This window comes from Python bivittatus, unplaced genomic scaffold, assembly GCF_059951505.1.
Source record: "Python bivittatus isolate LINGU-HERP-01145 unplaced genomic scaffold, Pbiv_v1 ctg000060_np1212, whole genome shotgun sequence".
NCBI classification, from domain to species: Eukaryota; Metazoa; Chordata; class Lepidosauria; order Squamata; family Pythonidae; genus Python; species Python bivittatus.
This window is the reverse complement of record NW_028277044.1, coordinates 17629628-17735959: the sequence shown is the minus strand read 5'-3', so window position 1 is coordinate 17735959 and position 106332 is coordinate 17629628. Positions and strand designations below refer to the sequence as shown.

At 40.0% G+C, this 106332-nt stretch overlaps 3 protein-coding genes and 2 long non-coding RNA genes across 12 annotated transcripts; 2 read left to right on the top strand and 3 right to left on the bottom strand.

The window, feature by feature from the left end:
* Positions 1 to 4054: 4054 nt before the first annotated feature.
* TGFBRAP1 (transforming growth factor beta receptor associated protein 1) lies at positions 4055 to 26389 on the bottom strand. 5 transcript variants are annotated; one of them, XR_015795410.1, is made up of 14 exons: positions 25847 to 26389; positions 23535 to 23622; positions 22686 to 23391; positions 20374 to 20568; positions 18476 to 18630; positions 16299 to 16381; positions 13891 to 14232; positions 12946 to 13003; positions 11304 to 11447; positions 10335 to 10481; positions 8663 to 8822; positions 5940 to 6373; positions 4475 to 5173; positions 4055 to 4249 (listed from the first exon to the last, which is right to left on the bottom strand). XR_015795410.1 is itself a non-coding variant. In XM_007433067.4 (13 exons), the coding sequence occupies exons 3-13, from the start codon at positions 23368 to 23370 to the stop codon at positions 4985 to 4987; spliced, it is 2592 nt and encodes an 863-aa protein (XP_007433129.1). In that variant the 5' UTR covers positions 23371 to 23391; positions 23535 to 23622; positions 25847 to 26389; the 3' UTR covers positions 4055 to 4984. The 5 variants fall into 5 exon arrangements, 4 of the variants coding, with proteins under 4 accessions (XP_007433129.1, XP_025025490.1, XP_087992706.1 ...); XM_007433067.4 differs by having other exon boundaries at positions 4055 to 5173; XM_025169722.2 differs by having other exon boundaries at positions 4055 to 5173; positions 22686 to 23388.
* A 9605-nt stretch (positions 26390 to 35994) lies between these two features.
* Positions 35995 to 37477, bottom strand: LOC103054818 (uncharacterized). Its single transcript, XR_456297.3, has 3 exons — positions 37317 to 37477; positions 36888 to 37219; positions 35995 to 36801 (listed from the first exon to the last, which is right to left on the bottom strand). It is a non-coding gene; the product is annotated as an uncharacterized LOC103054818 (long non-coding RNA).
* Positions 37478 to 38468: 991 nt separating this feature from the next.
* On the top strand, positions 38469 to 51816 carry TSLIG2 (tRNA splicing ligase complex subunit 2). Its single transcript, XM_007433068.4, has 4 exons — positions 38469 to 38648; positions 44365 to 44531; positions 46028 to 46391; positions 47397 to 51816. The coding sequence occupies exons 1-4, from the start codon at positions 38484 to 38486 to the stop codon at positions 47451 to 47453; spliced, it is 753 nt and encodes a 250-aa protein (XP_007433130.2). The 5' UTR covers positions 38469 to 38483; the 3' UTR covers positions 47454 to 51816.
* On the bottom strand, positions 50874 to 87673 carry FHL2 (four and a half LIM domains 2). Of its 4 annotated transcripts, XM_088136577.1 has the most exons (7): positions 87515 to 87632; positions 64213 to 64678; positions 62302 to 62481; positions 57584 to 57758; positions 54623 to 54792; positions 54214 to 54400; positions 50874 to 52400 (listed from the first exon to the last, which is right to left on the bottom strand). In XM_088136577.1, exons 3-7 carry the CDS (start codon positions 62455 to 62457, stop codon positions 52249 to 52251), a joined length of 840 nt encoding a protein of 279 aa, XP_087992703.1. In that variant the 5' UTR covers positions 62458 to 62481; positions 64213 to 64678; positions 87515 to 87632; the 3' UTR covers positions 50874 to 52248. The 4 variants fall into 4 exon arrangements, with proteins under 4 accessions (XP_087992703.1, XP_087992701.1, XP_087992702.1 ...); XM_088136575.1 differs by lacking the exon at positions 64213 to 64678 and having other exon boundaries at positions 87515 to 87673; XM_088136576.1 differs by lacking the exons at positions 64213 to 64678; positions 87515 to 87632 and adding an exon at positions 75667 to 75834.
* A 3242-nt stretch (positions 87674 to 90915) lies between these two features.
* Positions 90916 to 98207, top strand: LOC148216448 (uncharacterized). The gene is made up of 3 exons (XR_015795432.1): positions 90916 to 91313; positions 94108 to 95684; positions 97883 to 98207. It is a non-coding gene; the product is annotated as an uncharacterized LOC148216448 (long non-coding RNA).
* Positions 98208 to 106332: the final 8125 nt, after the last annotated feature.

Sequence of the window (106332 nt, the reverse complement as noted above, 5' to 3'; positions counted from 1 at the left end):
TTGTCTACATTAAAAATGACAATTTTGGAGAGGAAATGGGAATGCCTTCTTTAGTCCCACCCCTTTCTTTCTCCCAATTCCCCAGGATGACAGGGAAGGCCACTGAGAAGTTGCAACACATTCAGTCACTAAAGTTGTGCTGCTGACATTCTTATCATTATAGGAAGGCTGGGAGTAGAGGGACATTGGTTGACTCTGGTTATTTCCATGCCCAAATCTCCCATAAAAGAGTTTGTGGAGTCCCTGGTGCTCTCTGAGCTTGGTTGTTTGATTGCAGACATTTCATTACCCAACTATGTAACATCATCAGTGCTAGCACTTTCATTACCCTAGTCAGGTAATGAAACATCTGCAATCAAACAACCAAGCTCAGAGAGCACCAAGGACTCCACAGTTCAGCCCTGGGCCACATATATTCTCTTCTTTAAAAAGAGTTGAATCTGAATTGCTATCATTTCACTTCAGCTGACTTCAAAATCATGAGCTGGGCAATGCTCCTCCAGCAGAGAAATAGAAGAGTAGAAACCACCATGTTGAGTGTCCCATAAGAGCCAATCCCTGCAATAAGGAAGTAACACAAATTGCTATTATTGGCCCCATCCTCCAGCCAAGTTGGTATGGTAGGAAGCCATTGCAATTTAACTCTCAAAAACTGACAATGGTGTCTAATCATAATCCAAAGTGGATTCCAAACTAAGACAAAGCTTTATATCAAGGGTCTCTCTCCAATTCTGAAACTGATTTTTTTAAAACCAGAAGAAAGCTTTTGTTGCAATTAACTTTTAATTGATGCAGGCTACTGGTTCAAGGAATGAATTACTGATAAATGAGCCATCTCGCTGCATTCTTTTCTCATTCTTCCAAGAAGGCTAGACTTGCCTCTGCCTTGCCAACAAGTCTCATAGCCAAGAAGTGATTATGATTCGTCTTCTGGATCCCCTTTCAGCACATACTTTCCACCCTGTCTGCTAACTCATTCTAGTAAATGTTCTTGGATGCACAAATGATACACTTCACTTACACATTATTTTTGGAGGATGGTCAAAATACTACTTCCAATAGTCATGCTTGCATACACTAAAGAGGTAGAAATGCTTCTGTTTCCTTCATTTGATCTCAGTATACATAACAAATGTACAAAGGGGATTTTTCCCCAGGTTTAGCTAGGGTCACCTATACCAAGCCTGAACCCAAGGGGCATATGCAAGCCAAAACCAACCAAATCCAATGATAACTTGTTACCAAAATGTAAAAAGAAAATTTTAACATGTATTAACATTAATCCCAATATACGAATGGGAGGGAATGAAATGTTGCAGGGCCCCTATCAAGCATAATAGAAAACAACAGATTCAGAGCTCAGTGAAGTTAAATATATCACAAATGTTGAGGCTTTGTTGTGAAGTTGTATCTTCTCAAGAGTAGGCTTTTATACACGTTCATTTTATAGTACTGTCATGTGAAGATTTAATATAGCTGGAAAAGAAATTAGGAAAAATCATGTTCCTACAGAGCTCATTATCAAAACAATTAAAACCTCCCTGGTTTAATTAAGCAAAACACACATTGGGACACATTTCACACACTGCAAAAAATATGTGAATGCTTATCTAAAAGCCTGTTTTAAAATGTATTTCCCCAATATTATTTCCCCATGGGAGGTGTACAGTTAAGGAAACTTAAAGCTACACTACATATCTTCACTGCACATAAACCATCTAATCCCAGCTGGATTTAGTTCACTTGAAGTAGATGGAAAATGTTACCTAGAAAACTACACGGACTTGTGCATGTAGTTGCCAGGAGTCAAGAAAGGACTTGGAGGGACAAATATGTATGTATGCACAGGTAGTCCTCGACTTATGACCAAAGTTACAAACAGGCTGAAAAAAGTGACGACTGGCGCTCAAAGTTACAGCCCTTGCAGCACTCCCACGGTCACATGATCAAAATTTGGGTGCTCAGCAGCCCGCCTGCACTTATGACCACAGGGGCTTTTCAACTCCCCTATCCATCTATCACCCCCCCATCTATGCCCTCTTGGCCCCTTACCATCCTGTGCTCCACCACCCCAGCTGACCTTCACCGTCATCTTGCTCCAAAAAGCCCCTTTGCAAAAAGCTCCTGGGCAGGGCTGGGCTGGGCTGGGCTTTTGCTTTGTGCTGCCAAAAAAAAAAAAAGCCCAAAGCAGCACCTGAGCAGCAGTGTGCCAAAACTGTTGCTCATGCTGCTTTTGGTTTTTTTTCGCAGCATGAAGCAGAAGCCCAGCCCAGCCCGATCCAGGAGCTTTTTGCAAAGGGGCTTTTTGGAGCAAGATGACGGTGAAGGTCAGCTGGGGTGGTGGAGTGCAGAGTGGCAAGGGCGACTGCACTTGGGACTGGGCTGGGGTGGCTGCAGGTTCCCAGGATGTGGCAAGCAGCCCCAGAGCCATGTGGTTCTGGAGCTGCTTGCTGCCCCACAAGGCAGGGTGCAGGGTGGCAGAAGGGCAGAGATGGGGGAGAGATAGGTGAGTGGGGGAGTTGGAGGCAGTCCCTTACCTTACTGAGGCTCAGGGCTGGGAAGGACCAAGCCTGGAATGGCTTGGATTGGGGTGGGTCTTGGCTTAATGACCTGCAATTCTTGGTTAACAATGGGAATTGGGACTGCCAGGATTGAGGTCGCTAAGTGCTGTGGTCACATAACATCTTGCTTTATGACCGAATCACTTAGCAACAGGAATTCCGGTCCCAATGGTGGTCGTAAGTCGAGAACTACCTGTCTGTATATTTAATAATAATGACCTTTCCTTAAACCAGGGAGATTAGTAACCGTCAGCCTTAGAAGCTGTATGTAGCTGTGGCTGGTGAGTTGGTTGCTGATATACAGTCATATGCATACACATACTACATATGACTTATTCTTCTCACTTTTCTAATGGTGTAGTGCTCATTTTCTAGAAGACTTAATAACCATAATTCAAACTCCACTGAGTTTGAAAGCCAAAGTATCAGATATACTAACATCTGCACTGAACATCATCTATAGTTTCTGCTACAATGGCCTTTTAAGAAGTCAGTAGCAAATGCAGATGGCCTCACCCTGCACTGGCAAAGGACCATATGTGGCTGAGGGGCCACTGGTTGCCTGTTCCTGCTTTAAACACATACCCAGTTTCATAAAACAACTGGTTGGTTTCTTTGGCTGAGTGCTTAAGACAACTATGAACAGCAGAGATGTGCTTCCCTTTAAATAATCCTATTAAGCTGAAAAATTGAAGAGCTAAACAGAAGAGATCCTTTTTTATTCTAAGACTCCCACATGGTGTAGAAAATAGGAAGCTATATAGTGGAGAAACATATAGATTTATGCAATGAGCAAAAGTGCATGTCCAGAACATGAAAAAGATTCACATCCTGACCATCTGAACATTCCCTATTAAGAGAACGGACCTCCTTGCTACACAGTGATGTGTGAAGTGTGTGAAAAAGCCTCCGCCTTAAGGAGATAAATGGGGTTCTAAAAGAAAGCTTCCGGTTGCTGAGCTTTCTGTAACTTTATCCTATTCTCTTCAGTAAATCTAGCTAAAAGACAACCTTGTTTTCTTTTCAAGCCTTGTTTGAAGTGGGCTGCCAAGAACATGAGCAAAAGCCTGTTCCAAGTTTTCTTTTAAGAAAATAAATTAAAACTATAATTCATAAGATAACCCAAAGACACAGTGGCAGTGCCTCCCTCTTTATCTTGAATAGTAAAAACGAATTGGAGAGACAGGCATAAGTTTGTGGACGAGAGAGAGAGGGAGAGAGAGAGAGAAAGAGAGAGAGAGCGAGAGAGAGGGAGAAAGAGAGAGAAAGAGAGAGCGCGCGCGCGCAAGGGCAAATACAAATAAAAAAAGCAACTTCACATCATCATTATATTTTTGACTTTGTACTTTTTAACTTATTCACCTAAATAAGAATATGTAAGCTGCCCAGAGTCGTTCTGACTGGACGGGCGTATAAGCCCTGCAAATTAAAAATGTTAGCAGGTATTACAGACAACTGGCCAGTTTCAAAGAGTTTGGCACGCTGTTTCAGAATCCATGAAGTATTTTATTAACTGTTACCAAGCATACTCAGCACCTTCAGGAGTCACCTGTTGATTTGACATCTTTTCCATTTCATTATCCCTTAGGATAAGGGTTTGCATGTCATTCCTGCAACGGAGAGGCACTGGTTTCTTTGCTTGCAGGAAAGCTTAGCAATGGCTCTTTTTGTAATGACCGGTGTAGACTCTTAAAAACAAACAAATCAACAAAAATTGGAATTCCAACCCCTGGAATTACTACTTAGTTATGTTGGTTCTAGAGAATGCTGAGATATAAAAAACGTTTCATTCAACTGTATTTACAGAACATTTGCATGGTAATAAATAAGTCATTACAATTATTACAGCCTGTTCCTCCAGCCCCCCTCCCCAGTCCCAAATGTTATATGCTTCCCATATGAGAGACACTCACATTTTGACTTGTTCCTAAGGTCAGAAATAGAGAGTCAGTGGTCTTTGTGTTGCCCTGCCTCATTGCAACTAAAGCAGGAACTACCAAGGGCTCAGTGCTTCAATCAGTTTGTAATAGGTGAACATACAAGGCAGAGAAAGAAGGAGAACAAAGGCTCAAAAGTGCATCAAATATTAACCATATCAAGAGCATAGAACATGATGCTGTCCCCTCTCATTTCAACATCAGTTGATAACCAGGTTCAGTGCAAATTTTAATTTAAAAACAGTTCTTCCACTCTGAACTGCTCACCCTTCTTCTGAGGAAAGTATCCATTATATAAACCCCTGCAATTTCTTGTGCCATCACCTTTCAAAAAAGATCAGTAAGTGGCTGTGTTTCATGCTGAGCAGTGCCTTCCCATCTACGCCAGGGCAGTCTCTCTTCTTCTTCTTGACTTCTTCGTCCAGCCGATTCTCCTTTGTTACTCCAAGAAATCAAACACTAGCACAGCCACTGACCCCACTCATTTCATGTCCGCCCGCTGGAGCTGGATAAGTGGTGGTTAGTGTTGGAATTCACAAGTCTCTTTGCAGCACAGTGCGTGTGGACCACAGTGTCGTTTGGATACCGGACAAAAGCAGGTTCACAGAAAGGTTTCTGGCACACCTGGCAGAGTTTTCTGTCAGAGAGAAGGACTGGGCTTTCTTTTAGTTTTACCTAGAAGCAGCAAGAACAAGAGAAAGCATCACAGGAAAATGTCAAGAAAACTGCAAGGTTCTTCCAGTTTTGTTTTTGCAAAGCCACTACTGGTGAGACAGGAAGTTGACTAGAGGGGGTTGATGACCATTCTCTTAGACTGGCTTTCAGTGTTTATTAAGATCCAATTCTAATGTTCCTTTAGGGGAACTATGACACTCAGTGGAAATGACCACACTAGATCTTTGGCAGCACACTGGCAGGGAGCTGAGCACTTTCTTTGTATCTTTGAAAAGCCTTCTCTGAAGGTTGGCTGAATCCTTGGAAAGCTTGGGAATCTGATTACAATAGAAGAGGAAAACTGAAGAAAAATCAAGAAAGGTGCTTGTGTGAGTGAAACTCACCAACCCTCAGACAGGAAGGGTTTCTACACTAGAAAAAATTCCTTTTAAGTACACATTCGGGGTTGTAACCAGTGGCAGTATAAGTTGTTCTTAATTGGAATGATATCTGGAGTCTACCATCAGTCAGATTCTTTTTTTCAAAAAAAAAATGAAAGAAGTGTGTGTGTGTGTGTGTGCAGAGAGAGAGAGAGAGAGAGAGAGAGAGAGAGAGAGAGGGAGAAACACACTTTTTAATACAGATATATTATAGGGAGGAGAGACAGAAATCATGGATAAGTTATCCTGTTCCTATGAACCACGAAAGTTAGACGTGTTTCTTCTATCATGAATTAAAAAGGAGAAATTTGCAAAAACGATCTGTTGATCAAACCCCATAAACCTACCTTTTCATGCTTGTAAATAAGGTTCTCAGCTTTGGCTAAGCTCAGTGCAATCTCAGTCATTCTTTGTGAATGGAGACCTTCCCTCATTGCACCCATCAGAAACGAGGAGACAAGCTGTACTGACCAGCTGGCAGGAATGAGCTGCAATACCCAGGCAGCATCAAATTCAGCTGCATGGTTGTTGAGAAGGTCAACTGCAGCCATGTTCAGTTCAGGGTTGGACGTGCTGGAATTGAGGTATGCTGAGAGCAGCATGTGAAAAAGCTTCCGTCTGTAGGGAAGGCCTTTGCTCTCAGAATTCCATAGGCAGTAGTCCTCAGCGGCCGAGAAGTCCTTCAGTTCATGGACCAGAATGTGTAGAGCTTTGTCATGTTCTTCTAGCTTTCCATACAGTATTGCACACTCAGTATGAAGATCTGTGCCAGCAACTTTATCTGCCAAATGTAAATTTAAATATAAGCCTTGTCTATATAAGGGATGGTTATATCCAGTGTTTCTCAACCTTGGCAACTTTAAGGTATGTGGACATCAACTCCCAGAACTTCCCAGCCAGCGTGGGTATCCGATATCCCGAATGACACTGTGGTCCACACGCACTGTGCTGCAAAGAAACTTGTGATTTCCCAGGAATTCTGGGAGTTGAAGTCCACATATCTTAAAGTTGCCAAGGTTGAGAAAGTTGTATCTCTTCTGTTGGCTTGTAATACATTTCATTTCCAGACATTCTCTCTTCCACCTATTCTCCCTCCACTTATCCACACCTCTCTCAAGATGCTTCCTGAATCTACTGAAATTAATTGCAGTCCATGAGCTCTACTGTGAACTTCAAGGTGATACAGGACTCCTAGTTACTTTGGGCAATAAAAAGTCAACTGAAAAATACATTCAGAGCAAGGTATCTACCAGAGTATGGACCCATCATAACCTCTCATACAGCCAAAATGCGGGTGGATTCACATGGTCTTGTTCTGAAGACATGTCCAAAACATTACACATACAGTATATGTATAATTGTAGGGCACTATAACTAGTCATCACAAAAGACTGAAAACACTAGTTAAAAAAAAAAAAAAAAGATTTTTATTGGCCTTTTCAGTAATGAGGCAAGTTTGACTGCTTGATCAAAACAAAAACCTCACACATACACAAAATTATAGTTACTTACATTAGAAAATTTTTTTTTTAATTGAACACATGCTGATAACCTAAGAGATAATGCATCCTGAGAGCAGTCACATTCACATGTCAGTGACTATTCTTCTAGGACACTTCTTAGACCATCTCAGATTTTACTTATTAATATGTGACACCCTTAAATTCTTTAACAGCAATGTACGTTAAGTAATGAGCATGAACAGTATCTGTCTCACACTCTAGGTATCACTGAAGTAAGCAAATCATTTATCATCACAAACTGCCTAACAATTAACTTCACCAAAACCTTTGCTACTAGTTATAAATAAAATTTCTTAGGGCAAGGAGAACTCTTCCAGGTGTATTTTTTCCAACATGACCACAAATCATATTGAAAAATGTATGATTTCTTTCCACGTAAGGTCAGTACTGAAGAACAATCTCCTCTACTTAATTTAAACCAAATGTTAATCTTTTCTGACATGACAGGCAATGGAGAACAGCTTGTTTCTCTTCTAGTTACAGTACTGCATCACCTCTTTAGAAACCAAATATATGCTTCAGAAAGGATTTATTCAACTATCTTAATGCCTCTTCCATGTTTATGTCCCAAAATGGCACCTCAGAGGCACTGATTGATGATGACTTTAACCTCAAAGCTTTTTATAACTGGGGGCATCAAGCTGCCCACTTATGAAATGTTACAATGGTCATGCAAAAGGGTTCAGCAGGGTATAACACTGAATTAGTGTTTGGACCTAGATTACATTTAAAGTATATTCCCAGATCCTTAAAAACATGTAATTGTTCAGATGGCAAACCCATTAGATCTTCAGGGAAAGACTACTTAAAATGGTAAAACACAGGATCTCAGTTTCATTCCAATTAATGTTCAATATAACCCATAAACAACCTTCCTTGGACAGTGTTCAAGCCCAGACTAGCGCTAGATAATAGAACCATGTTTAATGGACAGATTAACATACTCATCCTTCGTCCCTAAATGACCAGAACAGTCAACATTGTCTCATTGCTAGAATTAAATCTCTCAATACCATTCAAGGATTGTAGCAATGTATGTTTATTATAGAGGCTCAAAGGTATGATGCCAAGAAAAGGCACAATGTGATTTGAGCCTCTATAATAAACTTCAGGCTTTAGATTCAAAAGTCTTCTGCAAGCAATCAGTTCATATCTCTGGCAAAAGCAAACTGCTTCTTCCCTGGCAGCTCACCGGACAGAGAAGCAAAAGGAAATAAAGATGGGAAAAGTGTGTGTGTGTGTGAAGGAGGAGGAGAAGGAGAAGGAGGAGATGGAGATGGAGAAGGAGAAGGAGGAGATGGAGGAGAAGGAGAAGGAGGAGATGGAGGAGAAGGAGGAGAAGGAGAAGGAGAAGGAGAAGGAGAAGGAGAAGGAGAAGGAGAAGGAGAAGGAGAAGGAGAAGAAGAGGTAGCCTCAACCATTTTGGGGTCTGGCAGGACCCATCAGCTCTGCCCAACATTGGACTCAAATCCAATAGATTAAACCTGAAGGAATACATTTCTTGATAGAAAAAGAGCTTCTGATAAATGTAATTTGAAGTCTCTTACCTATAATAAAATGAACTCTATAAAGGTCAGATCTCTTCAGAAGATTGCGTAGTTTTGCCTGTGTTTCAGTCAGCTTCTCCTGCCTCTCCATACCCAGTGACTTCAGACGGAGCACTTCATTCAGGTAAAGCACTGCTAGATGGGTGTGGTACTTTTCCTTCTGTGAAAATAACAGTAACCAAGCTAACCTCAAAACAGTTTCCATATACCATTTTCATGGATTATTTCAATAAAACTCATAGAAGGCATCAAGACATGATATCATAAACTTCTATTATTTAGGTGGATTAGAAGCATAATAAACGAACAATGAAGTCACGGTCAAAGTCACTGAATGCTGCTGAGAGAGCCAGCAGACCAACTGAGATGTTGTTCCCAGTTCCCTGCAAAGGTAATCCATTAAGGCAGCATGGAGGAATCAGAGTAAGCTTGCTCGTAAAAATTGTCCAAATAATATACTTCTGGGATTAGAGGGAAATTAAGGAAGATTAAGTCAAAATATTTACTTCACATCTGCACTGCAATGCAGATGCAACTACAGCATTAGTCACAGTAGAGAAGGGTGTCCCTTTTTATGACATTTTAGCTAGTTCTCTTTCCACTTGAACTACAGCAGCTAACAGAAGAAATAATGTAAAAAGTAGTTATTTGCTTTTAATTTATCGTATATACCATAAGTACAAAAACTTGTATGTGTATAAAAAATGAGAATTTTACACCATTCCCACCGGCCACTTTTACAACATCTAATTTCCTTTGCTTAGCAGCAGTTCTACTTAGAACAAAGCTTCCCAAACGTTTTCCGTCATGACCAAAAAACGCTTATCAGAAAGTCCTGAGGATGTGGTGCATGTGAGCGAGCGAAGGGGGAAGGAGGGTGCGGTGCGTGCAAGCGGGCAAGCAATGAAAGGCCAGAGTGAGTGGGGGAGATTTACCCGAGTGACTTCTGACTTCTGCTGGCCTTCCCATTGACTTTGCTTATGGGAAGCCGGCAGGGAAGGTTTCAAACATGAAGGTGATCATGTGACCGCAGGATGCTGCAACTGGTCATAAGTGTGAGCTAGCTGTCAAGCACCTGAATTTTGTTCACATGACTGCAGGGGCACTGCAATGGCTGGAACTTCAAGGACCAGTCATAAGTCCCTTCCTTCAGCACCGTCATAACTTCGAACGGTCGCTGAACGAATGGCCATAACTCAAGGACTACCTGTATTATAAAAACAATACCATTGATGATCTTTATGTCATTTCAACAAATTACCATTGGTAATTTCATCAATTTTCATCTTAATAGGAATATTTTGGGAGATTTTCAAATATATTTTAGTACACGTGGCAATCTTTAAGTCAATGTAAATGTCCCTGTTGTGATGAGTAATGGGTTCATGTGTCGTTACCCAAAGAAAAATCACTTTTACCCAATTTTAGGTAATTTACCCAGGCTTGGGAAGCACTGACTTAGAATGTGAGTACACAAGGAGGGATGAAAGAGGTGTTCAATCCCCAAGCTAGCTGTGCTACCCTACAGGAGTAAGAGAATTAGAGGAACATGCTGAATTCTCTAAACCACAGAATGTAAAGCTACAAGTACAGGCTGAACACTCAGATACGCACATTCACATAGTCCCTTTCAAAGCATTAATATTCTATAGAACCCCTCACCCGAACTTACTTTTATTCTTTTCTCTAGAACTAAGTGTTCCAAGTATTTTACTAGTGACACCGGATATTTTTTAAGGCATCTGATGACATCATCTGGGTTAAAGCTGTTTTTCTCTTGGTCTTCCAAGGGCCTTTTAGTGAAAATGTATACGCCAACCTAAAACAATATAACATTTAGAGATTCCAGAACTGCAGAAGTACATGTGACAGACAGTTCATAGACCAGCTTCTGCAACAATTTACTCTTTTCTCATTTTATTCACAAAGAATAACCATTTTAAAAAAGTACTCATTGTGTAACAGTGACAAAAAAGCCCAGAATAAACTTGTGAAGCAACTGGCTAGATACGTGTTTTGGTCAGAAATTAGACACTGTACCACAACTGAATGAAATGCATATAAAGAACAAAACAAAATTTAACATACTTGCACTTTCCTCCTTAGAGTGAGGAATGTAATTTAACCTGCCACTCAGTAACACAAGATAAATGGGATATCTGGAGTAAACACTTGAAATTAATAATCTACTCTAAGCACAACAAAAATTGGATAGAATCTCAGTATTAACTGATTCATTGTAAGACTCAAATGTCTTCATTCCATGAGTACAATATCACTTCATGAAAACTCTAGGAAAAATATTGGATTTCCCAGGCACTGAATTCTATGGTCCAAAACAGGGAACACAAGAAGAAGAGAAACACTGCCTTAAAAGCAAGAGGAACCGCAAAACTGAAGGTCCCCTTTAGGGCTACCCACAGGTACCTACAACTATAATTTATTACTGGATGATATTTTGATACCTGCTTCATAATCACTGTAACTTTTGTTTGGGGGTTATGATACTGGAATAACAAGTGAACAGAATTAAAGATTTCAGAAATAGAACAAGAACTCAATGTGCAGGACAAATTATTCTAGACAAGGTATCCAAGCAACAGCAGTTTAAAACTTTTCCCAAAAGGGTTTAGCCACATACCTCCTCACTTTGCTCTAAGATCCATTCTGCATACTTCCATACCAATTCATGGTCAGAACAGGAGGTTAGGAAGTCCACGATATAATCATAAAGATCTGTGCGCGTAGAGTCCTGAATGTCTCCATTAACAATCTGTACCCATAACTGAAGTAAAGAAGAAACACAAGTTTCACTTCAATCTTAAAAAAGGCAAATGCTATTCTTCTTGGAATCTGTCCCCAACCATCCTCCTGAAAGGATGGACGGAGAGAGGGAGAGAGAGAGGGAGAGAGAGGGAGAGGGAGAGGGAGAGGGAGAGGGAGAGGGAGAGGGAGAGGGAAAGGGAGAGGGAGAGGGAGAGGGAGAGGGAGAGGGAGAGGGAGAGGGAGAGGGAGAGGGAGAGAGGACAGCTTCTCAAAGCCATACATGAAACTTGGGACTATGCAGTGCTTCACATTCAAAAGCAAGAAGGTCCTTTGGAGCATGGGGGGTGGAGGGTGCGGGGCACATGTGTCATTGCCAGCAAACTACCTTAAACCAAACATGTCCTTTCCTGGGACTGCTGCAGCTCTCGAAGACACCTACACCTATAGCTTTCAGGAGTTGCTGACAGGTTTACATGAACAACTCCTCACTCCAAATCACCTTTTTCTCTGAGTCCATAGTCCAACCCTTACCTTCTCTATGCATTTATCTACACACACACTCACAGAAACAGAGAAACACATACATACATTTCCTTATATATATTGGAAAAAATGGAGCACAAATTTCAACCACACAGATCTCTCTTCCTCTCTTTGAATTTCTAAATCTTTATCTATTTTACTACATGTAGTTCTTAGTAAGCGCCCTCCATTCCCAATAGTCTCGCCCATATCTAAAAAGATATTAGAATGGCAATTGTTATTAAGCTCTCCGCTGTTTCATATAAACAACCTTGATCCAAAGTCATGCAATGTTTGCACTGATCGATTATAGGCAGCTTAACAACATTTTAAGCTCCTGAAGTGCATACTTTTTTTTTCTTTACATTGGAAGAGTAACTATAGAGGAAATTTTACCATTTACAGGATGCACCAAGAAATACATAGTTTGATTAGACATAAAAACCAGGGTTAGCCACATCATAATTAAATTGGCAGAATGCATCTAGGTTGGGATGGCAGGCTAGCCCAACTAGGAAGCCTAACTTTAACTGATACTGGTGCTGTGGAGATATAAAGAACTAAACATTTTAAAAGGGCGATAAACAGAGGAGGAACAAAGAAATAAATCAAGGATCTCATTCCCTTTGCATTGTCAAACTGTTTGCTAACAACAATGGATTTACTAGCTTTAAAAATATCCATTTGTGGCTGCTTTGTTGTTCTATTCTTAAAGTTTGTCCTACAAGGTTGTTGGGTGCACCGCACTTGCCTAATTCTTACAGCAAAGCTATCAATGCATGATGCAACAATGGGTTTTGTTTATCAGCTGGCTTGTCGCAGACTGGCTCAAGGTCACCCAGCTGGCTTCCATGCCTAAGGTACAACTAGCACCTCGGTCTCCCCTCTCCAGGTTCAGCACCTTAACCACTACACCCTACGGACTCCCGACATCTGTTTGTTTTGAAGAGGCTTAAACTGGAAAAAGCAAGAGCTAAGCCGTTTTGTACACTAACCTGCAGTGCTGCAGCATCTTGACCGTTTGAGTGATACAGGAGCCCAAGTGCAAAAAACCTGTACAACAAGGAATATGAAATAGCAAGTGACTAGGCAGATACAGCAGGAATGATTATGCATTATTTTAGGGAGTTGGGGCAAAGTTTGAGAGCCCTTGGCGTAGGTTTTCAACCCATCCTGACTCTTCCTGTCTCAGGCTAGCATAGCTTTATACCAAAACTTGCCTTTAGTATCTATCTCCACTGCATAGTTCAAGGCGAATGAGGGCTTAGCAATTAAGGCGTGCAAGGAAAGAGCCTCTTTCTGTCCACACAACGGCCTGATACCTGGGTTTCAGATAGGTAACAAGGATTCACTGGGAAGGAATAATTTTGCTAGCGCGGCAAAACTGCCCTCAACAAAGAATGGGGGTGCCAGTCTTGGGCCACTACGGTCACACAATGGTTAACAGTTCTTTGGAAAATTAATTCTTTGGAATTGTTAATCAATTAGGTTAATCAATTGATTGTTTATCAATTAATTAATTAAGTTCTTTGGAAAATCAATTAATCCTGAAAATCAGATTCTTTATGAATTATGACAATCCTATCAGCAAAAATTTTACATCAATTTGTTGAATGTAAAGAACGAAGATATTTTGGAAAACTATGAGGATCTAATACATAATCCAGACTTGCTGGGAGTCATGAGGCATATAAATGTGAAGGTGAAGGAGGAGGAGGAGGAAGAGTTGGGGGGAGGTAGTATTATAGTGACTGTTTGTAAAAGTATTTTTAAATCAATTAGTCAAATGACAACAAAAAAGGTTGCTACCTATGGCTTATGCCAAAGAAATACAGGCTCCTGGTTCAATATACCAAAAGGTGGGCAGCAAAGACGACAGGGCATTAGGATTAGGGCTGCACAGAGCCCAGGATTATTTGTTTTGGGAGTTTTATGCTTACTTTTTGTGCTTCTCCAACCACGCGGCACTATCTGCGAAAAGGCAAGAATTCTCGGAGACCAGGAGATCCAGAAGACTTTCATGATTGGACTCCGCGTAGAGTTTCAACAGGGCTGTATCGATATCCTCCTTGCAGCCATTTGCGACGTCAGTGCTGCGGACTTCGCTCAGGTAGCTCATGAGGAACTGCTTGCACTTGATCATCTTCTCCTGGTCCCCTTGTGTGAGTTGGTTTAAGTCAGCATATTCGTGCAGGGGCGGGTGCGACCGCATGAATGAAGAGGAAGTAGGCAACAGTAAAGGGTAGAGAGAAATCAGCTCACGGACATCAAGCTGGCTGCTTCTGCAATTACAATGTCAAACTAGATGAAACAGAGAGGAAGGCAAGTATACAGAGGTGTGCACAGTAACAGTAACAACAACAAAAAGGACAGTGCTGGCTAATTCAAAATTCCTACACTTTTGCTTTTTTGTATACAGCAGCTGGGTGGCCATCTCAAAAAGTTCAGAAGATCTATATCAGGTTAGTATTTGGATGGAAGGCCACTACAGAAGCCCAGGCTAGCCTGGGAAGTCAGAAAGCATTCCGGAAGGCAGCAACAAACCACCCGTGTTATTCCTAAAAGAGTTACACAGACGTGTCCATTAAGTTACTAGGAACTGAGTTCAACTAGAAGAAAACTGTCTTCATATGGGCTCAGGGAAGCGGTAAAAGGATCCTGCTAGGATAGGTAACGTCCATCCTGTGCGTGTACTTGAAAACGTAAGAGGCGGATTCATCAAGGAAAGCCCATGGAGGTTTTATAAAAGTATGATTCAAAATCCTAATCCCAGTGCACACCAGCACTTAAAAAAAAAGACAAAAAAAGACTGTGCTGCACAAAACAATTCAGCTAGTTTCAAACGGCTTTCCCTCATTTTTGACAAAATGGAGATTTGTTTGTTTGCTCCTGCTATGAACAGAAGGTTAAAATACCTATTTATTTATAAAGTGCTTTCATCAAAACCAGGCTCTCATTTCCCTTCCCTTTTTTAGCTGAAGCAGCTTTTTAAAAAGATTCTGATAATGGCTTTAAAATACATCATATAATTGGGAAACCTGGACTGTCCACATCTTAGGTTTCAGACCAACTGTAATAATCATTTGATTAACATGTTTATGTTAATATAATAATATTATAATGCTACTTTCTTTGAGAGCAAACTGCAAAATAATTTCTGCCTGTTTTGATCCTGGTTTGCTTCTGCAGTACATCTCTAGAACATCATACTGTATGTGAGAGGCTTGCAGAGCATGTAAACTTGCCCAAATTATTGTTATCTACTGCTTAACATTAAGTCCTACATGTATGTTTTTGTGAATTAGTTCAGTATACAAATTTGCTTAGCTCTAATACTCAGCAGTAGAAATAGAGTTCCCAAATTTCTCCCTCAAATTCTTCTTGGATTGAGAATGTTAAACCGAGGTTCCAGACTCCTATATAATTATCAAGTGACCCAAACTCAGCTTCTTGAGAAGCAAATACACGACGTTATTTCAGTTATCTGGTACATCCAAAAGAAAAGCAAATAAATCCACAGGCAGATGAGAAAAGCAGAAGCTTGTGGTCCTGTCACAAGTCCAACATACAGGAATCAACGTGAGCTTGTACCTTTGGTTATCATTTAGAGACCAACTCCAATTTCATTTTAGTACACTGACTAAATCTCATGTTTCAGGCCAACATCCTAGAGCTTTTAAAGCCAAATACCGTATTTTTCCGTCAATAAGACGCCCCTATGTACAAGACGCCCCCCACTTTTCCAACCCAAAATTAAGAAATCAATATTTTAAAGATAGTGCAGAACACATTTTTATTTAGTGATTAGTTAACATTTACCTGATACACTCGGTGGGAGGAGGTCCAAACCTCCTCTCTGCAGCTCTATTTCCAGGCTCTTTTGCATAACTGATTACATTCAATCACGAGTGCAAACAGACTTCCTCCAATTGGTGTGTTCAGCATCAGCTGACATCAGTTACATCAGGCTCGTGATTGGAGGAAGTCTGTTTGCAGACTCAAGCTATTTCACTTGTGATTGGAGGCTAGCAATAGGAGGAAGCCTCTTTGCAGAAACAAAGTATGGGCAGTTTTGCAACCGCGCAGTTCTCTCCTCGGCTGACTTCCTTGAATAAGACGCCCTTCAATTTTTAGCGTAAGGATTTTAGAAAAAAGTATCATCTTATAGTCGGAAAAATATGGTATATGAATCTAATCAAGCAGTGGTTAGCTAGACCAGTATTTCTCAACCTTGGCGACTTAAAGGTATGTGGACTTCAGGTTCCAGAATTCCCCAGCCAGCATCCACACATCTTCAGAAACACTGAACTAGACTGCAAAAATGTTTTTTACCCCAGAGCAGCATTACCTGAAGAGCTCTTTTGCTTCTAGGAACTGCAGCTGTCCAAACTGGATAAACCCTGCTTGCTGCAAAATTCGCTTGTACATTGTCTGCACAGGAAACAAATAAAAAATACATTTAAGTCTAAAAGGCATGTACTACAAAGTGACTAATAAACTACCTGGTTTCATTGTAATAAGAAATAAGCCAAAACTGATTCAGAAGTCATTTTTAGATTTTTTTTTATCCCGCCTTTATTATTTTTATAATTAACTCAAGGTGGCAAGCATACCTAATACTCCTTCTTCCTCCTATTTTCCCCCAACGAAAGAGCTTAGAGAGAGTGACTGACCCAAAGTCACCCAGCTGGCTTTCATGAAGAACTCAGAGTCTCCCAGTTTCTAGCCTGGAGCCTTAACCACTAGACCAAACTGGTCTTGTTTAGATTGAGAAAGGTGGAAATAGGTCACCTTTCCATTTTGGGATTGCAAAGCACAAGTCAGGCACCAGCCACTCCAAAAGGATGCCGGGTACACCCAACAAATGTGGTTGCAAGAGAAAGTTCTATAGGGCATTCAAATGGTTTCGGTGCTATAATCAAAACAACACTTAAAATTAATTAAGGTTTTAGTGGAGAATCCCTCTCGTGGGAAATAGCATTACAGTATCAGGTGCACTTACATATCTTAGAGGGTGAACGTCTGCTGGAAAATTTCATAGTTTCATATGCTCATACTGCAAAATACATGCATTTGCAAACCTAACATTTTAAGATCTGGGATGCATGTTCTCCCTTACATGAAATGCTTGCCAAAAGTTCCACGTACTTAGAAGCAGACCTTATTGATTTAGTTAATCAATTTATATCACTGCCCATCTCTATTAATGGGAAATAGAAACAAATTATCTGAATCAAGGCACAGTACTTTAAGGTGTTTTAATTATAAATTCGTGGCAAAACAATAATTAATCATTTTCAGTTATTTAGTCCTTTCATTAGTTCAAGCACAAGCTTGACTAATCCTACAAACCACTCTTGTTCGTAGCCCAGACACCCTCCATCAAATACAAAGGTATTCAAATAGATGTAACTATTGAAACTGAGCATTTTTAAAATTCAAAACCCAGGCTTCCCATTTCAGGAAGAAGATAAGCATGTTTACAGGGACACACCAAGATTACAGCCGTAAAACTGAAACGGATGTATGAAGACCAAATTAAGATGACTAATGTCATAATTTCTGTTTGCTGAACAGAATCTTATGCATATTTTGCCTTTTTTATCATTGTAATTATATTTGTCTAACCATATGCATTACAAAATTGCATGCCAATTAAAAAGCAATTTCTTAGTAATCATAGTAGGCAACTACATTATATTTAGTAGACCTGCAGGATCATTTTATCAGCTCTGCCAAGGCATCGACTCCATTGGACGCTTCCCCCTTAATTCCATTGCTATCCACCATTGGTAAAGGCATCAAAGAATATCAAAAATATTATGTACTTCAAACATGTGAATTGTGTTTGATAAATACTTGCATCTTTGTGAATTTGCTAAATGAATACACTGCATCTGTAAACAAGACCTGCTGAAGTCAGTAAGTTGTTTTCAGATAAAAACACTTACATCAAAGGTAGGTGGGCCCACGAGATATTTTTTCTAACATTTTTACAGTCACAATACCAGGATAGTTCGCCACTCCTGACACAGCCAGTCTAACCCAGCTGCAGAGCTCTGAATTCATCCGAGTGCACTCCCAGGATTACCGCTGTGCAAAACATTTCAAATTTGAACTATTTAAATGTTCACAACACCCTCCCTGAGCATAAAATAGCTTGCTTCAAGCAGCAAAACGGACTAATTCAAGCACAAAATATTTTTACAGTATTTATAAAAATCTGTTGGACTTGAAACAGAACTTTTTGAACTCAAAGCAGGCCTGTTTTGAGTTCAATATACTTACAAAATGCTGGAAGCAGCCCATTTCACACTCAAAGTAACAGTTTTCTTGCTCAAAACAGGAGTGTTTTGAATTCAAAACATTCAAATTCAAAACATTTTGTACATCCTTACCTAGAATCCTATCCCTTGAAGAAATAACACATTAACAAATATACAGAAGTGCATTTTTAATTTTATACATTTTTAACTTTATAGTCATCTGAACACACTCCGAGGCATTTTAAAATTAGAGACAGACCTGAAATTTCTCTTTTGGAATATTCCTTTCAGCTCCCTTTGCTAACACTAGCGCTTCTTCAACCCTTCGGCTGGCCAGAAGATCTTGAATCTGTCTTTCCAGAGGCAGTGGCACCAAGATGTATACCCCTTTGGTAGTAGCTACAATTACTTTCCCTAAATGTAAAAACAAAACAAAATGTCCAATTTACAAAGCAAAGCATAAGAAAGAGAGACTACATATGCTGTTTTAAAGGGAAAGTAAATATTTCCAATGCTGTGTGAACATACAAATGCAGTCATTTCTATCAGATAAAATAGCAGTGCAAATTGCAAAAATCCAATTCCTGCTAGGGCCAAATGACTCTCTTCCATCATTTAAAGGGAGAAATAATGGTCACACCAGCAGGTATTCAGAAGTTCTTTATGGACACAAATGTTTGCTGACACTTCCACAAATAATTTTCCTTCATCCGTTTGAATGAGGAAATGAAACTCCAGTTTACAGCAGTTTAGATTTGCTGAGGTTTTCCTGTTATTCATACATAAGGCTGCCAAAATGAAGGGAAGCCTCATACAGCAGTTACAGAAAGAGTACTTGTGACGTTCAGTGCCTCAGAGAATAACCCAGTCAATGTAAAAGAGACGAAGGCAGGTTCTGGCCCGTCAATCAAACAGTGTCATCTTTAGGGACTCAGAAAGCAGCTTTCTCTGCTGCAGCGCCTGCCTTCTGGAATGAGGTCTCCCTCCCGCGCCCCCCCCCCCAATCCAGACAGCTCCCACCCTGATGGCATTCCAGGAGGCCTTGAAGACCTGCAGTTCTCCCCCAGGCTCCTTGTTAGAGGTTATCACCAGCACCAACAACAATAATAGTAATATGACCCTGGGCAGCTCACAGTGTAAAAACAAAATGCAGTAAGATAATAAAAATGCAATAAATGAAAATAACAAACAGGAACCAACAAAATGGCATTGTTATTCCCATTTACTGTATTTTTATTATCTTGTTGTATTTTGTTTTTACGCTGTGAGTTGCCCAGAGTCTCCTTCTCCTTCTCCTCTTCCTGGTTGGTCGCACAGTCAGCCAGATATTTAGATTGGATTTGGCATTTTTATCCACCTATCGAGTCCTTATATTATTATTATTTGTATGATGCCGGACTCCCAGCAACCTTAGAGTTTGGCAGCACTAAAATCGAAATTAATAAATCAATTTTAAAAATTGCAGTCCTCTAGCTCCCTACCCTGAAGAAAATGGCAGCAAAATAGCCAATTATGAGTACAGTTGGAGTTTTTCTCAAAAGTAAGGGTTGAAATGGAGTGGGATGCCTCTTGCAGACAATATGCTCTACTTCTCAAACTGCCCCCCCAACTGAAATCTGATCACTTGTTATTAAATTTCAGTGGCACAATTTCAGGCTACACGGGGGATAGGGTGAGAGCTTTCTGGGGGTAGAAGTTCACCTCAGAAGGCCTTCTGCTCCCATTCTCACCTTAAAAACCTGATTCCTCCTCCCAAAAACTAGACTGCAAAAAATCTGCCCTATCCCTTCCAGTAGAGACAGAATCCTTCCTGTTGGCATCATCTATCACCTTCCAGCTCCAGCCTACTACAGCCTCCAACCCTTAGAAAGTTGCTCCCTCTTCTTCTTATCTATCTGTGTGTCTGTCTGTCATCTATCTATCTTCTTGAGTCAGTTTTGACTCCTGGAGACTACATGGACAAGTCCCTGCAGTTTTCTTGGCAACATTTTTGGAAGTGATTTGCCATTACCCTATTCCTAGGTCTGAGAGAAAGGACTGGTCCAAAGTCATCCAGCTGGTTATTGTGCCCAAGGCAGGCCTAAACGTCACAGTCTCCCAGTTTTTAATCCAACCCCTTAACCACTAGACCAGACTGACTCTCTCCCTCTCATGTACCTTCAAAATCTTGTAGGATATGCCCATCCTTAAAGGGCAAGGTCTGCTTCTGCTGCTGGTCCAGCATACTGTGCACGGTAATGAATTCTTCATCTAGAGCAACTACATATGGAAAACAGAGGGCAGCCCCAATCACATTTTCTGACCAGTGAACAGGAGCCCGCTGGGAAATGCCATCCACGGTTGCAAACATACCTGTCAATTTATAAAGGGAAGAAGAAATTAGAGCTTTATCAGACGACAGATGACCAGCCGGAATTTCAAGCTGTGGCTCATATGAACGTACACATGCTGCAAAAGGTTAAGTGGAGTATTGTGATAGGTTCCAAGCATGCCCCAAATATATTCTGCCATCTGAAAAAGCGCATCAGATGTTTCCATTCCACTCTGTAATTTTGGGGTACAGATTTGTAGTATACTAATTATTTTGACACTGACACAGAATCTTCCAAAATTATCTTGCCTCCTTGATGGCAGGGCCATTCATTTTCCTTAAAGCATGGCTGCCTCTACAGATTTATAGATTAATGCAAGACCACTGCCATAGTTCAATCAATTTCTCTGTGCTTTGGTTGTCCTTAATTCTTATTGCTAGAAAGGAAGCACATTAAATTTCACTTTGAAGCACAGAGTTGGAGGAGATCTTAGTTATTACTTGCTTACTTCCCTTCTCAATGAAAGAATCTTACAATTATATTATCATTGGCAAATAGCCACCCAACTCAGCTATTAGCAATGAAGACCTGCCTACTTCCTCCTGAAGGAGTCCATTCCACTGTCAAAAGATTTTTAATAGCAATTCTTACTGTCAGCATTATTTCATCTCTTAAGTGCCAGTTTCTGTTCAGAAGTAAGTGCCATGGAGTTCATTACTACTTACTTTTAATGGAAACTATTTAGCAATCACAGTTAATGCAGAACGTTTTGCATTATATAAAAGACAGCAGAGTCAGTAACTATTGATAAAATAAAGACAGTCCCATTTACTAACACAAAAAAAGGGACAACTGCAGACTCTCTTCTTTGTAACAATCTTTTTACATAGTATGTTATTCATCTGGTTTAAAAAAAAAGTTAGATATATTTCATGTCATAAAAATTCATAAGTTTTTGCATACTTAAATTAATCCCAAGGATTCTTATACAAATTGATGAAAAGTGGTTTCATAAAGATGGACTGATTACCTTTAAGAAAATTCAAGCAAATCGGAACAGACTGTAAGCCAAAATTATATTTTTAAATGAATATCCATAGTAACAATGTTACTGTTCTTGAAAAGTACATTAAAATATATAGTGACAGATTTTTGAAGATATTTAATAAAGTTTATCTGGACTATTTGGTTTAAAAGAATTTATTATAAGCCCTGGGCTACTCTTCTCACTGTTTATAGCAGAGATGGGACATACCAATAAACATTATGGCACCATTCAAAATTCAAAGTTTTACCAGAACTCAGATTTAGGAAGCTTGAGCTTCTCTTCCCATATTTATCTACATAGAAACTAAGGGCATTCCTTCAAATTGTTTGACTGGTATTAACTAATTTAAACATTAATAAATGAATCTAGTATACATTAAAAAGAGCCTGAAGTTATGGAGACATAAGCACCCCTAACTATTCTGCAAAAAAATGGGCTATAAATAGCAGGCATTTTCACAGTTAACCCATTTCTTCATACTTCCAAAAGTGTTCATTTTTAAAAGCAACCAGATGTCTATAAAATTGATCAATAATTAACTGCGGCTTTTCTACATAGTACACTTTTACAAGCACATTCTTCTTCAAGGCTTTGTTTTCATGAAGCCTCATATTAGAAAATACAGTTTTTTACTCCTCCATTTTACCATTGCTACCTCCATTTCTTTTTGCAGATTGTTTAAGGATTTTAGATTCAGAAAATAACAGTTAACATGTGGTACTACTTTATTTAACACTTTAATCCATTTCTTTATTGGATTGCTTTTATTATTATGTCACTTTGGAAGGTGCTTTTGTCATAGAAATTGTGGAACAAGCACAAATAAATACTGCACAGGATATTAATTCCATAATGGGAGGTAGTTTCCTAAATGAACAGACATTCACAACTAACTCTCTGGACATCTTTAATGTTAAGACAACATTCTATTGTAATGTTGTCTTAACATTTTGTGAACTTTGATTTACTTTTATAGTCTAATTCTTGCAAAATTATTTTGCAGGAGAAGATCGCAAAGTTATTATGCAGGAGAAGAATTCATCTACCTGAAGGAAGGGTTAAGAACAGGTAAGGCAAAAATTTTCCAATAATGACCTAAACAGCCTTACCTAATCCTCCAGGTCCAGCCAACAGGAACTCTTCTCTGCCTATCCTTTTCACAATTGGTCGCCGCTCTTCACTAGAGTAAGGAAAGAGATCCTGGGAAGCTCCAGTATTGTAGTTCAGTATAATGTATTGGGTAGTGAGAGCAAGGCATAAGTAATGGCCATCCACAGCTACAGCACAAGGCTGTTCTCGAGTGGAAAATTCCTTCACAATCTGGACTTTGTCCTCGTAGACCAAATATATTTGGATGGTCCTCCGTTTCACTGAAACAATACACACCTCCACACAGAATGGATCCCCATTCACAGGGTTCTCATTCAATGTGAACATCAGGGCTCCTTTGATTCTAGCCCCAGTGGGGATGGGTTCCAGGTTGATCATGTTCATTAAAGTGATGGTATTGTCACAGAGCACCAGAAGTCTATTAAGTGCAGAAGCTGCTTTCAACTCTCCCACAGCCTTCCGGACACTGAGGTACTTATGCAGCTGCTTGGAGATAGAAAAAGGTGTTTTTTCAGAAGGTGAATTCTTTTCTTCCAAGAGAAAGTGGCAGATAGAACCTTCACTGGTTCCAATGTAGAGATTCCTTCCACAGCACTCAACACATTCAATATTGATTCGAGGTCTGTCACCCATCAGTATTTCCCACTCAACTGCGGGGACAAGCTTGAAGGCTTTGACACTCATCGTGCTAAATTAGATGGTCTGCTAAATTAATAAATAAAGAGAAAGATATTGCATTCTGTATTTCTGGGTGGAAAATTACGCTGTCTTTTCATCATTCAAAATGCCAGGATTCCCCTCTCTTTATAACTTCAATGGTATTATGAAATTGTCAATTTTTACAATACCTGTTCACCGAATGAATTTCCAACGATAACTATTTTGAATATAATTGAACTCTTGCATCTGCAGGTTGGGCGGCCATAGAAATTGAACCTGTAAATATAAGTAAATACAATATAATTAAACACTGCTCTAGAATACCATTGCATCAAAAAAATTAATGCTGGAAAATAAGACACACTTCCACCTTCTGCTTAAGTCCTCAGGAAGTCATCGTCATGAGAATTACCAGAGCTTCATGTCCAGTCACAATGAGTAGCCCTAAGATGGCTCAACACAGTATGCTAAGATCACCCAGCACTGGTCTCAAAACATCTGTGCCACAGAGCTACAGGAGAGAAGTCCTATCATTTTCATTCCAACTTAGTGGAAGCATGCTGTAGGCCAAGGTTCCTCAACCTTGGCAACTTTAAGACGGATGGACTTCTACTCCCAGAATTCCCCAGAATTCTCCAGAAGGCTGGCTGGGGAATTCTGGGAGTTGAAGTCCACCCGTCTTAAAGTTGCCAAGGATGAGGAACCCTGTTGTAGGCCATTGTGCAAGACAGGGATGATGAGCAGAACAGCCTTCCCCAGCTCAGTCCTATTCAGATGTGCTCTATTTTCATAGGTGGTAAATCATAGAAGATTTAAGTTGCCAGTTTTCATCTAGAATGCACTCGTGGTAATAATGTATTAAGTATTTATGATCAGTGCAATCTAAGCATGTTTATTTAAACATTTAAACATCATATTGGTCAAAGTTTAGTCCTTCTTCACACTGGTGTTTGGAATCACAGACTTATTGCAACAAAAAGACCACTGCTTGGACAGTCATAACAACTTGTAGGTTTAGCCATTTTTTTTTTAGATGAGAGTTTACAAAACACGATATCATCCAATTTATATTACATTTGAGAGGTACAACACCACCATTTGCTGTTATTTGGAAGAAATAAGCATTCTAATTATGTAAACCAAACCTGCTCAACTGTAAGTTTGTATTTAGGTCTAAGAAATCCAGAAAATTCTAAATTACATTTCTAAAGTTGATTTACATTAGAATTTTGAATGATTACATCATGCCTATTTTTTAAATGTTTCTACTTCAACAGTCAATCTATGCTGTTTTATTTATCCTATACAAGTATACATAGATCATGGTCTTATCCCAGATATCTGTTTTACACTGTGCAATCTGTTTATCTATTCCACCTAAGATTGGAGGGTGTAAAGCAAGAAGGTTGTCACAACAAAATCATACCTTTCTACTAAAAAATCCTGTTGATTTCAGTAGCCTGATCACAAACAGTCCTTTTAGCTGGATTTATTTACTAACACAAACATATAAGTAACCAAAGTGTGGAAAATTAAGATTGTGATTAAATAAATACATAATTTCATTCTATCCATAGACTAGGCTGTCTTTCAGTCTCAACCTCATGAGCATTGGAATAATACTAGCCTATTTTATGGGGATGTTGCAAGAACAGCTAAAAATGTATAGTGTATTTATAATCTGAGTGCACTTAATTATTAATAAATATATCTGTAAGTGACTGATTCGCTGTAATGCACAGAATAGAAACAGTGGAACCACATGGAGCCACAAACAAACATTTAGAACATGCATCTTAATACAGTTCAATTAGAAAAAATAAGGGTATATGTTCAGAATCCTGATAACCAGAATGAAAGCACAGCATCTTCCTTAGGGATTCTGTCATGCCTTTAAAACGGCACTGCTTTAGTAAATGTTCGATATGGCCTGTCTTTAAAGCAATTTTTTCCCAACTGCTGGCCATGGAGGCTGTGAACTTCAGCAGTTGAAACCAAACACATCTGGAGAGCATCAGAGGTGATGCAAGATTCCAGATACTTTTGTAGACAGCTTGAATGCAGTGGTTAAGATGCTGGGCTAGAACTGGGTCCTGGCCCCCCCTAAGCCAGAGCTCATTGGATGACTGTAGGCCAGTCGCCTTCTCTCAGATCAACCCACCTCACTCAACTGTTGTGGGGGGGAAAATTGGAGGAGGGGCCTCCATGTATGTCCCTTTGAGTTTCTGCAGGAAAGGCAGAAGATAAATCCTGCAAATAAATAAATCACCCCCAATCACTGTCATTTTCAAAAGCACAGGCAGGCCTCTGGTGGGTGCAATTTCCCTCCCCTAAAATGGAGCAAGAACTCTTGCACCGGCTGCCACTTCGGTGTTATTGTATCCATGGAGGGATTTGGGGCCAGAGATTAGGTGCCACCTCTCATCGCCGCCTGAAGGAGATGCAGAGCAGAGGCACCGTCTCAGCTCCCCTGGGTCTCCCCGGAGCGCTCCATCCTTACCCAGACCGAAGCCCAACGCTCCTCCAAATCACCCTCCTCAAGCCAGCCGCGGCAGGATCCCGTCCTTTCCTGCTACGGCAGCTCGCCCACGGAGGATGGGTGGGACTTGGCGTTTCGCATCCTCTCGTTTCCAGCGGCACCAGCCCAGGCCAGGCCCGGCTTCTGCGCCAGGCAGCCGCCCGCAGCCACACGCCCCCCTCCGGGCTGGGTCAAGCGCCCGGGCAGGGCGATGCCGCACCGGCGCGGGCCATCGCAAGGGGCCGGGGCCGGGGCCGAGAGCGAGGAGAAGGGGAAGGCAAGCAGCCGGAGGGGCGCAGGAGTGGGAGTGGAGGTCCCTCCGCTCTCCTACCAAGCCGTCCGCCGAGGCCTCCGCTCCAGGGCAGGCCAGGCCAGGCCAGCCGGCGCGGCCGCCTCCGCTCGCGCCGGATCCCCGGGAAGTCCGCGGCTCCCCGGCCAGCGCCGCGCGCTCCTGCAGCGGGCTCTTCCTCCGGGGGCGGCTCCCGGCCCTTCCGGTCACAAGGCAGGCGGACGGGCGGATTCTTCCCGCTGGCTGGCGCGGGGCGGGCGGAGGGTGGCGCGCGGGGCGGGCTCGCCCGGCGCGAGGTTTCGCCCGGGCGCGATCCTCGGCTCCGGAGCGGGGGTGACTCTCGGGGAGCGCGCGCAGGGCTGCGTTCCCACGGGAAAGCGGGGTTTCCGCCCGCGGGAGCGCAGCTTTGGCTCCAGGGCCGGCGCGGGCTGAGCTTGGTTCCTAAGCCCTCGTTTCTTACTTGGGTGCAACTTGGAAAGAGATCCCAGCCCGTAAAGAGAATAGGGACCGAATGCTTCTCTAACGTTGGGCCTAAAACTCTGCATAGAACTGTCTAACACATGGGATCAGCGTGCAAAAAAGAAAGGGAAAAGAATTGCCCTGCAAGACAGTAGAAGGAAAGATCTGGGGAACTGTGCCCCACATTTAGTTTCGGCCCACCTCAGCTCGTGCACTCACAGGTCCCGGACAGTGTTAATGTCAGAAAGACAATTGCTTTAATCGTTCTGATCTTTGTTCTTGGAATATTTTTATCCTTCATAATGTAGCCTTCCTCTTCAGCTTCACTCCATCTTTACTTTTCAAGCACACTGTCCGCAGTTAATGTATCCTTGAGGCTGAAGAATATAAAACTATTTACCATCTTTACTTCTTTACCATCAACTGTAAGTTCACTAAGCATATTGGTTGACATCACTTTTTGTCTTCTTAATATTTAACCTTACCCAGTTTTTTTACTTTCCAGTTTTACTTTCATAACAAACTCTTCTAAGGCTTTTTTACAGGGAAGTGCAAGTTTCAGAAGCAGAAAAGGTGCTTTGGAGCAGCTGAACTGTTGTAGCACACGTGCCACGCTGGATGACACGTGCTTAAGGAAGTTGTATCTTTTCCTGGGTTCATACGGTAGCTATATAATCCCAGAAAAATGTGTGGTTGAAATAAAGAACTGCCAACAGGTATCAGAAGGTGCTTCGCAGCAGGTGAACTCTTATATTACCATATAATACTTAAGTAACCAGTTACCCCTATATGCAACTTATGGTTATGGTTACATTCTCTTGATATACGTAGCTCCAGTTTCCATGTGAGTACCAGTTTGGTGTAGTGGTTAAGGTAGGCTAGAAACTGGGAGACCGGGTTCTAGTCCTGGTTTAGGCACAAGGCCAGCCAGGTGACCTTGGGCCAGTCACTCTCTCTCAGCCCTAGGAAGGAGGCAAGGGCAAACCATTCATGAAAAATGATGCCAAGAAAACTGCAGGGACTAGTCCAGACAGTTCCCAGGAGCTGAGACTGACTCAAAGGCAGGCAGGCAGGCGCGTGCGTGCATGCGCACACACACACACACACACACCACCCTTCCATGTAACAAAGTGGAATTTTATGTACAGCCATTTTATTTTTTTGACAAACATTTATTTCTCATAATAGACCACATACGGCCCATTATTTTTCTAACAGTATTTGCCATCCTAAAATTTCTCCATCCATTTTCCTATCTTTAGTAAACACTCTACCAAGCTACATAAATTGATCTAGTTGTTTTAGTTTTTTGTCATTTATGTATAACCTGCAACTGTTCTCTCCGTTTTCCTGACAAATGACTACCTTGGTCTTCACTACATTAATTTTAAGTTCTATACACAATACACTGATACAATCTAACATTCACTGTAAATCACTAGTGTTCCTAGCCAAAACCGAGCATCCGTTGCATATAAACAAAACACCTCTCACTGCAACTATCACACCACCAACATTTCTTACAGATTTATCCATATATATATGTTAAAGAAACAAACATCACATATCTTTATCTTACTCATTACTTGATACTGAACCATTTGCTAAACATTCTATTTATCTTACGTATGTTTTACTTCCATCACATACTGCTTTTATAAAATTCAATCACCAACTCTAAATCCCATACTGATGCAATCCATAATTTATACCTACTCACTCTCATATGCTTCCTATATTTCAACAAATATATAATAAACTTTCTCACAGTCATACTCAATGATAGGCTGAAGAACAAAAATTAGGTCTGTACACTTCCAGCTCAGTGTAAAGATGCCCACTCACTTCCCAAATGTCCCTTGTTGTCACATATTGTTACCCTTTCAGTCAGAATCCTGTCAAACAACTTCAAGTTATGCTTAATTAACTAGTTTCCCTGTAATTTTTTTAATTCATTCTTGCTACCTTTCGCTTCATATAGGGGAACAATAATCTCATTCTTACAATGTCTTGAAATCTTTACATACATTAAACCATTTGCACACTCACTCTGTAAACAAACCACACCCATATTTTAATATATAACATCTACACCTACTGTTTTTCAGTATTCTTAAAACATTCACTATATGACTTCATTCACGAAGTCATCAATGCTTTAAGAACGTTGAACAACATTTTTTCTTGGGTGCTAATATTTATAGCATGCATTTTGATTCCACTCTTCAACATATCACTGCTATTCCCAAACAAATCTGTAAAATTCTACTTCCAGTATTCACCCATTTCAGTTTCATCCCAAATTATTTCATCACTTTTATATTTTATTTTTAATTCCATTCACTGTGATGCAGGTGCTTTGGTTAGCCTCTTCAGCCACTGCATTTTCTCTGCCTCTTTTGTTATAATTTCTTAATATCTTTGAGTACATTCTTTACAACTATCTTTTTTTCTCTATATACACTTCATACAATATTTTTCTTTCTTCCTCATTTTTTGCAGCAATCATTCTCTTCTGTACATTTTTTCTCATCCATAGTCCCTTTCATTTCATCATTTCACCAAGCATTCTTTTTCATACTTCCCACTAGCAAGGTACTCTGTTTGGAATTCTTTTCATTCCAAATTCCAAACAGCTTCCACATCATCTTTCCCGAGGTCCATTCATTCTGTAGAGAGACTATCTAACTTCTAATACTTTTACATACAGAACTTATTATATTTCTTCATGCAGTACCATTCCTACTCTCATATGCACCCACAACAATATTGAATATTGAATATTGACCGCAATCACCCAGTATGGCTTTGGTCAATCAAGGCATAATTTTTAGTAAGATAGAGAAGGTGGAGGCTACGTGCCATCATACATCCCCTGTTCAGCATTCCCTGCCAGTGGTAATAAAAAGTATGAGTTTGTTTTGGCACATTTTGACTAATATGACACAAGTGCAGCTAAAACCCAGTTTTACTCCAAGCAGGCTCATACCATTCTGTGCAAACTAAGATCTCTAATTTAGAAATTACCTCACAAATCAATATACTATTACCCTCATTTCACCAACAAGGAGATAAAGTAGTGTACGCACACTCAAAATGCATATTTACACAATTCTGTGTTAGTGTCACTCTGAAATGGCATCAGGGAAGAATCTGAACCTTTAGATGCATCAGCTCTGCTTTTTTTCATGGCAGAGTCCATAAAATAAAGAAGATTGAGTAACTGGATTTCTGTTACCTATTTGTTAATTTCCTGTATTTTTAGTTATAAACATTCCTTGCCACACATTCCTGAAGATGTATAATGAAAATGATGAGCTAAAATGCTACCCATCCATTCTTGTGTTAGCCCCAAAATTCAACCATAGCATTGACTGTCCACACTGCACATCCTAATCCCGCGTCTCTTACATCCATTCTAGGTCACTGCCAAAACCCGCCCACCTACCTTCCCTCCTCCTCTCCTTATGTTTTTCTAAAACCCATTGATAACCTCCTTTACAAGATCATTTTACCTACCATGGCTATTGAGGCACTCTACTCCAACACGGCTCACATAAATGGGTTTCAGTCCATCAGGAAAACATTGCTGATGTCAACACAGCATGCCTTGCATTTGGCTGTGTGACTTTTAACTCACTTAAAGGACAATTTGGGGGCAGGGGGCAGGTTAAAAGCCCCTAACACAAATACATCTTCCCAGGGAAAACAAAGTACTGGCTCAGCCCTGGGGTTGAGGCAACTACCCCCTTTACAAAAACACTTTCCCAAGGAAACTACACTGTCAGCCATAAAGTTTTTGGAAGACCAAGGAATGATGATTAGCTGGAAGAAAATATGGGCCAATGAGCTCTGGGAAATACGGGCCAAGAGCTCTAGGAAAGCCAAAAACCATAACTCCCTAGAAAGAAACAATGTTCGTGGAATAACTGCCTTTTTGTTCTTTCAAAACTTCATTGTCTTTGTAGTCTGCCCCATTTTCTCATAGTTACAACTTAATGGTCTCACTGACCTCCTTGGCACATGATAGGTTATATCTGATATCTGGCTGCTGTATCCAATCACATGCATTTTCTAATTTGGGTAAGTCTATAAAGAGGGACGGTGCTCCAATTCCTCTTTAGGCCTGTCTTTGCTGCCAGTACTGTCAATAAGCCAATGTGCGCTTCTGTGTAATGTGTCGTTATCTCTGGTCCAAAAGTAGAAATTCTACTACACATTCTTAACTACTTATATCAGTGTTGTCCAAACTTGGCCACTTTAAGATGAGTGGACTTCAACTCCCAGAATTCCCCAGCCAGCCATGCTGGCTGGGGAATTCTGGGAGTTGAAGTCCACTCATCTTAAAGTGGCCAAGTTTGGACAACACTGACTTATATAGTATATCTGCAAATAAGTGGCAAAACCACGGGCACAAGCATGGCTCCATAATTCTGTGGAAGAGCAGGCTGCCTAGAAGAATTGCGGGCCCCTGTGCCGCCTTCTGCTCCTCCCGTCCGAGCCTTCTCCCCAGCATCAGCAGGACTGAGTTGCCAGTAAAGCTCCAATCTTGATGCAGGTGGGGGAGGAGAACAGCAGGCGTTTTGGAAACTCTGCAGCCACCAGCAAACAGAGATGAGCAGCTAAATAAAGGAAGGCGTTTTTCCTTTGAAGGGAGCAGATGGTCCAGAGGAAAAAGAAGCATAGAGGCACCACAAAACAATGCACCTTGTGGAAAGATGCAAATACTTTACACGCTGGCCATGAACGGAGAAGAAAAAAAGCAGAAGAAATCCCAGAGATAAAGGAATTAGGGCAGAAGGCAGAACAGTGTTTGTAACAAGAAAACAAAACGTTGCTAGATAATATTACTATGGAGTGTAGTATAGTAATGGTAATTGATTAGTAATAGAGTATAGTAATTGTTATAGTAATTAGTGTAGAAATAGTACTAGAAATAGTAGCAATTGGATAGAACATAGAATTGAGGCGATAGAAAATATTCGCATATAGAGTCTGGGTCAATCTAATTGGATTGAACCCGTGACCAACTACGGCTATCTTTGTGGCTGATCTAGAACAACTGAAACCTCTCCTTTAACCTGAGATTCACTGACAATATTTTCATCATCTGGACCAATGGACAGGAATCTGCCATCAAATTGTTGCAACTTCCACCACACCATCAATCTTAACCTCAACCTATCTACAGAACGTCCACTTCTACAACCCTCATCCACTTGAAAGCTCCCCTTGCTGTCTTACAAAATGCTGAAGGGCACAGATTTACTAGGATTGACTGTTAAGTCCAAGAGGAAAAGCTTTATCTCTTCTGACCTTATGTCAAGAGTCCTCTGCTCAAACTATCAGTAGGTGGAGATAGTAAAAAGACAGGAAGATGCCCAGGTCACTCCTGGCATGCAGCTATATACAGACAATATCCAAGGAGATGGAGTGCTTGACTTCAAAAACATTTTCCTTATGAAGTGTTTGCTATTAAGGCCACATTCCTTATTTGGTTCTACCTAGTTTAGCCAAAACAGGTTTGTCACCTCATGATACGGTGCCAGGCACATAAAGAAAACTTTAGACTGGACAAGATCCAGTCCATTACATGAAGAACCCGTTTCAAAAAGTGTAGACCAGCTCCCAAGATTCCACATCCAGCATTGTCACTGAAGAGAATTCTGGGAGTTGAAGTCCACAGACCTGGAAATTGTCCAAGTTGTAAAACAATTGGGTTAGAAGGACCAAAGAGTTTTTGACTAGACTGAAATCATATTAAATTATATGAGTTTGCCAATAAATACTAAAACTCTCCATTTTTTTCTTCTTGTAAGAACTCATGTCCTAGTCATATATGTATTTGTTAGGGCTGTGCAAAGATCTGTATTTGAGAATAAAATGTGATTCAGTGTGCATGCAAACACGTATGTAGGACATGTTGGAAACTGCTTTAAGGTGTTTCCAACAGTGATATGCACTTACTCATGCACACACCAAATCACATTTTGGCTTCTGAGTCTGGGTTTCTATGCAGCCTCAATACTTACCTGGAAGTACATCCTATTGAACTTACTCTGACAATTTCATTTAGACATATGGGAGTGCATTATCTTGCCATTGCATTGTTAACTGTATAGTTTCTTGTATTAATTTGATGAAAATAAATAACTTACAAATTATGTCATGACAACAAAGGCCAAAGATCCACAAGATAAAGCTGGACTTTATAAGACAATCAGCCAACTAGCAAGCATAAATCATAATAAATGGGACTGTTTACTTATTTTCTTTAAACTATACTTGTTTATACCAGCACTCATTTAAAAAAAGGATACAAAACAACAACAATGCTGATTAAATTCTGATTAAAATCAGAACCAAAATTAAAATCAATGATTCAAATAATTAACAAATTAAAGCTTGGCAAAAGAGATGCATTTTTGCTATCTTACTAACTCCCAGGAGAGTGGGAGCTAAATTTGGTCCCTTGGGGACCAGATTGTAATTTAGGATTCACATAGCAGAAGATTTCTTCCCCGTGTACTCTTTTCCATGTACCCAAGTAGCTGAGCTGTGGCAGTGGGGCATCTTTAGAACAGCCTCTCCTCTGTTGTACTGTTTAGATTGAATTAACTCCAGCAACTCCATTTGACTGAGATAAGCAAGATCAAAAAGCATAGCCAAATATTAACAACCAGTACAACAAGTTTGTAGGTTAATTATTTCTTTCCTGTTAGCATATCAAATAATCAATATTCTGAGTCTGTACTATGAACGTTCCAAAGGCCGGGATGAATTAGACTGATAAACAATTGTTTTTAGAAATAGTGTTCTAAATTTGGGGATAAACTCTTAATCAAAACCTATTTCACTATTGCATAATTTCAAGCATAGTTCTGTCTCTCTCTTACCTGATAGGAAAAAAAAAAACTGAAATATTTGTAGCTGTCAACAAAAAAACTTGTAAAACTTTATTCTGAGGCCAATCTAGAAATTATTTCTGCTAAGCAGAAATGTTAGGAGCCAGTTCTAAAATTGGAAGTTCTGTCCTTATTTTCTTCACATACTTTCTGCTCTACAATTATCAGTTTAAAGAAGTTTTCTATACTTAAAAAGAAAAATTATGGAAATGGCTATGACTATTCCACACTGAATATACTGCCTTGTTTATAGAAAGATTGTTCCATGCAGAATATGAACAAAATAAGGAGCCATGTTGCATGTGTGCATCCAAACAATTTTCTTTTTGCTGAGATTTCCAACCGAATGCACAAAAAATACCTTAAGTAAGATACACCTATAATAATGTTGCATAATGCATAATGTTGGGTTTTATTATTTATTTCCATGCCCTGTTGGTATTGTGAAAAATCTGCAACTGAAAGTATTGATAACGCATTGGGTTAATGGGGTCAGGAGGTGGTCTAGGGGCAAGACCTGGTCCAGATAAGCTGAAGATCTCAGAGAAAAGGGGTTCAGGTAGGAAGATCCCACCCTGCCCCCAAAGCCCATCCCCAGTGTCATTAATTCTTTGAAGAGGATGGCTCAGCAGGCTGGAGGATCCCCAACTATTCTCTCTCCAAACCAATGTTCTGTTTCCTTCATTGTTGCTACTGGTAGTCATCTGTCTTCTCTGAAGTCAAGATGAAGCTGTCTGCTCTCCGTTTGCCCTTACCTTTTAGGCAATGGGGGGGGGGGGGAGCTTGTGTCCAGAGAAGCAGGGCATGGATGTAGACCAGCAACAGTGATAGGTTTGCCAATCCTGAAAATCTTTTCTCCAGTACCAAAAGCATATCAGCTACAGATTTCCCAGTCCCTAAACCAGTGTTTCTCAACCTTGGTGGCTTGAAGAAGTGTGGACTTCAACTCCCAGAATTCCCCAGCCAGTCTTCAATTCTGGGAGTTGAAGTCCACACATCTTCAAGCTGCCAAGGTTGAGAAACATTGCCCTAAACTGACCCCTCATTTTAGATTGGCATCCTGCTACATACTCATTTAGGCAAATCTCAGGCTTTGTGTGTGCCAAGACACAGAATGATCTGCAAACACAATCCTTTTAAAAATTCTGATCTAAGGAACAGTTTGCATTTATGGTGCCAAAGAGAAGCTGCCGCATAGTTATGAAATCTGCAAAGAACAATGAAGGCTAACAAGGGCAAGCCAAATAAAGAATAACAATTACTGTCAACCTCCAATTATAGAATTTATTATCGAACAATGTAACTAGCACAGCCCTATCTATTCAGGGCTAAGCCTCACTGAGTTACACTGCACCTTAAATATACATTTGATCAAATAAACATTTGATCCTATTTATAAGATCAACTAAGGCAACATCTAGATTCTTTCATGAACAAACATTTTAAACATGTGATCTGTAGGATAGAGGTCAAAGCACCTTTAAATTGAGCTAGATTCCTGGTGACTTCAGGGACACATCCATGGAGTTTTCCTGGCAACTGTGCAGAAGTGGTTTGCCATTGACTTTTCGGGATTTTTTTTTTAATTCTCATTTTCATATAGAGCCCTAGAATGTCTTGATAGTCTCCTATCCAGTAACAAACTAAGGCTGACCCTGTTTATCTTTTCAGGATCAACCAATATTGCCCAGACTCTGCCTGATAGCTGAATGAGAGAGATAGTAGGAAAATAAGGGAGAATCTTAGATAATTAAATTTTGGCATTCTTATCCCAAACCTTTAAAATATAGCTTGATGCCCCAGGACCACCCAAACCTATCCAGACTTTGCCTTCAAATTGTATGTTTTAATGTGACAAGAAAGCATGACATTAAGGTGATAAAATGAAGTCTCCTTTAAGTCAAGCTTGGTTCTTGGTGACTACATCAATGCAACCCTGCGTTTTTCTTCCTGCCAATGTGGAGGTAGTTTGCTTTTTGACTTCCCAGTCTAGCTGACAGTCCTGGTATTCTCCGTTAGCTCCCACCCAATGAGTCAGGGCTATCCTGCTTAGCTTCCAAGCCCACCTAAAGTTGCCTCAATGCTGCCACCTGCTGAATCAACTGCACAGCAATTCATTAAGTTAATTTTAATCCGTAGAAATTCAAACTGTATTGAATCAAATTCTGCTAGCCCTGTCTGCTTTTGGACCACAGCTCCCCCCAAATGTTGTGCATCCTTGCTTTCAAATTTTATAGTGAAATATTTTCTTAAGGATGATGTGAAAGCAATGGATGGATAGTCAGCAGTCAGTTCCACCGAGTTCAGTGGAATAAGTATAAATAGAATGATGGACCAACCAAGTAACCCAATACAGATCTGTTCAAAATCAAGGCTCAGGTTAGTTGAGATTGGATTTGTAGTCTTATGCATAGCTGGGCTTACTTCTACATAAGTACAGTATGTATCAGGCCTAGCCCAAGGAACTCCAAGAGACAATGCAAATTCAGTTCAGCTTTGTTTATTAGCTACAACCTCTAGCACGAATCTTCCCAGACTGAAACCCCAGTTCCCAAAGTCAGCCAGTAACAACAGTGTGAATTCCTCAGGGAGGTGCCAGCCTCATCCTCTTGTATCTCCCACGCTCCTCTGGCGAGCTAAGAAAATGTTTATATCCCTGAGCCTGGCCTTCATAATTCCATTCCATCACAGTATGCTTGGGATTTCACTTTCAACGTATTGATCAGGAAAATAAAAGTAAACAGATTTGTGAATATGAAGTTACTTTAGAAAGCAAAACCTTAATTTATAAATGGGGTTGTTAGACCAACAACAAGTAAATTAATTAAAATTATAATTATTTCTTAACATTTTTGGGTTTGCAGACCCTTCCTGATGGGATGCTTTTGAAATCTCATTTATGCAAGCAGTAATGAAAAAATTCACCATTCAGTCATCCTTAAGTCAACTTTCTCACATTGGTGTTTTCCAAATAGGCTGAATCACACATCCATAATTTCTAGCTAGCCTAGGAAAATGAAATTTTAGGAGTTGTACTTAACACGTTTAGAACCAGGTTGGAGAAAATGTATTTCAGATCTATACAATGAAGTTCATTTTAGAATCCATATACAATTATTTAATTGAGGTTGCTTTGAAAGGCTGGGAGTTGCCCTGTCACATCCCAACGCCTGTTCTGTCACTCTTACATCATCACTGCAGTTTGTAGCAGATGCCTACAGGGATATTAGTTAAAGAACTCCTTTGGCTCATTACGTTTAGAGAAACAATCTTGATGTTTGCACCTGAAATTATAAAATGCAATGTTAATAAATAGTTTCAGAAGGATTATTACAAGAAATAATCATATATAATATACTTACATACATACTTGCTATATGAGTAAATAGCCTGCAGAATCCATTAACCACAAAGCTTCATGATGTCTGCATACTTAGCTGGCTTTAAAAGTGGATTGGAGGGCAGAGATGTGGGATGTTATTAGATGCCTCCAGACTGGGGGTAGGGTTGGGGTGTCCTCCAAAGCAGATCAGGGAGAAGCTGCAGGAAAGAGATGTTTATTCATTTCTTGCTTGGAAGGATGAGAGGGAGCTGGTTGGTCACTGCGAGAAACACACGCCAGACCCAGCAGGGTTACTTTTAATGTTTCTCTATAGATGATCCTCCTTCTCCTCCTCCTTAGTGCATTCATGCACATTCAAGCTGAAATAAAAAATAACAAGCATTTCAAAATACAGGCATGAATGTAACAAATGCATAACTTTTAATTAAAACAGGATTTAGATCAAGACCAATTTACATCTTCTGAATTTACAGCTGCACAAGAAATATGCACAGCCTTTTAACCCGGATGTTTTGAGGACTTGGTGGGGTTTTGTGTGTGTGTGTGTGTTTTTTTTGGCTTCTTTTAAGTGCTTCCTAATTCTCTCGTCCGTCATTTAGGTGCGCATCCCCCAATTCTCTGCCTTCGCAAAGATATAGAAAAATGAAGAATGACACAAAATATGCATCTCTGATCTAAGGAAATTTCCCTTCTGTGTTGCAACAAACAAGGGGGGGCGGGGGGGGGAAAGACTCCCTCAAGTCGAGCTCAGCTGCTCTTGACTTTCTGGTCACCTTCATACAGCTTCCTTGGCAACAGGGACGAGGGGGGGGGGGGGAGTTGCCCAGGAAAATTGGGTTCCCTGCTTCCGAGATCTCCTAGTGGCCCCCTATCCAAGGGGGGGTTAGGAGGTCTTCTCCCGCTTCGCTTCTCGAGATTTGCAGTGACCAGGAGAGCGACGGGAACAAAATAACGGGGAAATCCAGTATTTAGCAATATGCTCGGTTATTTCCGCGCTGCAGAATAAGGCAAAGCAGCGGCTCGCGACCGGACCGTCAAAAATAACTCAGTTCCTCAGCTAAAAATAATACCCCTTAAGATGAGACGCTCCAAGCGGCTCTTCCCTGCCCCAGCCCGAAATACACACACAATGTAAGGATAATGGGATATCCCTGAAATGAATTTTAGATGGGGTTGTTGCTAAAGCAGTGTTTCTCAAGCTTGCAACTTTAACATCTGTGGACTTCAACTCCCAGAATTCCCCAGCCAGCCCTGCTGGCTGGGGAATTCTGGGAGTTGAAGTCCACAGATGTCAAAGTTGCAAGTTTGAGAAACACTGTGCCAAAGTTTTTAAAACTTAAAACAGGCTTATTTTCACACGGGAAGTTCCATTCATTGGATCAGCCCAAACACGGACAGTAAAGAGCTCTGCATTTTTTCTGAGCTTTTGCTCAAAGGTGGTCTTGATGGCTGAAGCGCCATCAAGAAAGCTGTGAGGAGCGGCTCACTTCCAACGGAACCCGGAAGTGATCCAATTGGAAGCGGACACCTTCGCTCTAGTTTTCCTATCTCTGGGACGCTTCCCCCGAACCTTGCTCGCCTTGCCGCGGGCGACGCGCGTCACCGGAAGGAGCCTCCGAAGGAATGTTCAGGTGGCCAATCAGGATCACGTTCGGAAAGATGGCGGCGTTCGGGGGCCGAGGGCGCTCCGCGAAGGAGGGAAGCGGCGACGTGACGCGGTCGGACTCGGACCTCCTGTTGCACCCGGAGCTGCTCTCGCAGGAGTTCTTGCTGCTGACGCTGGAGCAGGTAGCGAGAGAAGGAAGCGGGGCAGAGGGAGGCCGGCCTGGGCTCGGGGCTCCCAGATACCACCGCCCGCCGTGCCCAGCGCTCTGTGCCGGGCATACTTGGGTTGCCCACAGCCCTGGGAAAAGGGTTTGGCCTCCTCTCCCGCTTTAACGCTCGCTCGACGTTCCTGCCCTGCCTGGAGACGGGCATTCTCCCCTGCGGTTGGTAGCAGCGCAGGAACACAAGCTAGTAAAAAAAGTTTGCCCCATGAGTACAGTGACCACACGTCCTTTATAATAAAGGACAGTCTTTTATTTCAGAAAGCTGTCCTTCCGATTTATTTAATTTAATTATCCGTTCTCTTGGTTCTGCTTTTGAGTTTTCCTTGGAAAGCAACGTTATAGACATTTTTTTAAAACAATCTTTATCAACCTTTCAGATTTGTCCCTTTTTCGGGTTTGTCTCTATTTTTTTTTTCAAGAAAATATGGTCACTGTAGCCATAAGTCTTCCCCAGAAGCACCAATTCTTATCCCTGTCCTGTTATTTTTTGCCTTGGGCGCACAGCCTCCTGTTGGCTCCCTAGGAGATGTGTTGCTGTTGCTGGGTTGCGGTTTGTTGTTTGGGGGTTTGTTTTTGTGGTGCAGATCTGCACATCTTTGCATTTAGAAGTGCACAGTGGATCCTGCCGTTTCATTTTGGACTATGCAGTGTTATACAAACCATAGAAAATTAGTAAGAGAGAGAGAAAAGATAAAGAAAAAAGAAAATTAAGTGAATCTGGTTTACACCAACACCATCTTCTATACCTCTCCCTACATTTCTTTCCTTGCACACCTTCCTTACTTCCACTTCATACTTACTTTTATCTCTGGAGTCCTTGGGGTTCTCTGAGCTTGGTTGTTTTCTTGCAAATGTTTCATTACCCGGCTAGGTAACATCTTCAGTGCTAACAACCAAGCTCAGAGAACTCCAAGGACTCCACAGTTCAACCCTGAGCTACACATATTCTCTTCTATTGGTATTTTGTTCTCTTTAAAATGTTCACTTCCCGCTTTTTTCAGGTGCCTGAACTCCAGCCAACCTAGCCCAGTGTCCCCCTTGCTCAACCCATTCAGTCTTCCTTTATGTATTTCACATCTACTCAAAAGAATAATCGGCATATAAATTTTAATAAAAACTATTTTTAAAATTCTCATTTATTTTCTCAGTATACTCCTCTGGTCACTCATATTTGTACTTAGTCTCTGTTCATTCATCATCCATTGACCCTATTTCTTTTTGGTTTATCATATACACTTCATAAGCAATTCATCCCCACTGCATTCAAGTTCTTTTTATGTTTCTCCTGACATACCTTACCCTCACTTGCATAAACCATATTGGGCAGAAGCATACTCTGAAGATAGCCATTTTTGCTTCTTTTGACAGAATTCCTTTTTTTCAACAAACCCCAAACCACATTATCTCTTTGCCAACTGTTGCTCATCTTAAAGTTCCTCATATATTTCCTTACCTTAGTCAACATTCTTCCAAGATACACAAATTTATCTACTTGCCCCAATTGTTTGCCCTTTATGTATAATTTGCAGTTGTTCATTTTTCTGGTCAAACACAGTTCTCTTGGTCTTTGGTACATTAATTTTCAGATCCATATTCCTCATTTCATCATACAATTTAATATTAGATTCAAAGACTTTGGGTTCTCAGCCAGCAACATGGGATTGTCTGTATGTGAAAGCAATGCAGTTCCATGACCAGCATATCACTAATGTTAACACAAGAGTTTCATAGGCATGGTTACCACTCTTTTGTGATGGTTTGAATGCATTATGGTCAGCTTGAAAAAAGGGCTGCAGGGGTGATGGACCAGATAAGGCCTTATCCCACCCCCATTTATGGATTTGTTCAGATTCAGGCATTTGGAGTTTCCCAGTGAGATAGTGGCAGTTTTCACAATCCTATTTTTTGCCTTTGAAATATGGAATATGGAATATTGTACTTATGTAGCCCCTTCCTCTTACAAATCCTGGGAGGCACTCTGGTTTATTGATGGGGTCCAGGTAATGAAGCAGCAGAAAAGACATCAGGAGTACTTGTGGAAATTAAAGAGCAAATGCAATTGAGTATAGGAACAGCGCTGTATTTGGCACCGAAACATCAATATTTCTCAGTCCTTACTGCATCACTGGAATGGCTTTCAGCAGCCTTGTTTAGAGTGAACTGAATGCTACTGAGAGATGGAGGGTCAGTAGATCTTCCTTCAGGCAGCTGTGATAGATTTGCAAGACATTTTGCTGATACAATCAACTGGATATCATGTTGATGGTACCAGAGGAGGTACAGGTAGTCCTCGCTTAATTACCCTAATTGGGACTGGAATTTCTGTTGCTATGTGAAGTGATCATTAGGCAAAACATCACGTGACCACTCTGCTTAGCGATGGCAGTTTCAATAGTCCCGGTTGTGGTCGTTAGGCCAGGATTTCACCCTTCTGCCCTGCTGTGCTTGCTTTATTCAACTCCCCCCACCTGCCTATCTCCCCCTCACCTCTGCCCTTTTGGCTGCCTTGTGCCCCACTGCCCCTGCTGCCCTGCGCTCCTCCACCCTTGCCACTCTGCCACCCTGCACCCCTGTCACTCCCAGCTGACCTTCACATTTTCTTCTGTGCACCCAGCCTGGCCCTTCATGAGGTAACTGCTGGCCAGAGGTGGTGGGGCGGTGGGAGTGCAGGGCAGAGCACAGGGTGGCAGGGGCAGCAGAGTGCAGGGCGATAGAGCACAGAATGTAACACAGAGTGGCCAAAAGAGATGGGAGGGGAGATAGGTGGGTGGGGGGGTTGAAGTGCACCCTGTGTTTGGAAATGCAGGCAGGCTGCCAAGTGCCTGAATTTTGATCACATGACTGTAATTTTGAGGAATGGGCATATGTACCATTCATTCAGTGGCATCGTAACTTTGGTTGCTGAATGAATGGTGGTACAGCAAGTACAGTATTTGGGTAACATCTTGTGAAGTTTCAGTCTTGTTAACTCTGAAGATGGGGACAAAGTTTGTAACATTTTGAATTTTGCTACCTGTGGGCAGGATCCCTGCCCCTCCTGGCTTCTTTGGGAAGCTAAAATGGGGGTTCAAGAATGTGTTCCAGAGGCAATAGTAAGTGGATTTCTGAGATAGCATTAGTCCGTTGAAGTAGACCAGGTCGAGAAACAGTGCAGGGATTTCAGGAATGCTGCTTTATTGTTATTACAAGAGTGTAATAACACAATCTTGAAAGCCTGTCCAAGTTTCTCTATCCCATCTTATACCAAAGAAAATCAAGGCAGGTTATTTTCAGTCTCTTTCTCACACTTTCTTAGGTCTCTGGACTGTGTACAAGTAGTCCTCACTTAACAACCACAGTTGGGACTGGAATCTCAAATCGTTGAGCCAAGCAGTCGTTAAGCAACATGCCCACATGACTGCTTCATTCAACAACCACAATTCGGGCACTCCTGGTTGCAGTTGTTAAGCGATCTCTTAGGTTGTTAAGTAAAGCTGAATGCAGAGCTGAAATCCTCCCAGCAGGCAGCCCTTTTGCTCTTAAACATTCCTGCAGCCCACTGAAGGGTTTCCCTTGTGCATGGAGGGGAAATCCTTTGTGGGACTGGAGGAACAGAGCTCAAATCTTCAGGATTTGAGCTCCATTCCTGAAGACTGCAGAAGGATTTTAGCTCCCATCCACCCCTCTGCTTGCAACCTTCCCTACCAGCTTCCCTACTGACTTTCTGGGGAAGTCAGTCAGATTGCAAATGGCAATCACATGGTCGCAGGGCGTTTGGCAACTGGTTGTAAATGCAAGCTGGTTGCCAAGCACCTGAAATGCTGCCACGTGACTGTGGGGGCAGGGCGGTGCAACATTTTACGATGGCCAGAAGTGCTTTATGAGCTGTAAAGCACCCTTTCCAAGGCCGTCAAAACTTTGAACCATCATTAAACAAATGGTCGTTAAGTGAGGGCTACCTGTAATCACTTGTCCAAGTCTCTCCTTAACGACTCACTCATATCTTCCTGGAGGTCAGGTCTAAATTTCTTTACAGGTAGGGTGTGGTGTCTGCTGCTTTGAAGCAGACAATGCCACATTACTTGAAAAAGCCACTCTCAACCCCACAGTATTAGACAGTTTATGTCCAATCTCCAGCTTTCTCTTTCTATATATTTTGGAAAAGGTTCTGGGACTTAAGCTGCAAAGAATCCTAGATTAATTTGATGATCCAAAACCCCTTTCAGTAAGAATTCTGGCCTAGGTATAGGACCAAAACAGTACTGGTTACTGTTACTACAGTAATGGTGGGAGTGCGGCTGTCCTTGACCTCTTAGATCTCACATCTGCTTTTAATACACTGACCCTTCTATCCTCCTGGACCACATACAGGAATTGGGCACATTGTCTTACAGTGGTTCTGCTCTTTCCAGAGTGATCAGTACCAATTGATAGTGGTTATATGAAATACCATAGAGTTGGGTGCTCTCCCCCACGCTATTGAAGTGGCTGGGAGAGATCATCCACCAGTTCAGGGTGAGGTACCATCAGTATGCTGTATATGTCTTCCTGGAGCCAAACAGGAGGTGCTATGAAAGTATTTACCTGATGTCTAAAGATGGTAAGGTTCTGGATGCTACAAAACAAGTTGAGGTTGAATTGCATTAAGGGAGACTGGTTGCTTGCTGAACAGCCATATAGTGGCACTCTCCCTAAAGGAGCAAGTCAATAACTTAGTCCATAATCATAATTTATAGACTACCTTGCAAGCCAGCCTAATGTTGCCTGCATCCCACCTCTTGGGAGATACACCCCGTGTGCTGCTCAGGATACATGTATTTATACTTTACATTTCTGGAAAAATATAAGTGCCAAACTGGCCTTGGCTGTCTCTTTGATCAAGTTGCCCACAATTCTTTCTTCCAACTTTTAAAAATGGCTTCCACTATACAGTATTCCTTTTCCCAATCATGAAGAAACTAGTGTTATATGTCCATGGAATGGTGCATCCATCAGAGATGCCCTTCTTTGGGTTTTTTTTCCCCCTTGTACTTTTACCAACAGCATGATGTGATGGGATTAAGCAAATGAATAGCTTCTCTTGCTTCATTTTTGTTTTGGTAAAAAACCCATCTGGTAAAAATATGCACATTGGCATTCTGTTTAAAGCTGAACAAAGAAAGCTTTAGCAGATCTTCCAAATAAGTGACCTGTAGAAACAGTCCAAACAGGATTATTTTAGTCATTGTAATTTGCAATTATCCTGAAAGCTTTGGTGCATGGCTTACTTTGAGAAGCTTATGAGGTAGATTTCATCATTAAAACAGTTGAGAAGGTACAAAAATGTTTGCATGTTTAACATACAGTAAAATTTTAAATTACTGTGGAGTTACTATATATGGATTGATGAACTTCACTACCTTTCTCTTCTGTAGAAGCGTAATGCGTATGTGTGGAGTAACCAGAATTTTTACACTAGGGAGGCCTTCTATCATATTTGATAACCAGCTACTATTATTGAAGATAGCCTCCTTCTGTTTGACCAAATTAAAAATGTGCATTCCATGTGGTGAAAGAAACCCTGAACTATAAAAACATGCCAGGGAATCTTTTGGGATTTTCTATCTATTGTACAAAGTATATTTCATAGAAGTACTATATAGCATATGACGAACTGTAATATTCATAACACCGTGGTTTGCATTGCTTTTCATCAGAAGAATATCCCAGTGGAAGATGAAGTGAGAATCAGTAAGGATGACCTTACAGATCTGTATATTCAACATGTCATACCATTGCCTCAGCGTGATTTACCCAAAAGCAGATGGGGAAAACTAATGGAAAAGAAAAGAGGTCAACAAGTGTTGAAACATGGCACCCAAAGGTAAGTTTGCTTTACTTACAGTACTTGGATTCTCTTCAGAATCTTTCAAAAGTCTGAGGCGTAATAGAAAACCACCTTATCTTAAGTTAGCCCAATTTCCTGCATTTTAATGTATTATTAGATTTTTATCCTGCCCTTTTTTTAAAATTTGGTCAGCTGAAGGTGGCAAACGTATGTAATACTCCTGCCTCCTATTTCTCCCACAACAACCCTGTGAGGTGGGTTGGGCTGAGAGAGAGTGACTGGCCCAAAGTCACCAGCCAGCTTTCATGCCTAAAGGAGGCCTAGAACTCACAGCCTCCTGCTTTCTAGGGCAGCGCTTTAACCACTACACCAAATTGCTATTATTTGCATCCTCCCAAAATGTCTTTCAAGTAAGGAAACAATTATAAATGAAAATACAGTAAATAGTAATTGATAACTAACAAAGAGCCCAAAGGGCAGCAAGTGGTAATCCCCCTGTGGGTCACAGGGATTCACCTGGCTCTCGAGGGCCTCTTTTCACAGGACAGTTGGTGGTAATAGAGCCATAGGGCCCTCAGGGAAGAGCCTGGCTAAGCATCACACCTTGATGGGAGCTCTCTGTGCCTTCAGACTCTCAGCTTTATTTGAGAAAAAGCTTGCTGTTGAAGAAGGGAAACCTTGATTAATTTGGCCTATTCTTTGTCACTTAGCAAATAAAACAACTATTTTGTTGTCTGTATTGGCAGTTCAGTGTTACACACATTATTATGAAGAGAAATGGGCAGTCAGCAGTCTTATAAATTAGTAATGAGATCAAGTCAGATGAACTGCATGGAACTGCTTTCATTTATCTGTATGTAGTATATTTCATGCATAGCCCAAGTACCTAACTGCGTCCAGGGAATTAAGTAAATAAGAGGTATGCCACATATATTTATACTTTATTAACTAGCTGGTTTTTCCAGGTGTAGCATCTTTTCTGAGATTGGTGGCACTGATGCAAATCATAATTAAAAAGAACTACCGCCACCTGAAAGTAGACCAGTTCTGAAAAAAAAATTCTAAGTAAATGCATTGCTCTAGTGTTCAGAAGTGGTGATGCTGAAGCAAGAAATTTAATTCTGTGGGCTCTGGGATCTTAAGACTGGATTGTTGTCCTCCTTTGAATTACTCCTTGGAGAATATATGTGCAGATTTGGGCTAGTTCAATGTTGGTTTGTCCAGTTCTTTGACAATCTTTATTACAATGTTTTGAAGTGATTAGTTTCGTGTTTTCTCTGTTCTTCGACTGGATTAATTGTGAAATAAATGCACATCTGAAGATACAAACAGCATTGCCATTTGTGTGAGATTAATTCCTCATCAGTTTGAATGGCTACAGTCCTGATCTAAGTATGAAGATCTGGGAAAAAGTTATGTTGAAATCAACTGAACTTTATTCCAAATAGTTATTTAGAATGGGGTGGCTTTGCACTGAGTAATTTTGATTTCATATCTGTAATGAATTCTTCATGTTACCTTTCCTTGTTCAGCATTATGGCAGTGGAAAATCTAAGAAAAAGGCCTCTCATTGTGTTTGATGGTAGCTCAACAAGTACAAGTATTAAAGTGAAGAAGACTGAAAATGGAGCTGCTGATGGTCTGAAATTCCTGACGTCTGGAAGTACCAATATCATGTGCAAAAGACTGGCTGGTTCTTCAAATTCCTCATCATGCATATCTGCTCCCACTTTTTCATCGGACATTAAAATGGAATCTAGGAATAATGAGGCTAAGCAGAACAATATTATAGTTAGTATGTCATCTAGTCAAAAGCCATCAGTTTTAGAGCCTCTCACTGGAGCTACTGTGGTGAAATTAAAGAGAGCTGCTCCAAAAGAAGAATTGGATTCATCGGTAAGTATATCTGCACTATTTTATGATTTTACTCTTGAATGATGTCCCAATTAATGTCAAATAAATTAGCAGCTGTCATTTCTAGCAACAGACGTTCAAACTTACAGCAGCCCTTTTTCCTCTAATTTAGTTCAGGAGGCCAGTAGACCCTTGTTCATTATTACCACGTTGTTGCTGCTGCTGCTTTATCTTGATAGAGTTCTACTATTGTTAAAAATAACTTTCAGGTGGGCACAAAACAATTCAAATGCTTTGCCCTGAAACTGCTTTACAAAAGTCTGTGTGACGTGTAAAGCTAATTATTTTTATTTTATTAGAAACAGCACAAGCTTCATTTGACATTTGTGTTTTGAAAACATCTGTTTTCTAGGAAAGTAAGTTTTCTTATGGACATTGATCTATACTGAGATCTATACTAAATATATAGTAATCCATATTCTCCCTTCCCACGTTCCAGATTCCCATTCACTGGGACCTTAAAATACCTTAATTTAAGGAACTTCAGAGAAGGAATGCCTCTTCTACCTTGAAGCAGCTGTGCTGCCTCAAATCCTGTGCTATGTGGGATGGAGCGCAGAGACTTCTAGGAGAAGGGAACTTGAAGACCTGCTGAGGGAAGGAGGCATTAGTATCCCAAGAGACCCCATTTCACATCTCACATATCTAGATGGGCCCTCTGTTCTAGAGAAGCTACAACCTCTGCCCCCAACTCACCTTCCAACTCCACGTTGTTCATTGTGTCTCTGAGGATACGGATGCCTGCAAGAAGTAAAGCTGATAAATGTTCCTTCTTTGAACTTCCTTCAATGATTTTGGGATACATACTAATATTTCCCTTATTCTATTCAGTCCAGGCAAAAATCTAAAGATGTTATAGAAAACTGAAGTCCTTTTTGAAGGTTTTAAGACACTTTTGTTTGTTTTAGCCACCAGATGGCAACAGAAACCAAGTTCTGGATGTTTTAACACGTCTCCTTAAATAATTTAATTCTTTTCTCCCTCCAGAATGGCCTAAAGCCTACTGAATCAAAAAAGAAGATCCAGCATGTAACATGGCCATGAATCTACAAGGGTTAGGAATGTAAATAATGCTTAGTCTTCATTTCAGTATAGAAGAATTGTATTAAACAGAGATCCAGATTGCAGTGGGTTATTCGTGATACTTAGAACTTCATGGTATAAAGGAGGCACCGTATCTTCATCATCAACTTGAGAGCATTTCTGTTGCACTTTGAATTATTTACCTCCCATTTTAGAAGTTCATTTTGGTAGAACAAAATTGTTTTACCAGCCTTTCTTTGGCATTATTAACTGTAGCCTGTAGATCAAGTCTTTGCATGATTTGATAGAGAAAACTGTGTGAGTTCATAACTGTTCCTGTTCAGTTGTACAACAGTATATTTTTTAAAATATATACAAGTATATTTAGATGGTATGGAAGACTGCTTCCCCATTCTGCTGGTTTTCCCAAGATATTTGCACAGAATAGTTCTGTCGAAAGGCCTGGAAAAATATTTCTAATTCATGGGTGCCAATATCATTTTTAAAGAAAATGTCTGGGCCCTTTCCAGTTTTATAAGCAAAACCCTGAACTGTGCACTGGCTTTGCTTCAAATTGAAGTTTTTGTTAAAATGGAAGATCAAATGGATTTCTATTGTCTTTGGAGATAACATAGGCAGAATCCCTCCCTCCCCCCCCCCAAGTTGTGTGAGAAAAAAAGAACTGTGTGAACCAGAACTGTATTTTTATACAGTATGTGACAGGTATTTTATACTACACTTAAATTTTTAAGGAAGGCTTATTTAACTACAAAATATAGTTTTATGTCATATGCATTAATGAAATTGCATTAGTTAAAGGCTCTGAAGATGCTTGCAGCATCTCAGTGATAAAGATAATTTAGTTTCAAAACCTTTATATTTCAACAGCTTCCTAACAACAAACATGAAGCAGAAGTAAAGTGAAATATAATTGTTGTAACAATTGCTCACTGTATTGGGGAGAAAAAAAACAAATCTACCCAAATTTAAATTGTGTTGATATCAGAAAGGTTGATAAAATACATAGTGCTTATGAACATTTATAAGATTTAGCCTACAGTCCAGTATGCTACTACTTCACAGTAAGTTCCATTTAACTTACATTTGACTACTCACATTTAGGATGGCGTTATTGACATACAATTTCCATTGCCTACATTGTGCCCCAAGACATCACTGAACCCTTCAGAATATAAAGAATGGTGTAATGAAGTGTAGTTGAATTTGCCTCTTCTTAAACACTTGTGCAAGTTTTCTACTTAAGTACACAGTTTAATTTTGTGTTTTTGTATTTGAATTGCTGTCTTTTTATTAGTTTATCTAAATTAAATTAAATTAAATTAAGTGTGACCTCTTGTATGGGCAATCTTTATGCTATAGTTTTATCTTCCTTGTGGGACTGATTCAACTGAGTTTTTGTGTAGTAAAATTAAGCATCTATACCAGTACTCCAGTTGATTAAGGTACATCTAACACAACTGTTATAATACTGGAATCATTTAAATATTCTTTATAAGCGGCATACAGTCTGTGCTGTAAATAACATACAAAATATTTTTGTTAATTTTTTTAGAATTTGGCACCCTTGATCATAGCTTGGTTTTATTATCCTTTGAAGTGCATCTTTAGTCAATACATATTATAAGATTTGTAAAACTTTTTTTTTTAACCTGGGTGTATTCTGCATTTTTAGGATTTGCAGCATATATTCCAAATGAGTAGTTCCCAGACTTTATTTTTAGATTCAAATAAACACAATTATCCTTACAAAGGCCATACAAGATAACATTATGTGTGGCCACCAAATGTTCTAATTAAAATAAATAAAATAACACAATAATTTGTGTTCCTGTCATGGAGATGATAGAAAGACAGAGAATTTTAGATTTAGATTCCAAAGGATTTGTTCACATGTCACTTTTCATGTGATTATCACCAGTGATTATCTGGTGAAGCAGCCATAAAGATATCTGGGGGAAGGGGACTAGTTGATATAAAGCTTTGAATTATGAATATTTCGAAGTATTTTCAAACATAATGGCTGATCACTTTTGAAAAGCTTTTACGGTAGGTTGAGATGATAAACCAAGTGGGATTGTTCAGTAGACAATTCTTAAAAACAGTGTGAACTATTTCTTGTCACCTTGATTGAGCCCAAAAGCATTGCTAGTAACTCCTGCTATGAAATAAATGCGCAGGAGGCACTGTCTTGAAGTCCAGCTAGCAAAGGTCATGTTAGGACAACAGATTAATGTGGTCCTCTCAGAAGTGTAATCTCATGTAGCCACCGCACTGCATTTTGTCATCTCCATGTGTAGCATTATTTTATTTCTGAGCCAGTAGTATGGAAAATCATGTTGTAGGCTGCAGCCGCCGTGCTTCTATTTTTCAATTTGCTCTAGGTTGACCGTCAAGATATGTTAGGAGAGGGCAATGTAGCTAAAGTGAAAATGGTATCTTGGGCAAAGGAAACAGATTCTCTTCCTGGGAAGGGATGTTTTGCATTTCCATCCCACATGAGATCAGAGGCTGGAAGCTCAGAAACAAACCTTTTCTGTTGTGGCCCCCTCTCTGTACAACCGTTCATTCCCACCCCTGCTGGTGAAGGTAAATTGCCCCACTGCCTGCTTGGCTTTAGGAAGGCAGCGAACATTTTGTTCTGCTGGGCTTTTGATAAAGATGTTTGGGGTATGGATATGGTGATAACTTTTTAGATAGCTTTTTTTAAATGCCTCTTCAATTATAATTACATATTTTGTGCATTGTTTTTATTGTACTGTTGGTTCTTTGTCAGCTGACCGGAGTCTTGGGACAGAGTGGTTCAGACATATGGCATGATCCATCTATCTCCACTTGCCTTGAATTCTGGCCACGCCCATGGCTGCCCTGCAGAGCCAATCATGATTGCTTGGGCTTAGCACAGCTCTTTGGGGAAAGTAGTCTCCATCCCTGGACTGGGAAAGAGGCTTAACATGTGCAGTAACGTCCAGGGAGGGGAGGCCTAATGTTCCTGCTCAGCTGCATTTTTAGTGTGCTTACCAAAGAGTCTCATTTATTTACTGATGTGTATTTCTCAGTAAAACATTAACTGAGTAGATTTATACTGTAAAGGGATTATACAGTGAGTCACCTGTTAGATGAACATCTGTTGTGACCAAAGTCTGCACAAATAAGGAAGTGCATTGAATAGGCAAAATATAATGCAGCACAAGAAATAGAATTGGAAGATAAATTTGCATTATGCTCTAATATTTTAGGAAATAAGGGCAATTTGTTATCTCCTTATGAAGTAGAGAACCATGTCAGAGATATTGTGATATACTTCGTAATGATGAAGTGCTTTGGTTTTGTACTGGTTTCTGAAAATTGGCTTCTTTAGAAATCATCAGATGTTCTTTTTTACGTAGATTCATGTTTTTAAAGAAAAAGCTGCACTCAAGCTTTACCTTAACGGTTAACATTTATTAAAATGTCAGAATTCACAAAAATACAACAGACTTTGCTAGAAATACATTTATTACTTTGCAAACTCTAAGGTGCAATGAAATTTCAAAACATCTATTAGGAATCAAAAATGTATTTTGTGCAATGATCTTGCAACATCATGCAATAATGTGTTGTATATTTGCATCCACCTAAACTTGAGCATTTATTTGGAAACAAGTTCATGTGTTTGGAAATAAGTCCCATTGGCTTCAGTGGAAACAGTTCCAAATTGTTGATGCAGAAAATCACATTCTTTAATCTTTCTTTTTAAGGCATGGCACAAACACTGCATTACTGATCTGTACCTAAATTAGTCTACATATTATCATCTATACAATTGTTTAAATATTTGTTTTTCCTCCATCAACACTCTAAATAGTGGCAGTTGTAATTATTCAGAAAGTCCTATTTTATCTATCTATAATGATTGTATCTGAATCACTCAAATTTTGTATTTGACTGTTATGGATTCATAAATGAGTATAGCTTGACAATTGATATAAAAAATTACCCTCTGTCCATTATATCTACTTTACTCCAATACATTTCTACACTCTAAAAAAGAAAAAGAAAAAAACTCCTTAGGTGTAATGCCTACACAAGCATAAGAATATGGTTCTCCATGTTAGCCACCCTCCATTGTCCAGACCAAACCTCTTTGTTCCTGATCTGCCAGTTGAGCTCAATAAGATCTTTCTGCACAATTTGAAACCCTGCTTTATCAGGGATCTGTTCCAGTGATGTTTTTACTTGCTTTCAAGTGAATATGAGTAAAAAATAAAGTCTCCTTCAAATGAGCTCAACTCCTTGATGACTTCATGGACATGGACTTTTCTTGTCAGCAATGCCAAAGTGGCTTGCCACTGCCTTCTTTTAAGATTTTTTTTTTTTTTAATTTCTCAGTCAAACCTATGGCCTTGGGATTTCCTGGTGGTTTCCTATCCAAATATTAAACCAGTGTGACCCTTCTTAGCTTTTCAAGATCAGCCAATGTTGGCTAGGTGCTACCACCTAAGTGGGCAAACTTGAGTAGATGCTGTGCTCAAATCTGCTGTATAAATGGAGGCTGAGGTCTGAAGAATGGGCTCTTAAAGCATACAAGAAAATTGCAGGTGTGACCGGCAATCATGGCTCTGTTTCCTTTGTATATATTAGTATATTGTGTTCAGGCCTGGCACCCAAAAAGAGCTAGTGTTAACTGATTAATATGTATTGCTGAGAAAAAACATTACTTTCTGCACTTTTGGTCAAAACGCATGCACATCATTGTGTATATTTGAAAACATATGTATTGTAAGTACAGGTTTTTTCCAAAATTGCTTTTCATCTTTTAAATGTCTTTCCCGCACTCGGGACACAGGATGTCATCTCTTTCTGTGAGAAAACCACGGCCCACCAACGATAGGGAACATTTTTTGCAGTTGAAACAATCATTGTGCCATTGCCGTTCCTCAAAAGAAATATACTTGGTACCTCCAAGCCCTGGAAAAAAATGTCATGAGAAGAAAACATGAGGCACATCCATGTGAAGCAGTTGGAACTAGATCTTGGGTTATGAAGCAACCTTGTCTGATCTAATGCCCTCCAGGTGTGTTAGACCATGACTTCCAGGGAAGAAATGGTGGACTGAAGACAGCTTCAAAAAGCGGAGCCAACAACCATGGCAGAATAGTGAGCTAGTGAGTAGACCAGCTCTTCAATAAGTCCTCTCCGGACAAGGAGAGGATTTGAGATTACCCACAAGTGCCCCAGACAGCTGCTCCTTGTGAGGAGACTGCAAGATAGAGGTCTCCAGCAGGTTTAGACCTCTGGGAGACAAGGGAATAGCCATCTTGCTCAAACGGCAGTCGGCGCCTTTGAAAGGACACTAAGTTCTCATACTTCCTTTTTTAATCATTTTCAGAAATTGCTTGTTAACTGCTTTTCAGCTATTAGGAACCTTTGGATCAACACGCCCCCCCCCGCCCCGCCTCAGTGTCAGCAGCTAAAGCAGTGTTTGATGGTTAGATCTAGCCATTATTTCAATATTTTTTTTAGTTTTTTTTATCCCGCCTTTATTATTTTTATAAATAACTCAAGGTGGAGAACATGCCTAATACTTCTTCCTCCTCCTATTTTCCCCACAACAACCACCCTGTGAAGAGAGTTGGGCTGAGACAGCGTGACTGGCCCAAAGTCACCCAGCCAGCTTTCATGCCTAAGGTGGGACTATAACTCACCGTTTCCTGGTTTCTAGCCTGGGGCCTTAACTGCTAGACCAAACTGGCTCTATTTCCTGCACTGCCCCAAACAGGTCTTAGATATAAAATATTGTGAGTCCTAGATAGACATCAGAACGAAACTGCTAGGACTCATGGTCCTGCCAGCTACGAAAGATGCCAAGTACTGGTGGTGAATGAGTTATCACTCATCTGATAGCTCTACACACTGCTTGTTGGAAGTGTGATTTCTGTGGCACTGCTTTTTTGGCACCTCAGAATCTACTGACCATAAGGGGCAATGATGTATAGAAATAGAACTAAGGGTTTATTCTGTGTCCCCTCTGGCTACACTTTTTCAACGAAATTGCTAATTGCTTGTGATTTCCTCATGCCTTATTCTTAGACTCTCCTGGCAGGAAGTGGTCATCTAGGTGCTAGTTTTTACATTTGTCTATTGTATATTTCTTTAATAAAAATTCATTGGGTTATAAATCCTGCTTCACTCATCAATGTTCAGGTTACAGTCCTGCTCTTAGGAACACTCATTACTGCAGTGTTTTTCAACGTTGGCAACTTTAAGATGTGCATAATTCTGGGAACTGAAGTCCACACATCTTAAAGTTGGCAAGGTTGAAAAACACTGAATTACTGTCTTCTAGGATCTGGCACTCAGAGGCATACAGAGACATACATACATACATACATACATTTATTTGTATAGCTGCCCATCTCACACAAAGTGACTCTCAAAGATGGACTCTGCAGATACTTGGGACAAGTGCTATTGGTTTATTTGTCCATTTCCATCTCATTTATCTCTTTTGGGACCAATCTAAAACTTTATGCGCCAGATCTTTACCACCATTTTTGCAAACCATCACCACCACTATCCCCATGCCACCGGTTCTATCTTGTTCTTGGTGCTCTTATTTTGCCTTCATTGCTTCAAATTCCTGGACTGCCACTGATGTCTTTTCAAACCCAATTGGTGTTGTGCCCAGAACTTTATATTGCATTGATGATGATGACACTTTATATTGACCGGTAGTGGAAATCCTTCCTATTTTCAAAGAAGGCGACAACAAAGTACCTACCACTTATTGGATTAGTGCATCCTGCACACTTCTTGGCATAGAGGCTGCAAAAGCAGTTCAGACAATATGCAAACTCATCTCGGGAAGTGAAGCGTTGTCCAGATAGCTGTTTTTTGCATCCAGTACACACAAAGCACTCCTTGTGCCATGGCTGTTCTCGGTAAGTGATTCCTCCAGTAGTGATTGGCTGTTTATTTAAAATGGGAGAGGGTGGAGAGAGAAAGGGAAGAGTTCATTCTTTGTTTTCTATGTGCCCTCCATTTTCTTTAACTTGCAAATGTTTTAGGAAGAAACAGCAAAGTAATTTGGTAGGATAGCAGCCTGGAAACATTCGCTTGGAGAAAGAGGAGAAGCAGAAGAGGAAATATGTATTTCACAGCATCATATTTCACAGCATAATAAACCCTACCTTCTTGCACTGTACGCACTGCATAGCGAATTGCTTCTCGTAGCAGGGCACACAGAAATTCTGATTGTCCTTCGGAATGAAACTCTTTGTTCCAATGGGTTGTTGGCACCGATGGCAGATAAAACAGGTCTCATGCCAGCTGCTTCCCTTATATTCCATCTTCCGTGTTCCTATGAGAAGAAGAAATTCAGGACCAGCTTTTAAGTTGCTATAGCATAAAAGAAGTGGAGATTCCATGTTTCATTTCCATCTATTCCATTTTCCAGTTAGTATATGCGAAGAATCTGGGCAGGTTATGAAAATTTAGGGTAGTAGTCAGGATTAATGAAATTACACCCTATAATCTCTACTTTTCTCAGATCCTGAGTACTAAATTAAGCCTTACATAGAATAATCTTCCCAAATTTAATGCCTTTCAGACACCACAATGGCCATTGCCCAGGGATGCTAAAACAAGTGGCTGACAGATGGCAGCAAAGAGAGACGGAGAACTCTTTTCTACCACCTAGTGACTGTGTATTACTGCATTCTGGATATGGCAACCCTGAGCATTGTAGACTAACATTTCTGAGAGACCCAAAGAGAGTCACTCATTGAGTGAGTTCACACAGTGGAGCTGGGACATCATCATCATCATCATCATCATCATCATCATTATTTTATTGGGCAACCTTCCAACAACAACAACAGGGGCCGTTGGGCTAAAATAAGTAATCTATGGGACTATATGGTTAATTGCAAAAGACACATGAGGGGGAAAACTAAACTTAACTTGATCTGCAGACTACCATTGTTATAATCAACACAGCCTATGAAGTTATCTAAAGATTCTGGCTGGCTACCAAGGACTAAACTTGGTTCTCTGTAGTGTGTGAGCCATCTGACCTTGGTGGCTCCTTTCCATCATGTGGTTCAAATTCAGTCTCAGCTGGGTGAGCTCATGATCCATGCTCCTCTTTGGGATTCTTGTGAAATCAGAACTGAATGGTACAATTCTGGGACATGCTTCACTATGCTTTGTTGCAGATCCCCATTTGTACATCTTTTCAGAATGCTCTAGTCCCCTTGCCTTCTCTTCTACTATGCAACTAACTTGGGAACACAACCAGCTTTAGTTTGAATAAATATGGTCCATTTGAATAACTGAAGCTATCGCTGCTATTTCCTTATAAAAGATGTTTTGGTGGCTTCTTGGTACACTTTGCTGAAATCTTTTTTTGATCTTGCATCTACAGAGAGAACAGTTTAATTTAAATCCAGAATCAAATCTGTTTGATCTCAGTAAGTACACACAATCCAGAATGTTTATCCTTATGTGTAAGCTTGGGGCCAAAGGTGAAAGTTCTGCATCACCTGCATTATAGTAATGGATTTTTGCCATCTGCTCTGAATAGAGTTGCATAATTACCCTTACACTTTTCTCCCTTGTAATCATAGTCTTTAATTTCAGTATCATGGTTCATAAAGCATAAAAATTCATTTAAGGATAAATGACAGGAGAGGCCATTCAAAAAGGTTTTTTTTCTTACCAGCTGATTACACTGACTTCCTAAAATGGAAGTGTCAAAACTGTTTATTATCTCTACTTCAGCCCTACCCTATGAGTATGCCAATATCAGTTTGACTTCCATTTCTAAGGTCATTTTGTTCAAGGATGAAAACTAAAGCAGGTTGGATCCAGCTTTGAATCAATGATTCAGGGAGCTGAGAGAGACTGTTTGGGTTTGAATGGACACACCTGTAAATGAAGCAATAATCTCCTAGAATCTCATTGATAAGATTGTTCATTGTAAAAAAAAGAATCATAGTAACAGTATGTTTCTTGATAGCTTTCTATAATTAAAAGAAAGGAAAACAATATAATGTGAATAAAAACAGGAATTGAATACAGCATGTGGTAGGGGCAGAGAGAAGGAATTTTGGGACTTTATGAGGCTAAATCTTTCAATTACCTTTACTTCTTAATATGGCACTGTAAATGTTTGCTTTCTAAAAAATAAGGAAGGTGTCAAAGAAGCTTTCCGTCTTTAAAAAAATATACCTTATTTACATTTTGTTAAAATTGCAAAGGAATTCTTAAAAGAGACTCCTTCCCTCCCCGCCTCCCTTCCTATTTTTTTAAATATTTATCATGCAATACATCTTCAGGGAGTGTACAGCATCACAAACCCTTTTAACCTCAATGACTCCATTGAAATACAATAGTACAGTACAGTAATAAACTACTGGAGTAACAGTGCCAAGGTAAGAGCCTAGATGGTCCTACATTTGGCCATACTCTATTTCTGGGGCAAGGGCATTCTGAGGACCTACTTTGATGAAAGGCCACCAAAAAAGCAGCCATAAATGAAAGATGGCTGTTAAAATCTTCATGTACTGATATAGTTTTATTTTGGATTTTTATTCCTTTGTGAGGTGGAGGAGCTGATCTTTACTGGATGGAGATCATTTTGAATAGTATGCAAAAGAGGTCTAAGAAATATCTTTTTAGACAGTAATAAACATGTAAAACTAGTTTCACTCTCTGTAATTCAGCCTTTTTTAGTAATAGCAATATGGCAATATTGTTTTATAAGGGAGACGTAAAGAAGACTGAAAGGAAGGAAACATAGAACTAGGATGACTGATTTTTAAAAAGGAAGAAAACCCTAACTCCCTAAAAAGAAATTTTAAAAAATCTGATTGTAGCTATATGTGTTGTGACCCTACCACCTCTGCATCATCGTCCCACCACTGTGGTCCTTGGCCTTTCAAAGGACATTCAGTGCAGCCCCCCCTCCCATCCCAGCTTGACTGCTCTGCATGAAAGACATCCTGTCCTGGCTGAACACATGAGTTCTACTGGACCGTTTGAAGGCAAATAAAAGACTTGGAAAAGTGTCTTGCAGAAGAACCTTCCTCTGGTCTTAGAAGACATTGCATGAAAGCCCCGTTGTGTCCCCAAAGCAGACAAGGTCTAACCTGGCATGATGGTCTTTTGGCACTCACTACACTTGGAGGAGTATTCATTGGAGTAACATTCGGTACAAAGAAGGTTCTCTTCCTTTGCAGCAAAAGGTTTGTCCACCAGTGAGTTCTTGCACTGGAAGCAGTGGAAACAGTTCTCATGCCAATGACGATCCTTGTAGGACAGGTCCTGCAGAAAACCCAAATCATATAAGCACATGTTAAAAAAATACCTTACAACCTCGGGACAAATTGACAACAGCATTGTACATAAGGACTGGTAACTAATGGAAAACACATGACCATGAATAGCTAAAATTCAGATCCATTGAAATTTAACCTCCAGTTTGCCAGCTAGCATCCATCTTAAGCGATTGCTTTGAATAAGCTGCTGATGCTATCCTTTTAATAAACACAACCTGTATGAATGACCAGACCTTTTGCCCCTTTTTTCCATCAGAAAAGAAGTAGAAACTAGCACTGACAATTTTACATGTTTTATCCTTGGGCGCCATGGGTTGTATGCTGTGGTTGGTGTTTCAATCCTTGTATGCTGTCCAGAGTCACTGTTGTGAGATAGGTGGCCATATAAATCATATATACATATACAGTTAGTCCCCGAATTAAAAACACCCGGTTTATGAACAACCCACAGTTAAGAACTATTGTAGCAAAATTTAAGTTAAATGCACAATGATTCGAGTTAAATATACAATGGTTCGAGTTAATTACACAATACTACTTAAATAGTATTATACATACAAATTTGACTTAAGGTCAGACCTTGGAAACGTAACTCGTTCTTAAACTGGGGACTACCTGTGTATATGTGTGTGTGTTGGGTGTGTGTGTGTGTGTGTATACAAACATACACACATATACATATAAAATCTTGTACATATCAAATTAAGTGCATAGGTGTGCATTCAGAGATATTTTACTTAAGTAACTGTCACAGAGAAGACTGTGGCCAGGGCACTCATGTGTCTGCTGCTAAGTCTATTCACTCTTGATGTCAACTTCATGACCTTCCTTGCCTAAAATCCACGTTTGGACTGAATAATCCTTTACACTGAAGACATATTTACAGAGAAGACTTTCCTTTCAAACAAAGGACTGCACTCTGTACAATCTTGAGCAATCTGGACAAATTGGTCAATTTGCTGATAGCAATTTATCAGCATCAGATAAAAAGCATATCGAAGTAGGGGACCCCCACCCCCATTATGGGTTCATTTGAAAAAGTGTGGCATGCAGCATATCCTCCTCTTCTGTTTTTCCACTTTGCAAACACCCAGTAGGTGTTACAAATTCTTTGGATGTACAGTACTGTAACTAAAAGCCAAAATGTTGTCTGGATTAGGAAAAAAACATTTACATGTGCTTTGACATCTCCTAGAAAGCCAATTCCCGGTATTAGAAGACTCCTACTTTACAAGGAGGTGTTGCACTTTACTAGTAATCATTACATAGAAATGGGATGCTGGAAAGGGCCAAACCTTTTTTTTTTCCCCCTTCACATGGAATTTTATTTCAGACTCAATCCCACGTGCTTTCTTGTGTGCATCAGCTTTTTATTTTCCTGCCCAACTCAGTGGAAAAACCACAAAATGTAGCAGCTGCTGAGCTTTGCAGAGCTATGCTTATACAAATCTCTGTTTTCCTGGAACTTAGATAGATGTAAATGCCTCAAGGTCTGCAGTAATTTATCATTTAATGCAAGAATGGGATTTTAAAATTGCAATGAAGGGATTATTCAAAAGAGATGATAATGAGAAATTCGTAGGACAAGCTTGTCTGCTGCACGGAAGTATGTATGTTCCATGCACTCAAATCATGAATCATCAAGAGAGCTCACATACTTTGCACTTTTGGAATTTACTTTTTGTAGGTATCACGCAATGTCTTATATGTATTCATTTGCTATTTTTAATTAATAAAGTTAAAAAAGATTTTTTTAAAGGAATGGAAAATGCTATCTACTGTATATGACTTTCTGGGAGTCACTGGATATAGCACACCTCTGCTTAGTCATTCTCTCCCAGTGTGGTTAAGAAGACATCAGGCTTCTGCGTCAGGGCGTAAACAAGCATGTGTGAGTACGCTGATTTCTACCTATATCCCCCCATCATTAACAAATATTTTCTTAACTGTTCACACAGAGAGGAAGGGGCCCACCATCTTCCATGGCTTGCTTCATCTGGCCTTGCAGAAGGGCCTGTGGGAGAGATTGGCTAGGCCTAAGCCTCCCCAAATCCATCTGTCCGAGTTGAAAAGTTCAGCTAATTCCTGCCTTGCTCTGAGACGTCCCGAAGGCAGGCTAAGCAAAGGGATTCAGGAATGTCAACACACTCAAAGTGCACAAGGGATTTTTTTAAATCCTACGCAGAAAGAATTCTGGGAAGAAACAGGGTTTGTCAGCTTCAGGAATTTTTGCATATTTACTTTTTTTTCTTTTTGGCTTTTGGTGTTTGCTTCTGCTCGCTGCTGCTCAGAAGTCCATAGTACGTTTATCTATTATAGCTCTGTTTTCAGAGCCAACTCAGAGCATCTACAGGTCTTTTTTTTGAAAGACTGGGTTTTTAGGAAATGTACTTTTAAAAAGGAAAAAAAAATTGAAGTCAAATGACAAAAAACAGGGGATGCCTTTATTTTTACCTTGAAGTAGCCACTGGGCTAATATTTTGATTTTCTCTCAGATATATATCTGTGTGTGTATGTGTGTATCTCCGTAGTTAAGTCTGTGTAATGAGTATATGTATTGTTCATCACTGGGAGCTTAGCAGCCTCGAGAGCTGATTTGGATCAGGGCAAATGGCGAAAGAAGGGGAAGATAAAACTTACTCTCTCAACGCAAGGGCTCCAGTTACAAACCCAGAGGGCCTCCATACGCCTCTTGGAGCTAACAAAGTGTTTTCTCCCTTTCCTCCTTAGTTTGGAGCTTGCTTTCAATCTAGTCAGGGGTGGGGGTTAGGCAGTGAGCAAGCTCTGAGAGAAGACCCTCTAAGGAAGAGCTTCTAGACGGCCTCCATGCTGTTGGGCTTCCCCAAAACTATTCAAAGCTGGCTGCTTCAAGTTTTTGGGGTCCGAAGGATGCCATGAAGCCTTCCTGTAGGTTGTTGGCTAAGTGATACTCCTGACGCTAAGATTCCTTCTCTTTCCTGGATTGCCAGCACTGCTTTGTTGTTGCGATTGTGAGGAGTGGGTTGTTTTAATTTTGTTTCAGCTGAGGTACGTAAGCTGCTCGGTTAGTTGTTGATCGGAGCAGCAGATAAGCCTATTAAATGAAATGTTTGCGAAGAAGTAGGAGGAAACTATTAGATAGGGAACACTAAATGTTTTTTTAAAAAACGGAAGGAAAATCCTGGCCCCGGGTCTCTTACAGCTTCCTCCAACTTGGTGCCTTCCCGTTGTTTGAGACTACACAATTCCCAGTGGCAGCATCCCTCACGAGGAAACCACAAGCTGAATCTTCCCCACTTCCTCCCTAGCGTGGAGCAACCTTTCTCCCTGCCGCGTTCCTTTCTTGCTACAGGAGCCATAAGAAAGAGACGGTATGAAAACGTTACCCAGCGTGGGACCTTCTTTGGCTCCATTGCAGAGACCACGTGGGGAGCATCCAGAAGTGGCCTGGACCACACCGTCCCTGCTAGCCGTAGAATTAGACCCCCCTCAGTTTCAGACCTTTCCTTCTAATCACACCAAGTCTGAATAGGAAGACAGGCTTGAAAACTGGATCTATGCCCTGTGGCTGTCACAGGCAACTGGTATTTTGGTTGGTCCATCGCAGTGTGTCAAGGAGCAACAGTGCAGCTGACACACTCATCCAACTTGTACAGTCACTGAGAGCCCAGCTTAAACAAAGTACCTGAGGACTGAAGAACGGTGAGGCCAAAAACAAGCAAACAAAAAGCCATATATTAAATAGGACATGGCCGGGGAGTCCAAGGTATAGTAAACTAATCCATGCTCACGTGTGTTGTGTTGCACCTTGGAACGACCAGGTGGATCAGAACCACTTCTTTTTTTTCTGGTTCCACTGAAAGTTTGTTGAATTGTTTCTGGATTTCTGATGCTATCCTGTTAGTACCTTATGCTCCATGTTAAATTATTATTATATTTTGCAATTTAGATTTTCAATTATATAATTTTTAAAATTGTATAAAAAGGAGGGAAGGAAAGAAGAAAGGCCCATTTATTATTTGTTTACTTCCCGTTACCTGTTAAAGGCTGAAGGGGGACAAATAAGTCTTTATTCCTTTTATTGCAGGGTTCTGTTCATTCCCTTTCTCCCAGCTCTGTCCTCCTAGCAGACAAGTTAATTCCTTCTGCTTTTAAGTTGGGGGATCATTCAAGCACCCAGGCCAGGCTAGGATGAGGACAATAGTTGGGGGTGGGCTCCCTCAAATCCAGCAGCACCCATGGCCTTTTTTGGTTTTCACGGTATTTGCTTTAATATAGAGAAAGAAAGGCAGAATATACAAAAAGGGAAAAACAAACGCAAACAGGAAGACTGCTTATCTCAGGATAAGAGAAAAATAACATATAGACCAGCTGTTATAAGGAAACCCTGCTTTGGCTGTTTTGAAAAGTCCCAATTAATCTGAGCCATTCACAGGGGAGCCGTTTCTTCCTTGCAACCCTTGACTCGGGCAGGATCCTTGGGCAACCTTTTGGAGAGACTTCGTGGCAAGTAAGAAAGCTTAGGCCAGGCAACTGGCAGGGAGGCCTACCTTACAATCGCAGCCGATTGGCTTCTTACATGCTTCGCAGGTGTTGGAGTACAAGCTTTCGTAGCACTTGATGCAGTAGGGGCTGTCCTCCCTCAAAATGTATTTCTTGCCAAACAGCGTCTCCTTACAATAGTGGCAGTCAAAGCGTTCGGTCATTTTGGTATCAGAGATTTGGTCAGGCTGTCAACAAAAAGATGAGAGGTCTTAAGTCCAAAATGGTGTGAGGAGGAGGAGGAGGAGGCGGCGGACATGATTAGTTTATTTATCTCCTGTGATTCCTTTTAGGAGTCTCAGGATGACATATGAGAGGACCCTTCAGTCACTCATGCCCTGGTCACCTCATGGCTTGACTACTGCAACATGCTCTATGTGGGGCTGCCTTTGAAGACCACCCAAAAGCTTCAGTTGGTCCAGAATGCAGCAGCACAGGCAGTGGTGGGCATGTCTCAGTATGCCCATGTAACACCTCTGCTTCGCAAGCTGCACTGGTTGCCAGTGTGCCTCCAAGTGCAATTTAAGGTGCTGGTCACTACCTATAAAGCCCTACATGGCATAGGGCCTGTTTACTTGAGGGACCACTTATTTCCCATAGTATCTGCCTGACTGGTTCAATCTGGCTGGGTTGGCACGCTTTGGGTTCCTTCAATTAAACAATGCCATCTATCAGGACCTCAGCAATGTACCTTCTCTGTAGCAGTGCCTGCTCTCTGGAACCAGGTTCCCCCCCAGACTCAAATGGCCCCCACTCTACTGGTATTTCAAAGGGCCTGGAAGACATGGTTCTTCACCCAGGCCCTTGGTGAGGATGATTGACAACCCTTCTCTTCTTTAAAAAAAGGGTTTCTTTTAAAAAAAAGAGAGAGAAGAAAAGCTTTGTGCATAAAGCATTAACATGCAAGGGGGATGCCAAATCTACATCTTCTTTCCTACCAAACTAACCAAACAAACTCAAAAGATTTTATAACATATAAAACATTGAGACATATTTTTTTCCATCTGTAGTTTGAAATAAGGGCATCCAAGATGTTCTGCAATGTATGCAATTTACATATAAATGAAAAGATCCTGTTTTTGTAATTAACACTGCCCCCCATTACACTAATAAATGGTAAGGAAAATTAACATATACAGTAAAGTATATATTACTGGCATTATAATAAAATATTAATTTGTCCACTCTATAATATTATGTTTCAACAATATTTTTTAAAGTGATACACACAAAAAATATAGACATTCCATTACACATTCTATTAACTAGTTCTGAAGTAACAGGAGGTGTTGTTTATGTGAGCCCATAGTTTCTTCTGTATTATGAAGGAGATTATTTATCGTCATCACTATGTGGTCAATACACCAGGTTATATTTCAAGTAAGCAGAACACAGTTGTGTTGAAATGCTTCAGGATGATCATGTTATACTCTATCACTTTTTCCCAAGGCCTGCCATATCTATGTCCTTTAAATCAAGCATTCAGCTTTATGAACATAAGCAGTGCCTGTAGTGGAGAAAATAAACCTAACAAACAAAATGGAGACTTTTCCCCATTTGTCTTTTGGATATGACCAGGGTCAAACCCAGTTCATTTCTTTGCCTAATCTCCATCAGACTGAAACTGACCCTTCCTGCCCCCATACAAGCCCATCTAGACCAAAGAATAGAAACCCCCTCACCTGCTCACAGCCCAGCCCAAGGGCAGCCCTTACAAGGGAAATGCAACATAGAGAAACCCCATCCTCTGTCAGCTGATGACCTCAACATTCCATCTCCTTCACAATGGACTTCCCCAGCTCTGCTGCCCTCCTGAAAGGTCCATCTTGCCTGACAATAAAACTAACCCCAGGTACACTGACAAGGATCTGCCTAGCTTCCCCAAGCAGCCAGCAAACCAGATTCCTAGAATTTCTCACCTTGTAGCCCTCAACTCCTATCAAAATCTTTGCTTTTCCATTGTTCAGGGTCACTCTTTCTTGTAAAGCAGGCACCCAATGATCCTTGCATTAAACATGGTTCTTCTCCTCAGTGCTGTGCACCTTCCTCAGATTGAATCCACAACAATGCCCTGTTGGGTCAGACCCCTGACCCATCCAGTCCAGCAGTCTGTTCTCACAGTGGCCAACGAGAGCACAGAGAAGTCCACTAGTTTCCCTATAGATGGACTTCAGAGACAGTCACACTATCTTCAAAGCTAACAGCCATTGATCCCCAGGACTTCCATGAATTGGTCCAACACTTTTTTCGAAGCCAGCCAAGTTGGTAGCCAGCAACACATTTCATGGTAGCAAATTCCAAAGTTCAATTACTTCATGTAAAAAATACTTCCTTTTGTCTGTCTTGATTCTTCCAGGACTCAATTTCATTAAGCGACCTCTGGTCCTAGAATTTTGGGAAGGGGAAAATAGCTTTACCTTGTCCACTTTATCCACACCATGCATAATTTTGTACATCTCAATCATATTCCCTCTCATTTGCCTCTGGGCTAGACTAAAAAGCCCCAAATGACACTCCTTTCCAGAACTGGTACAAATAACAGTAGCAGGTACCAAAATAATTCAGTGCTGGAAATATTTAGTGATATTGTCCTGCTAACTCAAATTCTCAAGATGGTTTTGAAATGAAGAATGAAACTAGAGAGGCTGTGGAAAAGAGGAAATGTTGTTGTCAAGGGTGATTTTAAGTTGCCTCACACAGACTGAATAAAAGCATGTTCTGGTCATGACAAAGAAATAATATATAGAGATACTTTAACAGACTGTGCTTTGGAATAATTTATCATGAAACCAAACAAAGAAGTGACTCTGGATTTAATCCTCTGTGGTACCCAAGGTTAATGAAAGATGTGAGCATTTGTTGGACCTACTAAATTTAAAATTCTATATCACATACATGGAAGGACAAGTATTGCTGAAGAATAGTGAGCATGGTTTCTGATATGCTCTATTAACAGAGATTCCATTTCACTAATTCTTTGAGTTCTTTTAGAAGGAGAGAAATATGTGAATAGTAGACATCCTTTAGTGACTGTTTGTTTGAACTTTTCAAAAAGCGCTTAGCAAATTCTTATAAAAGGCTCCTGAGTAGATCTTGTAGTTCTGAAGGAAGTATGTATTATATAAGTATTCTGTAAGTAGAATTAAGTATGTATTAGTGTATATACTTATAGTATACTTATTATATAAGTATGTATTCTCTAAGTATACTATTTATCTAGGAGGCAAAGAGCAGGAATAAATAGTTCTCTAAAGGAAAAGATGTTTATAAATGAACTTGAGGTGAACAGTGAGGTGGCCAGATTTGCTGATGATAGCACAGAAGATTCCAGAAGGGTTTTTTTTCAAACAGGAAAATGCCAAAAGAAATACAATCAGCAGATTTTCTCTCCATGTCATAGTCACTATTATTCTTCCATATTTAGATACATGAAATACATTCCTGTAATGATTTCATAAATTATCTACTTGGAGTTATAATTGTGGCCCCAACACTGGTTATAGCTACAACTAAAATGTTTCCTGTGTAGACATACTGTATGTGCCACACACACATACTTAGAAAAAGCTTTGGTTTTAGATTTCTACCCATGTACATTTTTTCTACTTTGTTTTGTTTTCTTTCACAAAGAAAGAATTATTTATATCTGAAAAGTCCTCAGACATAAATCCACGAAGAAGAGAGATTTGGAAAACATTTCTGTTATAGTTTCTGTAAAGCTGTGAAGATTTATAATGTCTCTATTTGTTAAACTATAGCAAACTGAACTACCAGGAGCAGATCATTTTTCATCTCTCTTCTAGTAGTTGGAAAAAGCCTTACTAGTCACTTCATGAGAATGTTAAGTTCTTCCTCTAAGAACTCTCATTCCTTTTCCAATCAAAATTACAAATCCATATAAACAAAAAAGGAATAAAGGTAATATATAAAAAGATAATTGTTTGATAAGAAAAGATTGTGTATAATTTCCTAATCCAAGAGTTAGTTTACAAACTGTGGGTTGGGATCCCCACTAAAGGGGCAAAAGCAGCAGTAATAATAATAATAATAATAATAATAATAATAATAATAATAATACCATCACCACCACCACCACCCTTGAACACCATCAGCATTGACAAAATCACCATCAGTCAATTACAAAAGGCAGCTTTACTCGGAACAGCTTATATCCTGCGATGATATCTTTAACACATCAAACAACAACTTCTGCCTATCCCAGGTCCTTGGGAAGGACTTGATAGCTGGATAAAAATGCCAAATCCAGTCTAAACATCTGGCTGCTTGTGCGACCAACAATAGTAATAATAATAATAACCCCCAGTCAGGCACTACCTTGACATGGTTGTGGGGCTTGAGTGCTCCAAGGAGGATGAGAGCTATGCCAGCAGTTCAATCATACTGGACAGGTCTCATCAGAGGAGCCAGACGAAGATTGTCTCTCTCAAAAACAATATGGTGAGACATAATTTACAGAAATGTATATCAGATCAGTCATCACCTGGGTCAAAAGGATCGTGCTAGCAGTTTTAGTTCCTGGACATCTGGTGACAAGTGGCCTACAGGACTCAGGACTATTGGCTGAGCAACTGGGGCAGAAGCTGCAGGACTACTGGAAGAAAAGTTGTTTACTTGTTGCAAATATACAAAGATTGAAAATAAAGAAATAATGATCTGCTATTACAAATCAAATCCAATGAGAAGAGGATATCTGAAAAGAATGTACCAGTTCTGGAAAGAATAACATCCAGAATCAGAAATAACAGAACAGAGGCTAGCAGATCAACATCAATGTATAATACAAAATAATGTATAATTGGAAGAACTACAAAGGTCTACCCAAGGCAAAGAAACCAAAGCTTTGCCAGAAGTAGCTCAGACTGTAGAGGCAAACCAGGGGGAGCTGGCAGTAGAGGAAACCAGCATAGCTATTGAACTGTTTTCATTCCCAAACCAGGGATCCTCTCCTCTACCTTGTCCTCAGAAAGAACAAAGCCCTCTAACTAAAAAAACAAGAAGAATTGAAACAAAGAATAGCTGAGCATCTAGAACAGCACAAAAAAGAACAGAATAAGGTTGCCTGCACTGAAACTTGTTATAAAGAAACAGCTAGCACAAGTATTAAAAGATACCAATACTGTAACATCAAATATAAGCACCAGGTCACTGCAAGAAACAAACCAACTAATGTACATCATGGCTGCAGTTATAACTGAATACCTTGGATGAAAAATCAACAAACAAGAAAAAAAGCCAAACAGTGCACTATCAAAATAGAAGATCAGGTTGGAAAATAAGCTGACCAGATGCAAACAAGCTAGAACAAATGAAAGAAAAGAAGCTGAAGAACAAGAAGACCAAAAATACCTGATCAAGAAATATTATCTAGAACAAGGAAGACCAAAGAAGCACTGGAAATAAAAAACCAGCAAATAACAGCCATAGCCAAGGAGATCAGCAGATATAAAACTTAAACTGCACACTATAGGCAGAATCTCCAATTTCAGTCAAATCAGAAATGTTTCTACCAATCCATCAATGGAGAGACTGCAATGAACCGGTCAATACCTGACAAAGAAGAAACAGTGCAGTTCTGGGTGCAGCTATAGAATAACCCAAAGAAATACAATGAGAATGCAGCTTGGATAAAAGAGGTGGATAAGAATAAAAAAGAAATGAAATGAAAGAACTTGTAATAGCAGCAGAAATGGGCAAGGACGATCAAGAATTGATCAGCACCAGGTGAAGATGAACTGCATGGTTTTTGGTTGAAACATCTGACTGCTCTGCACCCACTCATTGCCAAGCAGCTTAACAACATACTGTAAGGAGGTGAAATTGAAGATTGGTTAACATCTGGCAAAACCTACCTGATAATGAAAGATCCAGCAAAAGGGGCAGCACCAGGCAACTACAGGCCAATTACCTCCTTACCAAGAACTTTCAAATTGCTAACTGATGTGGTAGCTGATGCAGTCCAATAGCATCTAGTTGAAAACAAGCTCTTTCCACCTGAGCAGAAAGGAAACTGCCCCAACAGCAAAGGAACAAAAAATCAGCTCTTAATTGACAAGATGATTTTGGAAAACTACAAGTGAAGGAAGACCAACTTGAATGTAGTTTGGATTGATTACAAGAAGGTGTTCAACTCCCTGCCATATGATTGGATAATCAAGTGCCTAGACATAACAGGAGTCAGCAGAAACATCAGACGTTTTGTGCAAAGATCAATGGCACAATGGAAGATATAGTTGCTGGTCAATGGTGATAGACTGAGAGAGGTTAACATCAAGAGAGGAATCTTTCAAGGAGACTCACTATCACCACTACTGTTTGTCATTGCATTGATTGCTCTGTCAACAATTCTGAACAAGTCAGGCCATGGCTATCAAACATCAAAAACATCCTCCAGGTTATCCCACCTCTTTACATGGATGATCTGAAGCTGTATGGAAAAACACCATTTGAAATGGAATTGCTGCTCAACACTGTCCAAATATATATATATATATTTTAATCTGCGCTCAGTCGTTACCGACTCTGCAGTGACTGCTTGGACGAGTCCTTGCAGTTTTCAAGGCAAGGTGTTTCGGAAGTGGTTTGCCAGAGCCTCCTTCCTAGAGCAGAGCCCAGCTGGCGAGCGCAGGAGGGGGGTTTCCGTTGCTTCGCGCCCTTTTCGGGCGCGCGCGGTTGCGCTACCCGGCAACTGCTCCCAACTCCTTTTGCAAGGCGCCGCCAGTATTTTTCCTCCCACTGGAGTGAGAGTCCCCATTTATCTACTCACGTGAGTTTTCGAACTGTTGGGTTGACAGGAACTGGGGAGGAAACAGGAGCTCACCCTGTTAACGCGAAGGCTGGACTCGAACCGCTGAAGCGTCGACCATTTCTGGCCGGCAACTTTCAGCGTCATTAAGCCGCTGTGCCACCGCGTCCCCCGAATATATACATGTCCAAATATACAGCCAGGATATTGCAGTGGAGTTTGGACTGGACAAATATTATCATCAACAGAGGAAAAATAGTGAAAACTGGAATCAAGATGCCCAATGGAAATAACATCAAGAGTCTGGATGAAGATCACAACAAATACTGGGCATCCTTCAGGCTGACAACATCAAGCACACTGAAGTCAAGAAGAAGGTTAGCAGTGAATACATCAGAAGAATGAAGAAGATCTTAAAGCTCAACTCAGTGGTGGAAATACCATCAAGGCAATTAACACCTGGGCAATTCCAGTCATTAGATATACAGCTGGAATAGTGGGCTGGACTCAAGCTAAAATAAAAACCCTGGATAGGAAGACCAGAAAAATAATGACAATGAATCGTGCCCTTAATCCATGCAGCGACATTGACAGACTATTTACCAAGAAGCATAGTTGGGTGTGGAATTACAAGTACACCAGAGAGTTGAAGAAGAAAAAAGGGCATTGGAAGAATATCTGAAGGACAGTGAAGAAGATGCACTGAAGCTAGTACACCATGAAGGCCTACTGAATACCAAAGAAATCCTACTGGCCTACAAGAAATACCAAATGAAGAACAGAAAAGAGACATGGCAAGGCAAAGTATTACATGGCCAGTACACCAAAAAAACTAGCAGGCAAAGCAGATAACAACAAAACCTGGCAATGGCTAAGAGCAGGAAAGTTGAAGAAAGAGGGGGGCTAATTCTGGCTGCACAAGACCAAGCCTTAAGAACAAATGCATACAAAGCCAGAATCAAGAAGACAGCAACAGAAAGCAAATGCCACCTCTGCAAAAAAGCTGAAGAAACAGTGGGCCACCTAGTCAGCTGCTGCAAGAAGATCGCACAGACTGACTACGAACAACGGCATGACAAAGTAGCAACAATGGTGCATTGAAATATCTGCAAGAAATACCATTTGCTTGCAAGCAAGAACTGGTGGGACCACAAAACAGACAAAGTAGTAGAAAATGAAGAAGCTAAAGTGCTCTGGGACTTTAGAATCCAACAGACAAGCACCTGCCACACAACAACCCAGACTTAACAATTGTTAATTAATAAATTCTGGATAGTGGACATTACAATACCTGGAGACAGCAGAATAGAAAAGAAAAACATAAGTCCACATTGGGCAGAGAAAATCACAAAATATAAAGACCTGCAAATAGAAGTGGAATGACTAGGACAAAAGAAAGCAAAGATAGTACCAATAGTTATAGGTGCCTTAGGTACAATCCCAAAACATCTGGGGCACCACTTGAAGACCATCAGCATTGACAAAATCACCATCAGTCAATTGCAAAAGGCAGCTTTACTTGGAACAGCGTACATCCTGAGACGTACCTTTAACACCATCAGACAACAACATCTTCCTATCCCAGGTCCTTGGGAATGATTCGATAGGTGGATAAAAATGCCAAATCCAGTCTAAACATCTGGCTGACTGTGCAACCAACAATAATTCCTGATCAAGCTTGTGCAGGCAATATAGGAATGCTGGATAAACGAATCTGGGCTTTGTTTCTCAATTTGCATACATAAGTCCACATTGGGCAGTTTCTGGATTGTAAAGTTTGAAAACTCCTGTGATTTATAAATTAAAATGGCATTATTTAAAGTTACCCAACCCTAACACCAATTTGATCATTAATTTTATTCACAGGAGGTATTGTTCACATACTTTTAGGAGACTGCTACTGCAAATTTTGAGAATCACCGACATAAGCATTTCAAATATAATTAATAATTTCCACAGCATGCATCTGCAAAAATGTATTTATTTTTATATGTCCTAAATCTTCTTAACAATTCATAGGCATAGTTCACACCACTTTGATTTAATTTAATTTTGGGACACAAACCACCATCTTGTAGCAGTGAATTGTTTTTCCTAAATATTCACTATTATAAGGCAATATTTTGTCTTCCTAATTGCAGTGCATACATTTTATAGAGAAAAATAAAATAACCTATTTAATTATTTCTCCGTTTTGTCCAATATTATCAAATACTATCTGGCAAGTTTCTAAAGAATTAGAAAATATCCACTTTGCTACAAGGTTCGGCATTTTGTGGACCAAACAAACTCCTTTAACATTGAGTTATGATTCCACTTGGGCTTGGCCCTGCTCAGTGTAGCAGAAGAAAGGAATAGTAATATTCTACTAGGGTATAAGAAATCCCTCAGACTAAACACTTCCCCATGTCTCAAACTGATGGTTCTCTTGGGGTAATGGGAGAAGAAAATCAATGGATGAGAGAAAAACACTTAATCCTTTCCTCTAGTTCTCCCCTGCAAGTCACTTTCACATTTTCTTTTCCCAGTCTGGATCTGATTCTAAAAAGGAACCAAAGTGAAATTTGCTTTAGTGGGGAATTTGTAAAGGGAGAATCAGTGGGCATGGGAGCGCAAGACATTGTGCTGTCTCAGATGAAGAACAAGATGCTGTTCCCTGGATTAAGAATTGAATTTTATGTCAAAAATGATGGCTGGAAAACTACTGTATTCCTACGCCTAAGGACAGCAGGCCAGTTCAGGCTGACCCAGTGCCTTGAGGCTGTGAGGGTCTGGATGGGGAGGAACTGGCTCTGACTCAACCCTAGCAAGACAGACTGGCTTTGGGTTTTTGTCCCCTCCCTGGATGCAGTATGTTATCTTTGACTCTCAGCAGGGCAGCACTCTCCCAGATAGAGCTGGTGCACAATTTGGGGGCCCTCCTGGACTTGCAGCTCCTGGTTGAGGAGCAGGTGGCAGCTGTGGTTGGGGGGGGGGACTTTGCACAGGTATGTCTTGTGTGCCAGTTGCACCCATTCCTGGACTGGGAGGCTTTGGTCACTCCCCAGCTGGACTTTTGCAATGTGCTCTACATGGGGCTGCTCTTGAAGACCACTCAGAAATCAGAACTGGTCCAGAATACAGTAGCTCGCACAGTGCTGAGCACCCCTCAGTTTGCCCAAGTTGTACTGTTGCTGTGTGAACTGCACCAGCTCCCAGTTTCTTTCTGGGTGCAATTCAAGGTGTTGGTTAGTACCTTTAAAGCCCTAGATGGCATGGGGCCAGGTTATTTGTGGGACCGCCTCTCCCTGGAGGTGTCTGCCTGTTCTGCCAGGCTAGACAGGGTGGGCACACTCCAGGGCCCTTCCCTTAAAGGATGCCATCTAGTGGGGCCTAGGAAGTGTGCCTTTTCCTTAGTAACCTCTGCCCTGTGGAATACCTCTCCCCTGGATCTGGCAGCTCCCACCCTTTTAGCCTTCCAGAAAACCATGAAGGTTTGGCTTTTTCTTAAGGCACTGGGATAGGTTGAGGTTGGGGCCCAAGGATTGCACGGCTCGATGGACTGGAGATTGTGGGTTTTCTTGTCTTTGGTTTTATTATTGCTATGAGCCACCCACAGTTGTGCTTTTCAAGATGGGCTGCCATATAAGATAGACAGACAGACAGACAGACAGACAGGCACTTGGTCTCCCTCTCCCTTTCTTTCCCCTTTTGGGAAGAGAGATAAAAAATGTAAAAGAAATCAAAGGATATCAAAAGATTATTGCCTTCACAGAGACCTCTAGAAGGATCCCAGAAGCAGGCAAAATTTTGTCATCCAACAAAGAAAATAAGAGGAGGAGTGCAGAAGAATCCCTTCAATCCACAACCTTTAATTGTCCACAACCAATTGGGACAACTGCGTCCCTCTCCCTGAACTTACACCAGAACGAAAAAGTGGTTTACCATCTCTGTCTGTCATTGCCTCTCAGCATATATCAGCCCACGTCTTTTATACAGAAATTAGTTTTATTGAAAGGCATTTGAGTTATGCTACATTCATAGTTTAAAGTGTGTCAGATGAAAACTTTGAATCTCCTGAGGGTGTGCATTATTATGTCAGTAATCAACCAGTGTAACTGAATTCTGCACACATTTCATTTTCATCCTACCTACCCCCTTACCCTACCTCCAAATTTTCAAAATAAGGAGCAAAGGAAGGCAATTGGGCAACAGAAAAGAATTACTGAGACGTTATCCAGGGGTTCACAATCTAAACTGACAAGTGAGAAGCAAATTAAAGAATACTGTTGCTAGGAAATATCAAATTGGTTTGGAAAAAAGTTCCTTTTGTGCTGGGCTTAGAAAAAAAGAGCCACACTTACAAAAAAATTGAACAAATGCTTCAATTATTGTTCATTGCTGCATTTGGCCACCAACCAACCCTTACAATGGTGTAAAATTTTACAGTCATTAACTGTAAAATATATTGTACTAAGAGGGCATGACTAACTTGGAAAATATAAATGCTTATAGTTGGCAATAGACTGACATCAACATGTGATCATTCTTTTAGATACTTTGGGGTTCTTTCAGTCATTTACAAGATCTCTAATTTCTCCCTCTCCCTTTCTCACTCACAAACCCACAAACACAGAGGTTTGATTCATAAATTATGCAGCTTAGCCGTAATGTGGTTTGCTTAGTTTTAGCTGAAAATGCGATGTGTTGAACTCTGTCAATGATCTCAATTTAAGCAATACAGTAGGATGATACAGGCCGGGTTAAAATAAAATTCTACTAACATCTGAAGTTTTGTCTATCTCTCATCTATCTGCTTTTGGGGAGAGAGATACGAACTTAAAAGAGATCAAAGGTATCAAAGGATTATTGACTTTGCAGTCATCAAGTTGGTCAGAGACTTCTAGAAAGATCTCAGGAGCATTAGTTCTTCCTCCTTCCTCTTTACACACTTTGCTTCCTTCCCCCATAAAGAAAAAAAAATGACCAAATACATTAAGGATTTGTCAGTTCTATACAGCAGGAAAAAAGGGACCTCATTTTAAAAACTCCTAACCCTACTTTCTTTTGAGGGCGTGGGTGGTTTTAAAAATCTATGGTGATTTATTCAATCTGGTAGAATGCAGGCTAGCTCACACTGGGTTATTTAACCTCGAGAATGTTTAGAATGTGTGCTATTCCTTCTAATGCAATAAATTAAGAGTCCTAGTTCTGATCAGCAGTGAGGGTTTGGCATGAGGCACAGACTTTTTCTAAAGTTGTGGATGACAGTTTGCTCCAATTTTCCTTTTCTTAAGTTCACTGTTGAGTTTCAAACTGTAGGAGAGAATCCAGTCTTTCTGTCTGAAAGTATCACTAAGTTGTATCTGCACATTAGTTTAAATTAGAAGACATCATAAATATCAAAGCAAACTATTTTAAGACCATTTTTGAAATTGTACCTCTTTATAAAGTATTGTTGGTGTTATAAAAAAGTCATTTTTTGTGAGATGGGCAGCTATATAAATATCAATAAATTAGAAAAATAAATTTGCATTTAAATAAATCTCCTTGTAAATGCTAGAAAAATTAGGAAAGATGCTGTAGCAGTTTCTTCTACCCTAAGAATATAAACCACCAGAATAAACTGTAACAATACATAATTGAGATCAATGGGAGTAAATGCACTGATTAAATTTTTATATCAGTAAAAATTAATTTTTACTTATTTAAATGGGGCATGAAGTCCTTTTGATAGATTGAATTTCAAACCTTCCAGCTCTCCTAAGCATGTGTAAAATTTATCTTACTTCAGGGGTGGATACTAGACAACTATAATGAATGATAAACCAAATAATACATTTGGTTTAATAGCTGCTACAGAAGATTTTGAATGTCATGTGCAGTGATCCAAGGATATTCTGAATAAAAAGGAAAATGGGGAATGCTGTGGGAATGACCTACTAGGGTGGAAAGGGATACAAATCACTTTGGATACCTGCTTAACAAGGATGTAAATATGTAAATAACTCACAAGACATGGAAATGGGTGTTGACTGTAACATATATCTTGTCTGTTCCACAGAAGAAACAGTATAGCTGTCAAAGGTTCAATGGAAAAAAAACTGAATTTGTGCGCTCCATTCTCATATGATGAAATATGAATTAAAATGCTGTATTTCTTCTGGTGTGTAATACAGAGATCATAAGAATGCAAACAGCAAGACACCCTTTGTTTTCTGTGCTTCTGCAAGTGGAAAAACGAATAGGGTTCTTTGTTGCTGTAGGAAACAGGATATATTCCCAGGAAGACAAATAAACCAAGATGTCATTCATTTCCGATCTCCTCTGGGGCTTACCCAGCATAGCATCTGCCAGCAAAAATGGTCTGAATGCACAATGCCATTGTGCACACAGAAGAGAGCAATTTCTCTGAAAATAAAGAAGACCCACATAGCTCCTGCCCTATCACCAGCCCCTATCTAGAGTTTAAAAAGGGCAATCTCTCCCTGTTTGAATGTCTTATATACCGTCAGGGTTTTCCTGTCCTGTCCAACCTCACAGCACAGCCTTTGTGAATTACAGCAAAATCTCCAAGGGTTCATTGATTGGTTCAAGGATTCTTTGGGACAAAAAAGGGAGGTTTACTTACAGGCAGATAATTAGTAGCAGCCTCTGGAGTTGGGATGGAGAATCACATCCACTTATAAATGGGTAACAGGGTGCTCTGCTGGAAGAGAAGGGGTGTGCGGCTAGCCAGGGAACCCTCGCGTCTGTGCACGCAGCCTTTGGATTCCTGTTCAACCGTCTGTGTGGTGTGGAAGCAGGCATCTGCCTTCACAGCCTAGTGAAAAACCCCTGTGTATCATTTTACCATATAAGGAGACAAAAGCACAGAGACACTCACGCTCTGTGCTCAGTGCAGCTGGCACTATCTGAAGGAGCAGATCCTCTCCACACCTCCCTCCGTCAAGTCATCACCCTGCCTTTTATCACTTCCATCCCATGGTGCTTTCAGTCATCGTCATCGTCGTCATCAGGCTCCCCACTCCTGTATTTGTTTCCTCGAGGCACAGAATTTGAAATCTTCCTTCTTAGCAATACCCCAATTTAAGCAACGGCAGCTTGCATCAGAAAGCGAGCAAGAAGTTCACAAATTAAGCCTTTAAGTATTTACTTTTGTGTCCACACCCTCTTCTGTATTAATCTTACGCCTCTTCACCTAGTTAAGGTCATAAACAAGAGGATGATGATATTGGATTGCACATTCTTTACTGCCCAATGTGAGATAGCCTATTATCCAGAGCAGCCTTCCTTCATTGAGATGTGAAGGCACCAAATTAGAGAAAAGTGGTGGACAGCAAGGGTGGTCAAAGGCCACAGGTTCCAGAATTCAATGGAATGTGGCGCTACCTCCTTTCCTTTTTCCTTTTTAAAAATGTTTGAACCTCACTATAGCTGAAACTGTCTGGGTGGTTTATAATAAACACACCAAAAAAGACAAAATAAATAATATAATTCAAGTTAAAACAGATCGAATAAAATCAAATAGCATACAAAATAAAGACACCATAAAACTAGGCAGCAACAAGGGGACAGTTGAAATCTAAAACAATATGAATTAAAATATGAGCATGATCAAAGCATGGTTAAAAAGCTGGGGAAATACTAAGGGCTTTTCCCCATTAGAAAGTTATACTGCTTTCCATTCATTGTTGAGCTGGCAAGTACGTCAGCATGAAATTTGTTGTCCCCATTGTCCATCCCTATTCTTTCTCTACTGTGTCTTTTCCCAGGCGTGGCCAATGATCTGACTTCCCTCCAAGTTAATATGTGAGAACAATCCTATCCAGCTTGAAGCTGCCCTTGGATAGTATAGAAATAAGGAGGGTGGGGAAGACTACTTAAACACAGGTACAACTAAGGACAACTTAAGCCTATCTCACTCAGGGGATAAGATGAAGGCAATATCTCATTGCCAGGACATGTTGCGTTGTGATTGGGTGCAAGTGGAGATGCAGCTAAATCAGATAATATGCCTATCTCATTTCTACCAGCACCTTTGCCATTCCTGCACTTTGGAGGAGCCAATAATTCAAGCTAAGACCTATTGCATGCAAAGCACGTGTGGCACCACTGAGCCATTGATGAAGATAATGCAAACCAATCTCAACTTGAGCATCATATCCATGGGAGGGCCACTTTGCTATCAAGCCCCTGTAACAAGAACAAATTCACCATATCTTCCCACAATTCTCAGGGTCTGCTAAACAACAAGTAAGTGTGACAGTAAAAGTTCATCAGAAACTAATTAAAATGTATATAATTGAAACAAGTAATATGCAGTCGTAAAGATATATTGTTCGAGTGTGATGGGGCAAGGAGGGCAAATTCAGTGATGTTAACATGCAAATGCTGTGGCTTATGTTACTTGCATCAGATGTCATGATACAAATATGTCATTGCAGCATTGGAGTGATGGCATCATCGTGTTTTTTATAGACTCCACTACTTGTTTATATTCTGTTTTGATCCAGTTTCTTGAACCAGATGAGTTTCACACAAGTTGTGTAAGGTAGAAGTGCTGCTTTAATCAGACATGAAAAACTTACCCTCACCAGCATGCTAACTCTTTCTATTAACTTTTTTATTTTTACCACATGAATATTTTACCATATATACATATATGGTGAATAAGTCTAGCAAATAACTTGAGCCTCATTGCTTGAACAGTTTTTGCTGTGTGGAATGAAACATAATGCTTCTTTGCAGCATGTATTTGATGTGTAGATTTTAGTACAACTAAAAGTTAGGTTTATGCATTACACTAAGCCATAATATATTGTCTTTATTCTGGGCTTAGTATATTTCATGAACCCAGCCAATTGTGGCTTATTCTACATATCACAGATAAGCAAAACCATTGCTTAGTGCAACATGTGAACCCAAAATACAGGTGGAAAACAAGCTGTATATATTTTCATAACTCTCTAATAAGATCATCCCTTTTCTATTCTTGCCACATTGAAATCTAATCATTCATGTGCATTTAACCAATATAACAGAAGGGAGACAGATTGCTTGTCTAGGGCTAAGAGGTTAGAAGTGCAAAAATTCAGACTATGATTAGATGGCAGACTTAGTTTCTGTATCTCTTCATGGCCATCTAATGAGCCTCTAGTATTTTTGCAGTCGAGAGCTGTAGTTCTACGCTTTTCACATTTGCATTTTTCTAATTCATACTTTAAAATTCCATTCAGATGCTTTACCCTTGAGAAGAAAGCAGAGATGGGTGCTATTTCATTCATTCATTTCAAGTAGTGGAAAACATTAAGGAGTTATTTCTCCCAAGTATTCTCATCCACTTCTAAGTACATACCTATTTGTATGAAACTGTCTAGCAAATAAGTGAGAGTGGCCTTCCAGATATTGCTGAATGGGAAATAATAATAATAATAATAATAATAATAATAATGCTGACTATTTTAGTGGCTGGGAACACTGGGATGTATGCTAACTAAGCCAACCTGCACGACTGGATTCCACGGATGGTGGAAATGAAATGGGAAGGACTTTCAGAGGGTAAGGATGGTGAAAATATTTCTTAGAAGCATGTTACAAAAAGAATGTTCTCCAAAGATGAAGCAGCTTTATGAAATATCCAGACATTTGAATGATGTCACAATAAGGAGTATTTCTGAAGAAAGTCAGGCTTTGTTTTAGTTTGTTTTAAGCCCTTATTCCTAGTCTGGCAAGTACTCAATGCGGTTAATTTTTTTAAAGGAAAATATTAAAAAAAGTAAAGGATGCATTTAAATTATACTAAAATTGCTACTAAAACCAATTGGCCATTGAACGTCTAGTGAGAGAAGTATGCTTCTACAGGTTTTCTGAACACTGAGAGAGTTGGGGACAAGTGCAACCTGTGAGAAAGTGGCTGAGGCAATGCAAGAGAAGATTCTCTACTACCAAAAAGACAGGGTTTCTGCAGCTGGGGATTGTCACAAGGCCCTCTCCTATCAATCTTAACAGCTGGACAAGTTCATGATGGTACAGCTGGTTCCTTAGTATCCAAATTTTAGCTTATGCCGAACAGGCATCTAGAAACCACTCCAGATCTTGGCAACAAATTCTAGACTTTGCACCAAGGCATGGAAAGACATGAGGGCAGAAGGCAAATATTAGCTAGTTTTCCAGGCAATATTGGTGTCACCAGGATGACAAGTACGGTGAATGAACACTAGTATTCTGGTGGTTTGGTGACATCTCCAGCCGTCTCATGGTACTCAACTATTGCTTTTTAACGAAGACTACAATGGAATGCAGTGGACTCTGTACACTAGTGGGAGCACTGCATTTTGGGGAAGGGGCGGATTGGAGCAACATCTGTTAGCAGAAGACCTGAACAGGGTAGTTAAAATCCATGAATTAAAACCTTGACAGCTTGGCACAGAGCAACTGGTACAAACAAGTGTAAAGCAGCAACAACCAATTTTAAACACCATCTTTTGCTAGTACAGTAGCAGATCAAATAGATTTAAGAATTAAATATGTACACATGTATATATTTAATGCATGTAAAAATGGGCCAGGGCTCCCTTCACATGATCGCAGCTGCATCCTGCCTTTTCTGGGCCCCCCTGTAGATGCCCTGCTTTCTTCCAGTTGCTAGGCAACATATAGAGAGAGCAGCCAATTAGGACTGAATGAGGCTTGTATGACACTTCTTACCATATACTTTACAACTCCAGGAAGAAAGCTTGCACTTTCTTTGCATGATCCTAACATGTATGTGACATTGTTACTGTTACATAAAAGTTTCTCTCTCTTTCTCTCTCTCTTTTTTCTTTCTTAAAAACAAAGACAGTAATAGGAGATCCACTTGGGAAGCAGAGGACATTGGATGATAAAGAGTTGCTCCATATTTTTCTGCTCAACTTTCCACACTGTCACAAACTTTTTCTTGTTTCTCTCAAGGAAAAGATTCCAGTCCCCTTACTAACTTCCATTCAAGGAGTAAATCTGCTGAGAGATGTGCACAAAAAGCAGTGAACAAGCCCTCACCCTTTGCGACTTTTGCTTAAATTTGCAGCCTCCTCTACATACTTTTTATTTTTTAAAAAACAAATGTCAGCAGAAAAACAGGGATCTTCTCAAATGGTTGCATCCTCTAAACCAGATCTTCATGGCTAACTGCATTCTGAACAACAGTATAGATGACACGTTAAAAAATATTGGTTTCAGTTCAGTGATCAGCTTGGTTGCAGAATCCACTAGAGTGATTCTGTAGCCTCCAGCAGGAATACGTTCCATCATTCAACGTCTCTGTTGGGTGGGGAGCTCAAAACTTCTAGTACGTCAGGAGGCAGATCAAAGTTCATTCAGTGAGTGATTATTACTGGATGTAGCTCAAGTTTTGAAAGAATCAGTTATGAAGTGAGATCCTTGACAAATGTGTTGATCTTGCCAGGACAAATATAATAAACCTAAAAGCTCCTGAGCAAAGTGCTAGTTGGTAGCACTGTGACTGTAACCCATGTGTGTATGTTTTAAAACAATAGCTCCAGTGAGTTTCCTACAAATCTTGGAATAACAAGTATGATGGATCATATGTCAGAACGTATGCATAATTTTCCACCAACTTACTTACCAAAGGCCTAAAGACAGCATAACTGCAAGTTTTAACACCGGAAATGTATTTGATGGGAATTAAATAGGATTAAATAGGAATTGCTTTTCATGGGGAGAATTTTCCTCCACTCAGAAAGACACATGGCAACCCTCCTCTGGTTCCCTAGGCAGTTTTGCAACCCTTTAAATGCTTTTTTCTCTACTTTGAAAAAGAATAGCTGGAAATTTAGTCTCTGAGGTTATATTCCTCTGCTATTGGTTTCAATTTTTAAAGTCAAATATACTATAAAAAAATCTATGTTAAACTTTCTTACTATGAAAAATGTCCACTTTATTTCTACTTCTGTTTTCACCTACCAAGGAATTTGTTTTTTTACCCAAGAATGCAGCTGGAAATATTTTCCAAACTAAGAGATCAATTACTATTTGTTTCTTCATTTCAGTGACCCTTGGGCCAATCCCAGAACAATCAGAAATGTTCAGAGCCTAACTTGAATGCTTGCATACTTTACCCACATCCAATTTCAACACTCTACTGGATTCACACAACAGGCAAGTCCATAGATAGTTTTACGTATGATTCGTTGAACAAGCCATAGTCCCATGGTTCACTCATAATTTCAAGCTATAAAGATACTTTACTGATTACAGCAGCTGGGTTCAAATATCATGCTATACTGAATCAAATCCACCACCTAACGCCCTAATGTGCTGCAGCGAAGAAAATATAAAGCCTTAATAAGGACTATGTCCTCCGGAGGTGTTACACAGATGTACAAAAGGAATAGCGGTTGCATTGTGATGCTAATGTACATCTGCCATTTTGACCGTTTTGAACCCCCTCCCCCTTGCAGATGCCCCTGTCTAAAACATGCCTTGTAAACTGAGGAAGTCATTATACAAACCTCCCTTTAGGCAGAAACAATTTCAGTCTATAGCCATCAGGCTTAGGCAGAGTGAAAATTGACAAAAAGAACAGCAGAAAATGCTGCTTAGTTTTTCACTTTAGTGGAAGAAGAACTCAGGTCACTCTCTGGCAGGCCAGTGAAATGTCTTGTAAAACCTGTATCTCTTGTACCCCTTTCATGGAAATAGAAGACCGTGCTCTGCTCTGCTGGATAAGGAATGTCCTGTTTGGTTCGGATTCTGACTTGGGTGAATCTCATTCAGCCCGTAGAGAACTACTGAAATTGAAACATTCAGATTTGCCTTCTGGATTTGTTGATATAAATCTAATGTGTCTAATTTCAAATATATGATCATTTCTTTGAGATAATGCCTGCATATATCTTCTAGTGTGGACATAAAAGCAATGCTTTACCACACAGAGAGTAAAGTATCAATAAAAGTATTTGAAATCCATGCAACCTACTTTTTTTCCTAATATAACATGAAAAAGGGTATTACAGAATATTTTTTTAATACAAGAAATAAATCAATAATCACTTCAAAGTCAGTACTGAAAATGAAACACGATGTGGTCTCATTCCAAGGCTTTAAATTTAGGCCTTAGAAACACTTTAATGGAATGTCTGCAGAACATAGACAGAAAACCACATTTCATTAAAATGAAAACTATATCATAAAGGGTTTTTTAAAAATATGTGTTATTATACCATATATTATTTTCAAAGTAAAACAATTCAAAACTGCTCAATATTTCAATGCAATTTACAATCACTTTTATTATTCTACAGAAGACAACCACCAGTGAATGAAAGGATTAAGTTATTTTGATTGGCCTAATAAAACATATTTTAAGAGCACACTATAGCCATACACTTTTTCCCTGTAATAGATAGAAAGGTATAGATATGGTTAGTTATTTGGGATGGCTGAATATAATCTAAATTGGATTTTGGTGGAAAAATATATGGCCCATAGAAGGACTTGTGACACCCAATAGAACTTTAGCTATAGCTTTCTATGCTATTTTTTTTAAAAAAACATGGATGTTTCAGTTGATTTCAGTGCATGGGAAGGGTGTCAAAACAGGCAAGATGGCAGAAGTGATGGAAGATTAACCCTTTTGTACATGTGTCCACATTGATTCCCCTTCCTTAAAAAAACAATTGTTTAAGGAACCAAGCCACTGCTTGTTTCATATCTGGCTGTTGACTGGCTAATATTGAAGTCTTCCTGATCTGCTGCTTTCCAGATGTGTTGGGATACAGATCGTATCATTTCCAGACATCACGGGCAACAGGCAACGACTGTCACCCAACTCAGCTAGGGGCTATGAGTTGGGAAAAAGCTGCTCGAGAATAGCATCAGATTAACTTGGCAGGCTAGATGGATTGGATCCGAGGGAGTTTCCACTGATGAGGCTGAACATGAGTTCTTTCACACAACAAGGCAAACTTAGATACTTAGAGTACAGGTTTTAAGGGGGAAATACTTGATGTAAAGATAGCAACTGGAAGTAATTTTAATGTTTGTAAATAATTTGATGTAATCACCAGTCAAGATGGAATCTAGAACCTAATACTGTTTTTACTGATTGTTTTTTGTATTTATTTTTCTTTTTTCTTTTTCATAAGATCATGTGCATTTATTTTAGATAATGATAAATAGTGGTGACATCAATATAAATAATGTTTTTAGAGTTTTGTGGTGATTTACAATTATTTCTCAAGATGATATAATGAGTAGTCTTATATATTCAACTAATTATTTAATCAATGAAATAATTGAGTTTAAATTCTTTGTGTATTTATTGATATTTTATTTTCCATCCACAATGTCCTTTCTCACGTTCTTTTTTTTTAAATGTAGTCATTTATATTATTCCTTAAACGTTTTAAAATAAAAAAAAGTAGAATTAAAAAATGAGTTCTCATAGAGTTTCACAGACTGTGCTTGCAAAATCTCTGTTGGGCAAAGTACACAAACACAAATGTCCCTGTTTTCTGCCATCGATACCCACAAAGAATACAACCCCCTTCAAATAATGCAAGAGAGGCTAGGTGTGATTTAAACTTCACATGACAAAGACCATAGCCAATTCTTCCTGTGGCAAATAAATCAATGTTTTCTTGGAATTAAAATATGTATGTACATGTTTTTGTAGGAATCCTGGGCCAATGAGATCTCCCAGATACAGATGCAGATGTTGGTTTCGTGGCTCCTAAGATTGCTGCTGGTGTAGCAAATGTTAAGACAAAGACATTAACATTGTAAAATGCTACCATGAGATTTTACAGATACTGCTACTTTATCCTAAACATTCTAGATACCATAATAAGCAAGGAGCATATAAAAAAATATGAATGTCGTTATATATATTGTATTACAGAGAGAAAACAGTACTCTTCATTTATAGTCAGATTACAAAACTCAGGAATATGAAACCTGTTTTAGCCATGTTTCACTCAGCTCACCAGCACCATCTGAACAGGAACCTCAGTTTATAGCATGGTAACTTGACCTAGAGCAAGTCTAGGTACACAAGTCTAGTAATAATCTGTTTTACCTAAAAGCCTGCCTGAGTTACACTGCCTTCACTATTGATCCTTATTCTGCTTCAGTAGTGAGGCCAGTGAGTTAAGTTCTCCTTATAGTTTTAATGCAGGACAGGTTAAGGAAATGGATTAGTGGATCCCTAAGCTTGTTTTTTCCTTGCGCTAAGTGTCCCCCGCTGGTCAGAGGAACCACCAGCCATCTCTGTCCTAATCATGTGGTGGTCAAGGGTTTTCAGCATGGATATTAAGCCAAGCTGCCAACAAACAGGATGCAGGTACAGAAGTTCTATACCTGTACACCTGTATACCTCTATACCTCTATTACTGGTCAGGCTACTTCTGAACATAAAAGACCCCTAAACCCTTGTCCAGAAATAGCTTGGTTGAGAGGTTGCACACAGAAGAAAGTTAAAGGGTGAAGCAGGAGGGAGAATTGACGAAGAGCAAAATCCATCCTTGACTAGAATGATGGTCCTGGTAGTGAGTGGCTGTGGCTAACAGCATTTCAGTATTGCCCATGAAGTAGGCCAAGTGGCGCACTCTTCCCCAAAATAGTAAAAACAGGAAAAAGTGAAATTGCTTGTCAAAAAATCTGTAATGTCTTTGGTAACAGCTAGCAGAACCCTGCTCTCTTTCCTCTTTAAATCAAGCTATGTATGACAGAGGTCTAGTGCTCTCCCAAGGGAGTGCTGGTCCTGCATTTTAATCATGGGTCTAGTGCTCTTTCAATCAGAAGAGCACTACACCCGTGCATATAAGGAGCCTGCGTAAGACCTGGCAGGAATGCGTTGGTCAGGCATCGCCCAGGCAAATGTCTCTGCAAACTAAAGGGTCTCAAATCAAACCAGCCATGGAGGGCAGCACACAGTGACTATATTCATTTATTTTATTCGATTTGGTGCTGCCTGACTCCCGAATGACTCTGGGCAGCTCACAGTACAATAAATAGAATATCAACAATATAATAAAAGCCTCCTCCTGTAGAAGGAAGGGTACCCGCAGCAGCTCAATGTGGCCAAGAGGGGCTAGGCAGATCTCAACTCCTGACTGAGATTTCAACCACAGCACTGATAAAGCTCTTAGACTGGGTCCCGAGAAGAGGACAAATATTACTCAAAACTAGAATGACTAAATACTACTTTAGGCTGCCTCAGCTGTAGGCTCAGGATGAGCTGCAGTTAGGGCAATGTGAAGACGAACTCTAAGAATAATAACCCCCCCTCCTCCCAAAGTACCTAGTACATAGAAAACTCAAACTCTCAAGGATTTGGAATTCTACCTCATGTTTTAGGCATAACCCCATACAAGGACATTTGCTGTAGAGATCCTCTGCGAAAACAGTGCTGTGCAACAGAATTTGCATGTGAGGCTTACAGAGAAGTGTCTTATTTTTAAGAGACTTATTTTTAAGCATCAACTATTCTGGTGAAAACTTTACCCAGTAATTGGTATGTTTCTATTTTCATTGATTATAGTTTATTTATGTATTTATTTGTCTAATTTATATAGCCGCCCATCTCACAAAGCCAGTGACTTTAATGGAGTTAAATCTGTAAAATATCAGATTTTGTCTGTTCCTACTGATACATTTTTAGTTATAGGAATGCAATACATATTGCACAGAAAACCATTGCCATCTTCATTTACACTGTCGTAAAATACTCATATACAACCACCCTAAATTCCCACATAAATATACTTTACAAACTAAACATAGTAGTTCCTTGAGATCACTTTAAAAGGCAATGTGCTATTCAAAGCGCTTCATCGTGGATGTTGGCAGCTCTGGGTGCTGTTTTTGCACAATGATAGGGTGAAGTCCCTTCTTCTTAAAAATCTTGCAGAAATCGGGGGGGAGGCCTTTCTTGGCAACACATCTATTCTTTCTAGCACCAGGCTGAGGAAATGTCAGGTCATCTTTGTAGGACATTGGGAAACAGCATCAGGAAGACTATATCAAAGTGCTAAAAATGGATGTGTTATCTTTTTATTTCATCCTTTGAGAAATGTTGCCAAACATTTCCAGTTTGAGAAATACTCAGTTGCAAAAGAAAAATTCAAAACATTCCCCCCCCCGAATATTGTTCCATTTCATTCTGTCAAAAGTAATAACTTTTCCCTTTGTATATTTTACTTAATGTGAAGAAGTTTCCAAAGGAATGGACTCCTACCAAAAAAAAAATAAATGTAGATGTATAGCAGGAAGCTATCAAGATAAGGAATCTAATGCTCTAGAAGAACTCTTTTTTTTTTTTCTTTAGGCCATTCTTGATCCCTGGTCTGCACAAGTCCATGCAGTTTTCTTGGCAACATTTTTCAGAAATGGTTTGCTTTTACTTCCTTCAGAGGGCTGAGAGTGACTCATCCAAAGCCGCCCAGCTGACTTTCTGTCTTAGGTGGGCCTAAAACTCAGAGTCTTCCAGTTCCTAACCCTGTGCCTTTAACCGCTACTCCAAACTGGCTCTCCTAGAAGAACATTCATACATTAAATGTTATTATGGTCCTACAAGTCAGTGTTGACTCCTGGTGACTACATAGACAGGTCCACGCAGTTTTCTTGGCAACCTTATCAGAAGTGGTTTGTCAGTACCTTCTTCTGAGATGTTTTTCAGCTTCCTAGTCTAGAACTCACAGAGAGTGACTGGCTCAAAATCACCCCCTTGGCTTTTGTGCCTAAGAGAGGACCAGAACTCATGGTCTCCTTGCTCCTAGTCCAGCGCTTTTAATGCTACACCAAACTGCTTCTCATTAAATGTGCCCTCCCTTTATTTTCAGACTCCTCCTTTATTGTGCAAAAACGAGTGCCACATAATGCAGGAGAACCTGGATTTGGGGTAGAGACTGATAAGCTACTTTGAAGAAAAAATACTTCTGAAAGTTGAGTTAGAAAATAATTAGAAGCTGATGAAACATTTCCCCTTATATTTCAAGGACTGCGGGCTTCTCAGGCAGCCCTACTAGAAGGATAGTCCTGTTTGTGTCAGGTGACCACTGAAAGTCAGTGATAGAAGCAAAAGCTGTAATCCTCTGTTCTCACATTTACTTAAGTGCCATTTAACCAAACAAGTCTTGCTTCTGAGTAGACACATGTTGGATTGCATTATAAGCCTGCAGCCCTATGACCTGGGAATTCATGATCTGAATCAACATGCATAGTTAGTCTTTGAATACTCCATGCATATGGTAAAAATACCACTGTGCTGAGATGCAACTTACACAGTACAACCGTTACCTATTCAGCAAGGCAAAGATCCCTTGGCTTCCCTGGGGAGAGGAGTGGAAGAGTATATTGTGCATTTTCATGTTCCTCACAGACTATGGGGTGGGGGTGAGGGAGAACTCTCCTAAGACTTAGCTTGCCTGCAGCTGCATTGCTGGCTGAAAAAAACACACACTTTTAGCTCTTACCTTCAGACATCTGTATGTTTGCTTGGGGAATGGAGAGAGGCAAAGGCAGGCAGACTAACTGCGATATTGGATTACCTAAACTATGCATTGAACCATTTGACTGTCAGGGGTTCATTTGCCATATGAGCTATAAATACAGTATCTCCAAAGAAACTGCCATCCAAGGAGATAAGAACCCCCAGCATCATTACAAGTGCCAGCCTTTTAAGGCATCACTGAAGACAAGAACCCAAATTGGCCATGGAAGGGGGCAGTTGGTCTGGATCTTCCATTGCGCTAGTCTATCTATATCTAAGTGTACGCTGTGATAAGCAATGCTTGGAAAACCAGCAGGTTTATTGAGGCAGACACTTTTGTGAGCTGGAAACCATTTCATCAGATGGCATTAAAGGGTCCATTACCATGTTCCACTTCATGTAGGTTAAGGTATATTTGCACATTATGCTACTTTGGACTATGCTTTGCTGAACAAGGAAGGAACAAATCAGAATCAGTCTGGAAGAAAAGTCAAACTAATCATGGCTTTTTCAGGCAACTCTCCATTGCTTCTGCTTATAGGTAAAAGAAATTGGTAGAGCAAACAAACCTGGAGCAAGCCAATATTCTGGACTGAGGTATAATGTTAAGTGATGGTCAAAGTAAGCCAGAATTCATAAAGCAACAATATTTTCAAATTGATGTTATTCAGAAAGAAGCATAGTTTCCTTTTAGGAGTGGATTTATGCATCATAGTAAGCCAAAAACAGACAAATCGTGTTTTGATTCAACTCTAGTTTTTGAACTTATATTTCGGCTTTCTCTTGTTCCTAAAAAAAAAAAAAAAACACCTACAGTAGTATGTTCTCCACTCCAGAACAGGATGATGGTACAACTGAATAAAAAGAAGGGGAGGGGGAAAAAGAATTCCAGCCATATTTTCCCCAAATCTTCTTTTGCAGTCCCATCGGCTTTTTTGATTTTGTTTAATCATCAAATACAGAAGGCGTCTTCAGGGGTGGAAGATGTTAATGATGCTGATTATTATGTTACAACATACTGACTTGGTTCACACAATATGCTTATTCTTGATTCACGTAACCATTATTTATGAAATACAGTATACCCAATTTGGTTGTTCACATGTGAACTAAGCACATGAACTATATTTGGGTAAGATGCTAGCTTAGAATGTGGTTGGCTTCCCTGTGATTCAATATCTCCTATGAAATGGCTGATTCCTCCATACCAGGGTCACTATTTGAATCACACTTGCTGTACTGTAGCTTTTAAAAAGAGGTGATGCATTCAAAGCATAGGATTTTAAAATAATAATACTCTTTGACGCATCCTTATCTAGGAATTAATCCTACTGAATCCTGAAGGGTTACTTTTTGGTAAATAAACTGAAATTGCATGCTTGCTTGAAAATAAATCTCTTTGAACTTAGACTGATTTCAGGCAGAGTAAATAAGCTGCTTAAAGTATTTTAAATTAAATTAAGATACCCTCATGCAAGAAATATTGTGACTAGACAGTGATAGCTCAATCACATATATTTTCAATTTTACCACATGCTCCGTTACAATGTATTTCAATGATTAAACCTATTCCATTTTGAATTGTTGAAGAAATGCAGGTCTGGGTAAGGCTACCACATCTGGGCTGCAAAGCATGGGAAGACCTCAAGAGGGCACCAAAGAGATACAGGAAACTTTGCTACCACCTACTTGTAGTCTTCAGTTTTTACAGTCCAGATATGGGATCCCTGCTGGGTGTACGACTGCTAGCTGGTATCATCCAACAGGTTTACATGGCTCATGTTATTTTCACCCAAGATAGAATAGTACTACATATCAGTACATCAGAGACTTGACAGAATGCTTGTACCATACCTACCACTCTCCTTTGGAACAGTGCTCCACCCAAGATCAGATCAGCACCAGCCCAGGAGATACTATTTGGAAAAGCCATGAAGATCTGGCTACTTCAGAAAGCCTTTGGGGATGGGCACAATGGTGGGTTCCCTTGTCGTATGGGCACAGTGGTCATAAAGAGTCATTCCTTGGTGTGATGATGCATAGGAAGGTTGATTATTGTTCTTATTTTGCTGCTTTGCATTCATTTTTTATCTAGTTTTTATCCCCATGTTTATATTATTTTGAAAGCCGCTTTCAGCTTTGTTGGATTGATCAGCATATACACTGTAGTAAATAAGTAAATAAATAAATAAATTACTGTGCCAAATGCAAACCAACCATGAGATGATCATTGCAGTGCAGGAATCCAACCTATATATCTGTTCCCATAACCTGTTTATCCGTGATTAAGTGAATCATGGTTTATTAAATTAATTCAATGTTCTGGGTTTGAACAAGATATCAGACCATAAGCTAACCACACAGACTGGGTGCACATATCATGCTAGGCCAAAAATGTGCCTGGCTAGTTTGGGGTTTGGTATAATGCACAAATACAGCATTTTATGTTTAAGGCCTAGTTTGACCTTTAAACAGCATGTAAGCCTTTCTTACTACCTATGTTAATATCTTATCGTTATAGGAGACAAAACAAAGGAGAGGCACATGTAAAGCAAACAAGTCTTCTTATCAGGGTAACGAATAAATCAAGTGTCACTTTAAGCCGCATTTGGCAAAGTTCTGTAAGTCTTAAATACTTTGAGAGAGAAAAGCCTATCCATATATATCTCCAAGTTCAAGATCTAGTGTTACTTAGTGGTTACAGCAGTAGCAGATATATCTTCTTTCCGCCACAGGCCAAAGTTTTGCAACTTCCTGACAAAGATGTAGCCCTGTTTTTGGTGTGAGATGAACCTCTAGATCATGCTTCTGAATCTCAGCAACTTTAAGATGTATGGACTTCAACTCCCAGAATTTCCCAGCCATCCACTCTGGAGAATTCTGGAAGCTGAAGTCCATACATCTTAAAATTGCCATGATTGAGAAACCCTGCCCTAGATGGGGTTTCCCTGCTCATGATCAAATGAAGTCCCTCAAGACAGGTTATGTCACCAGGCCTGGAGGTCCCAGGGAACCAGGGACGTGTTTAGATGGCTCTACTACTGAGGTGGATATACTCACTCTCTCTCTCTGCCTGGGGTTGTATATTTTTAATTTTAATAACTTTAAATTTTTAATGTTGACTTTTTATATTTTTAAATGCTTGTTTTATATATGTGTTGTTTTTTACTTGATTATTGTACACCACCTAGAGTCATTTCTTGTGAGATGGGCGGCTATTTAAATTTGATTAATCCACAAATAAATAAATATAATATTTGATCATGGAAAACCCTGCTCATGATCAAATGATGTCATGACTATGAGTTTGCAACTGAGTGGAATTTTGATTTATCCCCACTGTTTCCATGGATGTGGACTGTCCTCTGCAAGGCAGCTGCCCTCTCCAAAATTGATAGACCATGAAGCACATACATATACTCAAACAATCCACCCCTTTCCAAGATGGCTTGTTCCCTGGGGAAGAAAAGGGGGCTTTACTTCTCTGGCCTGCTCAGAGGAAAGTCAGTTCCAGCTAGTCTATTGCTAATTTATTCTGGTCAATTTTACCCCTGCTTGCTTTGTCTATGCTCTTAACCTGCAGGAAGAATTGCAAAGAAGGGAAGAAGGAGAACAGATCTGCAGACAATCAAAACAGCCTGGAGGCATCTCAGGTGCAGTTTATATCCAGAAGTCCCTCAAGACCTGGTTATGTCACCAGGCCTGGGGGTCCCAGGGAACCAGAGACGTGTTTAAATGGCTCTACTACTGAGGTGGATATACTCGCGCTCTCTCTGCCTGAGGTTTGTATATTTTTAATTTTAATAACTTTTAATTTTTAATGTTGACTTTTTATATTTTTAAATGCTTGATGTGTTGTTTTTTACTTGATTATTGTACGCCGCCCAGAGTCAATTCTTGTGAGATGGGTGGCTATATAAATTTGATTAATAAATAAATATAATATTTGAATTAGAAAAGATGGGAGATGCAAAAGCAAATCATTCTGAACTTCTCTTTGATCATTTTGTTCCGACACCTTGGGGGCTCGACATCATTAAAGGGGATGAGTGAAGAATAATAAATCTTATTTTAAAAAATTATTTCAGATATATGTGTGGGTCTCTCTCTCTCTCTCTCCCCCTCCTTGATACATTAAGCCTGAGACTTAGCATACCTATTTGCAATTTTTAAAAATGTGGATTTCAACAGTCTGACATCACATTTTGGCAGCACAATCCCAGGATAGACTCTGTGGTCTGCAAAAAAAAAAGGGGGGAGGGGGGCTGGGAAGCCATATGTAATATGTGGACAGAGATTGCTCATTCAGGTCTTAGTGTGTTGGACTGAGATTCAGCTTATAGGTTTCATGGCTGAATAGGGATCTGAGATATAGAGTTGACCCCAGACCAGCTAAAGTTGTGAGATAAAATGTAGGCATGCTACCCGTATGCTACCTTGAAAGAAATCAAGATACAAATGTAATATAAATTGTGTTTTTTATAGCAGTGATGCCTTGGTGATCATTAAAATCAGATTTCAGGCACATTTGACAATGCATTTTACTGTTATTCTAAGATGTTTAATTTAAGTCAGAAAGCAAGAAGGGTTTATTTTTTTGGTGCCAGGATTGATTCTAGGAAACAGTCCTCTGTGTCAACGGGAGAATATCCAAGGAACAAATAGCAGATACCTCCATAGCTGGTATGGAGAAAGATGAGAACGGTCTGACCTGAGTAGCTCTGACAAGTTCATATCAGAATGCACTGACAGAATGCCACATTCTTCATCTAGGAGGAGAGCTTGCCAGCAAGATACCCTTGGTAAATTGGCATCGCTCTCCCACTGCTTGTGAGAGTTCATAAGGTTAAATTCTGCACTGTGGTGCTACTGTGTCTTTAATGTCGTGAGTTTAAAAACAAGATCTTCAAACATAATATACTAGTACTGTAAGGGATTATGGTAGAGAATGTAGCATACAGACATTACAGCACTGGAAGATCTTATGGCTTAGAATGTACTTCACTCTCCTGGCTTTTTCTGTTGTGGTTGCTCTAATCAGTCTCCAAAGAATATATTGGCCTTGTTCCCACAATTCAAATGGCCCAGTCATCTGCTCTCCCAGTCAGTAGATTCACCATTCTGTAATGGCAGCACTTGATTAGGAATGACTCGATCTGTACTGCAGTGGTCCTCCTAACTACAGGGAGACCATAACTTCCTGTCCTGTCCTGTCCTGTCCGAAAACCAGTGGCGTGGTCAGAATTTCCTTCACTGCAGATAAATAAAGGGAATCCACCTCCCACCTCATTCTGTTCATCTTTCACGTCTCTGTTTGGTCAAGGGAGATGAGAATCAAAACAAGCACAGAGATGGAAATGTCTAGAGAAGCCCTCTCTAAGACTGTGTCCTAGTCTTGAGAAGTTCACACTGTGGTGAGCAATTTCCACAACATATCTGACCACTTTTTGATTTGGAAGTTCCTCTATTTAGTTTTACAATTACTGGGTTATGATCTGCCACTTCCACATCTAAAAATTTGGTTAACAATGAGTTAGTAATCCAACACGTCTACTCCTGAATAAGTACCGTATTTTTCCGACTATAAGACGCCCCCATGTACAAGACGCCCCCCATTTTTCCAACCCAAAATTAAGAAATCAATATTTTAAAGATAAAGCAGAGCACATTTTTATTTAGTAATTAGGTAATATTTACCTGATACACTCAGTGGGAGGAGGTCCAAACTGTCTCTCTGCAGCTCTGTTTCCATGCTGTTTTGCAAAACTGATTACATTCAGTTTAAATTTTGCACAGTAAGACATTCCCTTATTTATATTTTTATTTTCTGACATCTTTATGGGCTCTCCACCTCCAATGGGATGCGTTCCAATTGGTTTGTTCAGCATCAGCTGACATCAGTTACATAAGGCTCCTGATTGGAGGAAGCCCGTTCGCAGAGACAAAGTATGGGCAGGTTCACTCGTGGTTGGAGGGTTGTGATTGGAGGAAGCCCGTTCGCAGAGACAAAATATGGGCAGTTTCACTCGTGGTTGGAGGCTTGTGATTGGAGGAAGCCCGTTCGCAGAGACAAGGTATGGGCAGTTTCACTCGTGGTTAGAGGCTAGCAATAGGAGGAAGCCCGTTCGCAGAGACAAGGTATGGGCAGTTTTGCCACCGCGCAGTTCTCTTTTTGGCTGACTTCCTTGAATAAGACGCCCTTCAATTTTGAGCATAAGGATTTTAGAAAAAAGTATCGTCTTATAGTCGGAAAAATACGGTATATTCTTTCTCTTGGATAAGCAACTCCATGCATCCAAGAGAGAAAGTAGTGATATCAAGTCTGAAACATTTTGAGGGGGTTTACCTGTGTGGCATTTAAATAAAGTGGTTTATAATCCCCATTCAGATCTCCAAGAATTACGATATCCCTCTCTGTGATTTCAAGAAGGGATTTTTAAAAAGTCTCATAAAATTTTGTTATTTGGAGCATAGATTGAAAATATGGACAGCCTTCTCATTTTGTCTAGAGGTCTTTGTGGATGGTATTTCTGTATTCCACTGATGATGCTAATAGAATGTCTGATTTTTTAACAGAATCAGAACAGGGATCGAGAACAGATAGAAGATCAAAAACAGACCAAGCAGTTGCTATTTCTTCCTAAATTAACCCAAGAATTCATATAAGGATCAAATCAAAATATTTTTATCCAATAGTAATGGGCTAAAAGGTCCATTTAAGAGGATATTCCCCAATTAGCTTGGAAAAAGGAAAAAGGATCTACTATATGCCTTCAAGAAACACACATGGAAAACAATAATGTAAATCTGTTGGAATATAAATATCTTGGTTGAATGTTTGTGGCCTTGGACAGATGGAAAAAAATGGAGTAGCTATGTATGTAAAATTTTTATTACGGACTCTGGACAAACAAATCCAAGAAGAAGGAGGATTTCTAATATTACATTTTCAGACTGAGCATGGAAGCAGCATTTCTACTAAATACTGCGTTTTCCCCTCCCTCCCTCACCCCTTAAGGGGCTAAATTGCATGGATTACTGTATGCAGGATGTTTATGCCTTGGAGATTTTGGTCTGGTAGATCCTATTTTTCTGTAGAAAGAACTGCTGAGCATAGCTGAATGTTCAGTTTGTTTACTGTCAATTTACATTACCAAAAAACTGTGGCATAAAACTAAGTTTAAAACACAATGCAGGACTTCCTTTGTATACAATAAAACAATGCAGTAACTATGCAATCCCAGGCTGAATTGCATTGGCAATCACACCAAATTTTGCAACCCTCCTAGATGTCATTGTTGACTTGTCAGCTAGAAGAAGGAGAGCAGAGTTATCTTTTAAGTTTCTATGGTAAAAAGCATTTGGTCCTTACATCAAAATGAATAGAAGGAAAAATGAAGAAGAATATAGTTATTTTCCCTGAATAGGCATAGACAAAGACATTCCTGCAGAAGAGTATAAAAGAAACTTCCTTCTTGTAGGATGTCATTCTTTCTTCTAATAGGATGTCAATCATAGCTCGAATGAAAACTTTTTTGTATAGGCAATTCTTTAAAAAATCAGCTAAATGAAACAGCACTTGAATGAAATATCATGAAATGTCTGCTGCTGTCTCAGACATTTTTTAAATTTTTATTTCTTAAGGGGATAGAGTACATAAAATATTCCATGCTGGAGGTCCACACGCTGAAGGTAGACTCTGGCCATGTGTAGCAAGATCCCCGAGGCATAGTTTTTAGGACATTCCATGAGAAATCCAATGAAATTTCCATGAAATAGCCAGATCCACTCCACAATATGGGAGCGTGCTTGTAAGCTGATCTTATCTGTGTCACCTGAGGCTAAAGAAGGAGAAATTTGAAGCAAGTTGGCAGCAGAATGGGTGGAAGAGTAATCAAGAAAAATGAAGCAGTCGTGCAGTGGAGAAGGATGAACTCATCATTCAGAATGAGTGGGCATTTCTTGTTCCTTCCTGTAATTCTGAGTTCAGGGCTGCTTGAGAAGGAGAATTAAAGCAGCCCCACTTTTTCCTTAATTGGAGATCAGGACCCATAAAACAGACCAGAAAGTGAACACATTGTGTGGGCATGGCAAAAGAGGAGTTGAGCCCGAAATACTGCAGAGAAGCAGGGGAAAGTGCCTCCAGTTCAAAGGTAAGCAACTCAGCAGCACTGAAAAGGGTTCTCAGATTTAAATGAACTGAGTTTGGCTGTAGAGCTGAAGACATCGGGAAATAAGACAGACACAAACAGCTAGGAAATAGTCAAGCTAGAAAAACATAGAGCTACTAAATAGAGACAGGAGCATAGACATAGAACATAGAGGTAAAAATCCATAGATTTATAGAAGTAGCTGTGGAGTCCTTGTGGACTTCAGTAGCACTGAAGATGTTACCTAGCCGGGTAACGAAACGTCTGCAAGAAAAACAGCCAAGCTCAGAGAACCCCAAGGACTCCACAGTTCAACCCTGAGCTACAGATATTCTGTTCTATAGAAGTACTTGTAAACTCATAGTAATAGGAAGACTTCAGATTAAGATAGGTAGCAAATTAAGTAAACACACAAAGGATGCCCACATGTGTACCTCCTCCATGTTAGGGGAATACCAAGAGTCACAAGAGTTGGGTGGTTTAGCCACCATAGTGATATATCTTAAACCATGTACTTCCTTCATGCACTGAAAGATCATATTTGTGTTTTGTAACTCTGCAACAGTGCTCAGTGTCCAGATGCTATAAATGGGGAAACATCTTGTTTGGAATAGGTTACACAGCATATTTAACATGAGAAATCTGATGGATAATGATGATACTGAAGCAAATGAAGTAAATTCTTTTAGAGCAGTGTTTGTCAACCTTGGCACCTTTAGGAGGTGTGGACCTCAACTCCCAGAATTCCCCCCTTAGAGTTGTCATGGTTGAGAAACACTGCTTTAGAGCCCAGTCTCAACAAGGAAACATCTAAGAAAAACAGAACGTTGCTCAGGTAAGCAAGTAATACCCAGGATGATTCCTGGTGAAGATTCACCACAGCTAGATTTGGGTAGACTTATGCAGATTTCTGCAACAAAGATCAAGGGAACTTTCCATCATCCAAATGTTTCTGATTTCACAATTAGCTAGTTAGTTTACAGCACTAGCAAAACATGGATAACCAGCCAGAATTTGCTGGCCAGTCATGAACTAGAGGTAGAGTGTATTTCACTTCTGCTCTGCATGGCCAAATTTACAAACCCAGGGATAGTTGATGTCCAGGGTTGTATTCTTAGACTGATTGTCTTTCAGAAATGCTATTCAGTTGCAAACTGGAATAAGAGACATCTGTTTCCAATTCAGTCATATCAACCTCTTTTCTGAACAATCTCTCTAAAATAGGCAAGAGGTAATGCCTAATCCTAGCAATTTCTTGCATCACTGGCAGAGGAGATATTTCAACTACCCCCAAACGGTCCCGATACTTTCATATTGTAACTAATAGGCCATACTTGGAATTTGTTCAATGAGCTATCCCAGCATCTTTTTCTTTTTAAAAATACAAACAATCAGCATTTTCAAATATCAGACAAATATTTGGAAAGACTATGCACACCACTGAAAAGACATTTAGGGATCTGAGTAGCAACTTTGAAAGGAAAAGGAAGGGGAGAAGAGTGGGAGAAAGTAAACATTGTAGCTTGTGGTTTTAGTGATGTATGAGCTCTAATCAAAACCAGCCGTACCTTCATTCTGGCCAAAGGGAAGCTAAAAGCCAGTCAAGAATTTTTTTTTTTAAATTCAGCAGTTATTATATTTACTCCTTCAAGTGGTTCTCAAATTGTCTTCTGGGTTAAGATCACGCTGTCCTGTGAAGCCCCCTTGCTTCCACTTCTATTCACAGGAACAATAGACACAATTGCATTTGTGTAATATGATACAATCAGCGGCTCAGTTGGGGATATTAGGTTGATGAGGGCAACATGTCTCAGGTGTTTTGGGTTACCTAGATTTGCAGGCTCTGACTATTTGGTACTCAGTCATGCTCTGATTTATGAAACAATCACTTCCATAAACTTCCCTTTTCTGGCTGTAAGTTGAATGTATGTGTGTGTATCTGTGACTGTAGGATGGGTTTTATGTTAACATACCCCACCCCCAAAATACAGAGGGCATAGAGGGGAAAAAACTAGCCTGATGTTTCCTAGGTATTAGAGCTAGGCTGGCATAGATGAGTTTAATGAAATATGGCAAACACCATCACCAGGAACATTTAATGCAGTGGAGTACAGTGAAACAAGGTTAAAGAAGGAAGTGAGCCTTGTTTCCATTCTTCATAAACTCATTTTATTGTTAAAATATTATTTTCTCTTTTCCAGGTTTAAATCTAGGTAACTGAGCACAGAAGCACTCCTGTACCTGGATTTGGATTTTATTTAGTTTTAAAGGGTGGTCAGAGCCATGAGAAATTGTAGTATGGTAGTATTAGCCAGACATAAACAGTAAGGCAACTCAAATCTGTGCCCATCATGATCATCATGACACCTCACCAGGATACCCTTCTATAATTACATGGTTTCTGTTTTCCTACCCCCCATCACCTTGATAAGAGACAGACATTCCACACTTGCGATTGGTAAAGTTAAGCTTTCTCATTAGGTAATGCTATTCTTGAACTTACTTGGCAAAATATGTACTCCAGAAAATGAATAAATATAGCTTCCTATTGTTTGCTGTATCTGTACGTACTACAGAACCTACATTTGCTGGTATGACTGAGTACTTCCCAGTCCAGTTACATTTGCTTCCTATCATTGAAAGGAACATTATAATTATTTCCATATGAAAGGGAAAGGACTATAGCTTTTACTTTTAGACATAACTGCACTGCAGATACATTTTATATACCATTTATACAATACATCACATAGTACCAGGCCCTTCCAGAGATATTTACTGTTGCTCCATGAATGAATTAGAACCAAATTTTAATTTTCACTGAAAAATATATTTGACGACTTGCACTGATGACTGAATCAGGGCTGGTCTTGCCATGGGACTGAATGAAAGCTGGCTTCAGGCAGCACTACAGGAGAAAAATCACAAAATATGAAGGGTTAGGGACTCACTTCTAATTTTGCATTGCCTGCTCTCTCCCTTCTCTAACGTAGAAAAAGAACAAAATGGCAGCAGTTTGATAGTTGATGAATACTGATGAATATGGATTAAAGCTTATGGTCTTTCTGTATTCAGTGATAAGTACACTTTTGCCATATGTTGGTTGTTGCCCTTTTTAAGTCAACGTACAGCAATGTTGCTTATCAGGGTCACATTTGGACATGGGCCTAATCTTAGAAATTATTCTGGTGGTCCTGCTGCTGTCCAAAGTGTCACACTCACGTATCACAGTTTGCACCCTGCCCATCCCTCCTCTTCCCATCTTTATAAGAAAACAGATTCTGAGAACAGTCTTTGCTGTGGTTCACTGATTCATCTTTAGAGGTGATGAATTGTTACTGATGTGTGACTGGGACTGAAGTAGCTTATATCTTTTTACCGCTTTACTGTTTTACTCATGATCAAGACCTTTTGAAATATCAGAAATATCATACCAAATATCATTATGGACCACATGCCCATGCTCTCATTGCTAAGGGATTTCTAGATCAAAGAATCCAAAATTTCAGAAGTCACTGCTCAGCTGTTTGATTTTACCAGCTTTACAAATGGAAAATGAGGTCAGTTGAAACCCCTCCAAATTTCTGTAAACAAGCATCATCTCATTGGCTACAAGAAGTCCTTTACTATCTGCCAATGCTCAAAAATCTTGGATTTCTTCAACTGTAAGAAAAAAACTGTAAAAAAAAAGAGAGGTGGTTCTTCCTCATGGGTGAATTCATGTGCATTCCTCCAGTCCTTGAGTCACAGAAAAATATGCCACCATAATCTTCACTGCTTGACAGCTGAGTTCTAATCTACCATTGTAATGAGGCTTGTGAGTGGTCTTGTCCTTACAGCTTTACTGTGGGAGAATTTAAGAACAGCAATTGGTGGATCCTCTGGCTTTGTTTCCCCCTCCCCCATCATCACCAACTTCTCCACTTAAAGTGGAGGCAGGGCAGGTTTAAGCTGACACGAACGGGTGACTAGAATGGAAGCTTCAACGACATTTCAAATTGCCTGATTGACAGGTCACTAATGCAGAGGTGATCCATGCTTGTAACCTGTGCCTTTGGCTATTTCTCAGTCCAACCGGGTTGACAGGTTGGTGGGGGGGAGGAGGAGGAGGGAGGGAGGGAGAAAGAGGAAGGGAAGGGAAGGGAAGGGAAGGGAAGGGAAGGGAAAGAAAGAGAGAGAGAGAAAGAAAGAAAGAAAGAAAGAAAGAAAGAAAGAAAGAAAGAAAGAAAGAAAGAAAGAAAGAAAGAAAGAAAGAAAGAAGCAGGAGAGAGCTCACACAGTGCACTGAGAAGGATCCCTTCCACCACCTCAGCCAGTTCTCCATCCCAGTGACCTGTCAACTGGCCTATTTTCTGACAGAGCTATATTGCTCTTCCAGAAGACTGATAGATGTGTAAACAGGTACTAATCTTTCTGTCATTTGTTGTTAGCCCTCCAAGATTAGCCAGGCCAGGAAACAGACCCCATAAATACTACTGGAAATCAGCTTTACTGTTATAGGATATAATAACAGAATTTTGAAAGCCAGACAGAGTTTCCTCTGACCCCTCTTACCAAAGATAATCAGTGTGGGTCACTTTTGAGTTTCTTTCTTACCCCCCCCTTTCTTTTTTTAGAGCTATGCTGATGTTTATGTAACCAGCCTTGTATTCTTTCTTCCAGGTTATGTTATTGGGAATACACCTGGGAATAGAAGGGGAAACTGGTAGAACTCTTGTCAATTTCAAGAGTTCCTAAATATCTCAAAAATCAAGTGCTGCAGGGGAATGGAGTGAGTAGCCATGGTTAGCAGAACCCAGAAGTACCCCATGAAATGATGTCAGAGTAGGAAAAATGGCACTATCTGTCTCCCAAAGTAATAAAAGCCACAGAAAGCAGGAACATCAGAAAACCTTTATTGTACTCATTTGGGACAGAGCTACAATACATCTCTTTTTCCCAGTTTTTTTTTTACATCTTTTTTTTTAACAGACTTTTTTTATATATATAGACTGATCTACTGGTCTTCTGAAAATGTACAATAATAAGTCTAGTGGGCTTTCAGAAGACTGGCATACCAATGTATGTAAGGATCCATGTAGTGTCTGAATGGTGTTCCATGAAATGCAGGTCAGGTATTACATAGGTTAGACGCCTTTGTGGAAACCTTGGAAGGCAGTGGCCAATGGTTTCAGGAGAGGGGAGGGGGCAAGCCTTCAACAGTCTCAGCAGATACTAACCCTTGACTACTTTCTCACTAAGATCATGAATGAGGCACTCTCAATGATTCATATGCCAAGGCTTATGCTGAGATAAAATGGAAAACACTACACTAAACCTGGAACTACTAAGGAAAAATTTAGGCTGCCTCCATGATGGCTTGGAAATGAGGACGCATCTTCTAAAAATGATGAATGGGCATCTTTATGCTGTGGTTGAAGGGATACAAGCATAAACCCAGCAAAAGAAGGAAAGGAAGTCCTTGGAACACTGCAATGAATCAATTTTTATTTACCCAAAAGAGTCTTAACTCAGGCACCACCAAGACACATAAAATATCTCCAGCGTCTGGGAGCATTGCTTTTGCTACAATGTTATCAGAGTTTGCTTGCATCTAGACATAACTTTTTTTAATGATCATGCAATTATTTAATTATAATCAGAGCTCACAAAGTGATAGAGGGAAGATAACAGAGATTGAAAGAAAAGGAAACTCTCTAATTAGGAAAACAGGAATATCTGTTGATTGCCTGTGGCACAAAAAAATTGCAGAGAACAAATGGAAAGGTCTTCATTTGGATTAAGATGGTCATTTCTGACAGTTCTCAGCATTTTTTTTTTAATTCCCAGAAAGGACAAAGTGCAAAGGAAATAACAATGAATTAAAATGACTTTGTATTTTCAGTAAAGGAACAAAAAAACTCTCATAATATCTTATTATGAAAACCATCCTTCAAAAATTCTTTAAATATTTCTGATACATTGGAGTGGAATCCAATTCTTAAAGCTCAATGCTAGCTAAGAATGCATGTTATTTAACAGGGAAAAAAACCCCAGATTTTGCAGTTCATATTTCACGCTTCGGTCACTTTATTCCACCTAGAGAATGCAATCAAATGTAGAATAGAGTTGTACAGATGTGAGATCGGGTGACATCCTTTTGCACTGGATATGCTATGGGGTCAACCATACACATCATGTTCTACATATACTCCCTTGGTTTGGATATGTGCAATCTGATTTACCTAATCCAGCTGGCTGCTTTGGGCTGAAACCTCTCCAAAACTCATCGCAATTTGCCTTAGTCATCTCAGAAATGTCAAGGCTAACATTAGCAACAGGAGTGACATTTTCTTCACTTGAAAGCTGGTTCACAACAGAGTTGCCAATACTGAAGGTACTGAATTAAGAAATAATTCTGAAGAGCTCTTGTGCAGATGTGCTCAGTTGGAGAGAGAGAAAGAGCAAAAGGGACATTACCAGGAAACTATTTCATTGTAACTTGAAAGTTCTAAGATGTACCTTTTATAGGCAGGATTATTACAAGATCTTTCATGAAGAAAAGCTGCTAATACTTTTCATCTTTATGTTAAGCTTTGAGGCAGGACTACATGTCTTCTCTGTGTGATCTTAACATATGGGTGGAGGACAATGGCTCTTCGATATTGCTGAACCAGATCTTCTTGAAACCCCTGGCTGCAAGGCCAATGTTGATGCTGGGAGTTGTAGTTTCCTGTCCTTTCTTTAACATCTAGAGAAGTTTGCAAAATTGATTTTCCAAGCAGAGTGTCCACATCCAGGTGTGCTACCCTGACTATCTGGTGCTACCATACATAGACATTCGTAGTCATCAGGATATTAAACTGAAAAATCATGAGCAAAGATTGCTTCGTGGGAGAAAAGATACATACATGTATTATCAGTCACTGGTGGATACTTGTATAAACCTGGCTATTATCATTGTACATTTTAATGATGACTCAGTGCTGAGCTCAACCAGCACTGCTCAGCTAAGTACTGCACAGAATGGGCTCATTATTAAGGTATCATCTTTCTATTTATTATTTATAGTCCAAGGCTAAATTTTAAAAAATGCATATTCTAACAAGTAGAATAAGTTAAAAATACATACAACTGAATAAAGTATATGCATAAACCTGGGCTGCAAAGTAATTAAATAGTGACAAGCAGTAAGGCAGTAGTTTTAGTCCTTTAAACAGTGGCTAGATGACTCAGCCTGGGGCGAGTTTCAGCCCATTGATTTCTATTGGCAGTTGCAGAATATAGCCACTTTCTTAGAAGTTGCTGCCAGTAAAAATTGTATAATCTTAGACTTGGTCCTCCCCACCACCACACCTACCAAGGAGAGGGTGGGGTAATGTAGGTTGCCATTCCTGATTTAGTTTCAATAGGACATGGGGTATTGTTTTCATGACTATATGGGTGTATATGCACCAATGATCTAGATAGGGAGTATTACTGAGTTTCCCCTCCATTAGGTTCAAGGGTAGGGCATTGACTTTAGCTAATGTAAACACATTTCTGTTAAGGAGGAAAGTATCTTATAATAGTCATTTATTTTTAATAAATAAATAACCAGCAAATAAAATTACCTTCACCATCAGCTTCCTATCTCTAAAAACAGACAAGGAAAAGCACCTGGAGTTTTTCCAAGAAGCAAGATATTTTTAGGGAGCACCCATAACCAAAGGGCTGGGCTATCAAAAAAAAACCCAAATGAGACAGTTGTTGAGAACTAATCTATATGCCCTGAAGCCCTTCCTTTATTCCCCAACCTAGCCTGCTGCCTTCAGATTTAATGAAGATGCTCTTGTATTACTGTGTTTTAGTTTGGCCAGATTCTTTAGAGCAGGGTTCCTCAACCTTGGTGACTTGAAGATGTGTGGACTTCAACTCCCAGAATTCCCCAGCCAGCAAGGGAGTTGAAGTCCATACATCTTCAAGTTGCCAAGGTTGAGCAACCCCACTTTAGAGGAAACCTTCTCCTCTGGCCTGAACATCTGTTGTTTTTTAAGGGAGAGAGGCCCATAGATTCATGGTGACCAAGAACAATTCCACTCCCACTCTTGTTGGCTGTTTGGACAGGAAGCAGCAGACATGGAGCTTTGCTCTTCCATTTCTGAAGTCTTACAGACAAGTAAAACCTGGAGAGAGATGGGAACAGAGATGGGAATCTGCATGTCCACACAAATCCTCCACGTGGTTGCTGTGAAGTTAAACCAAACAATAACCAGTGAAATTTCAGATGACTAATGTGGTATAGGTGGTGTATATTAAATAGCAATGCCATAGAATTCCATTTGGTAATCCATGAACAACAATATAAAATGCATTATTCTTTGTTTTGTCTCTCTTCTTCATGCCTTCCTAAAAACCAGACTTCTACGTCATGTCTCTTTGATTTAATATGCCAGAATAGCTAACATGGGTCTCCCATTCACGCCTTGATCAAATTCATGCCTGCTTAGCCTCAACCATATTCATTATGGCATCAAGAGATTTCCAAGGATTCTGCAATTTGTCATTACTCATTCTGACGCCTTGCAGTACTTGTCTTCCAAAACATTTATGTAGTTGATATATTCCCCAAATAGGGAGGCTACATCCACTATAAACACCAATGCTGGAGCATTTGCCAGTGGTTATAAGAAATGATGGCATAGAAAACAAGGAATTGTTAGGCATGAAAATTATACAATTCCTCAGAATGCTATTATTTCTAATACACATGCAATCAGCCAGCTGTTTAGTAACCAGTTAAATGCCACCTCTTGTTGAACTCTTGTGCCTAGGTACCCTAGCAAGCCTGGCCTATGGTAAGCAACGGTGAGGACTGTAGTTCAGCTACAGCTCTAAAGCCACAGGTTTCCTTTTTCATGTTGTAGCCTTTTGAAACTACAGCCCTAAAACCACATTTTTGCATTTTTTTATTATCTAAACATCTTGAAGTCAAAGAGTCAAGCATAGAAGGAAAGAGTTGTAACTCACTTATGGGCCAGAAGGGAAGAGCTATAATGGGAAAGCACAAACTGAGTATTGAGAAGACCCCAGTTTCAATCCCATGTGGGAGATGGAAAACACTTCTGTCTCTTGCTAGTCTCTTTCAGCCAGGGGTTAACAGCCTGGGGCTCTTGTCCTCCAGATATTCTTGACCATAAATGCCACAATTCCTTGCCATTGGGCCTGCTGGCTGGGGTTGATGGGAGTCCAAAACATCAAGAGGAGTTTAGGTTACCCGTTCTTAGTCTTGATAACATGAAATGCGCTGGACCAATAATCTGGCTCTGCTCTATGTTCTTCAGAACTCCATTGTTCACAGATGGCACCATCAAGTCCTAGCATTTCTCCATGTATCCCTAACACCACTTTATGGGATTGGTGATGGTAGCCAAATACATGCCTAAAGTCTTCATCACTCTTTCTTGATTCTGAGTGCATTAAATATGCATTCTTCCAGACTGTGCCTCCTACCTTTTGTGACATTTCATAAACCATCTTAACATCAGAAGATGGCAGACAGCATAACAGTATTTTAAGTAACAATAATCTTGTCCATATTGCTCTCTGTTGAAATAAAATGTGCCAGAAATCCACACCATTTTACTTGGAATTTGGTCAGGCCCTGCTGTTTATGCATAGAGAAAACATGCATAGTCTAAAGCAGGGTTCTTCAACCTTGGCAACTTTAAGACAGGTGGACTTCAACTCCCAGAATTCCCCAGCCAGCTGGCTGGCTGGGGAATTCTGGGAGTTGAAGTCCACCCGTCTTAAAATTGCCAAGGTTGAGGAACCCTGGTCTAAATCATGTTTTTTACTATTACTTCACAAAATCCTGGTTTACGGGCTGGATTTAAAGCTGATTCTGGAGCTGAGTCTTTTGGCTCCAAGGAAGTCCTATGTGCAGACAATTGTCAGTTATGCAACACTACAATGTCAAGTGAATAAGAGTCAGCCCAGCTTGTATTTGATAAGGAAGCCACAAAGAATCCAAAGCTCAGTTAATTAGCCTTCAGGGGCTGTTTCGAAGATTCTAGTTAAGGGATGAGCCAGCAGCGCAGAGAGACCTTCTTGTTGGAGCCCAGACATTCTTTATGAATGGAAGGAACTTGGAACATCCGGATGCACTTCCAGAGAGAAACAAAAAAATGCCTCTTAGGAATCTTCACTTGATCTCTTTGGAAGAGACTTCCCCCGGTGCAAATTTTCCCTTTTTTCTGAAACATTGCAAATGCAATTAATTGCAGAAATGCACATTAAAAAATGGATGGAGCTTCAACTGCACAATTACAACCAGCTCCTTGACATTTTTTAACCACATTTTGTAGGCACCCCTGAATTCTGCTATGAACCATACTAGATAATCTCATGCCAGATGCTATCTCTTAGCTTAAACTTCTTGCCAGAACTATCAGGATAAAATGAGGTCAGGAGAAGGGACTATATGCAATTCCAAAGCTAACAGGGAAGCTATAAATATAGTCATAATTGTTGCAGGATTTTTCTGGGGGGTCCTGTTTCAAAATGTTCTTTGTAAAGTAAAGCAAAACAAAAACTACCTTAAGGATTGAGGGGAAAGTTTTCTAATGACCTAACAGCCAATTTCCATACCAAGGAACTACCAAGGAGAAAACCATTCCCTCAGCCACACTGA

What these genes read in the sequence shown, in the direction of transcription:
- TGFBRAP1 (XM_007433067.4), bottom strand. Translation starts at nt 23,370, where the DNA reads ATGAGTGTCAAAGCCTTCAAGCTTGTCCCCGCAGTTGAGTGGGAAATA. An exon ending in TATCCTACAAGATTTTGAAG is followed by an intron (nt 18,631 to 20,373) that starts GTACATGAGAGG and finishes TTTTACATTTAG; the next exon opens with GGAAAGTAATTGTAGCTACT. An exon ending in TTCTAGAGAAAAGAATAAAA is followed by an intron (nt 8,823 to 10,334) that starts GTAAGTTCGGGT and finishes TTATTTTCACAG; the next exon opens with AAGGAAAAGTACCACACCCA.
- TSLIG2 (XM_007433068.4), top strand. Translation starts at nt 38,484, where the DNA reads ATGTTCAGGTGGCCAATCAGGATCACGTTCGGAAAGATGGCGGCGTTC. An exon ending in TGCTGCTGACGCTGGAGCAG is followed by an intron (nt 38,649 to 44,364) that starts GTAGCGAGAGAA and finishes GCTTTTCATCAG; the next exon opens with AAGAATATCCCAGTGGAAGA. An exon ending in TTGAAACATGGCACCCAAAG is followed by an intron (nt 44,532 to 46,027) that starts GTAAGTTTGCTT and finishes TTCCTTGTTCAG; the next exon opens with CATTATGGCAGTGGAAAATC.
- FHL2 (XM_088136575.1), bottom strand. Translation starts at nt 62,457, where the DNA reads ATGACCGAACGCTTTGACTGCCACTATTGTAAGGAGACGCTGTTTGGC. An exon ending in CCAAAAGACCATCATGCCAG is followed by an intron (nt 54,793 to 57,583) that starts GTTAGACCTTGT and finishes TTCTTCTCATAG; the next exon opens with GAACACGGAAGATGGAATAT. An exon ending in AGTGCGTACAGTGCAAGAAG is followed by an intron (nt 54,401 to 54,622) that starts GTAGGGTTTATT and finishes TTAAATAAACAG; the next exon opens with CCAATCACTACTGGAGGAAT.